At 41.1% G+C, this 121,896-nt stretch overlaps 4 protein-coding genes and 2 pseudogenes across 7 annotated transcripts; all 6 read right to left on the bottom strand.

Annotated features, from left to right (window-relative positions):
• Window positions 1-219: 219 nt before the first annotated feature.
• On the bottom strand, window positions 220-9,800 carry LOC133125947 (leukocyte elastase inhibitor-like). The gene is made up of 8 exons (XM_061237695.1): window positions 9,717-9,800; window positions 8,321-8,498; window positions 5,564-5,653; window positions 4,703-4,840; window positions 2,794-2,911; window positions 1,750-1,892; window positions 1,103-1,270; window positions 220-927 (listed from the first exon to the last, which is right to left on the bottom strand). Exons 2-8 carry the CDS (start codon window positions 8,486-8,488, stop codon window positions 520-522), a joined length of 1,233 nt encoding a protein of 410 aa, XP_061093679.1. The 5' UTR covers window positions 8,489-8,498; window positions 9,717-9,800; the 3' UTR covers window positions 220-519.
• An 880-nt stretch (window positions 9,801-10,680) lies between these two features.
• LOC133125945 (leukocyte elastase inhibitor-like) lies at window positions 10,681-79,528 on the bottom strand (annotated as a pseudogene).
• On the bottom strand, window positions 23,826-49,473 carry LOC133125944 (leukocyte elastase inhibitor-like; annotated as a pseudogene).
• On the bottom strand, window positions 55,177-66,414 carry LOC133125943 (leukocyte elastase inhibitor-like). The gene is made up of 8 exons (XM_061237692.1): window positions 66,305-66,414; window positions 65,522-65,699; window positions 64,042-64,131; window positions 62,833-62,970; window positions 61,501-61,618; window positions 56,965-57,107; window positions 56,103-56,270; window positions 55,177-55,910 (listed from the first exon to the last, which is right to left on the bottom strand). The coding sequence occupies exons 2-8, from the start codon at window positions 65,687-65,689 to the stop codon at window positions 55,503-55,505; spliced, it is 1,233 nt and encodes a 410-aa protein (XP_061093676.1). The 5' UTR covers window positions 65,690-65,699; window positions 66,305-66,414; the 3' UTR covers window positions 55,177-55,502.
• An 8,175-nt stretch (window positions 79,529-87,703) lies between the features above and the next one.
• On the bottom strand, window positions 87,704-91,350 carry LOC133126667 (zinc finger CCHC domain-containing protein 2-like). The gene is made up of 3 exons (XM_061239006.1): window positions 91,347-91,350; window positions 89,832-91,163; window positions 87,704-89,513 (listed from the first exon to the last, which is right to left on the bottom strand). Exons 1-3 carry the CDS (start codon window positions 91,348-91,350, stop codon window positions 89,452-89,454), a joined length of 1,398 nt encoding a protein of 465 aa, XP_061094990.1. The 3' UTR covers window positions 87,704-89,451.
• Window positions 91,351-94,742: 3,392 nt separating this feature from the next.
• On the bottom strand, window positions 94,743-106,045 carry LOC133126995 (leukocyte elastase inhibitor-like). Of its 4 annotated transcripts, XM_061239574.1 has the most exons (7): window positions 105,878-106,045; window positions 100,856-100,871; window positions 100,172-100,293; window positions 98,396-98,513; window positions 97,861-98,003; window positions 95,317-95,484; window positions 94,743-95,141 (listed from the first exon to the last, which is right to left on the bottom strand). In XM_061239574.1, exons 1-7 carry the CDS (start codon window positions 106,043-106,045, stop codon window positions 94,743-94,745), a joined length of 1,134 nt encoding a protein of 377 aa, XP_061095558.1. The 4 variants fall into 4 exon arrangements, with proteins under 4 accessions (XP_061095558.1, XP_061095556.1, XP_061095555.1 ...); XM_061239572.1 differs by lacking the exon at window positions 100,856-100,871 and having other exon boundaries at window positions 105,859-106,045; XM_061239571.1 differs by lacking the exon at window positions 100,856-100,871 and having other exon boundaries at window positions 100,172-100,332; window positions 105,874-106,045.
• Between the last annotated feature and the right edge of the window lie 15,851 nt (window positions 106,046-121,896).

Genomic DNA, 121,896 nt, shown 5'->3' with positions numbered 1-121,896 from the left:
AACCCTCCATTTCTGTGAATCACATGGCACATAATTACCCTCAGATTTAGCCACATACGGAGATTTTTCTCTTGGAATGATTGTCATGCTAAAGTAGGATCTCTGGTTGACTGGACACCAGCATCCTGCCTGGACCAGATGTGCAGAGTACTAGATTTGAAAAGTATTTATCCGATGCAATGACTGAGCAGCAAAGTTAATAAAGCAACTGACACAGGAAAGGTTTGCACTTCTTTATTTTTGGTTTATATTGGTTATTGCATGTTATCTTTAGTAGTTGTTATAGGTTTTAGTTTTAAGTAAGATATAATGAACTGACAGGAAGCAATCTTTCGTATGATGCCTGTATTAATTTTCAAAGAGGATACAATGGAAATGAATGGCAACAATGTACTACAGCAGACTTTAACATGATTTAATCAATTACATTCTTCAAAGGCAAAAGCATTGCAGAGCCATTTAACATGCAGACAGTCTTTAGACTCCTGCTTATAACTGGAAACTGCAGAGTATAAGACTTCAAGGGGAGCAGAAACGGCCATAGAAGAGGATGCTCTGAGTGAGGTTGTGTCTGATGAAGAACAGGAAGGGATGGTCTGCGATGAACTGATCTGGGGGTGGCATGGCACATCCAAGCATCATGATGGCAGCAGTGGCAGCAGCAGCCTCTGTGCCCTCCTCGTTCACCTCCACAAAGGCCTTGTGCACCACTTTGGAAATCACCAGGTCATTGCTGGGAGACATGCCAGAGAAATCACTTTTGGACAGATCGAAGGCATCCTTCATCTCCATATTGACCAGAATATCTTTCAGGTCATAGCTCTCTTCCATCTTGAACTTGGGCACAGCCAAAAGTAACCGAATAGATTCCATCTTCTCAGGCTGTGTCCACTCGATGAGCTTGTTGTACGTGAGCTCCCTTTCCAACTGCAGGAGAAAAGAAGTCATTGATCCAGTTGAGTGGTGGATTTCTGAAGGCTTGTTCACTTACCACATATTATCACACATTCTTATACTCTGACCAGTTTGAAACTACTGGGTATTGCCTCAATTCCCTTGTAGGCATCATTATAATTGAATTGTACACCAAAATCTGTCTTACCCTCTCAAGCCCTGTGGAGACATCCTCAATCTCTTTGGGCAGAATAATGAGCATGCTCAGCTCTTTACCAATGTAAGGCATCTCCAGAATCTGACAATTGACCTCCGGAATGAACGCCAAATCAAAGTTGCCTGTCTGTCCCATCATCTGTACTGGCTTACTTTCATTCTGAAAATTGAAGATTTTACAGATCATTCAAACATATGTTTCAATCCATGTACAATATTAAAGCAGTGATATACTCATGCTATTACAGAAATATGTTGTGCTTACTGTAAGTGGGCACCCGGCAGGGGTTTTTAAAACCTCCTTTAAATTTAGACAAATTATACAAAACATACAATTTCACCAATACCACTGCAAAAGGTAAATTTCTAAAATCGGAAAATAAAGCAGAATTTATCATTCAACTGTCATGGAGAGCACATTTCACTTCAACATAAAGTTGGATCATTGACCTAACTGCAACACTAAAGAGGAGTGAAATTATGCTCTGGAGTCCCATCTTCAGCAAACTGATGTCAAGAAATGACAAGTGTGTGACTGAACAGCACAGATGATAAAAGCCTTCCCCGCATCAGTGTAGGCCACAGTTCACAATTATTTTGCAGTCACGGAGTAATCTGGAAACTGAGTAAGCATGTTACCTTATTTAATTTGAATTGCCGTTCATGTGTGTCTCTCCCTTTGAATTTCTTGTCCCAATCAGCCTTAAAATAGATAGCATTCACCAACACCAGACTGGTCATATTGTCAACAGCCCCTTTCGACAGCAGGTTCTTGATTTTATCTACAAGAAAGCACAATAAAGCGGAAATATATAGATGGGATGGTGTCACACAAGTACATTAATCAAGATACTGCATTATATCTGTAGCTGGGTATGTCTTGAATAATGCAGATGCAATTCATCTTCAAGAGGTGTGGAACATGCAGAAACAGAACTTCAGAAATTCAACACCTACAAAATGCAGAACAAAGTTAACAAAGAAAGGCATCAGGTGCCAAATATGCTGTAAAAAATATTACTTCATGAAATATGCGTGAAGTCAATGTTTAGAGTATTACAAAACAAACTACATGTCAAGCAATTTTGAAGATACTTTAGTCTGGAACATCGTTCATACAATGATATTATGACATTGGAAGACGCTCTTATCCAGAGCGACATACAGATGATTAAACTAAGCAGGAGACAATCCTCCCTGGAACAATGTAGGGTTAAGGACCTTGCTCAAGGGCCCAATGGCTGTGTGGGGATTAGAACCACCGACCTTGCATGTCCCAGTCATTTACCTTAACCACTACACTACAGGCCGCCACAATGATTGATTATTGCCGTCAATTGATTGGTTCTTCGATGTTTTAATATCCGGACCCAAATTAAAGGTTTTGTGCCTTTCAGGGGCCCTTCCAATGTATTAGCACAGTCTAGTGGACTACAGATCCATTCCAGGACCCACTTTGCAGCCTACACTCAGGCGACCAATTTTCAGTTGCAAGTCAGTTTAAAAAGCACTGCTGTAAAGCATTCACAATTATAATCATTTATCAGATGCCAAACAGTGGAAACCGATAACAGCAAGCAGCTGTCCACTTCTTGATCATTTCAGTGGAATACGTAGGACAGAGGATCTGCAGATTTCAAATGAAAGTCTCCTGAACCTGTAGATGTCTGTAACTGCAGTTACCTTGAGTCTGCTTCTCCACCCAGCTGTTAATCTTCATCCTTTCATCCTCTGCTTTTGATTTGAAGTCAACAGTCTCCAGCTCTGCCTGATAGAACTTCTTTGTGTCCTGAATGTATTTCTACAGATTTACAAAGACAGTGAATGCTTAGCTGTGTCTGGCTTTCACCGAAAAAAGGATTATTTCCAAAGGAATATATCAAGTTCTTTTCAATGTTTGGGAGAAAATCATCCATCCATCCATTATCTTAACCTGCTTATCCTGAAAAGGGTCGCAGGTGGGCTGGAGTCTATCCTATCCAAACACGGGGAGAACTTGCAAACTGGGATTCAAACCCAGGACCTGCTTGCTGTGAGGCGGCAGTGCTACCCACTGCACAATCCGTAATCAATTAATTTTAATTTTTTATCTTTAAATTGAGGTCAACATCTCAAAATTAAAATGACAATAACATACAATACAAAATAAAATAGGGATTCAAAGCAGGAGCACACCAGTCACTGCGTCATGAATTATGTGTTCATATTCAAATTGACATGAAATCATCATGTCAAGTTTAAGGTCTTTTTGTTCATTCCTCCAACTGCCCAGTGCAGTCACTGGACTTTAAAAAGTACCAGGTCACTGCAATTAAGGTGATATCCATAGGATGTGCTGTAGACCAGAGAGCCGAGTTAGTCAGAGATAGATGGAGCAAGTCTTTGAAAACACCAGTCATTTAATTTTCCTTGCATTGAAGGCTATATGAAGTTCAAGTACAGATTACAACATACTGGGCCTATGGCAGAGTCAAAAATATGATACAAAACAACCATCTCCCTTATGTTTGCATGTTTCTGTGTGGAAAAACAGCGTACCCTTTGAATGTTACATTGCCATGTACACACATGCGTGAACATGCATTATGAGTAAGAGAAAGAACTGATCACTTTGTCCATCTGGAAACAGGGACTAAAAGCCTACATACAAGATGCAAAAATTCAATCATTGAACAAACTGATAGATGTATTTTCAATGAAAAAAGATGTTAAAGGAATACGCCAACATTTTGGGAAATATACCTTTTTTACGACTTTCTGACATTTTCATTTTTGTGCATTGTCTAATTTACACAAGGCATCATGGGTGTTTGAAATACACGTGCAGGAAGAAAATGGTGCAAAACCGCTGTAGCCATTCATTTTTGTTCCTTAAATGCATATACACTCACCAAACACTTTTAGGTATTTATTGAGCTTATTTTTTAGACTTCCACTGCTGTAGCCTATCCACTTACTTATTTGCATTACTGTCACCTTCCTGTCAGCTTTGACCAGTCAGTCAAAGTTTCACTCACATTTTTCCCCCATTCTGATGGTTGATGTGAACATTAACTGAGGCTCCTGACCCGTATCTACATGATTGTATGCATTGCACTGCTGCCACACAATTGGCTGATTAGATCATTGTAACAGGTGTAATAAAGTAAAAATGTTCCTCATAAAGTGTTCGGTGAGTGGATTTGGAGCGCTACGTGCACACTCTTTTCAGCCCTAGTGCTGCATTACAATAGTTTTTCACTAAATGCTCACCTCCTTCAACTGAGTAACATAAAATAAACTATTTTTGATACTGTGCCAGATTTGCTAATAAATAAAACCAATCTTAAAAGTATGATCCATTAGGTCAGCATAAGTGAGTACAGGCTGGAGGCTTAGAACACAGAAACTCTTACTGAGAACCTATCACAAATCACAGTGCAATTACTACCTGATTTCAACACTCATAGTGTCTCATTCTCAACTCATCTGAACCTGCAATAATCAATTTTACCCATGTCTTTTGTCCACTGTGCATACATTCCTTTCCAAGTATGTGCATGTATTGGCAAATGTATTGGCAAATCTGTGCTATTCATCAACAAAACATTACCTCCACAAACTCGTAAGATTGCTCCCCATACAGGCGATTTGCCAGGCTCAGTGCATACGGTGCACCCTCTTTGTTGAGTTCAGACATTAGTTTGTTGAATCCAGCATGAATGTCATCATCAGCTTCATGAAGGGGAGACTGAAGACAGGCACAGACAAGCACTTGGTGACACAGATTTCCTTACAGAAATGCAAGCAAGGCATATCATGCTTCAATTTCTTCTGATTAATGAATCATTTTGATGATCCCATTAGCACTTTCTATTATAACAAAACAATTTATGAAACTAAATTTTATATAAGATTTAGCACTATATAAAAGCCTGTCTTAACAATGATCTCTTAGGAGTACAATCTGAAAGAGCTTGTTTTAAACTACTTTTTCCTGACAATAAATTGTCCTATCTTTTTGTCCTATTCATCAACAAATTTAAATAAGATCTATGTAGAATACTAAAATACTTGTGAAGATTGACTTTTTTGTATAAAGGACACAAACCTGGTACCTTCAACGAACCAAAGGAAGAAAAGGAAGACGGTAAAAAAAAAAGGAAAAATACTGATTAATACATTTTGAAAAAGACAAGAATTTTGGTTTGAGATTTACATTTAAAGACCTAATGTCTTTAAATTAATATTTCTACAGAAATTTTTATGAATTTAAATGTCCAATAGAAAGTAGACAAAAGTATAAGTACTGTGAAGGGAAAAGACAAATTCTGCAAATTGGAAAAGCAAAAGACCAAGATACCTCAGTGATACTGCAGCTCACCACTCATCCACCCAAAACCCATTGTTAACACAATTTATAGACATCCCAACCTTGTGGTTAGTAAATTCAGCTGCAGTTACATGTTCTCACCTTCATCACCCCTGGCGGAAGCGGTCTTTTTACTTGTTGTTGTTGCAGTCCAGGAGCTTCAGGTTTCTTCTCTTTTCTAAAGCGAAGCACCTATAGCATCATCAACATTTTAACACTGTGATGACATGCACGTAGACATTTTTAGTAGACACTGAAAATCAAACGACAGTGTGGCTATAATCCTGTGAACATCATATCAAGCCTTGTCAACATACTCTTAAACTTTTTATTTCACTGTGGATTGGCCATAGTGGAAAGACTTGGCAATAGAGAACATTTAACATTTGGAACACTGATGTGTTCATTTCACCGCCATGTGTTATGTTCTGTCATACTGTATGTATTGCAATGCACTTGAAATTGTATATACCTACATTATTATGGATAGTACTGTATTGTACTGGTGATTGCGATTCTATAATTTTATGTTGCTATTTGACCCCGTCTTGGCTTGGTCTCATTTGTAAAAGAGGTTTTAATCTCAATATGACTTCCTAGTCAAATAAAGGTTAATATATTTGAGAAACTGTATAAATCCAGCATATTTAATAGCTCTCTTGGAGCAAGCTCAGACTGTACAGTCCAAAAGTATTGGAACAGCATGTTCAATTCCTTTGTTTTTGCTATGCACTGAAGACAATTGAGTTTGAGGTCAAAATATGTACATGATGACAGACAGAGTTTCAGCTTTTATTGACTGGTATTTTTGTAAAACAACTTAGTGCATATCACCTTTTGTATCAGACCACCCAATTCTTAGGTGAGTAAAAGTATTGGAACATGTGACTTTACATGTGAAACAGGTGTTTCTTTTTTACAAGATGTGTCCTGTTAGATTGATGGGTTAAACAATAAATAGTTCTCAATGTCTACTCTTGGTTTTTGGCTTAGGTTTTGCCTGTGAAGACTGCATTTGTGTTAGAAAAGATGAACCAACATGAAGACTAGAGAACTCTCTTTGGGAGAAAAGAGGGGAAATCATTGGGGATAGCTTGTACAACAACTTGGAATGTCCTGAAAAAGAAAGAAACCGCTGGTGTACTAAGCAACAGACATCGAACATGTTGATCAGGTGAAGGTATCTTAATCAACTGTTTGGAGAAGATCTAGAGAGCAGCAATATAAAGGCTATACCACAAGATGCAAACAATTCATCGGTAGTAAGAATCAGAAGGCGAGATTACAATAAGTACAACATCTGCCATATGACTAAAATGTAAATGTATGCAGCCATGTTGGTGTGTCCCCCTCAGCTGAGGAGATCTCAGACTGGGGATGGGGGTGGTTGATGCTGTGATTGTGGACTGCAGAGGGGAATTTGTCAGTGCATCCACTTGGATTTAAATTTTACTTTCTTCACTTTGTTTGGAGTCCCCCACAGATGGACTGCAAGACACAGCCAATGCAGCCTACACCGAGCACTGTCCCAGCTGTGTCCTGTGTAATATGTTACTCCCATTTCCCAGAGTGAACAGACACTGCACTAAACATTATTTCTGCCCTGCCTGTTTACTGACTGTGCAGCCTACACAATGGCGGCACATCCTCACAACAGAGGTCAGAAAGGTTTTTTCTTTTTTTTTTTTTTTTTCTTTCATTGATTGTAAATGAAATTATGAATCTCATTTGGCTTCATTAATAAAAGGGTTCCAAAATATTAGAAAACGGTTTTGAGTAGGCTGATCATCAGCAAATTAGCAGTACACCATAGACTGGGCTACGACTTACACATTAATCCTGGCACCAAAATGGCAATGAGCCGCTTCCACTTGACTGACACACTCCGAGCAGTGACTCTCCTCCCACTTGGGCGAGCAGTTAGTCTCAAAATTACCAGAGGTGTCGGGATCATCTGGAAAATATTAGATCGACAGCAAAACAGCTGGAAACACGCCAGATGCTGGCTGTAAAATAGAGCCCCTAGTGTTACCCTTGGCTGTACCTGTATCAGCAGGCTTGCACTGCCAGGGTAAACTGCCAGGTAGTCTGGTCTGGAAACAGCAAGAGCTGAAAGTGCTGGGCGTGTTTTTAGGTACTTTGCAAAACATGAAAATACATTAGAAAGGTGTGATTCAAAAGGCTTGTGCGAAAATGTCTAGGTGGCTTCCTTCACAGGTATCTTTTAGAGGTAGGGTGTTGATTTGAAATAACTTAATGGCATCAGCTAGTGGCACCAGTTAGCTGGGCCGACACCACCTGAAGGATTCCTCCATTCAGAGTAATCTGGCATTTTGTGTATGATATCCAGTTTTTCTGTATGATATAAATATGAACGCAATAATTTGACACATCGACTCAACCACAAGTTGGCAGAGTGGATATGATTTTTAAAAAGGTGTTTTTGCATAAGGTGTACATAAGAATGACATGTTACACCACTCCAGTCCTGGTGGGAGCACATGCTATTATGAAAGCCATTGTCTCCTTACTTTCTTACCTGTCCTTTTCCCAGGTAGCCTACTGATTAAGGTGATTGACAGCACCTGAGCGGGACATTTTTTCTCTCGTACAGAATGGCTCACTGGAACTGGCGTACTGATGCTTCTTCAATACAGTTTGTGTGTGAATCTCTTTTACCAAAAATAAATCTTAATTTCACTTTTGATCCGCCAATCTCACTTTTCTGTGTTTGGTCAGTAACAAGCCCTGGCTGTAACAACATTCAGTAAGTCTTCCATGGATGATCCCTCCGTAGCTTATTAATGCAGTTGTGTTGTGCTGGGACGTCTGAGAGTGACACTGCCTGGGTGAACTCACCTCAGCCATCTGTGTAGCTGTGTTCCCCCGGGCGCCCATGTACACCATGGCCAGAGCTGAGGAGATGCTGAGTGGAGAGTAGAAGATGTTGTCCGTTTTCTTATGTTCAGTTATGTTCTTAAACAGGTCCAGGGAGAACTTGGTATTTGCAGCACTCAGTGACTCCATTGTTGGTCTCCTGGAAGGGCAATCATTTCAGAAAGAAATGCATCATGCAATGGGAATGATATATGTTTTTGCAACAGTAGAATAATATACAATATACAGTTCTAGAAAGCTATAACTACACACACTTGGCTCACTCTTTTAAATACTCTTTACATATGTGGCCGTTAGCGACAACAACCCAGTTCCATTATACTACCATATGTTACGATTACGCCACTCCCATCTATTTAACGGGGATGGGAGAACCCACTGATACTCTACAGTAAAGATCCCTCCCCACGCTAGGGTTATTCAAATGAATGAAAGGATTGGAGGCTGATGTATCAAAAGCAACACAGTAATACTTTATTTATACCATTCGTTCAGAGTAATTCAAATATTTGTTGTGCAAAGGACCAACCTTTACTTACAGCAGTGTAGGGGTACATACATGAGTTCTCATCAAGACAAGTTTATATGCAAGATTCCAATAAATAATGTTGGGCAGCACCCCCATGCTCAATATTGTCAGGCACCCCACTTTTGATCCACAATAACTACAGGGCTTCCCAGTGACTCAACACCCCAAGCACCGCAACCAAGGCGACACCAGGTTAACCATAAAAGGCTTGGTCAATACACACCAATCGTAATCACACCACACGGGTGGTCCCCGTAACACATTGAGCTGTCCCAGCCTTGATATTGCACACTGCTCTCATATAATGGTTGATTACAATAGTACAGCCCACCCTTGGTACTGCACACTGCCCAAACACAACAAGTTGCATCAATAGTAAAACATCAATGATTAAGAGCTCATTTTCATAGACATGATATAAATAAACATATACAAACTTCACATATGGGAAAACAGTGGCTAGCTGTCCAAACCAAATGGCAAAAACGACGAGTGGCGGGGTTCATTCACAAGCCGGCTTCCAGGCCATCCGCTCCCCCGCACGCAGCAGCAATTAGGCAAACGCTCTTAACACCAGCACGATCGGTTGAAAGACATTAAATATGAATATTCTCAGCGCGCACAGCAGGGCACCGCTTCGATGCTTTGTTTATCATATATCCCTTACTGCGATTAAGAGGGAATCACTAGCGGAGATTTAAGAATCGTTCTATTTACCTACGTCCGTCGGTAATCTACAAGAACCCACATACTTATAAGCGTCGTACTCTATTATAAGGCAGCTAATGCTGGCCTAGTATAACAGCATGCCAAACAATTCCAATTTACCGCACTTTCCACTCCGCTCCCCTGGCTAAGCAGCTGACTGATGACGCAAGAATCCTGCCCCTATGCACACCTCGTCATTTAAGCCCTTACTATTCGCCCCTCGGTCCTAAAGTCCCACTTTCTGCACATACGTTTGCTTGTTGGTTAAGAAGGAAAACAGTTTTTCACTTTTCTATGGCTGCTATACCTTTACCAAAACTGGTATTTCCAGACAAGGCTGACTATAATGAGAATCCCATATATAATTTCCACTTTTTTATGAATAGCAATTGCATTCAAGCACATTGCCCTCCAAAAGTATGTTAATGGTAGAGTGATGGTACATTGGTGCTACTGGTGCCAGTCACTTTCAGAATTATAGTATTACCACACTCGATTTAAAATCTTAAAATCATCTTGGCTGTAACATACAAGCCTTCATAAATACGGCTATCATTTAATCGTATAGGCTAATTGATATTAGGATTACCATTCCAGGATTAGTGCATTGTATACTACGTGAAAGACATGCCTAAAGAATATCTCACTGAAAGTTGATACCACGCAAGCTGGTTGAGTACTCACCTAGTTTTCTTATTGTTTCTTCCTATTCCTATTTTCTTCTCCTACTGGAGTGGTGTCTCGTCAATCACAGACAATGAGTGAAGCTGCAACTTCACAAGGAGTACTTCTTAGCCAGGCACACCCACATCACAAAGTGTACAGTACGATCTGTACATGCACTAAACTTGGAAAACTGCCAGTATGGAAATCAGTCATTCGTGTTTGCCCCATTGAACTTATTTTTTGACTGCAGATGAGATGAATTGATGACCAGATATGGAGACTTTTTTCTTGGAATAATTGTCACACAAAAAAATATTTGATTGACTGGGCACCAGCATTCTGCATGTACCAGCAGTGCATGAAATGTACTTCTCTGATGCAATGACTGAGCAGCGAAGTGAAAAAAGCAACCAACAGAGTAGACTTTTGCACTTTTATTTTCACAAATAAGAAATGTGATCTTGGTTACTGCTTCTTGTTTTTTGCCATTTCAGTGTTGAGTAAAATATAATGAACAGAACAGAAACCATCTTTGGTCTTAAGCCAGTATTAATCTTCAAAGAGGATACAATGGACATGAATGAAAACAATGCACTGCAGCAGGATTGTCTAAGCTCTGAGAAGCAGATAACAATGAAATATTATTTTAAGGAAAACATCATTGCAGAGCTATTTAACACGCAGACAGTCATTCTTTAGACTCCTGCATATAACTGGAAACTGCAGTTTAAGGGGAGCAGAACTGGCCATAGAAGAGGATGCTCTGAGTGGGGTTGTGTCTGATGAAGAACAGGAAGGGATGGTTTGCGATGAAACGATTTTGGTATAGCCACAGTGAAGAATCATGGTGACAGCAGTGGCGGCAGCAGCCTCTGTGCCCTCCTCGTTCACCTCCACAAAGGCCTTGTGCACCACTTTGGAAACCACCAGGTCATTGCTGGGAGACATGTCAGAGAAGTCGCTTTTGGACACATCGAAGGCATCCTTCATGCCCATACTGACCAGAATTCCTTCCAGGTCATAGTTCTCTTCCATCTTGAACTTGGGCAGCGCCACATTTACCTCAAGACTCTTCATCATGTCAGGCTGTGTCCACTGAATTAATTTCTCGTACGTGAGCTCCCTTTCAAACTGTAGGAAAAAAGAAAAGAAAATTGCAAGTGTGGGATTCTCAAAGGTTAGGCAACTCTTTGGCATCAATCTCTCTGGGCAGAATAATGAGCATGCTCAGCTCTTTACCAATGTAAGGCATCTCCAGAATCTGACAATTGACCACCGGAATGAACGCCAAATCAAAGTTGCCTGTCTGTTCCATCATCTGTACTGGCTTACTTTCATTCTGAAAATTGAAGACGTTAAAGATCATTCAAATATATGTTTCAATCCATGTACAATATTAAAGCTGTGATATACTCACGCTATTACAGAAATATGTTGTGCTTACTGTAAGTGGGTACCCGGCAGGGGTTTTTAAAACCTCCTTTAATTTAAACAAATTATACAAAACATACAATTAGTGTGTCCAAACTTTTGCATACCACTGCAAAAGATACATTTCTAGAATTGAACACAGGAAAATAAAGCAGAATTTATCATTCAACTGTTATGGAGAAAACATTTCACTTCAACACAAAGTTGGATCATTGACCTAACTGCAACACTAAAGAGGAGAGCAATTATGCTCTGCAATCCCATCTTTAGCAAACTGATGTCAAGAAATTACAAAAGTGTGACTGAACAGCACAGAGGACAAAAACCTTTCCAGTGTCAGTGTCGGCAACAGTTCATAATTAATCTGGAAACTGAGTAAGCATGTTACCTTATTTAATTTGAATTGCCGTTCATGTGTGTCTCTCCCTTTGAATTTCTTGTCCCAATCAGCCTTAAAATAGATAGCATTCACCAACACCAGACTGGTCATACTGTTAACAGCCCCTTTCGACAGCAGGTTCTTGATTTTATCTACAAGAAAGCACAATAAAGCGAAGATATATAGATGGGATGGTGTCACACAAGTACATTAATTAAGATATCCAGCTACAGGTATAATGTCTTGAATAATGCAGATGTGATTCATCTTTAAGAGGTGTGAAACATGCACAAACAGAAAATTCAATGCAAAATGCAGAACATAAATCTTTTAACAACAAAGAAAGGCATCAGGTGCCAAATATCCTGTATCGTAAGGATGAAAGAAATATTACTTCATGAAATATGCACGATGTGATAGCATCTATCTTTTTCAATTCAAGTCAATGTTTAGAGTATTACATAAACTACATGGCACGCAAGTCTGAAGATATTTCACTCCAGTACATCGTTCGTACAATGATTGATTGTTGCTGTAAGGCTTCAATGTTTTAATATCAGGACCCAAATTAGAGGTTTTGTGCCTTTCAGGCCTTCCAATGTACTAGCACAGTCTAGTGGACTATAGACCCATTCCAGGACCCACTTTGCAGCCTGCACTCCTGCGAACAATTTTCAGTTACAAGTCACAGTTTAAAAAGCACTGCTGTAAAGCATTCACAATTATAATCATTTATCAGAGGCCAAACAATGGAAACCGGTAACAGCAAGCAGCTGTTCACTTCTTGATTATTTCAGTGGAATACGTAGGACAGAGGATCTGCAAACTTCAAATGAAAGTCTCCTGAACCTGTAGATGTGTCTGAAACTGCAGTTACCTTGAGTCTGCTTCTCCACCCAGCTGTTAATCGTCACCCTTTCATCCTCTGCTTTTGATTTGAAGTCAACAGCTCTGCCTGATAGAACTTTTTTGTGTCCTGAATGTATTCCTACAGATTTACAAAGACAGTGAATGCTTAGCTGTTTCTTGTGTCTGGCTTTCACCAAAAAATGATTAATTATTTCCAAAGGATTATATCAAGTTCATATTAATGATTGGGAGAAAATCTATTGAATTACAATAAACATACAATAGAAAATATAATGGGGATTCAAAGCAGGAGCAAACCAGTCACTGTATCATGAATTCATTCATTCATTCATTCATTATCCTAACCCACTTATCCTGAACAGGGTCGCATGGGGGCTGGAGCCTATCCCAGCATACATTGGGTGAAAGGCAGGAATACACCCTGGACAGGTCGCCATCGCAGGGCACACACACCATTCACTCACACACTCATACACTCATACCTATGGGCAATTTAGACTCTCCAATCAGCCTAACCTGCATGTCTTTGGACTGTGGGAGGAAACCGGAGTACCCGGAGGAAACCCACACAAACACGGGGAGAACATGCAAACTCTGCACAGAGAGGCCCTGGCCGACGGGGATTCGAACCCAGGACCTCCTTGCTGTGAGGCGGCAGTGCTACCCATTGCACCATCGGTGCCGCCTGTATCATGAATTATGTGCTCATATTCAATGACTGAAAATACCATGGCAAGTTTAAGGTCTTTTTGTTAATTGCTCCAACTGTTTGCATGTTTCTGTGTGGAAAAACAGCTTACCCTTTAAATGTGAGTCGCATTGCCATGTACACAAATGCGTGAACATTCATTATGAGAAAGAGAAAGAAAACGGATAATTTTGTTTGTTGATAATTCACAATGAAAATTTTTTTAAAGGAATAAACCAACATTTTGGGAAATATCCCTTTTTCCATATTTAGACGAGATTACATTTTCATTTTTGTTTATTCACTGGCTCAGTTTACATGTTAGCACAATGTTTTCGCTTAGCATAAAGACTTAAAGCCTATTGGAGTCAGTAGCCAACCTCCTTCAAAGTGAACCTTACACCTCACAGTAACTCCAATGCTGTCTTATTTACACAAGGTATCATCGGTATTTGAAATACACATGCAGGAAGAAAATAGTGCAAAACTGCTGTAGCTATTAATTTTTGTTCCTTAAATGCATATACACACACTGAGCACTTTATTAGGTATTTTAGACTGCTTTAGCCTATTCACTTAAGAGTTATGATGTGTTGTGTCCAGAGATGCTCTTCTGCATACCACTGTTGTAATGTGTGGTTATTTGCATTACTGTCACCTTCCTGTCAGCTTTGACCAGTTAAACACGCCAGATGCTGGCTGGAAAATAGAGCCCCTAGTGCATTCACTTCTGTATTATCAGTGGTTTCACAGGCAACAAAACAGATTCCATTCTCACCACTCTGCTCACAAATTCGACAATTACATTTCCATGTGTGGGATCAATAAAGTGTAATTCACCTCTGCATTAATTAACCTCTAAGTTGATTAATGACAGATCAGCAGGATTTGCATGTAATGAAAATGATTTCAGATCCATGACCAGGCCTGCTTTGCCAGGGTAAACTGCCAGGTAGTCTGGTCTGGAAGCAGGAAGAACTGAAAGTGCTGGGTGTGTTTTTTGGGTCTTTGCAAAGCATTAAATTAATTGTAAATGTGTGATTGAAAAGGCTTGTGCCAAAAAATGTCTTGGTGGCTTCCTTCACAGGTATCTTTTAGAGGTAGGGTGTTGATTTGAAATAACTTAATGGCATCAGCTAGTGGCACAAGTTGGCTGAGCTGGACTGGCACTTGTTCCTGATGGAGCTAGAGCCTACACACACAGCTGGTTTCACTCACTTTTAAGTCTCTGTGTTGTGGGCATGGATCGATACACTCTTCTTTAAGTGCAAGACCATATGGATATTGGAAGAACTGCTTTTTTAAAAATCCACTGCTGAATCTGCCTCCTGTTTTTGGCCAGTGTAGGGGGCCAGTTTGTAAGGGCTGATCTGACCAAACTGGCCCATTAAAGGAGGAACTGAAATGACTTAGCAATGCATCTATACAACGAGAAGAAATAGTTCAAGATGTCATTTGCTTCATCTGTATTGAATAATTTGCGAAACAAACTAATATTTCTCCCAAATATAATAAAAGTGAGATAATACTTTTTAATTAATTTATAAAGAAGCGTTTATTCATGCAACTACTGAATTGTATATTTGTTCTTATTTTGGAACATGATTTTTTGACGTAGAGAAACGGTATCAAAGATTGTTAGTATATGCCTCATATTGTCTGAGGCGAGGTGCGGGTTGTAAACAGTGAGTGTGTGGCAAGGGGGGTGCCAAATTTTATTGCCTTGCTTCGCAAATAAGAGGCTGATAATAATATAAACTGCTGTTCTCACAAGTGGAGAGTCTTTGAAACAATCTGACACTGTTTTGTGGTTTTATTATGTCAGTTTTTTTGTACAACATAAATGGGAACGCGACAATAATTTTACTCATTGACGACTCAACCACAAGGGGGCAGAATGGATAGGATTTTAAAAGATGTCCATAAGAATAACACATTAATTACACCCCTCCAGTACATGCCATTATGAAAGCCTTTGTCTCCTTATTCACACACAAACTCCTTCAATAGAGTTTGTGTGTGAATCTCTTTTACCAAAATAAATCTTATAAATAAATCTTAATTTCACTTTTGGTCTGCCAACCTCACTTTTCCGTGTTCGGACAGTAACAAGCCCTGTTGGTGTTTGTAGCAATCAGTGCCTCCATTGTTGATCTCCTGCTAGGGCAATAATTTCAGAGAGAAATGCATCATGCAATAGGAATTATACATAATTTTGCTACAGTAGAATAATATACAATATAGAGTTCTAGAAGGCTATAGCTACACACACTTTACTCACTCTTTTATAAAGTCTTTACAAATGTTTGCTTGTTGATTAAGAAGGAAAGCAGTTTTTCACTTTTATATGGCTGCTATAACTTTAACGAAACTGGGCTTTCCAGACAAGGTTGACTATGATGAGAACCCCTCATATAATATCCACTTTTTTTATGAATAGCAATAGCATTCAAACACATTCAAACACATGTTGATGGTAGGGTGATAGTGATCTAGACTAACTTTTTACATTGGTGGCACTAACTAAGTATTATAGTATTACCACTCTTCATTTGGTATGCCATCTTAAAATGATCTTGGCTTATTATTAATTATAATTTCCATTCTGGGATTAGTGCAGTGTCAGGTACGTCAATGACCTGCCTAAAGAATAGCTCACTGAAAGTTCATGCCACTCAAGTTGGTTGAATACTCGCTTAGTGTTCATATTTTTTCTTCCAATTTTTATTTTTTTGAAACTGCCAACATCAAAGCGTAGAATACAATTTGTCCACAACTTGGAAAACGGCCTCAATGAAAATCAGTCCTTCAAGTTTGCCCTGTTGAGCGTCTTGTTTTTTATTTCTTTGTAACGTGCCTGCAAATGACAGATGATGATAGCAAAAGGCTATGTTCTATATACGGCGTATGGTTGTGCTAGGTTACATATTTCTTCCCAATAATGCATTTTGTGATTACATGGATTTTCTTTGGGGAAAAAAAGAAAAAAGAGAGCTGGAGCCCATTGGCTTCATATTAAAAGCAGAGGACGCCTCACATGGTCACATGGCTGCAGTTAGACACATCTACAGGTTCAGGGCTCATTTGAAAAGTTCATTTTTTCAGTAATATATATTCTTGAGTGCATAAATGAACATACTTTTCAGAAGGTTGCCATTTCTGGATTATAAATCAGTTTTTTGATTGGTATTATGCAATATATTTTGAAATCCTGGAATTTCATGAGCTGTAAGCCATAATCAAGATTAAAACAAAAAAAGGTTGAAATGTTTAACTTTGTGTGTAATGAATCTAGAATATGAAAGTTTAACTTTTTGAATTAAATTACAGAAAACAATGAACTTTTCCAGGATATTCAAATTTTTTTAGATGCACCTGTATAATACAATATATACACACAATACATACAATCAGGCATTGTAGCTGTTTTGCCTCATGAACTGAAATATATTTAATGTATCCTGTATATGGATCAATGATGTGATATCTGATGTGTAACTTTGCTGGCTCATTGCAATACTTTCCAAAAGGGACACATAATATTCTATGCTATGTTAATGTACCCTTCTTTTATTAAGTGATGTGGTCTAATAAAAAGACCAATAAAGTGTTCCAGTAAAGGAAACCAATTCAGGCCAGTGACATACACCACTTTTTCTGCACTCTAAATTGTCTGAATGACAAAAGGTAAATAGACAAAAAAAAAGTTATTAGAACCACAAAACATGTACAATACAGGGCACAACAGAGCTTGGCTTCTAATCTTTATCCAATCATCACTGAAGCTGCAGAGAATCCATTGCAAGTTTAGACCCGTTGGAGTCAAGGTCTTTCCAAACCCAAGTCTGTAGGGTTGGGGACTGGCGGAGAGCCAAGAGCGACTAAGGGTAATCCATTAAAGTGATGTGGTCTAATAAAAAGACCAATAAAGTGGTCCAGTAAAGGAAACCAATTCAGATGCCCAGGAAACCAAAACTCCAGAAGGTATATGAAACAGAAAATATCTGGAGACAACTCCGACCAAAATAAAAGGAACAGGCCAAAAACCGGCTACCAGAAAATACAATACTCGCTTAGTGATTCATTACAACTATGCACACAGACTATACTGTATTCCCCGTAAATTATTTCAGATGAATTCATCCCAAAATCCCAATTGTGAATTATGCTGAGATTATCCATATTGTTTCGGAATGAGCGGCTGTTTACTTATTTTGGACAATAGTTGCTTGAAGTCTGTTCTTCAAACAGTGATTAATTACATTACATTATTGGCATTTGGCAGACGCTCTTATCCAGAGCAACGTACAGTTGATTAGACTAAGCAGAAGACAATGCAGGGGCCTTGCTCAAGGGCCCAATGGCTGTGCGGATGGTATTATGGCTACATCGGGATTAGAACCAGTCATTTACCTTAACCGCTATGCTACAGGCCATCTAGATTAATGAATTCATATTATATATCCAGTGATATGTGTGTCATGGGGATGGTGCAGGTTTTGTATATGATGACTGTTTACTAATTTCCTTCTAATGTGCCTTCCACACATAAGAGTTATTTTGCACTAAACTAGGCTATGGATACAGACAACTTGACGATAGGAAAATAGCTATGGACACTATGCTCAACTTTCAAATATGTTTCTTATTTCTTAAGTAAGGTCTCCTCTATCATTCTGTGTTAGAATTATGTTTTAGTATCTACTGATACTAAAACAATACAAGTGTACTGTGATCAGGTCAAATGGGCCACCTGTTCTGCTAAAATGGGCCAGTGATACTGGACAGCAAAAAAAATAAAATAAATAAATAAATAAAAAATAAAAAATAAAATAAACAAATAAATAAAACATTCTTTCATTTTTAGAATAAGGCATCATAACAAGAAATTGTTTTCAAAAATGCATGTGTGTGGGGAGGTGTGTGACTGCATGTGTCTACAATGTCTGATTTGTGTGAGAATGATGTGGAGGTGGATCTGTGGGTGTTTAACAATAGAAAATACTGAAATAACATTAACACAACAGCAATTACATGAAAGCACACAAATTACATAAAAAAATAGACTCCTTGTTTGAACATGTGTGTGTGGCTGTGTGTCTGAGGAGACTGAATTTGTGTGTACAGCTGTGCATGCGCGCCTGTAGCCTATTTGTGCAGGTGCGTGTTTGTGGGTGTATATGCATGCATGTGGGTGTATGCATGCGACTCTGTGTGTGTGTGTGTGTGTGTGTGTGTGTGTGTGTGTGTGTGTGTGTGTAGATTTATTTACAAAGGTGCTATGACTATACAATATGACTATGACATGTCCAGCACAATAATAATTATTTTGACTACAACAAATACTTCAGCTGGGCCCTCTTCCTCATCACTGGATTGTTCCACATCGGTTGTCTCTTGGTCTAGATCATATTCTACATTGCCGTCAACCTCTGACACTTCCTCCTCTAATGCATCTTCATTGTCAGTTTGCTGGCCTCTCTCCTCCTCACCAGCGTCTTGATCAAAGATATGATCAAGATCCACAAATACAGTATATTGTTAGGTCACTATGCTGCCACATTGTGAGCAAGGCCGCAAAAAAGCTTTATTTACCAGAGCTGCAAGAAAGGTTCTACATATTACTGAAACAATGTTGTGATTGCATGTGAGAATGCCAACAGGTGTGGTTCCTATGGGGGAAAGATTCTATTGGGGAAAGGATCCTGTGGGGGTTTCCATGGAAGCCAGGAAGGGGAGTGAGGCGTATGTGTGCATATGTTTGTGTGTGCATGTGCTAAATCACACATGCATATGGGGGTCTGCGAGAGGAAGTGTGTCCATAAACACTGAATGTAGTCTTACCCTTTAATTTCTAAAGTCCAGTCATTTTTGAACGGGAACACCACAGGTGTACAAAAGTTAAATAAAATACCCAAAATTTTATGAAAATTGTCACATTTAATTTTGTGTGTTCAGATGCCCCGTGTGGACAAAGCCATGCAATCTTAAGAAATTAACCTAATCAGATTAAATTAACGAAATTATTCAGAGAGAGAATTTCTAAATCAGTCAAATTCGACCGGAACACAACAGGAGGGTTAATAAAAACATTATCGCTATTTAGATGTTCATTCGTTGCTTATTCATATATAAACCTTATCTGGCCCATTTTAACTGGTGACCCAATTTACCTGACTTCACCCTACAGTTTTGCCACTAAATACTGTGACAATAAGAACACAAGATCACAGAAAAGCACCATGATGGATAGTGGAGAGCGGACAATTTCAAGTTTCTTGAGGGGATATCATAGCGCGGCTAATGACACTATGACATAGTGAGACTAAATGAAACTTTTCTCTTGCGTTCTTTGAGAATTATTATTTATAATTACTAACTGCGTGGGTTTCCTCCGGGTACTCTGGTTTCCTCCCACAGTCCAAAGACATGCATGTTAGGCTGATTGGAGAGTCTAAATTGCCTGTAGGTATGAGTGTGTGAGTGTGTGAGTGTGTGAGTGTATGAGTGTGTGAGTGTATGAGTGTGTGAGTGTATGAGTGTGTGAGTGTATGAGTGTGTGAGTGTATGAGTGTGTGAGTGTATGAGTGTGTGAGTGTGTGAGTGTGTGAGTGTGTGAGTGTGTGAGTGTGTGAGTGAATGGTGTGAGTGAGTGGTGTGTGTGCCCTGTGATGGACTGGTGACCTGTCCAGGGTGTATTCCTGCCTTTCGCCCAATGTATGCTGGGATAGGCTCCAGCCCCCCTGCGACCCTGTTCAGGATAAGCGGGTTCAGATAATGGATGGATGGATGGAAGATCAGAAAGAATAGCCAGCTTTTAAACGCAAGCCAAAGATCGCCTAACACAAATGATTATTAGTGATTTCAGTAACATTTCAAGTGATTTTAGGAACGTTTAATAGCACTATTAAAAATACTAAGTAAAAGTGTAGAAGTCACACCTCTCAAGAGATAATTTGAGACACATCATGAAACCTTTGCGGGTAACAGCTCGCCCTTGCCTGTCAAACCTGATTATATAGCTACGGACCAAAAGTTGACACTTGCAGAATTGGGTGGGAAGAACCCGTTTCCTTTTTTAAGCAATTCCAAGCATTTTCAGTGGAGAGCCATGCAAACATTCAACTGAATTCTTCCCACATGCACATACGTGGTCATATGCTGAAATAAAACATGTGCTTTTAAAGAATACAGTAGGTTAGCTAGCTACATTTAGTCATTGGACCATTGGTCCAGAATGCTGCAGCCCGCCTGATCACCAGTCAGCCCAGGTCGGCTCATGTCACCCCGCTTCTCATTGGCCTCCACTGGCTTCCTATTGCCACACGCATCCGTTTCAAGGCCCTAGTGTTGGCATTTCAGGCTGCTAAGGGGACTGCCCCACCTTACATACAATCCCTGATCACTCCCTACTCCCCAGCTAGACCACTCCGGTCTGCCAGCTCTGGTCGCCTTACGGTTCCCTCTCTACGTGCACCTGGCGGTCGAGCTGCACGTTCACGCCTGTTTTCCGTTCTGGTTCCTCAGTGGTGGAATGACTTGCCTACCACTGTCAGAACAGCAGAATCCCTCCCCCTATTTCGACGCAGACTCAAAACCCACCTTTTCAAACTCTACCTTAGTCCTCCCTCCTGATTTCCCCTGCCCCTCCTTTCTGATATCCCTATCCTTGTCTAACCGCCCCCCCCCCCACCAAAAAAAAAAAAAAAAAAAAAAGGCACTTCTGATGACAACTATGTTTAGAACAGCATTTCCTGTGTATTTAGCTTGTTTCTGGATGTGATGCTTTGACTTATGGTAGAACCTATGCACTTGTAAATCGCTTTGGATTAAAAGCGTCTGCCAAATGACTAAAATGTAATGTAAATGTAGTCACAGTAATGAGAATATCGAAGGTTAACCAACAGAGACATGAGAATGCATTACGAGCGATGCATTAGTTCACTGCAAACTCGTGGGTAATTAAACCCAACCCTACCTGCTGGCACAAGCAACGGATGCGAAGATTCCACTGAGGATGCTCAACACCAGTGGTAAAACTGTTTTCACATACCTTAAATTGAAAAACTGGTGCAACCGACAGGAAAACGCTCATTCTTTAAGGTGAACTATTGTATCTAGGCGAAACCCATCTAACACTTAAGGACTGAAGTAAAATAGTCAAAAGTTGTAGTCTACATGAAAGGAGAGTGAACACAACATCGCTTTCATTCGCTTTTCTCTAGCTACGTAAATTCAAGCTGCGTCATTCACAATTTTTATCAGCAAGGCTAACAACTCCGTTTACGGTATGTTTACTTCGCTTAAGCTTGATGTCGTTTAATGTTAACAACGCTGCACTAGGGTGGTCAATCGCTGTAACCAACGTTAGCTAGCTCCTATATTCTGATTAGCTAGCTACAAATAGGGGGGGACCAAGGGACCAAGCTTCCGCTACTGGTAGGAGCAGAGAAAAAAATCCCCCAGACCCGTTGTAAAACCAGTTTCCGGGATAGAGGAAAGAGGAAGGAAACCCTCAAGACTCCAATAATTATTATTTAGATTTCTAGTGCCTAAACAATTGATGCTATTTCACGATGTTGTTTTTTTATTGCTTTCTTATTCACTCGCAACCCCGCACTGTGAATCTATCGGACAACATGCCACGAAAGAAAACTTTGTAATATTGTCGGTGGTGCACAGATTACAACATTGGTGGTGTATTTTATTTATTGCAGTTAATTCCAGGAAAACAAATCAACAATTTGCATGGAGTCCAAATTCATTCTACAAATATAGTTGACCCCCTGTATATACAGTACAGTTTTTTAAACCTAAAAAGTTCAACAAATACAACTGGCAGGTTCATATAGTTTTTCATACACACCAATACGAAGACCTCTCTACTTTCTTCAATAAAAGCAGAAGGGATTCATACTACTTCAACTGCTGAAAGCTCTTCGATTAAAACCACTCTTCCAACATTTAAACTTAAAGCAACCAATAAAAAAACACTTGTGAGTGTTTAACGTGTATACATTGCATATACCCACCCATGACAGATAAATCAAAACTATTTATTCAGCAAACCTACCAACTGGTCTGAATTAAAGCAGCTCTGCAAAGAACAGTGGATGAAAATTCCTCCATGGCGATGTGACTGATATTAAAGTACAGGAAACGTTTGGTTATTTCTGCTAAAGCTGCTAGTTAAGGGGGTGGGGGTAAGAAAATAAAAGAAGAAATGTGTTGCATTTGTGTTCTCTTTTTTTTTTGACAAGAGATTTGAAACCATTCAGTGTGACCAATATGCAATAATAGAGAAAGGGGGAAATACGTTTTCATGGCACTGTATGTATGCAGCAAGAATATCACATTTCACCTGACCATGACCATGACTTTGGGGGGCACTGTACATAATAATCCTTCACCATTGCTCACATTAATCATTTTGTCAAATGAATGTTGTCTGCTTGAATTCATGTAAATGCTTAATGGTCACTCTGATGCCAAACTCTACTTCATCTCTGTTCCTGAAGAGGTGCTCTCATATAAAAAGAAGCAGCTGGCAACTGCATATTTCAGAAGAGAGCGAGTGCTAATCTATGCTCCTCCCACATTGGCTGTAGAGTTTGCAGCATGATCATCTCTGCATCATTGTCAAGTGGGAAAATCAAGCAAATGGAGATATTCAATTGTGGATTTCTGCAAATCATGTGGAACATAATTAGTCATAGATTTAGCCAGATATGGAATCATTCTTGGAATGATTGTCATCCAAAAAAATCTGATTGACTGGGCACCAGCATTCTGCATGTACCAGCAGTGCATGAAATGTACTTCTCTGATGCAATGACTGAGCAGCTAAGTGAAAAAAGCAACCAAAAAAGTAAACTTTTGTGCACTTTTATTTTCACAAATGAGAAATGTGATCTTGGTTATTGCTTCTTTATATTTCTTGTTTTTTGTCATTTTAGCATTGAGAAAAATATAATGAACAGAAAGGAAACAATGGTCTTTAGCAAATATTAATCTTCAAAGAGGATACAATGGACATGAATGAATACAATGTACTGCAGCAGGACTGTCTAAGCTCTGAGAAGCAGATAACAATGAAATATTATTTTAAGGCAAACAGCATTGCAGAGCCATTTAACATGCAGACAGTCTTTCTTTAGACTCCTGCTTATAACTGGAAACGGCAGACTATAAGACTTCAAGGGGAGCAGAAACGGCCATAGAAGAGGATGCTCTGAGTGGGGATGTCTGATGAAGAACAGGAAGGGATGGTCTGCGATGAACCGATCTGGGGGTGGCATGGCACATCCAAGCATCATGGTGACAGCAGTGGCGGCAGCAGCCTCTGTGCCCTCCTCGTTCACCTCCACAAAGGCCTTGTGCACCACTTTGGACAACACCAGGTCGTTGCTGGGAGACATGCCAGAGAAATCGCTTTTGGACACATCGAAGGCATCCTTCATCTCCATATTGATCAGAATATCTTTCAGGTCATAGCTCTCTTCCACCTTGAACTTGGGCAGAGCCAAAACTAAATGAGTATATTTCAACTTCTCAGGCTGTGTCCACTCGATGAGCTTGTCGTACGTGAGCTCCCTTTCCAACTGCAGGAGAAAAGAAGTCATTGATCCAGTTGAGAGTGATGGATGTCTGAAGGCTTGTTCACATATTATCAGAAATTCTTATACTCTGCCAAGTTTGAAACCACTGGGTATTGCCTCAATTCCCTTGGAGGCATCATTAAATAGAATTTATTGTACACCGAAATCTGTCTTACCCTCTCAAGCCCTGTGGAGTCGTCCTCAATCTCTCTGGGCAGAATAATGAGCATGCTCAGCTCTTTACCAATATAAGGCATCTCCAGAATCTGACAATTGACCTCCGGAATGAACGCCAAACCAAACTTGGCTGTCTGTTTCATCATCTGCACCGGCTTACTTTCATTCTGAAAAATTGATGTTACAGATCTTTCAAATATATGTTTCAATCCATGTACAATATTAAAGCGGTGATATACTCACGCTATTACAGAAATATGTTGTGCTTACTGTAAGTGGGTACCCGGCAGGGGTTTTTAAAACCTCCTTTAATTTAGACAAATTATACAAAACATACAATTTCACCAGGGGTGCCCAAACCTTTGCATACCACTGCAAAAAGTACATTTCTAAAATTGGAAAATAAAGCAGAAATTATCATTCAACTGTCATGGAGAGAACATTTCACTTCAAGACAAAGTTGGATCAGTGACCTAACTACAAACGAGGAGAGTAATCATGCTCTGGAGTCCCATCTTTTGCAAACTGATGTCAAGAAATGACAAAAGTGTGACTGAACAGCACAGAGGATAAAAGCCTTCCCCGCATTAGTGTAGGCAACAGTTCACAATTATTTTGCAGTCATGGAGTAATCTGGAAACTGAGTAAGCATGTTAGCTCATTTAATTTGAATAGCTGCTCATATGTGTCTCTCCCTTTGAATTTCTTGTCCCAATCAGCCTTAAAATAGATAGCATTCACCAACACCAGACTGGTCATATTGTCAACAGCCCCTTTCGACAGCAGGTTCTTGATTTTATCTACAAGAAAGTACTATAAAGCCGAAATATATATATGGGATGGTGTCACACAAGTACATTAATTAAGATACCCAGCGACAGATATAATGCAGTATGTCTTGAATAATGCAGATGCGATTCATCGTCAACACCTACAAAATGCAGAACATAAAGTTTAACAACAAAGAAAGGCATCAGGTGCCAAATATGTTGTAAAAAACATTACTTCATAAAATATGCGTGAAGTCAATGTTTAGAGTATTACAAAACATGAACTACATGTCAAGCAACTATGAAGATATTTTAGTCTGGAACATCGTTCATACAATGATTTTATGACATTATTGGAAGACGCTCTTATCCAGAGCGACAAACAGTTGATTAAACTCAGGAGACAATCCTCCCTGGAACAATGTAGGGTTAAGGGCCTTGCTCAAGGGCCCAATGGCTGTTGGGATCTTACTGTATCTACACCGGGATTAGAACCACCGACCTTGCATGTCCAAGTCATTTACCTTCACCACTACGCTACAGGCGGCCACAATGATTGATTGTTGCTGTAAGGCACTGGTTCTTCAATGTTTTAATATCAGGACCCAAATTAGAGGTTTTGTGCCTTTCAGGCCTTCCAATGTACTAGCACAGTCTAGTGGACTATAGACCCATTCCAGGACCCACTTTGCAGCCTGCACTCCTGCGACAAATTTTCAGTTTCAAGTCAGTTTAAAAAGCACTGCTGTAAAGCATTCACAATTATAATCATTTATCAGAGGCCAAACAATGGAAACCGATAACCGCAAGCAGCTGTCCACTTCTTGATCATTTCAGTGGAATACGTAGGACAGAGGATCTGCAGATTTCAAATGAAAGTCCCCTGAACCTGTAGATGTGTCTGTAACTGCAGTTATCTTGAGTCTGCTTCTCCACCAGCTGTTAATCTTCACCCTTTCATCCTCTGCTTTTGATTTGAAGTCAACAGTCTCCAGCTCTGCCTGATAGAACTTCTTTGTGTCCTGAATGTATTTCTACAGATTTACAAAGACAGTGAATGCTTAGCTGTGTCTGGCTTTCACCGAAAAATGGATTATTTCCAAAGGAATATATCAAGTTCTTATCAATGTTTGGGAGAAAATCATCCATCCATCCATCCATCCATTATCTTAACCTGCTTATCCTGAACAGGGTTGCAGGTGGGCTGGAGCCTATCCCAGCAAACATTAGGCTAAAGGCAGGAATACACCCTGGACAGGTCACCAGTCCATCACAGGACACACACCATTCACTCACACACTCATACCCACAGGCGATTTAGACTCTCCAATCAGCCTAACCTGCATATCTTTGGACTGTGGGAGGAAACCCACGCAAACACGGGGAGAACCTGCAAGCTTGCAAACTGGGATTCAGACCCAGGACCTCCTTGCTGTGAGGCGGCAGTGCTACCCACTGCACCATCCGGAATCAATTAATTTGAATTTTTTATCTTTGAATTGAGGTCAACATCTCAAAATTAAAATGACAATAAACATGGAGTATGAAATAAAATAGGGATTCAAAGCAGGAGCACACCAGTCACTGTGTCATGAATTATGTGTTCATGTGTTCTTTAACTGAAACGTGGCTCCCTTTAACTGAAACGTGGCTCTCACCAGAGAACACGGCCACCCTTTCCTCTGCCTTCTCTTTTTCCCACACATCCAGATCCTCTGGCAGAGGAGGTGGCACAGGTCTCCTAATCTCATCCTCATGGAGATCTAGTGTCTTCTCCTCATCCCTCTCCTTCTCCTCTTTTGAATTTCATGCGGTTTCTGTTACTCTGCCGTGCAAACTGTTTGTTATTGTTGTTTATCGCCCCCCGGGTCCTCTGGGAAACTTTTTGGATGAGATGGACATCCTCCTCAGCTCCTCACCTGTCAATGACACCCCCCTGATCCTCCTGGGTGACTTCAACCTCAACTCAGAGTCCACCCAGTCTACCTTTCTCTCCCTCCTCTCTTCTTTTGACCTTACCCTTACCCTCACTCTTTCCCCTCCCACCCACAAAGCAGGCAACCTTCTTGACCTCATCTTCACAAGGAGCTGCACAACAACCAACCTCTCTGTAACACCACTCCATGTATCTGACCACTCCTTCATCTCTTTCTCTCTTCCACTCTCCTCTAACACCCATCCATCTCTCCCACCATCCACTGTCACCTGTCGACGGAACCTACGCCACCTGTCTTCCTCCACCCTCTCATCTACAATCCTCTCCTCCCTACCATCTGCGGAGTCTTTCTCTCGACTGTCTCCCGATGATGCGGCTACAACTCTCATGTCCTCCCTCTCATCTTCCTTTGACTCTCTGTGTCCCCTCACCACCAAACTAGCTCGGGCCTCCCCCCCCAGTCCTTGGCTTTCTGATGCTCTACGAGCTGTCCGAACCGAACTGCGGGCGGCGGAGAGAAAATGGAAAAGGTCATGTCTCCCCAGTGATATGGCTTCCTTCCATGCCCTCTTATCATCTTTCCATTCCTCTGTCTCTCTAGCTAAATCTTCCTTCTTTCACTCGAAAATTAACGCAGCCGCCTCTAATCCCCGCAAACTGTTTTCAACCTTCTCCTCTCTTCTGGCCCCCCCTCCCCCCCCACCCCCCTCATCACTCACACCTGATGACTTTGTCTCCTTCTTTGAAAAGAAGGTCGATGCTATTCGCAATTCCTTCTCCCAACCCTCCACCCCTGCTGACCCTCCTACCCTCCCCAACTCCCTAACCTCCTTTTCTCCCCTCGCTGACGCCGACACACTGAAACTCCTTACTTCCCACCGCCCAACCACCTGTCCTCTTGACCCCATCCCCTCTCCCCTCCTACAGTCTATATCTGAGGACATTCTCCCTTTTCTCTCCTCTCTAATCAACACCTCCCTCTCTTCCGGCACCATGCCCTCTTCCCTGAAGAGGGCCAGAGTCACTCCCCTCCTCAAAAAACCTATTCTTGATCCCTCTGCCCTGAACAACTACCGGCCTGTCTCTCTTCTTCCCTTTCTCGCTAAAACCCTGGAACGGGCGGTCTGCTCCCAACTGTCCACTTATCTTCTCCACAACAATCTCCATGACCCCAACCAGTCTGGCTTCAAGAGTGGCCACTCCACTGAAACCGCCCTGCTCGCGGTCACTGAGGCACTCCACTCTGCTAAAGCAAAATCCCTCTCCTCTGTCCTCATCTTCCTTGACCTGTCAGCCGCCTTCGATACAGTCAACTATGAGATTCTGCTCTCATCGCTGTCTGGGATGGGTGTCACAGGTTCTGCACTCGCTTGGTTTTCCTCCTACCTCTCTGGTCGCTCCTACCAGGTGACTTGGAGGGGCGCAGTCTCCGACCCTCAACCCCTACGAACTGGAGTCCCGCAGGGCTCGGTTCTTGGGCCTCTCCTCTTCTCGCTATACACCATGTCTCTTGGTTCTGTTATCTCTTCCCACGGCTTCTCTTATCACTCCTACGCTGATGACACCCAACTCTTCATTTCCTTCCCCCCCGACACCCAAATCACCACACAGATCTCTGCCTGCTTGGCTGATATCTCTGCGTGGATGACTTCCCATCACCTGAAGCTCAACCTTGCCAAAACTGAGCTTCTCTACATCCCTGCCAAGTTCTCTCCGTCAACTGACCTCTCACTGACTGTGGAGGACTTTGTAGTTTCCTCCTCCCGTACGGCAAAGAATCTTGGGGTGACTCTTGATAACTGCCTCTCCCTGGCTCCACAAGTATCCTCCACTGCCAGAACCTGCAGGTTCTTTCTGTATAACATACGCCGCATCCGTCATCTCCTGACGGAGAAAGCCACCCAGCTCCTAGTCCAGGCGCTCGTCATTTCCCGCCTGGATTACTGCAACTCCCTCCTAGCCGGTCTCCCAGCGTGCGCCATCAAGCCCCTCCAGCTGGTCCAGAATGCTGCAGCCCGCTTGATCACCAGTCAGCCCAGGTCGGCTCATGTCACCCCGCTTCTCATTGGCCTCCACTGGCTTCCTATTGCCGCACGCATCCGATTCAAGGCCCTAGTGTTGGCATTTCAGGCTGCTAAGGGGACTGCCCCACATTACATACAATCCCTGATCACTCCCTACTCCCCAGCTAGACCACTCCGGTCTGCCAGCTCTGGTCGCCTTACGGTTCCCTCTCTACGGGCACCTGGCGGTCGAGCTGCACGTTCACGCCTGTTTTCCGTTCTGGTCCCTCAGTGGTGGAATGACTTGCCTACCACTGTCAGGACAGCAGAATCCCTCCCCCTATTTCGACGTAGACTCAAAACACCTCTTCAAACTCTACCTTAGTCCTCCCTCCTGACTTACCCCGCCCCCCCCTTCTGATACCCCTATCCCTGTCTAAACCCCCCCCCCCCCCCCCCCCCCAAAAAAAAAAAAAAAAAAAAAAAAAATTTTGCACTTATGATGACGACTATATGTTTAGAACAGCAGTCCAGGTGTATTTTCCTAGTTCTGGTTGTGATGCTTTGACTTGTGGTAGAACCTATGCACTTGTAAGTCGCTTTGGATTAAAAGCGTCTGCCAAATGACTAAAATGTAAATGTAAAATGTATTAAAATTGACATGAAATCATCATGTCAAGTTTAAGGTCTTTTTGTTAATTCCTGCCCAGCGCAGTCACTGGACTTTAAAAAGTACCAGGTCACTGCAATTAAGGTGATATCCATAGGATGTGCTGTAGACCAGAGAGCTGAGTTAGTCATCAGAGATAGATGGAGCAAGTCTTTGAAAACACCAGTCATTTTGTTTATATGAAGTTCAAGGAGTACAGATTACATAGTGTTAAAAGCAATCTGGAAGGCGTGGTCCAGGGTAGGGGCACAGAATAAAATTTTACAATCTGGTAAAAATGAAGAATGTATAAAAAGCATACTGGGCCTATGGCAGAGTCAAAAATATGATACAAAAAAACCATCTCCCATATGTTTGCAGTGTACCCTTTGAATGTTACATTGCCATGTACACACATGCGTGAACATGCATTATGAGAAAGAGAAAGAAAACAGATCACTTTATCTAGAAACTGAGACTAAAAGACTACATACAAGATGCAAAAATGAATTCACAGATCATTGAACAAACTGATAGATGTGTTTACAATGAAAATAAATGAGAACATTTTGGGAAATATACCTTTTTTCCAACTTTCCGACAAGATGTTCCATTACATTTTAATTTTTGTTTTCATTGTCTAATTTACACAAGGTATTATGGGTGTTTGAAATACACGTGCAGGAAGAAAATGGTGCAAAACCGCTGTAGCCATTCATTTACGTTCCTTAAATGCATATAAACTCACCAAGCACTTTATTAGGTATTTATTGAGCTTATTTTTTAGACTTCTACTGCTGTAGCCTATCCACTTAGAGTCATGATGCATTGTGTGTTCAGACATGCTCTTCTGCATACCACTGTTGTAATGTGTGGTTATTTGCATTACTGTCACCTTCCTGTCAGCTTTGACCAGTCTGGCCATTCTCCTCTGATGTCTCTCATTAATAATAAAAATGTTCCTAATACATTACATTACATTATTGGCATGTGGCAGACGCTCTTATCCAGAGCGACGTACAACAAAGTGCATACCCATAACCAGGGGTAAGTGCGCTGAAAGACCCTAGAGGGAAGTACAATTTCAATTGCTACCCGTACAACAAAGATAAGGACAAGGGCATATATATATTTTTTTATTATTATTATTTTTTTAAATCAACAAATAAACAAACAAACAACAAAGCAAAAGTGACCAAACTTAACTATCCAAATACCTTGCTTACCTAGCCAACCAAAAATACCGAAACACTACGCAAATCACAAAGACAACAATTCAGGTTCACAGGGAGGTAGGGAGGGATGGGGAGAGGTGCTGCTTGAAGAGGTGCGTCTTCAGTTTGCACTTGAAGGTGGGGAGAGATTCTACAGTTCTGACCTCAATGGGTCAGAACTGTCTGACCACAGACAGTAGTCGTGAGCGTGAGGTGGAGGTTCGGAGAGGGGGAGGTGCCAAGCGGCCTGTGGAGGCTGAACGAAGCGGTCTGGCAGGGGTGTAGGGTCTGATGATTTTTAAGCTGGGGAAGACCCCTTAACTGCTTGGAAGGCTAGCACCAATGTTTTGAATTTGATGCGAGCCATGACAGGCAGCCAGTGGAGGGAAGTAAGCATGGGGGTGACGTGTGAGTATTTGGGAAGGTTGAAGACTACTACGAGCTACTGCATTCTGAATAAGTTGGAGGGGTCTGATGGCGGATGCTGGGAGGCCAGCCAAGAGGGAATTGCAGTAGTCCAGGTGGGACAGAACCATCGCTTGGACCAGGAGCTGGGTCAGGTAGGGGGTGAGAAAGGGGCGGATTCTCCGTATGTTGTATAGGAAGAACCTGCATGGCCGGGTCACCGCTGCAATGTTCCCGGAAAGGGACAGTCTGCTGTCCATCACCACGCCGAGGTTCCTTGCACTGGGTGATGGCGTGAGTGTGGTATCCCCGAGGGAAATGGAGAGATCCAGGTGGGGAGAGGTATTAGCAGGGATACATATCATTTCAGTCTTGCCTGGGTTGAGCTTTAGATAGTGGTTGCCCATCCAGCTCTGGATGTCAGATGAAGAGTAGGGTATCATCCGCATAGCAGTGGTAGGATAGCCCATGTGCAGTGATCACAGGGCCAAGGGAACGAGTGTAAAGAGAAAAAAGAAGCGGGCCTAGGACTGAGTCCTGGGGAACTCCTGTGGCAAGGGGCCCAGGTGTCAATACTGTACCAGCCCAGGCAACCTGGAAGGAGCGACCAAAGAGGTAAGATTCAATTCAGTCCAGGGCTGTGCCACAGATGCCCGTTGCTGACAGGGCGGACAGGAGGATGGAGTGATCCACAGTGTCGAAGGCAGCAGAGAGATCTAGAAGAATGAGGACAGAGGACAGGGAGGCTGCTTGTGCGGCATGGAGCGACTCACTGACGGAGAGGAGCGCGGTCTCTGTTGAGTGGCCCGATCTGAAGCCAGACTGATGGGGGTCTAGCAGGTTGTTGTTAGAAAAGAAAGAAGAAAGTTGAGTAGAAGCAGCTCGTTCTATGGTTTTAGAAAGAAAAGGAAGAAGACATACCGGGCGGTAGTTCTGGATGATGGAGGGATCCAGGGTAGGCTTTTTTAGCAACGGAGTGATGTGGGCCCTCTTGAAGGATGCAGGAAAACAGCCGGAAGACAGGGAGGAGGTGACAAGGGAGGTGACAAATGGGAGAATGTCAAGGGCACAGGTTGTAGGGCGGTGGGAGAGCAGGAGTTGAGAAACATCAGAGTCTGTAAGGGGGGAGAAAGTGGAAAAGGAAGGGATGGGCCTAGAGGGGGGGAAGGGCACAGTGAGGGGGGCAGCGGTTGTAAAGGATCTGCGGATGACTGTGACCTTCTCATCGAAAAAGTCAGCAAAGTCATCAGCAACGAAGGAGGACTGAGGTGGAGGAGGCGGTGCGTTGAGGAGAGAGGAGAAAATGGAGAACAGTTTCCAGGGGTTAGAAGCGGAGTTGTGAATTAGTGCTCAGTGAGTGGATATGGAGCACTCTCTTTTCAGCCCTAGTGCTGCATTACAATAATTGCAATATTTTTTAACTAAATGCTCGCCTCCTTCAACTGAGGAATATAAAATAAACTATTGCTGATACTGTGCTAAAATTGCAAATAAATAAATCCAATCTTAAAAGTATGATCCATTTGCAGCATCAGTGAGTACAGGCTGGAGGCTTACAACACAGAAACTGTTACAGAGAACCTATCACAAATCACAGTGCAATTACTACCTGATTTCCACACTCAAAGTGTGTCATTCTCAACTCATCTGATCCTGCAATAATCAATTTTAACTTTGTCTTCTGTCCACTGTGCACACATTCCTTTACAAGTATGTGCATGTATTGGCAAATGTATTGGCAAATCTGTGCTATTCATCAACAAAACATTACCTCCACAAACTCGTAAGACTGCTCCCCATACAGGCGATTTGCCAGGCTCAGTGCATACGGGGCACCCTCTTTGTTGAGTTCAGACATCAGTTTGTTGAATCTAGCATGAATGTCATCATCAGCTTCATGAAGGGGAGACTGAAGACAGGCACAGACAAGCACTTTGTGACACAGATTTCCTTACAGAAATGCAAGTAAGGCATCTCATGCTTCAATTTCTTCTGATTAATTAATCTTTTTTTTTTGTGATCAACTTTTTATTGCTTTTTATAAACAAGGGGGGGCGGGTAGATGGTTACAAAGGTACAAGGTATTTGTAAAGTACATACATCCAAGGATGGGTGGAAAGAGAAAACAAAATTTAAAGGAAATTAAAATACAAGATAACACGTTATCATATTCTTGAATTTTACAGAAAAATACATTCCATTTTTGTAGAGTGGATTTCTTGGCTTTGTTTAATCTAGCAGTGTGATATTCCATGTTCACAACATCCACCAAGTAGCTCTTCCAAAATGTCCTAGGTGGTATATGAGGGTTGATCCATAGTTGTAAAATAACTTTTTTTGGAAGCTGTGAAACCTGCCATCAGCATTTTCCTTTGGGTTACAGTATGTTCTAGGTCAGAGTCATCATTTAAGAGGCAGAGGTGTGGTGTTTTTTGGATATAGACACCCAGCAGTTTTGATAGTTCATTCACTGCACACGTCCACAGACGTCCATGTGCACAAATGTGCCTGGTAGGATGTTACATATATTACATATGTAGTTAGAAGCTTGTTTCATTTGAAACCTTCTAAAAGAAATTGCATATGCTCTGTGGATAGTTTTGTAGCGGATTAGCTGGTGGGCTAAATTTTTGGAGCTTTGAGATAGGTTAAGCCAGATATTATCCCAGTCTAGATCTTGATTAAATGCGGACAGTTCCCTGTCCCATAATTTCTCTATGTATAAACATGAAGCAGATTTATGTACCAAGGCATTGTAAATGGAAGAGACTGTAAGGCTGGAAATCTGGCATTATCACTCAGGGCTGGTCAGCTTGCTGGCTTCCTCTGGTATTGTGGAATATGTGGCTGTAAAGTAATCTAAGCCAGGAGCATGCACCATTAACCCCCACTATCTCCCCACCCATACGGGCAGGAGCCTGTGGGGGAAGACTCAGGCCTCCAGCCGTAAAACTCGTTACGACGGGGCAACATCCTTTACGGCACGGGAAGGTTTCAGAGGGCACGGCCTGTTAGGCCCTGACCTTCTCCTGAACCCCCCTTCTTTGCTCTCTCCCTCTTTACTCAGTCACTAAATGATGTGTACAGCATTGGATGTTTCATGACAAAGTCAGTTTAGATAATATTCATGTTTGGTATTATTCTGATTGTTTCAGTGCGACTGGTGCAATGGTTTTATTTCTGCAACAGCAAACCCTGGACATCATAACCAACCAGGAGAAACTGTGTGGAGCTCTGCCCCAGTGAAAGCCATGTGCCGCAACCACCCTGCGTTTCCTGGGGAGGCGTGGCTCCAAATTACAGATGGGTGACCCATCTTTAGGGTTAACATCAAAGGCCAGATTTTGGATTTAAGGACAGTGAACTAAGCAATCTGGGAGAATGCAATCAGCCTCCCGTGCACTCCGTGCACGTAATTTCTACGTACAGGGTGTCTGTAGCCAGACTCCCGTATGTAGCTTTTATAACCAGGTATGACTATTAAGACTCTGTAATTTGGTTTCCATTGTAATGTTTTTTTATTTGAAACTAGTGTGTAATTACGTATGTAACCTGTCTGGTAAAATTAAATTGTTAAAACTTGGATCTGTTTGGTTTTCCTTACTGACACTAAATGTTACACAGGGAATGCGTGGTTTACCCCCTCAAACTGGTCTAGGGAGGATGATTATTTCCACTTACTGTATCACGGCGTATAGCACCCGTAGACCTATGTTGGTAAATCCCTCGCCTCCGCATGGTAGTTCATTCATGTCGAGCACAGCCGTAGCTATGTTGGTCTGCTTGGGTCCCTAGGCTGTAAACAGATATACCCGAGAGTAGCTATTCCTGCGACCTCTGTGATGACTACAGATAGCTAGTCAGTTCTTGAGACGTGCACATATCGCGCGATGTGACATGCGGTGGTACCAGCAGAGGATTGTTCAGCGAGTTCTTCTCAGTACAGGATTCCTATAGCGATCAAGTCAAAATTATAAATAAGACATCCACTAAATGTGGATAACTAATCTAAATTATTATTCTAAAATGGAGTCAGATAAACGAAGGTGAATCTATTGGCCCTATTGTGGAGATTCTGGGTCAGCCCGGACCAGTAAAGAGCGGAAGGCAGAGTGGTACTACTGCCTTTGTATCGTGGTTTGTTTATTGGCTGATCTAGACTGTCTGCATAGGGGCCACTAATTTTTAACCCTATTAGTATTCTTTCAGCAACACCAGAAGGATGAGCACGCTGATACCTTCAGCCCTCGCTAAATTCCGTCGTTGGGTTAGCGTGGGGTTTTACAGTTGGTGACCCCGACGTGATCCAATTCCATTCATGCAAGATTCGTCTGCCGACGTGATCTGCTTTCATCCGTGTAAGATTCGAGGCTTACAAGGGATGAGGTGTCTGAAGTTTGCTCCTTCTGGTGGTGTTGTGCAACCCGGCAGGATACCCGTTACCCCGGGTGTGTGGTTTTCCTTCCATCTGGTTTTGCGATCCTTGGTGTGGTGAGTAGCATGGTTACTTTCTATCAGTAATGTTAGGGAGAGTTGTGTTATTTTGCTGCATGGATACTGTTTAGGGAATCGACATATCCCGGACAGGACTGGGACCGTAGAAACCAGCCATATTTTCAGGTTACTACCCCTCAGGGTACGTAGCGCGATCATTGTAGAGGGCAGAGAGAGAGAAATGCTGGTATGCATGTTTGTGTAACTGTGCTGTGTTACTGTGACTATTAGCTTAAACAGCAAATAGGCTACAGTAGGAACGGTTTTAGAAACAAGCATGTCGCAGTTGAAAGTATAAGTAGTATTTTTGATGGCTGTCCATAGATGTGCAATATGACAACATGCACATATATATAATATTAATTGCTGAGTAAGTTTGAGCTCTGTTAAAGGTGGCAAGCTTCTTCATCTTATTTAAGTATATGATTGCGACTGACTGCTGAGTCAGGAGCATAGCCTAGGTTTTAAGTTCCAGCCCTAGAAGCAGAGTTTGGGAGGCCTGTACCAGTGGTCACTATACCTCCGTGTAATGGGCCTGATGTTACGTCACAGGGCCGCTGGGTGCCACAGCAGACACAAGTCTCCACCCCTCTGATGCGCTGCTACAAGGTTGGAGAATCAGCTGCATGTGGGGCATATGCGAGACCTTAGAGACTGGTGTCTCCTCACAGAATTTCTGTCTTTCTGAGCTGCTGAGTCCTCTGGCCTGTGCTACCTGTATCAGTAACAGTTGTATACTTATAATTAAATACATAGGCGATAGTTTGTGAAATATTTGTTATAGACATGTGTAAAATTAAATCTACCAATAATATACCCTATAATAGATGTCACATAGGCTTTGCCCTAGTGGGGATACATCTGTCGTAAAACAGGATGAAATCCCTGATTATCATTTGTCCTATTGGATAAATTTAATTATATATAGGCATAGGCCAAACGTATAGTGCATCTTGGTGCACCATATTGGTTTCCTCTGTTTCGCTTTGCATGCTCTAGCTGCACCACTGTGAATGCAGAGGATTTATATTATTATAATATGGTATACTGCATGTCTTTGCATGCCATTTAGGAAATGTTAGGAAAACTAACATACTTACTTGGGTGCCAGTTAGATTAACTGAGGCATGTGTGTACCTAAATCTAATTGTATGTTTGTGTGGTTTCTCCCACTAACATAAAGTATATATATTAGAATATTCCCTAGACCACAGATAAACCAGTCAATGACAAAAATTAACCCTTAAAGTTTACTGACCTAACAGTGGCCAGCCTCATCTGTCACTGCTGGGGGAGACGTTTACGACCTGAGAGGTATTTATAACCTAGGGGAAATAAATTGGCTTATATTTTGGAAGAAGGTGTTCCAAATGGAAAAATGCTTAAGCAAATTTAAAAATAATGATTAGAATCAATTTCTTCTCTTGTATTATATAAAACTTCATAAGGGGGGCATTTTTTGGCAAAGACTGGCTTATGGGTCATTCCCTCATAGCTTTCCACTGTTGTCTTCTTGCTTGTTGTCTTTCCTCCCCCACTTTGTCTGTCACCTGTTGTGTCTTTAGAACAGTGAACCTGCACTCCCAATGAAGTGTATAATTTGTTATGTTTTGATCTTTTTGTTTTTGATCAATTCTTGAATTGGATATCTGGATTTATGCAGATATTCACCCCGAATAAATGTATATTTTTTCAAGTAAATAACTGAATTATAAATCTTGTAATGGTGCATGTGAGCTATATAATTTCCAGTGTTCTGTTAGCATTCTGTATGCAACATACTGCAGTGTTGTACAAACGTATGCATGGTTATAGGCACGGCTCGATGATTTAGTTTCTGAGTATTTAGACTCTGCCTCTTAAATTGTCAGAAGGCTTAACCCATTGCAACATTGGATGTTCTCTTGGTGGGCTGTCCCAGATTAATGAATCATTTTGATGATCCCATTAGAACTTTCTATTATAACAAAAAATATATATAATCTGAAAGAGCTTGTTTCAAGCTAACTTTTTCCTGACAAGATAAATTGTCCTATCTTTATTGTCCTATTCATCAAAAAATAGAAATAAGATCTACATAGAATACTAAATGGTCCTTTGAATTAAGGACACTTAAACCTGGTAACTTCAACAAGCCAAAGGAAGAAAAGGAAGGCAGAATGATAAAAAAGATACTGATTAATACATTTAAAAAAAGACTTTGGGTTTTTTGTCTACAAGTAACTTGAGATTTATATTTAAAAACCTAATGTCTTTAAATTAATATTTCCAAACACATTTTCTAATGTATTTAAATGTCCAATAAAAAATATACAAAAGTATAAGTACAGTGAATGGCAAAGACAAACTCTGCAAATTAGAAAAGCAAAATTACCTCGGCGATAATGTAGCTCACCCAAAACCCATTGTTAACACAATTTACAGACATCCCTTGTGGTTAGTGAATTCAGCTGCAGTTACATGTTTTCTGACCTTCAGCACCCCTGGTGGAAGCTGTCTTTTTACTTCTTGTTGTTGCAGTCCAGGAGCTTCACGTTTCTTCTCTTTTCTAAAGTGAAGCACCTATAGCATCATCAACATTTTAACACTGTGATGACAAGCACGTAGACATCTTTAGTAGGCACTGAAAATCAAATGACAGTGTGGCTATAATCCTGTGAACATCATATCAACCCTTGCGTCAACATACTCTTAACAAACTTTTTATTTCACTCTGGATTGACCATATTCATAGGGGAAAAAACTTGGCAAAAGAGAACATGTAACATTTGGAACACGGATGTGTTCATATACCTACATTATTATGGATAGTACTGTATTGTACTGGTGATTGCGATTCTATAATTTTATGTTGCTATTTGACCCTGCCTTGGCTTGGTCTCATTTGTAAAAGAGGTTTTAATCTCAATGTGACTTCCTAGTCAAATAAAGGTTAATATATTTGAGAAACTGTATAAATCTGGCATATTTAAAAGCTCTCTTGGAGCAAGCTCCGACTGTACATGTACAGTCCCCTCCAAAAGTATTGGAACAGCATGTTCAATTCCTTTGTTTTTGCTATACACTGAAGACAATTGAGTTTGAGGTCAAAAGATGTACATGAGATGACATATCCGAGTTTCAGCTTTTAAGAGGGGAAATCATTGGGGATAGCATGTACAACTGTCCTGAAAAAGAAAAAAATCATTGGTGTATCATCAAATAGGTTGATCAAGGAAAACAGCAGCAGTTGAAAGAAACATTGTGAGAGCTGTGAAGAAAAACCCCAAAACATCAGTGAGTGACATCAAATCTCCACAGGGCAGGGGTGAAGGTATCTTAATCAACTGTTTGGAGAAGATCTAGAGAGCAGCAATATAAAGGCTATACTGCAAGATGCAAACAATTAATTGGTAGTAAGAATTGGTAGGCGACATTACAATTAGCAAAGAAGTACAGAAATGAGCCACAAAAGTTCTGGAACAAAGTTTTATGAACTGATGGGACCAAGATCTACCAAAATGATGGAAAGCCCAAAGTGTGGAGAAAGAAGGGATCTGCTCATGATCCAAAACATACAAGCCCATCTTTGAAGCATGGTGGAGAAAGTGTCATGGCTTAGGCTTACATGGCTGCTTCTGGAGTGAGCTCACTCATCTTTATAGATGATGGAACTCGTGATGGTTGCAGCAGGATGAATTCAGTAGTCTTCTTTATCATGTAGAAAGACAATGACCAAAAAGACACTGCCAACACAACATAGGCCTTCATTCATTTTATCTTCTGAAGAGGAGATTGAAGGGAAAAACCACCCGAAACAAACAACAACTGAAACAGGCTGCATTAAAAGCCTGTCAAATACTGATGGAACAGTTTGGTGAGGTCAAGGCTTGATGCAGTTATTGCAAGCAAGGGATATGCTACCAAATATTAAGTGTTATTTATTTTCATTTACTTAAATACTCCAATCCAATACTTCTGCTCACCTAAAAAATGGGCAGTCTGATACCAAAGGTGCTATGTTCTAAGTAGTTTAAGAGATCTAGGTGTAAATACCAGGAAATAAAAGCTGAAATCCTGAAATCTTGTCTTCCTGTTCATCTCAACCCCAAATGTATTCACCATATTGCACAACAAATGAATTTGCCTTGCTATTTCAATTCTTTTGGAGGGGACTGTATCTCAAATAGTACTGTGTAAAAATTATTGCACAATTATTGCACAGGACAAGAGCAGCCCAACCCTGAACACACCCATCTCATAACCAGATTTTTAGGCATGTTGGAAGACTCCCCTTATGACTGTGTTGCAACTTGCAGTCTAGCACGCAGCTGACTTTGACTTCCAGCTCAATAATATTTTAGTTCAATCTCATAGATTTAGAAGGTGTATAAAATAGCAAATAACTGGATATAAGAATTTAAACCAGTCATATCGAAGAGAAATGGAAGCAACTATCTTTACTGGCAAGTATCTTTACTGTATCGTGAACATGAGCAATATTTAAAGTTCACTATTAGTCTTGTCAATGGAGCAATTGAGCTTGTCAATGCACTACTGCCACGTTTATCTTAAAATGTATGCAACCATGTTGGTGTGTCCCTCTCAGCTGTGAAGATTGCAGACTGGGGATGGGGGTGGTTGCTGCTGTGATCGTGGGAATGCAGAAGGGAATTTGTGAGTGCATTCACTTGGATTTTTATTCTACTTTCTTTACTTTGTTTGGCGTCCCCCTGAGATGGACTGCAAGACAACCACCAATGTCGCCTACACCCAGCAATGTCCCACCCGTGTTCTGTGTAATACACTGCTCAAAAAAATTAAGTCAGTTAAACTTCATGGATGTCAATCTGGCCATTTTGGAAGTGATTGTGAATCAGTTTCACCTGCTTTGGTGCAAATGAGTGACAACAGGTGCAATGGAGATGCCAAAGCAAGACAACCCCCAAAAAGGTCATGGTTTTGCATGTGGTGGCCACAGACAATTGTGCTCACAGCCCAGCACCGTGCAGCTTGATTGGCATTCGTGAGAGACCACCAGAAATGGCAGGTCTGCCATTGGCGCCCTGTTCTCTTCACTGATGAGAGCAGGTTCACACTGAGCGTGTGAAAGAGTCTAGAGACGCCATGGTGAACGTTATGCTGCCATCATCCAACATGACCGGTTTGGCAGTGGTTCAGTGATGGTCTGGGGAGGGATATCCTTGGAGGGTCACACGGACCTCCATGTCATAGCCAACGGTACCCTGACCGCTGTGTTAGGTACAGGGATTAAAATCCTCAGACTGATTGTCAGACCTGAGGAGCATTACATTATATTACATTACATTAATGGCATTTGGCAGCCACTCTTATCGACGTACAGTTGACTAGACTAAGCAGGAGAGAATCCTTTGATTGTAAAATATTACAATTATGAATCTTATTTGGCTTCATCAATAAAAGGGTTCCAAAATATTAGAAAACGGTTTTGAGCAGGCTGATCATTAGCAAATTTGCAGTACGCCATAGACTGAGCTGCAACTTGCACCTTAACCCCTTCCCCGGCAGAGACGATTATATACAGTATGTTTTAACCGGATGTGTTTTTTTCAGTCACAGACGAGTAAACAAGTCTAAACATCTAAATAAAATTTCAACCACAAAAATGGGGAAAAAAATGAAATGCAAGTTATTTTTCATAATCAGCATAAAAAATACTATATACATTTTTTTTTTAATCGTCTGAAAATGACAGTTTTTTTCCAAAATAATTGGCGGGGAAGGGGTTAAACCTGGCACCACAATGGCAATGAGCTGCTTCCACTTGACTGACACACCCTGAGTGGTGAGTCCCAAAATTACCAGAGGCATTGGGATCATTGGAAAATATTAAATCGACAGCACACCAGCTCAAAACACGCCAGATGCTGGCTGGAAAATAGAGCCCCTAGTGCATGTACTTATATTATCTGTGGTTTCACAGGCAACAAAACAGCTTCCATTGTCATCATTCTCCTGACAAATTCGACAATTACATTTCCATGTGTGGGATCAATAAAGTGTATTTCACCTCTCCATTAATCAACCTCTAAGTTTTGGTTTTTTTAATATGAATTTATTTCAGATTTTTCCCTTTTTCTCCCAATTTGGTAGCCAATTGTTCCCCTTCTACGCCAATTAGAGTTAGTGTTAGATACACCATCCACACCCGTCCCTAGGCGGCCCGAGGGAGAACGACACGCGTTCTTCAAGCCGTCTCGTCTCACAATCGTAACCGTGATTCCGAGGCATCCGAGGTGCTTATTGTGTGGTGATCAGCGAACCCTGCCAAGTCCCTCCCTCTGGAGCAGTGAGCCAATTATGCCACTCCGCGTCAGCCGGCCAAACTTGGCTTTTGGCAGGACCGGGAATCGAACCTCGGTCCTCTGGGTTTTTTTGCACAACTTAGAGGTTGTGCAAAATCAACCTCTAAGTTGATTAATGACAGATATGCAGGATTTGCATGCTATGGAAAGATTCTGATCCATGACCAAACCAGCCTATGTAAGGAGGTACTGAAATTACTCAGCAATGCATTAACACAACCAGAAGAAGTAGTTCAAGATAGCATTTGCTTAGGTATATTCCCAGAAAAAATATAGTTCTCGAAAATGGTTGAATGGATAAAAAAATAAACTAGTCAGAAAACAGTCAAAGCTTCATAACCATATTTGGCTCCATAAATATGTCTGTATTGAATAATTTGCAAAAAACAAACTTATATTTCTACCAAACATAATGAACATGTTCTACCAAACATATTGGAACATGATTTTCTGACGTAGAGAAACGGTATCAAAGATTGTTAGTATAAGGCTTTTATTGTCTGTGGCGAGGTGTGGGTTGTAAACAGTGAGCATGGGAAGGGGGGCGCTGAATCTTTTTGCCCTGATTTGCAAATAAGAGGCTGAAAAGAATCTAAACTTCTGTTCTAGCTAGTGGACCATTTTTTTAACAATCTGGCATCGGCGTTTTGTGGTTTTATTATGTCACGGTTTTTTTTATATAAATATAAAGGCTACAACCATTTGACACGTTGACAACTCAACCACATGGGGGCAGACTGGATAGGGTTAAAAAGAAAATGTTTTATTGCATAAGATACAAGAATAATAATAATACTAATAATATAATAATACACCACTCCAGTCCTGGTAGGAGCACAAGCCTCTCCTTATTCTCCTTCAATAGTTTGTGGGTGAATCTCTTTTACCAAAAATAAATCTTAATTTCACTTTTGATCCGCCCACCTCACTTTTCTGTGTCAGTAACAAGCCCGGGCTGTAACAACATTCAGTAAGTCTTCTCAATGGATGATCCCTCCATAGCTTATTAATGCAGTTGTGTTGTGCTGGGACGTCTGAGAGTGGCACTGTGTCTGGGTGAACTCACCTCAGCCATCTGTGTAGCTGTGTTCCCCCGGGCGCCCATGTACACCATGGCCAGAGCTGAGGAGATGCTGAGTGGAGAGTAGAAGATGTTGTCCGTTTTCTTACTCTCACTTATCTTCTTAAACAGGTCCAAGGAGAACTTGGTATTTTCAGCACTCAGTGACTCCATTGTTGATCTCCTGGTAGGGCAGTCATTCCAGAAATAAATGCATCATGCAATAGGAATGATATATAATTTAGCAAAAGTTGAATAATATACATTACATTATTGGCAGACGCTCTTATCCAGAGCGACGTACAGTTGATTAGACTAAGCAGGAGACAATCCTCCCCTGGAGCAATGCAGGGTTAAGGGCCTTGCTCAAGGGCCCAACGGCTGTGCGGATCTTATCGTGGCAACATCGGGATTCGAACCACTGACCTTGTGTGTCCCAGTCATTTACCTTAACCACTACGCTACATACAATATACGTATATACAATATACAGTTCTAGAAAGCTAAAGCTACATACAGTTTACTCACTCTCTTTAAATACTTTTAATTACATACTTCTTATTAGTTTAGAAGAAAAATAAAAATAACTTTTCTATGGCTGTTATACCTTTACCAAAACTGGGCCTTCCAGACAAGTTTGACTATGATGAGAACCCCTCATATAATATCCACTTTATCCACAAATAACAGCAATTGCATTCAAACACATTGCCCTCAAAAAGCATGTTAATGGTAGAGTGACAGGGCTTTAGACTAAGTTTTTACATTGGTGGCGCTGGTGCCAGTAACTTCAAGTATTATTGTATTACCACACTTGATTTGGCATGCTATCTTAAAATGAGCTTGGCTGCGTTCACCGATAACCGTGTCTCTTAGCATTTTACGAAGACTCGAAAGGTATACCTTACTAAAGTTGTATTCTTAAAAAAATATTGAATTCATCCTGACTGGTGGGAGCTTTAATTTGTAATTTTATTATATTAAATTACAAACTAAATCATCCAACCGTGTATATAATTATTGCCAAACTATATATACGGTTTGTGACATCAGATTGTGGTATCACGCCTCGTCCCGCAACACCACCTAGCAATACACCTTCTTTGGCATGTCATGTTTTTTTAAATATTATTTTAATATATTTGTTATGGTGCCTTAAATGACTTTGCAATCAGTATTCATTTGCCAGGAGCACCATCACATTACTGTAATTCATTATTACCATTTTCTATTATTAGCTGAGGTTTTCAATAAAAGCGCACAAACAAGCGGGTTAGGATAATGAATGAATCTTAACAGATTGAGATGTAACGAATAGCAACAGCTGATTTCAGAGGCTCGCAGTCGTAAAAGTGGTGGCCACTAGCGGAGTGAGCTGACAACATCGATAAGGCATAGCTCAGAGTGATCCAGAGCAACCTTATAAAAGTATGACGTACAGAAGGTATACTTAATTAAGAACGTTTCGGGAAACACGCTGAAACGTTAAGGTAGAGCTTAAGGTACAATTTACGAATGACGTAGCGTTAAGAAGGCTTCGGGAAACGCAGCCCTTGGCTGTAACATAAAGGCATGCACTAAGGCTAATTAATAGATCATTTCCATTTTGGGATTAGTGCAGCGTCAGCTATGTCAATGACCTGCGTAAAGAATAGCTCACTGAAAGTTGATGCCACTCAAGTTGGTTGAATACTCGCTTAGTGTTCTTATGGTATCTTCCAATTCCTATTTTCTTCTCCTCCTGGAGTCAATCAGTCAATCAGAGATGTGTGTGAAGCTGCAACCATACAAAGAGTACTTCTTAGCCAGACACGCCCACATCACAAAGCATACAGTACGATCTGTCCACAGAAGTACATGCAATAAACTTGGAAATCTGCCTCGATGAAAATCAGTCCCCCTCTTTTATTAAGTGTTGTGGTCTACTAAAAAGCTGAATAAAGTGGTCCAATAAATGAGACCAATTCAAGCTAGTGACATAAACAATTTAGAGCGCAGAAAAAGTGGAGTGACTGACCAAAGGTAAATACAGACTTTTTAAAAAAGTGTTATTAAAATGTGACATATTATTTTAAGTAACTATAAAAAAATTAAATATGAATAATTACTCTGGGAGATAAAGAAAAAGAGAATGCATTCAGATGAAAATAATAATGAAATTAAACAGTTGCAAATAATTAAAACATTAAAAAACGATAGAATATGCTACAGCATCATAAAATTTATCCTCCTGTTGTCCTCAGGTTCAAAAGTCACCCTATCACTGAGTTGAGACCCCACAATTGTATTGTTGCAGAGAAACCATTGCAAGTTTAGACCCGTTGGAGTCCTTCCAAACCCAAATCATCAAATGATGCATTACAACTATGCATACAGACTATACTGTACTCCCCGTAAATTAATTCAGATGAATTTATCCCAAAAGTGAATTATGCTGTTATTATTCATATTGTTTGGGAATGTGTGGCAGCTTCAGTATTTTGGAGTATAGTTGCTAGAAGAACGTCTGTAGTGTTGTAAGTCGCTGTTCCATATTCCCCTGCAATTTTGTTATTAAATGATTACTGGGTTGAAACTGACCATCAGTCAGTGTCGGTGGTTATCAGCTGCCTTTACAGCAGCAAAATATTGGCAGTGGCCCATATGCATGGTGCCAACTCAGAAAATATCATGTTATGGTCTTCTTTGATTGATGCCATGCATCAAGATATTCTACCAGAACTCAGATAAGCTGTGGAGCCTCTCGGCCTCCACAGTGCATTCTCCATGTTCCATTTCCACTTTGACTGCCGATGTAATGGATGTGAGGCAACGGCCCTGACTGCAGGTTGAGAGATGAGTGTGATATAAATTTAGATCCTTAGGGACTGATGGTAGGCCACTAGAAAACCCAGCCAATTATTGCTTTTGAATCAGGGGCGAGTCTTTTATGAGGTGGGGTCGCATTTCTGCATATTCGCAGAACATTCAGTTTTCATATATTTGTGCTAGTTAGTGCTTGTCGTTGTTCTTGTGAGGCTCCTCCATGGTGAAACTACCGGTTCAGTCAGGGTCTCTGTACGTGATTGACCTTAAATTTTGTCCCAGTCCACTAGGTGCCGCTAATTTTGGTTAGTTCTTCAAATGCTGATTAATGTCTAGAATTCATATTATATATCCAGTGATATGTGTTGTAATTAATTATGAATAAAAGTAGGGAGTGTCATGGGGATGGTGCAGGTTTTGTATATAATGACTGTTTACTAACAGTATGTTTTTTTTCTTGATATTTACTTCTAATGTGCCTTCCACACACATAACAGTTATTTTGCACTAAACTAGGCTATGGTTTGTTCTGCAGACAACATGACGATAGGAAAATAGCTATGGACACAATGCTCAACTTTCAAATATGTTTCTTATTTATTAAGTAAGGTCTCCTCTATCATTCTGTGTTGGAATTATGTAATAAAAATCTACTGATACTAAAACTTTAAGTATCAGATGTTCCCCTCCAATACAAGTGTAGTGTAATGTGATCAGGTAAAATGGGCCACCAGTTCCACTAAAAATGGCCATTGATATTGGACAGCAAAAATAAAAAAATAAATGGTGGATCTGCGGGTGTTTAACAATAGAAAATACTGAAATAACATTAACACAACAGCAATTACATGAAAACACACAAATTTATAAAACTAGACTCCTTGTTTGAACATGTGTGTGTGGCTGTGTGTCTGAGGAGATTGAATTTGTGTGTACATCTGTGCATGCGCGCCTGTAGCCTATTTGTGCAGGTGTGTGTTTGTGTGTGTATATGCATGCATGTGGGTGTATGCATGCGACTGTGTATGTGTGTATGTGTGTATGTGTGTGTGTGTGTGACTGCATTTGTAAAGGTGATATGACTATACAATATGACTATGACATATTTTGACATCTTTTGGTGCACTTCCTTTTGTTCCAAGTTGGTCATGTTTAATACGATAGTTTTGATAGACTGTTCAAAGGAACAGTTCAAAACAGGATTTTGTCATCAACCCCGGATATGGCATATCTCATTTTCCCTGGGGTCATCCTGATAACATTTTCAGCCGACAGCCAACCTCTCCTCACAGGTGGGGATGAAGACCAGGACAAATCCCCAATCTTTGACCTGAATGTACCAACATTTACTCTATAGACTCAGCTGGGCCCCTCTTCCTCATGACTGGATTGTTCCACGTCGGTTGTCTCTTGGTCTAGATCATATTCTACATTGTCGTCAACCTCTGACACTTCCTCCTCTAATGCATCTTTATTGTCAGTTTCCTGGCCTCTCTCCTCCTCACCAGTGTCTTGATCAAAGATATGATCAAGATCCACAAATACAGTATATTGTTAGGTCACTGTGCTGCCACATTGTGAGCAAGGCCGCACAAAAGTGTGTGTGTGTGTGCATATGCGTGTGTGTGTGTGTGTGTGTGTGTGTGCTAAATCACACATGCATATGGGGGTCTGCGAGAGGAAGTGTGTCCATAAACACTAGATGTAGTCTTGCCCTTTATTAATTTCTAAAGTCCAGTCATTTTTGAACAGGAACACCATAGGTATAGAAAAGTTAAATAAAATACCTACATTTTTATGAAAATTGTCACATTTTATTTTGTGTGTTTGTGTGGACAAAGTCATGGAACCTTAAGAAATTAACCTAATCATATTAAATTAACGACATTTTTCAGAGAGAGAACTTTTAAATCGGTCAAATTCGACCGGAACACAACAGGAGGCTTAATAACATTATCTGGCCCATTTTAACTGATGACCCAATATACCTGACTTCACCCTTCAGTCGAGTGTTTTTTTTTCTTCATTATTTTCCCCAGATAGCAAGTATCTCTGGGCCAGATCTGCGCCGAATATGACCCAAAGTCAGGCGCAAATAGTGCAGATCCAGACCGGAGTCGCTTGCTATCTGCGTTGCACCTTTTCAGTGCTGTTGGAGTGGCAAATTTAGCTGCGTGTGGCAAATTTTACATTTGTCTTTATTTTCTTGTATCTGCTCAAAGTGAGAATAAATTACACATTTCTCTTGCGTTCTTTTGGGAATTATGACCTATTGTTACTTACTTTAGAAGGAACATATTTCTCATGTCCCTATCGTAAGTTCATTTAAAACCGACACAAGATCAGGACTAATAGCCGGCTTTTAAACGCAAGTTAACGTTTAGAAGTCACACCTCTCAAAAGATAATTTGAGACACATCATGCCATCTTTGCGGGTAACAGCTTGCCCTTGCCTGTCAAACCTGATTATATAGCTACGGACCAAAAGTTGACACTATTGCAGAATTGTGTGGGAAGAACCCGTTTCCTTTTTTCAGCAATTCCAAGCATTTTCAGTGCAGAGCCATGCAAACATTCTACTGAATTCTTCCCACATGCACATACGTAGTCAGATGCTAAAATAAAACATATGCTTTTAAAGAATACAGTAGGTTAGCTAGCTACATTTAGTCACAGTAATGAGAATATCGAAGGTTAACCAACACATGAGACATGCATTACGAGCGATGCATTTGTCCAATGCAAACTCGTGGGTAATCAGACCCAACCCTACCTGCTGGCACAAGCAACGGATGCGAAGATTCCACTGAGGATGCTCAACACCAGTGGTAAAACTGTTTTCACATACCTTAAATTGCAAAACTGTTGCAACCGACAGGAAAACGCTCCTTCTTTAAGGTGAATTATAGTATCTAGGCGAAACGCATCTAACACTAGTCTACATGAAAGGAGAGAGTGAACACAACATCGCTTTCATTCGCTTTTCTCTAGCTACGTCAAATTCAAGCTGCGTCATTCACAATTGTTATCAGCAAGGCTAACAACTCCGTTTACGGTATGTTTACTTCGCTAAAGCTTGATGTCGTTTAATGTTGGCCACGCTGCACTAAGGTGGTCAGTCACTGTAACCAACTTTAGCTAGCTCCTATATTCTGATTAGCTAGCTACAAGTAGACCAGAAGGTACAGTTTAACCAGAAGGTACCAAGCTTCCGCTATTGGTTGGAGCAGAGAAAAAAATCCCCCAGACCCTTTGTTCCGGGATAGAGGAAAGAGGAAGGAAACCCTCAAGACTCCAATAATTATTATTTAGATTTCTAGTGCCTAAACAATTGAGGCTATTTCACGTTTTTTTAATTTTTTTTTATTGCTTTCTTATTCACTCGCAACCCCGCACTGTGAATCTATCGAACAACATGCCACGAAAGTTGCATGTACTGCAGCAGGACTGTCTAAGCTCTGAGAAGCAGATCAAAATGAAATATTATTTTCAGGAAAACAGCATTGCAGAGCTATTTAATATGCAGACAGTCTTATAACTCCTCCTTATGACTCCTGCTAAAAACTGGCAGAGTTTAAGACTTCAAGGGGAGCAGAAACGGCCATAGAAGAGGATACTCTGAGTGGGGTTGTGTCTGATGAAGAACAGGAAGGGATGGTCTGCGATGAACCGATCTGGGGGTGGCCTGGAACATCCAACAATCATGGTGGCAGCAGTGGCGGCAGCAGCCTCTGTGCCCTCCTCGTTCACCTCCACAAAGGCCTTGTGCACCACTTTGGACAACACCAAGTCATTGCTGGGAGACATGCCAGAGAAATCGCTTTTGGACACATCGAAGGCATCCTTCATCTCCATATTGACCAGAATATCTTCCAGGTCATAGCTCTCTTCCATCTTGAACTTGAGCACAGCCAAAACTAAAGGAGTATATTTCATCTTCTCAGGCTGTGTCCACTCGATGAGCTTGTTATACGTGAGCTCCCTTTCCAACTGCAGGAGAAAAGCCATTTATCCAGTTGAGAGTGGTGGATTTCTGAAGGCTTGTTCACTCCTTACCACATATTATCACACATTCTTATACTCTAGAAAGTTTCCTTTAATTTAAACAAATCTACAAAACATACAATTTCACCAGGGGTGCCCAAACGTTTGCATACCACTGCAAAAGATACATTTCTAAAATTGAACACAGGAAAATAAAGCAGAATTTATCATTCAACTGTCATGGAGAGAACATTTCACTTCAACACAAAGTTGGATCATTGACCTAACTGCAACACTAAAGAGGAGAGCAATTATGCTCTGGAGTCCCATCTTTAGCAAACTGATGTCAAGAAATTACAAAAGTGTGACTGAACAGCACAGAGGATAAAAACCTTTCCAGCGTCAGTGTCGGCAACAGTTCATAATTATTTAGGAGTCACAGAGTAATCTGGAAACTGAGTAAGCATGTTACCTCATTCAACTGGAATAGCTGCTCATATGTGTCTCTCCCTTTGAATTTCTTGTCCCAATCAGCCTTAAAATAGATAGCATTCACCAACACCAGACTGGTCATACTGTTAACAGCCCCTTTCGACAGCAGGTTCTTGATTTTATCTACAAGAAAGCACAATAAAGCGGAGATATATAGATGGGATGGTGTCACACAAGTACATTAATTATGATATCCAGCTACAGATATAATGCAGTATGCCTTGAATAATCAAGATGCAAGATGGAACATGCACAAACAGAAAATTCAACACCTACGATGCAAAATGCAGGACATAAATCTTTAAACAACAAAGAAAGGCATCAGGTGCCAAATATCCTGTATCATAAGAATGAAAGAAATGTGATAGTATCTATCTTTTTCAATTCAATTCAATGTTTAGAGTATTACACAACATAAACTACATCACAAGCAAGTCTGAAGATATTTCACTCCGGTACATCGTTCAGACAATGATTGACTGTTGCTGTAAGGCACTGCTTCTTCAATGTTTTAATATCAGGACCCAAATTAGAGGTTTTGTGCCTTTCAGGGACCCTTCCAATGTACTAGCACAGTCTAGTGGACTATAGACCCATTCCAGGACCCACTTTGCAGCCTACACACCTGCGACCAATTTTCAGCTTCAAGTCACAGTTTAAAAAGCACTGCAGTAAAGCAATCACAATTATAATCATTTATCCGAGGCCAAACAATGCAAACCAATAACAGCAATCTGTCCACTTCTTGATCATTTCAGTGGAATACGTACGACAGAGGATCTGCAAATTTCAAATGAAAGTCTCCTGAACCTGTAGATGTGTCTGTAACTGCAGTTACCTTGAGTCTGCTTCTCCACCCAGCTTTTAATCTTCACCCTTTCATCCTCTGCTTTTGATTTGAAGTCAACAGTCTCCAGCTCTGCCTGATACATTTTATTTAAAGTGCTTTCCAAAGAGATGTAGAATTCCTGAAAGCTTGAGCTCAGGAAGAGCCATTTAAAGTTTGGCAGGTGCCACAATGAGAAATGCATCATGGCACAAAATGTGATCATAACTTTGGAAAGAAAACCCTTTCATTTGGAAATATCTGGCCCTAAAACGTCCTTTTTTTTTCCACCAGGAATCGATTTTGGGCAATCATATCCCCAAAAGTAAAGATAGTTTTAGTGTCATCTTATTTTTTTTAAAGAGTTGCCTGAGAGCACTTTCCCATAGTGTAAAGATAACCATGTTGCTGATAACATTAGCTGAGATATGACCCCTGGCATATTCAATTTGGCCATCATTGGCACATTTACACCCGCCCAGAAACCAGAATGAGAAATGTCACCTGACACTCTATGTTGAAGTTACATCCCTAATCAACTTTTCTAGAAATAATTAGCTCTGGTACTAAGTTGGTTTTATTAATGCAACACTTCCAACCATTCTAACTTTAAACATCTTTACAGACCTGTAAAACCTCTATTATCTTAAATGGAGTCTGACTATGGTTACCTGTATAGCCACTTTGGATTATTCCACTTTTTAATTGGGGTGTAATCATTTACTGCATACATTCTTGATCAACTGTCACAAAAAAAAACTGTTAACTGGCTTATTGTTTTAGTATCACCTCAAATGCTACTTCAAACATATTATACAATTATTCTATAGGTCGTGTACAACCTTCGTAAATAGTCGGAGGGTTGTCGGTTTGATCCTGCCCTGGGTTTGTCAAAGTGTCTCTGAGCAAGGCACCTAACCCCCAATTGTTCCTGATGAGCTGGATGATGCCTTGCATGGCAGCCAATCACCATTGGTGTGTGTGTGTGAGAAGCATCAATGGTGCAGTGCTTTGGATAAAGGTGCTATATAAATGCAGACCATTGACTTATTGTTGCATTTATATAGCACCTGTACTGTATTATACTTATTGTACGCATTGTGTGTTCAGAGATGCTCTTCTACATACCACTGCTGTAATGTGTGGTTATTTGCATTACTGTCGCCTTCCTGTCAGCTTTGACCATTCTCATTAACAATGAACTGTTGCGCTTAAAAATCCAAGGTCAGCACTTTCTGAAATACTCAAACCACCCTGTATGGCACCAACAATCATTCCACAGTCAAAGTCACTTAGATCACATTTCCTCCCCATTCTGACATTTGGTCTAAAAAACAGCTGAACCTCTTGACCATGTTTGCATGCTTTTATGCATTTAGTTGTTGCCACATGATTGGCAGATCAGATTTTGTGCCAATGCCCATTTTTCATTGCAACCCCCAGCAAACCTTAAATGACTCTACCGGGAAAACAAAATGGAGTTTGAAGCTCAAGTCTTCAGGAATTTTACATCTCATAATTGTCTAGCAAAACACAAGAGAAAGAGAAAGATCCAAGAGCTGGTGTGGTGCAACCTCCTGGAGTTGGCATGGAATGTCTCTGCAATGTTAATGATCATCCAAAACCCTCATGGCTGGGTTTCACATTTTCGACAGAATGGTAAAACTATTTAATGGGCTCTCCTGAAACAGATGGATGGTTTGCTATTATGTACATTTCAATTATATTACATCCCAATTTATAATAACATAAAAAACACTGTTTCCCTACCATGATTTTGGTGGGCACTGTACGTAATAATCCTTCATTATCACTCACATACATAATGCTGTGATGTGCATGTTGTATGCTTGAATTTATGTAAATGTTTATTCAAACTGTATTTCATCTCTGTGCCTCAAGAGGTGATCTGAAAGAAGCAGCAGGCAACCACACATTTCAGAGGAGAGTATGTGCTAGTCTATGCTCCTCCCACATTGGGTGTGGAGATTGCACCATGTTCGTCAATGCATCAATTTCATTACATTACATTACATTACATTATTGGCATTTGGCAGACGCTCTTATCCAGAGCGACATACAGTTGATTAGACTAAGCAGTAGATAATCCTCCCCTGGAGCAATGCAGGGTTAAGGGCCTTGCTCAAGAGCCCAATGGCTGTACGGATCTTATTGTAGCTGGACTGGGGAACGAACCACCGACCTTGCGTGTCCCAGTCATTTACCTTAACCACTACGCTACAGGCCGCCCTTCGAGTGGGAAAATTCGAGTTTTGAATTATATGGAGATATTCAGTTGTGAATTAAAGTTGAGAAATCTTGACTGCAAGATAGGCCATCCTGCTAAGCATTGGATTCTACACAATTGTGGTGAGCAGTGGTTACCATAGCCTTTCTGTCAGCTTGAACCAATCTGACCATTCTCCACTGATGTCTCTCATCAACAAGGCATTTCCATCCACAGAACTGCCACTCACTAAACTCTAGAGACTTTTGTGAGTGAAAATCCCATGAGATAAGCAGTCAGAAATACTCAAACCAGCCCATCTTGCACCAACAATAATGCCACGGTAGGAATCACAGAGGTCACATTTTTCCCCATTCTGATGATTTATGTGAACATTAACTGAAGCTCCTGACCCATATCTGCATGATTTTATGCATTGCAATGCTGCAATATGATTGACTGACTAGATAATCGCAGCTCAGGGTGAGACCCTTGGGGAATGGGCAGTGGCTTCTCTCATTGGGCCCAGATTGCTGGCCAGCCATAGAATGATGGCTTTTGACCACGGGCCTTCAATAGAATGTTCCAGTGTTTTCCAGAGTGTTCCAATAACTACAGATGCCTCCTGGGGAGGAGTTCACGTGAACCTGTTTGATTTGGAGGTGATTTTCAGGCTTTGGTGTACTACCTGCCGAGGTCCCAAGGGAAGCCATTCCTCATCCGGACAGGCAGTTCCTCACAGGAGGGCTTGCAAGCCTTTTCTCTCGGGGCTGTCATTGAGGGCTGTACATGAGTATTGATCCTCTCATTGAACAAGGGGTGCTGCTTGTGTCCCATCAGTCCAGGATGGTGGAGCTGGTAGAATGCTGCATGTTTCCAGCATGTTTGCAGTTGGGAGGTGAAGGCTAAGGCCATCGCTCCTCCATAGCCTGGCATTCCAGCCAAGGGTTCTGCCTCACTCCTTTGCGGCCTAGACTTTGGTTTTGGTCTTTTCATCATCCTCCTCACAGGTCACCAGAGGGGGCTGCCCATTATGGGCACTGAGGAGTTACACCTGCGCGATTAAACAAACAGCTTTTTGTCTGTTTCAGGGATTCAGTGCAGGGCCAGGCTGTTTCTGAGCAGCAACTGGCTCACTGGGTGATCAGTGCAATAGCAGTGCTGTGTTGCCCCCTTCGACAGGAGTGGTGGCTCATTCGACCAGAGGGGTGGCAACCTCCTGAGGAAGTTTGTGCAGAGGTGCTTCCTTGGAGGAAGTTATAGTATTTTACCCTTAATTTTGGGAGTTTTCCCTTCTGTTCAGGGTGACATTTTTATCCTGAGAAATGGTGGTCCTGGACTCCCTTGGTTACCTATCTAACCCTCCATTACTGTGAATCACATGGCACATAATTACCCTCAGATTTAGCCACATATGGAGGAGATTTTTCTCTTGGAATGATTGTCATGCTAAAGTAGCATCTCTGGTTGACTGGACACCAGCATCCTGCCTGGACCAGATGTGCAGAGTACTACATTTGAAAAGTATTTATCCGATGCAATGACTGAGCAGCAAAGTTAATAAAGCAACTGACACAGGAAAGGTTTGCACTTCTTTACTTTCACAAATGAGAAATGTGATATTGGTTATTGCATGTTATCTTTAGTAGTTGTTATAGGTTTTAGTTTTGAGTAAGATATAATGAACTGACAGGAAGCAATCTTTTGTATGATGCCTGTATTATATTTTCAAAGAGGATACAATGGAAATTAATGGCAACAATGTACTGCAGCAGAGTTTTTCAATACTTTTTTAACATGATTTAATCAATTACATTCTTCAAAGTCAAACGCATTGCAGAGCCATTTAACATGCAGACAGTCTTGAGACTCCTGCTTATAACTGGAAACTGCAGAACTTAAGACTTCAAGGGGAGCAGAAACGGCCATAGAAGAGGATGCTCTGAGTGGGGTTGTGTCTGATGAAGAACAGGAAGGGATGGTCTGCGATGAACCAAATTGGTGGTGGCCTGATGCTTGTCACCCCGATGACGACAGCAGTGGCAGCAGCAGCCTCTGTGCCCTCCTCGTTCACCTCCACAAAGGCCTTGTGCACCACTTTGGACACCACTAGGTTAGCGCTGGAAGAAATGCCAGATAAGTCGCTTTTGGACTCATTGAAGGCATCCTCCATCCCAATACTGACCAGAATATCTCTCAGGTCATAGGTCTCTTCCATCTTGAACTTTGGCAATGCCACCATTATCTCAATATGCTCCATCTTGTCAGGCTGTGTCCACTCTAAGAGCTTCTCATACGTGAGCTCCCTTTCCAACTGTAGGAGAAAAGAAGCCATTGTTCCAGTTGAGAGTGATTTGTGAAGGCTTGTTAACTCTTTACCATACATTACCACATGTTCTTATACCAAGTTTTAAACCACTGGGTATTGCCTCAAATGCCTTGTAGGCATCATTATAGTAGATGGCAAAGCCATTACGTTATTGTAAGCTAAATTCACCAGTCTTACCCTCTCAAGCCCTGTGGAGTCATCCTCAATCTCTCTGGGCAGAATAATGAGCATGCTCAGCTCTTTACCAATGTAAGGCATCTCTAGAATCCGTGAGTTGACCTCGGGAATGAACACCAAACCAAAGTTGGCCGTCTGGTGCATCATCTGCACTGGCTGACTTTCATTCTGAAAAATGTAAGATGATGCAGAGCTTTCAGAAATAAGTGATATACTGTGTATGTGATATGACATACAGAAAAATGTGTACCCTGCAGGTACACAAGGAATGAAACTTCCTTTCATTTAGATCAACAAAATATGCAATTTGACATGGGGTGCCCAAACTTTTGCATACTACTGTAAAATCTATATTTCTAAAATAAGACATGAGAAAATACAGTAGAATTTATCATTCATTCATCTTTCATGAAAAGAAACTCATGGAATTTCACTTCATGGAAAAGCTGGATCATTGGCTGATACTGCAACACTGAACACAACAGGAGAGCAATCATGCTCAAAATGGAGTCAGTTCTTCATTAACATCATGGAAATTGATGCCAAGAAATTAGAGCAGCTATTTCGAACATGTGATGGAAGGATAAAAACTGATATACCCTTTGCTGTGTTTGTGTAGGCCACAGCTTTTAATTATTCTGGAGTCACAGAGTAGTCTGGGTACTGAGTAAGCATCAGGTATTACCTTGTTCAGTCTGAACTGCTGTTCATTTGTCAGTCAGTTCTTCATTAACATTACCATAGAAAGTGATGTCAAGAAAAGACTGAACATCATGGTAGATGAAACCTTCTCTGCGTCAGTGCGGGCCACAATTCAGAATTAGCACTCTAGTCAGGAAACTGAGTAAGCATGAGCTGTTACCTTGCTCAATTTGAACGAAACTTCCTTTGTGTCTTTCCCTTTGAATTTGTTGTCCCATTCACCCTTAAAATAGATAGCATTCACCAACACCAGTCTGGTCAAGATGTTAATAACTCCCTTTGCCAGCAAGTCCTTGATTTTATCTACAAGAAAGCACATAAATTGGAATTCATTTAGAATAACATAATAACTATAACATAACATAATGACAAGCAAAAGTCATTCTGTCCCTACAACTAAAGTGTAGTGTACTAGTGCTTAGGCTTTTTTTTTTTATTTTATCTAAAGTGGCTGCCTGCCTCCACTATATGACATGGAAAGCTATTCCACATAAGTTTAAGGTCTTTTTGTTAATTGCTCCAACTGTACATTGCAGTCTCGGGACTTTTTAACCTAACATTTCTTTATTCAGGTAAATCCCAAGATGGAAACATGAATTACATAAAAATACAATTGTGAAAAAAAAATCTAAAAATGTACAGAATCATTTAAATAGAAACAACAATAAATACAATATTGTAATATAATAGAACATAAAGGACATTAAAAACGCATAAAATGCATAAACGTTTGACCAATTGAAATACAACAGAGCACACAACTTCATTGATTAAAACAATTACATTCTGTTGTGAGGTTTAAAATCTTGCATCTAAATTGCATTTATTTTGTGTCCAGACCCAACTTTGGCATTGTATATATTTTTAATAAATTATTTACATTTTGACTTCATTTTGCTTGTGTCTGTTCTTTACCAAGATATTTACTATTATTTAATGTTAGGATACCATACACCAATGGATGCTGATGCTCAAAGTATGTTTTATTGTGAATTAAGATTTTCTTTGAAATTATAAAAACATGCCAAGACATAACAGTAACAGCTCAATATCTTGTACGTGAGTAGGCCTATTATACCTTTTCAACGAATTTAATTTTGACAGGAAACGTTCCACCTCAACTACATGGTTGAATATGCAACATTATTTGGGCATTTTGTGGCCAGACCCAACCATGTCATGGTATAATATTTGAATAAATTATCTATTTTACTTGGTAGTTTGGTAGTCATAAAACAAGTGGTGCTGTTATAGTAAGCCATTAAATACTGGAAAAAATATTCAAGTGGCATAATTTAGCATTTATGAATGACCGTAAGTTTTTTTGACCATAAGTTTTTTCAGCAGTCTTATGAAAAGCTATAATCTGAAAGTAGACAGAAAATTATGTCCGACAACACATCTACACCAGAAGCAACAATGTTATCTGACCGATTGGACAAATTTCTATCAGAAAAAGTCTATCAGAGTAGATTTGGTCTGCTTCTGGCAGTAATCCACTGGGTTAATCCACTGGCCTTATGATTGCTACAGATCTCCTTGAAATAATCAGAGATTCTGTTGTACATTCACTGAGCACTTTATTAGGTAGATCTGTACATCAGCTTGTTAATGCAAATATTTAATCAGCCAATCAGGTGGCAGCAACTAAAAGTATAAATGCATGCAGACATGGTCAAGAGGTTTAGCTGCTTTTCAGATCAAATGTCAGAATGTGGAATAAATGTGATCTAAGAGACTTTGACCGTGGAATGATTGTTGGTGCCAGGCAATCCTGATCTCCTGGGATTTTCATGCACACAGTCTCTAGAGTTTGCAGAGAATTGTGCAGGAAAAAAAAGACATCCAGTGAGCAGCAGTCCTGTGGGCAAAAATGCCTTGTTAATGAGAGAGGTCAGAGGACAAGGGCCAGACTGGTTGAAGCTGACAGGAAGGTAATGCAAATAACTACACATTACAACAGTGAGCATCTCTGAACACACTATGCATCAAACCTCTTCAGTGGCTAGGCTACAGCAGAAGATCGATAAGTCTAAAATATAAGCAATAAATACCTAATAAAGTGATCAGTGAGTGTACGTAAAAATCACCCAAGATCACCAAATCAGAGTTAACATATTGAGAGAAGAACTCTGCCGTTTAGTCCATAGAGATAGTGTGAGCTGAGGGGGGCTATAAAAGGCAGAACGTACTGTAATGCTTTTAACAAGAAAGAAAGTCATCAGGTGCCAAGTATCTTGTATTTCAAGGGTGATTTATATGTCAAATATGTTAAAAATGCCAACCAAGATGCAGCACGAGCACGCAAACGCATATAACCTACATATAACCTAAGCGCACACACTTGCACACACACACAGCACCACGAGACAGATATTTTAAAGACAATACTTTGGATTGTATTTGGCTCATGAGTAACTTTGTTTATTGAGACACAGGCTACATCGTGGCTACAACGGGGATGGTCATAGAATGAAATCAACAAGTCAACAAATCAGCTAACGATAGTTGGGATGTTTACATAACTAAAGCTTAGGCCTATGCTACTGGTGTCAGTATCAGAGGAAAAGCACAACACAATAAATTCACTGAATGTATTGTTCACTGTGTTTTTAAAACTTCAATTAAAAGCCGAGTCCCATATAGACGCCTGTCCCTAATAGAAGCAGGGTATGGCGTAATGTTTTGTCAAATAAACGGCTGTCTCAATTAGAAGCGGGGTCAAACCGCAGTTGGGAGTGAGAATGTTTACCGTTATCTTTTTAAAACTTGCATTGAAACGTAACATTTGCTGATCGCCCAGAGAACGAGTTGGATCGCAATGGCGCCTGCACAGAGGAAAAATTACGACCTAAAATTCAACTGTCAATTGTCGAGTTTGCCTTGCTGTTTAAATGACACGCGCTGCGGGGCCGACTCTTGCACTTCGCGTACACATGGTGAATCGACAATCGGAATTTCAAGATACATTCATTTTTTCATACATTCGAATGACATACGATATTTATTTACCTCTCTTATCCATACGTTTGTGTAATGTAAATCAATTTGCGTAGGTTCTGTATGAAATGATACCGGGAGGCTAATACATCTAATTATTTTTGATACAGTAATGCCATAGTTTTGTGTGATTATTGCAATGATTTGCTGAAATTGAGTCTGGCTTTAGTTATTTTCTATTAGGTATGATAAATATCGATGCGTCGGGCACTGCGCTTTTTAAAAAGACGTCAGTCTTTTTCCTTTTCCCATACGGTTGCATGTAAAAAAAAGTCGCTGGTCGTTGAAAAAAATAAGTCGAGTGTGAAATAAACGCGTCTCTGAAAAATATCCTGTCTCTATTAAAGGCCGGGTGCGCATCGGTGTTCAAACAAATACAATCCCGGCCAATTATACGAAGTTTTACGGTATATCATAAGGGGTTTTAAAACAGCCCCCCGACTTAACATTGGTGGAAAGCTAAGTTTTCAGCAGAAAACCAGTCCAGCAATTGAACAAACAAATCGAATTCACGGTAACTGCTGGGAGAATTAGCAGCTTCCTCGGCTAATTTCAATGCAATGCGAGTGAAGTACATTTAAGGACTAATGCTAATTAATGATTACAAGATATGGGGTGGAAATATACGTTGAGACATTTTGACATAGACGAACTAGGTTAACCCCAATACAGCTCAGGGTTTACCTGGATATAGCATGGCTACGTTAAAGAAAACTCACTTTTCAGCCAAATGTAGCCGAATTTTCTCGTGAAAAGGTACAGCAGGCTAATGTTATAGCTTGCTATCGCCGCCGTCGGGTGCAATGTTTGCGATGGGCAACTGCTCCTGGGTACAGGGTAGCAGTTCAGCGATTATTTTTCCAAAAAGCCGTCCAGTTTCGGTAGTTTTGCTACCTTTTTCTCCTGGTCCTTTTTATCCTTTCTTTTCTGCGACCCACTTTTGTTCTTCAAGGGCATTTTCACACTAGGCAGGTAAATAGCGCTCAATATTTTACGCACAAGACTTGCTAATATCAGCGCATACTGAAGACCGTTCACATTGGAAAACAGCAAACATGTTTCCCAGCAGCACTCTTGGCATATCAGAAAATGAATTAGCCTGCCACAAGTTATTTCATTGAATAGTTTATACATATATAGCTTTCCCTGCTACGTTGTTCAGGATAAGCGGGTTAGGATAATGAATGAATGAATGAATGTATAGCTTTTTTTCTGTAGACACACGGTATAAATCTAGCATGATCACATATGGGAAATATCCACGTAATTGTAATAACCATGACCGGGATGAGTTTGCTTATTTAAGGATATATAAACACATTACTTGGATATACGCGTTTCCGATGAGATTCTTTCTTAAAATCATATAGGACACGTAGAGATATGAGCCCGCCTACACCCGGGGGACCGGTGCCCATACCCGCCCCCCCCCCCCCACCACCACTGCAATACATTACGCATAATAGCACAGCCTACTGGCCTGTACAGACCCATTACAGGACCCACTTCGTACACTGCTGCGACCCATTTAAGAAACACTGCTGTAAGTGCTAATCACATTATCACACTCCAAATATGAGATAAAACCAGCAGCCCTCCTCTTCTTAATCATTTCAGTGGAATACATAAGACAGTGACTCCACAAATTTGAAATGAAAGTCTCCTGCACCTATAGATGTGTCTGTAACAGAGTTACCTTGAGTCTGCTTCTCCACCCAGCTGTTAATGTTCACCCTTGCGCCCTCAGGATCTGATTGGAAGTCAACAGGCTCCAGCTCTGCCTGATAGAACTTCTTTGTGTCCGTAATGTATTTCTACAGACACACAAATGCAGTGAATGTTTAGCCATTTCCTGTGTTCTATAGCCTTGCTTCCACCTAAAAATAATGGACTATTTCCAAAAGATGATATAATATGTTTATGTTTGAGATAAAAATTCGTTTATTTTTAATCATTTCCATTTTATTTTTACCAGGAAAACACCATTGAGTTAAAAATCCCAGTCAGCAATACATGAAAATAAACATATAAGTATTAAACAGTGTAAGAATAATCATGTGTTATATTAAACAATATTGAATATGAAGTTTAAGGTTTTTTTGTTAATTGCTCAAACTGTACAGTGCAGAGTCATAGAACAGAAAATTCATATAAAAGTCAGTGGTGGGTTAGCAAATTAGTGCCTGTAATACACTATGTAAGGTATTTGAAGATACATGCATGTAAATTCCCTCCACAGTCAAAAACAATGGAAAACTTTCTTTGCTTCAAAACAGAAACAAACTTCATTTAAAAAACTCCAATTCTAAAAAAGAACCCTTCATATGTTTGTAAGAAGTATATTTCTATGTAAAAACCATGTTCATTTTAAAGTAATCAGAACTGGATGGAAAATTCAAGCAGTGACAGCCTTACGTTGATTTGTGACAGTCAGGAATCGGTTTAGTTAATATGAAATCAAAATGTAATGGAAAACAATGATTTCTCAACAGGCTGGATATTTTTCAACGTAGACCTATAATATTTAATTGAAAGTGAATTTGATTTAATTGAAATTGTATGCAATCATGTAGCCACCTTCAATGCGACAATTTGCACACCCTATATTTTCAAGTGAAATAGAGGCTTGATTTAGTCTGTGCTAATGCACCAGATGAAACATGTATGCTATATACAATAAGGCTCAGAGGATTTAGCTTATATCATTAAACAAAAGAGAAAAAAGTTAACGGTGCAATCTTAAGGACCATCCTCACAGCATTAACAGAATGGTAGAAAGAAACACAAAACATATTTTTACATTTTACATTTCTGGTTCTGTCAACCTCACTCAAATTATTATGCTGATAATCTAATTTGTAATGAAAAAGTTTGTATTAAATTAGAAAAGAATGCAAAAATATAAGTATTTTCACCGGTGGACTCAGACTTTTGGACCCCTGTGCATGTCTTTTGTCCATTGTGCATACATTCCTTTGCACATACTTGCATGTATTGGCAGATGTGCTATTCATCAACAAAACATTACCTCCACAAACTTTAACGATTTGTCCCCGTACAGGCGATTTGCCAGGCTCAGTGCATATGGGGCACCCTCTTTGTTGAGTTCAGACATCAGTTTGTTGAATTCAGCATGAACGTCATCATCAGCTTCATGAAAGAGAGACTGGAGACAGGCACAGATAAGCACTTTGTGACACAGATTTCCTCACAGTAATACAAGCAAGGCATAAAACTGCTTCTATTTATTCTTCTGAATCACTTTGATATGTAGCCATTTCTATTTTAACCAAAATATATATAAAAACCTTTTTAAATTTTAGCTTTAGAACTGTATAAAAGCCGGTCTTAACAAGCATTTCTAAGAATGATAATCTTGTCCTATTTTTATTGTCCAATTCATCAAAAAATAGAAATAAGATCTATATAGAATAATCAAATACTTGTGAAGATTGACTTTTTTGCATGAAGGATACTTAAACATGGTTCCTTATTCAACAAGCCAAAGGACAAAAAGGAAGACAGAATGATAAAAAAGGTGCTGATTATCTCTACCATCCATTATCTTATCCGACCCGCTTATCCTGAACAGGGTCGCAGGGGGGCTGGAGCCTATCCCAGCATACATTGGGCGAAAGGCAGAAATACACCCTGGACAGGTCGCCAGTCCATCGCAGGGCACACACACCATTCACTCGCACACTCATACCCACGGGCAATTTAGACTCTCCAATCAGCCTGCATGTCTTTGGACTGTGGGAGGAAACCAGAATACCCGGAGGAAACCCATGTGAACACGGGGAGAACATGCAAACTCCACCCAGAGAGGCCCCGGCCAACCAGGATTCAAACCCAGGACCTCCTTGCTGTTCAGCAGCAGTGCTACCCACTGCACCATCCGTGTCGCCCAAGATGCTGATTAATACATTTTTTAAAAGACAAGAAAAATCTGAGTTGGGGTTTCTGTCTACCAGAAACTTGAGATTTACATTTAAAGATCTTTTTTTCTAATGTCTTTAAATCAATATTTCTAAACATTTTCTAATGTATTTAAATGTCAAAAATATAAGTACTGTAAAGGGAAAATACAAACTCTGCAAATTGGTAAAGCAAAAGACCAAGATACTTCAGCGATAATGTAGCTCACCACTCACCCACCCAAAACCCATTGTTAACACAACTTACAGACATCCCATCCTTGTGGCTAGTAAATGCAGCTGTAGTTACGTTTTCTCACCTTTAGCACCTCTGGTGGAAGCTGTCTTTTTACTTGTTGTTGTTGCAGGCCAGGAGCTTCAGGTTTCTTCTCTTTTCTAAAGCGAAGCACCTATGGCATCATCAACATTTTAACACTGTGATGACATGCAAGTAGATATCTTTAGTAGAAACTGAAAATCAAACGACAGTGTAGCAATAATCCTGTGAACATCAAATCAAGCCTTGCGTCAACATACTCTTGTGGATTGATCATATACTTGGGGGGAAAAAACTTGGCAATAGAGAACATTTGAGAAAATGTATAAATCCAGGATATTTAATAGCTCTCTTGCAGCAGCCCCCACTATAGGGGCCAACTATACATGTACAGTCCCTTCAAAAAGTATTGGAACAGCAAGTTCAATTCCTTTGTTTTTGCTATACAAAGAAGAAGTACAGAGATGAGCCACAAAAGTTCTGGAGCAAAGCTTCATGGACTGATGAGACCAAGACCTACCAAAATGATGGAAAGCCCAAAGTGTGGACATAGAGGGGATCTGGCTGCTTCTGGAGTGAGCTCACTAATCTTTATTGATGTTGTAACTCATGATGGTGGCAGCAGGATGAATTCAGTAGTCTTCTTTATCATGCAGAAAGACAATGATCCAAAACACACAGCCAACACAACATAAGACTTCAATCAGAAGAAAAAGTGGAAGGTTTTAGACTAGTCAAGTCAATCACACGGCTTTTTTTTTTTTTTGGAAGCATGCGTATTTCCTTCTGAAGCTGTGATTGAAAAAAAACCACCCGAAACAACAACTGAAACAGGCTGCAGTAAAAGCCTGGAAAAGCATCACAAAAGAATAATGCAAGCAAGGGATATGCTACCAAATATTAAGTGTTATTTATTTTCATTTATTTAAATACTCTCTGTTCCAATACTTTTCCTCACCTAAAAAATAGTGTGTTACCAAAGGTGCTATGTTCTAAGTAGTTTAATGCATCTAAGTGTGAATGCCAGGAAATAAAAGCTGAAGTTCTGAACTCTTGTCTCGTGTTCATCTTTTTATCTCAACCTCAAATGTATTCAGTGTATTGCAAAAACAAATGAATCGGCCTTGCTGTTCCAATACTTTTTGAAGGGACTGTATCTCAAATAGTACTGTGTAAAAATTATTGCACAATTATTGCACAGGACAAGAGCAGCCCAACCCTGAACACACGCATTTCATAACCTGATTTTCTGCATGTTGGAAGACTCCCCTTATGTTGCAACATGCAGTGTATCAGCCAGTTGACTTTCAGCCAAATAATATTCTAGTTCAACCTCATAGATTTACAAAGGAAATATCTTTACTGGCAAGTATCTTTACTGTATCATGAACACGAACAATATTTAAAGTTTACTGTCAGTCTTGACAATGGAGCAAATGAGCTTGTCAGTGCACTATTGCCACACGTTTATCTTAAAAGTGTATGCAGCCATGTTGAGTGGCACTGTGCCTGGGTGAACTCACCTCAGCTATCTGTGTAGCTGTGTTCCCCCGGGCGCCCATGTACACCATGGCCAGAGCTGAGGAGATGCTGAGTGGAGAGTAGAAGATGTTGTCCGTTTTCTTATCTTCAGTTATGTTCTTAAACAGGTCCAGGGAGAACTTGGTATTTGCAGCAATCAGTGACTCCATTGTTGGTCTCCTGGTTGCGCAATCATTTCAGAAGGAAATGCATCATGTAATAGGAATGATATATAATTTTGCTGCAGTAGAATAATATACAATATACAGTTCTGGAAAGGTATAGCTATACCCACACAGATGCACTTTACATACTGTTTTAAATTCTTTCTTACAAACAAAAACAATTCTTTAGTTTTTTATGGCAGATATTCCTTTACCAAAGCTGGGCTTTCTTGACAAAGTTCAGAGGTTGCCTATGATGAGAAGATTATATGACCCCTCATATAATCTCTACTTTCTTATGAACAGCAATTGCGTTCAAACACACTGCCCTCCAAAAATATGTTAATGGTAGAGTGATAGGGCTCCAGACTAAGTTTTTACATTGGTGCTACTGGTGCCAGTCACTTTTAGTATTATAGTATTACCACACTCGATTCAGTAGGACTAAAATCTTAAAATGATCTTGCCTGTAACATACAAGCCTGCATCAGTGAGGCTATAATTTAAATAATTGTATAGGCTAATTGATATCATGATTACCATTCCGGGATTAGTGCAGTGTCTGCTATGTCTAAGACATCTCATTGAAAGTTGATGCGACGCAACTGGTTGAATACTCACCTAGTTTTCTTATTGTTTCTTCCAATTCCTATTTTCTTCTCCTGGAGTGGTGTCTAGTCAATCACAGACAATGAAGCTGCAACTTCACAAGAAGTACTTCTTAGCCAGGCACGCCCACATCGTATAGTACGATCTGTCCACAGAAGTACATGCACTAAACTTGGAAAACTGCCTGTATGGAAATCAGTCATTCGAGTTTGCCCTGTTAAGCTTCTTCTTTTTTGTTTCTTTGTAACATGACTGCAGATGAAATGAATTGAAGATATGATGGAAAAAACCATGTTTGCTGTCCTAATGTGTTATCTATAGGGTACAGAGTATGGTTATGTTATGTTACATTTTTCTTCCCAATTATGCATTATGTGATTACATTGGAAATCTCTTTTAAAAAACCTGTCAGACAGAGCTGGAGCCCATTGGTTTAATATTAAAAGCTGAGGATGCCAAGGTAAACATTAACAGCTGGGTGGAGAAACAAACTTAAAAAGTTTAAGATGCAGACACATCTACAGGTTCAGGACTCCTTTCAAATGTACAGATACGCTTCCTCTCTTATTCATACTCCACAATTAAAATACTGATTATTTACATTTATATATCACTTTTTTTACAGTGATTAAGGGGAAACTCACCTCAACCACCACCAAAGTGTAGCACCCAACAGGGTGATGCACAGCAGCCATTTAGTGCCAGAATGCTCACCACACATCAGATAAGGTGGAGAGGGAGAATTTTTATGGCCATTAAACTGGGGGCTCATGAGGTGGCAGTTTGTGAAAACCAGGTTGGGAATTCGGCCAGGACACCAGGGAACCCCAACTCTTTGTGATAAGTGTCATGAGATGTATAATTACCGTCGTGAGTCAGGCCCTCGGTTTAACATCTCATCCAAAAGACACATCTCAGACAGCACAGTGTCCCCATTGCCGCACTGGGGGTTATTTGACCAGAAGGAAGTTTGCAGTGCATAAAAGGCTATTGTTTTCGACTGCACAGCAAAAATGCGAATCTGATACACCTGAAGATTCCTACACAGTCAAGCATGTTTCGTGGCATTTTTTCTTTCTTTTGTAATCATCCAGTTCTTTATATCCAGATAGAAAATGTGTTGCATCATTAAAGGTTTATATTGCTATGTTTCTCCACCTTGCATATGACATGAAAGAGGTGTTGATGAAAGCCACAGAAATAGAAAGGTAAAATAATGTTAACTTACACAAGGAAGTTACACCTGGTAAAAGCACTGATGATTTTTAATGGCAATCTTGTGCCTAATTAAAATGTCTACAGCAAAGGAATGCGAGCAATCAAAATTGAAGATTGAGCTGGTCAAGCTAGACATAAGCAGGTCTAGTAGACTATGAGCTGGTCAACCAGCATGGCCAAATAGCTGTCTAGCTGGGTATGAGCTGGTCAACCAGCTAGGGCTAGCAGCCTGACTAGCTACCAGCTAATTTAAAGATAACTATACAAAATTATCCAGAGCAAAGTACAGTTGATTAGACTAAGCAGGAGACAATCCTCCCCTGGAGCAATGCAGGGTTAAGGGCCTTGCTCAAGGGCCCAACGGCTGTGCGGATCTTATTGTAGCTACACCGGGATTAGAACCACCGACCTTGTGTGTCCCAGTCATTTACCTTAACCACTACGCTACAGGCCGCCCCAACACTACAGACAGCAGGACTGTCTAAGCTCTGAGAAGCAGATAACAATGAAATATTATTTTAAGGCAAACAGCATTGCAGAGCCATTTAACATGCAGACAGTCTTTCTTTAGACTCCTGCTTATAAATGGAAACTGCAGTGTTCAAGGGGAGCAGAACCGGCCATAGAAGAGAATGCTCTGAGTGGGGTTGTGTCTGATGAAGAACAGGAAGGGATGGTCTGCGATGAACTGATTTGGGGGTGGCCTGGCAGCTCCAAGCATCATGATGGCAGCTGAGGCGGCAGCAGCCTCTGTGCCCTCCTCATTCACCTCCACAAAGGCCTTGTGCCCCACTTTGGACAACACCAGGTCATCGCTGGGAGACATGCCAGAGAAGTCGCTTTTGGACACATCGAAGGCATCCTTTATGCCCATACTGACCAGAACTTCTTCCAGGTCATAGCTCTCCTCTATCTTGAACTTGGGCACAGCCAAATGTAACCGAATAGATTCCATCTTCTCAGGCTGTGTCCACTCGATGAGCTTGTTGTACGCGAGCTCCCTTTCCAACTGCAGGAGAAAAGAAGCCATTGATCCAGTTGAGTGTGGTGGATTTCTGAGGGCTTGTTAACTCCTTACCAGTATATCACACATTCTTATACTCTGCCAAGTTTGAAACCACTGGGTATTGCCTCAATTCTCTTGTAGGCATCATTCAATTGAATTTATTGTACCCCAAATTCTGTCTTACCCTCTCAAGCCCTGTGGAGTCATCCTCAATCTCTCTGGGCAGAATAATGAGCATGCTCAGCTCTTTACCAATGTAAGGCATCTCCAGAATCTGACAATCGACCTCCGGAATAAACGCCAAACCAAAGTTGCCTGTCTGTTCCATCATCTGTACTCGCTTAATTTCATTCTGAAAATTGAAGATGTTACAGATCATTCAAATATATGTTTCAATCCATGTACAATATTAAAGCAGTGATATACTCATGCTATTGCAGAAATATGTTGTGCTTACTGTAAGTAAATGGTAAATGGCAGGAATTTATATGGCGCCTTTATCCAAAGCGCTGTACAATTGATGCTTCTCCATTCAGCCATTCATACAAACACGCACACACCGACAGCGATTGGCTGCCATGCAAAGCCCCGACCAGCTCGTCAGGAGCATTTAGGGGTTAGGTGTCAGGGACACTTCGACACCGCTCGGGCGGGGGATCGAACCTGCAACCCTCCGACTGCCAGACGACTGCTCTTACTGCCTGAGCCATGTCGCCCCCCAGTGGGTTGAATAGGTGCTCATATGTGTCTCTCCCTTTGAATTTCTTGTCCCAATCAGCCTTAAAATAGATAGCATTCACCAACACCAGACGGGTCATACTGTTAACAGCCCCTTTCGACAGCAGGTTCTTGATTTTATCTACAAGAAAGCACAATAAAGCGGAGATATATAGATGGGATGGTGTCACACAAGTACATTAATTAAGATATCCAGCTACAGATATAATGCAGTATGCCTTGAATAATCAAGATGCAATTCATCTTTAAGAGGTGTGGAACATGCACAAACAGAGAATTGAACACCTACAATGCAAAATGCAGAACATAAATCTTTAAACAACAAAGAAAGGCATCAGGTGCCAAATATCCTGCATCGTAAGGATGAAAGAAATGTTACTTCATGAAATATGCACGATGTGATAGTATCTATCTTCTTCAATTCAAGTCAATGTTTAGAGTATTACTGGTTGGGCGGGTCAGTCAGACCAGTCAGTCAAAGTCACTTAATTCACATTTTTTCCCCATTCTGATGGTTGATGTGAACATTAACTGAGGCTCCTGACCCGTATCTACATGATTGTATGCATTGCACTGCTGCCACACAATTGGCTGATTAGATCATTGTAACAGGTGTAATAAAGTAAAAATGTTCCAAATAAAGTGTTCGGTGAGTAAGGGCTTTTGTCCACTGTGCATACATTCCTTTTCAAGTATTTGTATGTATTGGCAAATTTATTGGCAAATCTGTGCTATTCATCAACAAAACATTACCTCCACAAACTCGTAAGACTGCTCCCCATACAGGCGATTTGCCAGGCTCAGTGCATACGGGGCACCCTCTTTGTTGAGTTCAGACATCAATTTGCTGAATCCAGCATGAATGTCATCATCAGCTTCATGAAGGGGAGACTGAAGACAGGCACAGACAAGCACTTTGTGACACAGATTTCCTTACAGAAATGCAAGCAAGGCATAAAACTGCTTTGATTTCTTCTGATTAATGAATCATTTTGATGATCCCATTAGCACTTTCTATTACAACAATACAAAAACTAAATTTTATATTAGATTTAGCACAGTATAAAAGCCTGTCTTAACAATTATGTCTTATAAATACAATCTGAAAGAGCTTGATTTAAACTACTTTTTCCTGACAAGATGAACTGTCCTATCTTTTTTGTCCTATTCATCAAAAATAGAAATAAGATCAATGTAGAATACTAAAATACTTGTGAAGATTGAATTTTTTGTATAAAGGACACTTAAACCTGGTACCTTCAACAAGCCAAAGGAAGAAAAGGAAGACGGTGATAAAAAAGGAAAGATACTGATTAATACATTTCGAAAAAGACAAGAATTTTGGGATTGAGATTTACATTTAAAGACCTAATTACTTTAAATTAATATTTCTAAAGATATTTTCTAATGTATTTAATGTCCAATACAAAGTATACAAAAGTATAAGTACTGTGAAGGGAAAAGACAAACTTGGAGAAGCAAAAGACCAAGATACCTCAGCGATAATGTAGCTCACCACTCACCCACCCAAAACCCATTGTTAACACAATATACAGACATCCCATCCTTGTGGTTAGTAAATTCAGCTGCAGTTACATGTTTTCTCACCTTCAGCACCCCAGGTGGAAGCTGTCTTTTTACTTCTTGTTGTTGCAGTCCAAGAGCTTCAGGTTTCTTCTCTTTTCTAAAGCGAAGCACCTATAGCATCATCAACATTTTAACACTGTGATGACATGCACGTAGACATCTTTAGTAGACACTGAAAATCAAACGACAGTGTGGCTATAATCCTGTGAACATCATATCAACCCTTGCGTCAACATACTCTTAACAAACCTTTTATTTCACTCTGGATTGACCAAAAAGTAATTAGGTCTTTAAATGTAAATCTCAATCCCAAAATTCTTGTCTTTTTCGAAATGTATTAATCAGTATCTTTCCTTTTTTATCACCGTCTTCCTTTTCTTCCTTTGGCTTGTTGAAGGTACCAGGTTTAAGTGTCCTTTATACAAAAAATTCAATCTTCACAAGTATTTTAGTATTCTACATTGATCTTATTTCTATTTTTGATGAATAGGACAAAAAAGATAGGACAGTTCATCTTGTCAGGAAAAAGTAGTTTAAATCAAGCTCTTTCAGATTGTATTTATAAGTGCATCATTCTGACCAGGTGTTTAGTATCGCTGCGGGTTTCCTCTACACGCGGTAACGTTGATTTTTTTTAAATTGCTCATTTGAACAGCAAGGGTTAGGGCTTGAGCCACGTTGTTTGACTATTACCTGTTAATCACTTCTACTGGTTGCATACCTGTAGAGTGATTGAACATTCGTCTTAAGTAACTTAAATAGCTGTGGAATTTATCAGTAGATTAGCTTTGATTTGGTATTGCTTGTGAGCAATTGTAGGCCATTTAAATAGGCGTGTCAGAGCGACGCTAGCGTATATTAGACTGGCGAAAGTTGTCCTTAGTCAGTAAGTGCATCATTCTGACCAGGTGTTTAGTATCGCTGCGGGTTTCCTCTACACGCGGGAACGCTCCGTCCCCGTTTGTGATGTTATGTTTCACCCCATCCCAGTCTGCTCTCTCCCTCGAAGACCCCCCCTGCGACGTGGGCCTCCACGGCGTCGGAACCCCTCAAACCTCAGCTATCCCCCGCTGACCCCCTGTGAGGACTTTGCTGTCACAGGGGGACTGTGGAACTGCCAGTCTGCCACTCGGAAGGCTGACTTCATCCCTGCGTATGCCTCCCTCCAGTCCCTACAATTCCTTGCCCTAACTGAGACCTGGATCACACCTGACAACACCGCCACTCCCGCTGCCCTCTCATCCTCCTTCTCCTTCTCGCACACTCCCCGGCCTTCCGGCCGTGGCGGTGGTACTGGTCTTTTAATTTCCCCCTCGTGGAAATTCTCTGTTCTCCCCCTCTCTGACCTGTCCATATCCACTTTTGAATTCCATTCTGTTGCAGTATCCTACCCTACTAACCTTTTCATTGCAGTTATCTACCGTCCTCCAGGGCCCCTGGGAAACTTCCTTGATGAGCTAGACACCCTTCTCAGCTCCTTCCCTGAGGATGGCACCCCACTGATTCTCCTTGGAGACTTCAACATCCACCTAGAAGCCTCCCAGTCTGCCGCCTTCCTACCGCTAATCCACTCCTTCGGCCTCTCCCTGCAACACTCTCCTCCGACCCACAAGGCGGGCAATGTCCTAGACCTTGTCTTTGTAAGGAACTGCTCATGCTCCGATTTCACGGTTACCCCTCTGCATACATCTGATCACCACTTCATCTCATTCTCCCTCCCTCTTCCTCCCCATCCTCCTCCCCCTCCTCCCACCCACACTTCCTCAGCCCGCCGTAACCTCCGCTCCCTCTCACCCTCTTCCTTTGCCAGCACCGTCACCGCCTCACTCCCCCCTCTCGAATCCTTCTCCAAACTCCCCGCTGACTCTGCATCTGCCACCCTCCTTTCATCTCTCTCCTCCGCCTTTGACTCTCTCTGTCCCCCTGTCTCAAAACCACCTCGCACATCCCCTCCCAGTCCTTGGATATCTGACACCCTCCGTACCTCCAGGGCCAGCCTCCGCGCAGCGGAGAGGAAGTGGGGGAAATCCAGAGACGCTTCCGACCTCATGACTTACCAGTCTCTCCTGGCGGCATTCTCTTCCGATGTCACTGCCGCCAAAGCAAAATACTATCAAACGCAAATTCAGAACTCTGCTTCTAACCCCCAGAAACTTTTCTCCATTTTCTCCTCTCTCCTCAACGCACCGCCTCCTCCTCCTCAGTCCTCCTTCGCTGCTGATGACTTTGCTGATTTCTTTGATGAGAAGGTCACAGTCATCCGCAGATCCTTTACAACCACCGCCCCCCTCACTGTGCCCTTCCCCCCCTCTAGGCCCATCCCTTCCTTTTCCACTTTCTCCCCCCTTACGGACTCTGATGTTTCTCAACTCCTGCTCTGCCACCGCCCTACAACCTGTGCCCTTGACCCTATCCCCTCTTCTCTTCTCCAAACTATCACACCCGACATTCTCCCATTTGTCACCTCCCTTGTCAACTCCTCCCTGTCTTCCGGCTGTTTTCCGGCATCCTCCAAGAGGGCCCACATCACTCCGCTGCTAAAAAAGCCTACCCTGGATCCCTCCATCATCCAGAACTACCGCCCGGTATCTCTTCTTCCTTTCCTTTCTAAAACTATAGAACGAGCCGCTTCTACTCAACTTTCTTCCTTCTTTTCTAACAACAACCTGCTAGACCCCCATCAGTCTGGCTTCAGATCGGGCCACTCGACAGAGACTGCGCTCCTCTCCGTCAGTGAGTCACTTCATGCCGCACGAGCAGCCTCCCTCTCCTCTATCCTCATTCTTCTAGATCTCTCTGCTGCCTTCGACACTGTGGATCACTCCATCCTCCTGTCTGCCCTGTCAGCAACGGGCATCTGTGGCACAGCCCTGGACTGGATTGAGTCCTACCTCTCTGGTCGCTCCTTCCAGGTTGCCTGGGCTGGTTCGGTATCGACACCTCGGCCCCTCGCCACAGGAGTTCCCCAGGGCTCAGTCCTTGGCCCGCTTCTTTTTTCTCTCTACACTCGCTCCCTTGGCCCTGTGATCACTGCACATGGGCTATCCTACCACTGCTATGCGGACGATACCCAACTCTTCGTCTCGTTCCCGTCGTCTGATACGCAGGTTTCAGCCCGTATCTCTGCTTGCCTGAGGGACATCCAGAGCTGGATGGACAACCACCATCTAAAGCTCAACCCAGGTAAAACTGAAATGATATTCATCCCTGCTAATACCTCTCCCCATCTGGATCTCTCCATTTCTCTCGGGGATACCACACTCACGCCGTCACCCAGTGCAAGGAACCTCGGCGTGGTGATGGACAGCAGACTGTCCCTTTCCGAGAACATTGCGGCGGTGACCCGGTCTTGCAGGTTCTTCCTCTACAACATACGGAGAATCCGCCCCTTTCTCACCCCCTACTCGACCCAGCTCCTGGTCCAAGCGATGGTTCTGTCCCGCCTGGACTACTGCAATTCCCTCTTGGCTGGCCTCCCAGCGTCCGCCATCAGACCCCTCCAACTCATCCAGAATGCAGCAGCTCGTCTGGTCTTCAACCTTCCCAAATACTCACACGTCACCCCCCTGCTTACTTCCCTCCACTGGCTGCCTGTCATGGCTCGCATCAAATTCAAAACATTGGTGCTAGCCTTCCAAGCAGTTAAAGGGTCTTCCCCAGCTTATCTGCAAAAAATCATCAGACCCTACACCCCTGCCAGACCTCTTCGTTCAGCCTCCACAGGCCGCTTGGCACCTCCCCCTCTCAGAACCTCCACCTCACGCTCACGACTACTGTCTGTTCTGGCTCCACGGTGGTGGAACGAACTCCCCGTTGAGGTCAGAACTATAGAATCTCTCCCCACCTTCAAGCGCAAGCTGAAGACGCACCTCTTCAAGCAGCACCTCTCCCCATCCCTCCCTACCTCCCTGTGACCTTAATTGTCGTCTCTGTGACTTGCTTTGTGTATCGGTATTTTTAGTTGGCTAGGTAAGCAGTGTTTGGATAGTTAACTTTGGTGACTTTTGCTCTGTTTGTTTTTTTGTTTGTTTGTTCAAAAAAAAAAAAAAAAAAAAAAAAAAATGGCCCTTGTCCTTACCTTTGTTGTACAGGTAGCAGTTGAAATTGTACTTACCTCTAGGGTCTTTCAGCGAACTTATCCCTGGTTATGGGTATGCACTTTGTTGTACGTCGCTCTGGATAAGAGCGTCTGCCAAATGCCAATAATGTAATGTAATGTAATATTCATAGGGGAAAAAACTTGGCAAAAGAGAACATTTAACATTTGGAACACTGATGTGTTCATATACCTACATTATTATGGATAGTACTGTATTGTACTGGTGATTGCGATTCTATAATTTTATGTTGCTATTTGACCCTGCCTTGGCTTGGTCTCATTTGTAAAAGAGGTTTTAATCTCAATGTGACTTCCGAGTCAAATAAAGGTTAATATATTTGAGAAACTGTATAAATCTGGCATATTTAATAGCTCTCTTGGAGCAAGCTCCGACTGTACATGTACAGTCCCCTCCAAAAGTATTGGAACAGCATGTTCAATTCCTTTGTTTTTGCTATACACTGAAGACAATTGAGTTTGAGGTCAAAAGATGTACATGAGATGACAGATCCAAGTTTCAGCTTTTATTGACTGGTATTTTTATAAAGATGAAAAAAAAAAAACTTAGGACATATGACCTTTTGTATCAGACCACCCAATTCTTAGGTGAGTAAAAGTATTGGAACATGTGACTTTACATGTGAAACAGGCGTTTCTTTTTTCCAAGATGTGTCCTGTTAGGTTGATGGGTTAAACAATAAATAGTTCTGAATGTCTACTCTTGGTTTTAGGCTAAGGTTTGGCCTGTGAAGACTGCATTTGCATTAGAAAAGTTGAACCAACATGAAGACCAGAGAACTGTCTTTGGGAGAAAAATAAACCATTTTGAAGCTTAGACAAGAGGGGAAATCATTGGGGATAGCTTGTACAACAACTTGTCAGACCCTACACCCCTGCCAGACCTCTTCGTTCAGCCTCCACAGGCCGCTTGGCACCTCCCCCTCTCAGAACCTCCACCTCACGCTCACGACTACTGTCTGTTCTGGCTCCACGGTGGTGGAACGAACTCCCCGTTGAGGTCAGAACTATAGAATCTCTCCCCACCTTCAAGCGCAAGCTGAAGACGCACCTCTTCAAGCAGCACCTCTCCCCATCCCTCCCTACCTCCCTGTGAACCTTAATTGTTGTCTCTGTGACTTGCTTTGTGTATCGGTATTTTTAGTTGGCTAGGTAAGCAGTGTTTGGATAGTTAACTTTGGTGACTTTTGCTCTGTTTGTTTGTTTGTAAAAAAAAAAAAAAAAAAAAAAAAAAGCCCCTTGTCCTTATCTTTGTTGTACAGGTAGCAGTTGAAATTGTACTTACCTCTAGGGTCTTTCAGCGAACTTATCCCTGGTTATGGGTATGCACTTTGTTGTACGTCGCTCTGGATAAGAGCGTCTGCCAAATGCCAATAATGTAATGTAATGTAACTTGGAATGTCCTGAAAAAGAAAGAAACCGCTGGCGTACAAAGCAACAGACATCGTACATGTTGATCAAGGAAAACAACAGCAGTTGATGACAGAAACATTGTGAGACCTGTGAATTTGAAATAACTTAATGGCATCAGCTAATGGCACAAGTGGGCTGGGCCGACACCACCTGAAGGATTCCTCCATTCAGAGTAATGGTTCATTTCTTCTGGTGAGGGCAGCACTGGCTCAGGGCAGTGGTGCTGTATCTGCCCCTGCAGGAGGGAGTACAGGGGCTCATGGGCCTAGAGAGTCATGGCTTTCTGGTTACAGGAGGCTCCTGTATGAAATTGACGTGAGTTGGAAATAGTCTAGGTCTAGAGCTGGAATGTTCCTGATGGAGCTAGAGCATACAAACAGCTGGTTTCACTCACTATTAAGTCTCTGTGTTGTGGGCATGGATCGATGCACTCTGTGCGAGACCATATGGACAATGGAAGAACTGCGTTCAAAAAATCCGCCTCCTCTAATTTTGGCCAGTGTAGGGGCCCAGTTCGTAAGGGCTGGTCTGATGAAACTGGCCCATTTAAGGAGGCACTGAAATGACTTAGCAATGCATTTACACAAAAAGAATAAGTAGTTCAAGCTGGCATTTGCTTAGGTATAGTCGCAGCAAAAATATAGCTAGTTCTCGACAAAAGCAGATTACAAAATAAACTTCAGTAAACGTCAACTGTCATATTGGAACATGATTTTTTTGATGTAAAGAAATGGTATCAAAGATTGTTAGTATATGGCTGATGAGAATCTAAACTGCTGTTTTCACAACTGAAGTCTTTTTAACAATCTGGCATTTTATGTATGATATACTGTTTTTCTGTATGATATAAATATGAACGCAACAATAATTTGACACATCGACTCAACCACAAGTTGGCAGAGTGGATAGGATTTTTAAAAAGGTGTTTTTGCATAAGGTGTACATAAAAATGATACATGCTACACCCCTCCAGTCCTGGTGGGAGCACATGCCATTATGAAAGCTATTGTCTCCTTACTTTCTTACCTGTCCTTTTCCCAGGTAGCCTACTGATTTAGGTGATTGACAGCACCTGAGTGAGACATTTTAATGGAGGCTGATTCCAGTCATGCTCTCTCTCACAGAATGGCTCACTGGAACTAGCGTGCTGATGCTTCTTCAATAGAGTTTGTTTGTGAATCTCTTTTACCAAAAATAAATCTTAATTTCACTTTTGATCCGCCAACCTCACTTTTCTGTGTTCGTTCAGTAACAAGCCAGGCACACCCACATCACAAAGTGTACAGTACGATCTGTACATGCACTAAACTTGGAAAACTGCCAGTATGGAAATCAGTCATTCGTGTTTGCCCCGTTTAACTTATTTTTTGACTGTAGATGAGATGAATTGATGACCAGATATGGAGACTTTTTTCTTGGAATAATTGTCACACAAAAAAATATTTGATTTGACTTGGCACCAGCATTCTGCATGTACCGGCAGTGCATGAAATGTACTTCTCTGATGCAATGACTGAGCAGCGAAGTGAAAAAAGCAACCAACAGAGTACTTTTTTGCACTTTTATTTTCACAAATGAGTAATGTGATCTTGGTTACTGCTTCTTGTTTTTTGACATTTCAGTGTTGAGTAAAATATAATGAACTAAGCTCTGTCTCTAATTGTCTAAGCTCTGAGAAGCAGATAACAATGAAATATTATTTTAAGGCAAACAGCATTGCAGAGCCATTTAACATGCAGACAGTCATTCTTTAGACTCCTGCTTATAACCGGAAACTGCAGAGTTTAAGACTTCAAGGGGAGCAGAACCGGCCATAGAAGAGGATGCTCTGACTGGGGTTGTGTCTGATGAAGAACAGGAAGGGATGGTCTGCGATGAACTGATCTGGGGGTGGCATGGCACATCCAGACATTATGATGGCAGCAGTGGCAGCAGCAGCCTCTGTGCCCTCCTCGTTCACCCCCACAAAGGCCTTGTGCACCACTTTGGAAACCACCAGGTCATCGCTGGGAGACATGCCAGAGAAGTCGCTTTTGGACACATCGAAGGCATCCTTCATGCCCATACTGACCAGAATTCCTTCCAGGTCATAGGTCTCTTCCATCTTAAACCTGGGCAGAGCCACAGTTGCCACAACACTCTTCATCATGTCAGGCTGTGTCCACGGAATTAATTTCTCGTATGTGAGCTCCCTTTCCAACTGTAGGAAAAAATAAAATTGCAAGTGTGGGATTCTCAAAGGTTAGGCAACTCTTTCACATATACTATACTCTGCCAAGTTTGAACCCAGTAGGTGTTGTCTTGATTGCCTTGGAGGCAGTATTATAGTTGACAAAGCCATTAAATTATTGTACCCCAAATTCTGTCTTACCCTCTCAAGCCCTGTGGAGTCATCCTCAATCTCACTGGGCAGAATAATGAGCATGCTCAGCTCTTTACCAATGTAAGGCATCTCCAGAATCTGACAATCGACCTCCGGAATGAACACCAAACCAAAGTTGCCTATCTGTTCCATCATCTGTACTGGCTTACTTTCATTCTGAAAATTGAAGATGTGACAGATCATTCAAATATATGTTTCAATCCATGTACAATATTAAAGCGGTGATATACTCACGCTATTGCAGAAATATGTTGTGCTTACTGTAAGTGGGTACCCGGCAGGGGTTTTTAAAACCTCCTTTAATTTAGACAAATTATACCAAACATACAATTTCACCAGGGGTGCCCAAACGTTTGCATACCACTGCAAATAATACATTTCTAAAATTGAACACAGGAAAATGAAGCAGAATTTATCATTCAACTGTCATGGAGAGGACATTTCACATCAACACAAAGTTGGATCATTGACCTAACTGCAACACTAAAGAGGTGAGCAATTATGCCCTGGAGTCCCATCTTTAGCAAACAAAAGTGTGACTGAACAGCACAGAAGAGAAAAACCTTTCCAGCGTCAGTGTTGGCAACAGTTCATAATTATTTAGGAGTCACAGAGTAATCTGGAAACTGAGTAAGCATGTTACCTTGTTCAATTTGAATTGCCATCCAAGTGTGTCTCTCCCTTTGAATTTATTGCCCCAATCAGCCTTAAAATAGATAGCATTCACCAACACCAGACTGGTCATACTGTTAACAATCCCTTTCGACAGCAGGTTCTTGATTTTATCTACAAGAAAGCACAATAAAGCGAAGATATATAGAAGGGATGGTGTCACACAAGTACATTAATTAAGATATCCAGCTACAGAAATAATGCTGTATGTCTTGAATAATGCAGATGCGATTCATCTTTAAGAGGTGTGAAACATGCACAAACAGAAAATTCAACATCTACAATGCAAAATGCAGAACATAAATCTTTTAACAACAAAGAAAGGCATCAGGTGCCAAATATCCTGTATCGTAAGAATTAAAGAAATATTACTTCATGAAATATGCACGATGTGATAGTGTCTATCTTTTTCAATTCAAGTCAATGTTTAGAGTATTACACAACATAAACTACATGGCAAGCAAGTCTGAAGATATTTCACTCCAGTACATCGTTCATACAATGATTGATTGTTGCTGTAAGGCACTGCTTCTTCAATGTTTTAATATCAGGACCCAATTTAGAGGTTTTGTGCCTTTCAGGGACCCTTCCAATGTACTAGCACAGTCTAGTGGACTATAGACCCATTCCAGGACCCACTTTGCAGCCAATTTTCAGTTTCAAGTCACAGTTTAAAAAGCACTGCTGTAAAGCATTCACAATTATAATCATTTATCAGATGCTAAACAATGCAAACCAATAACAGCATGCTGTCCACTTCTTGATCATTTTAGTGGAATATGTACGACAGAGGATCTGCAAATTTCAAATGAGTCTCCTGAACCTGTAGATGTGTCTGTAACTGCAGTTACCTTGAGTCTGCTTCTCCACCCAGCTGTTAATCTTCACCCTTTCAACCTCTGCTTTTGATTTGAAGTCAACAGTCTCCAGCTCTGCCTGATAGAACTTCTTTGTGTCCTGAATGTATGTCTACAGATTTACAAAGACAGTGAATGCTAAGCTGTTTCTTGTGTCTGGCTTTCACTAAAAAATTATTGATTGTTTCCAATGGATTATACGAAGTTTCTATCCATGTTTGGGAGAAAATAAGTTATTTCTTATTTTTTAAGTAAAATGCTGCATGCTACAGTACAAAATTAAATGGGGATTCAAAGCAAGAACACACCAGTTATTGTGTCATGAATTATGTGTTCATTTTCAATGACTGAAATCATCATGTCAAGTTTAAGGTCTTTTTTTTAATTCCTTCAACTGCACAGTGGAGTCACTGAAGGCTATATGAAGTTCAAGGAGTACAGATTACATTGTGTTAAAAGCAATCTGGAAGGTGTGGTCCAGGGTAGGGGCACATAATTAAATTACAATCTGGTACAAATTAAGAATGTTTAAAAAAGCATACTGGGCCTATGGCACAGTCAAAAATATGATACATAACAACCCACCCTTATGTTTGCATGTTTCTGTGTGGACAAACAGCGTACCCTTTGAATGTTATATTGCCATATACACACATGCGGAAAACATGCATTATAAGAAAGAGAAAGAAAAGTGATCACTTTGTCCATCTGGAAAAAGGGACTACAACAGATTACATATAAGATGCAAAAATGAGTTCACAGATCATTGAAAAAAACCGATAGATGTATTTACAATGAAAAAAAAATGTTACAGGAATACACCATTTTGTAAATGGTTGGCATTTATATAGCACCTTTATCCAAAGCGCTGTACAATTGATGCTTCTCATTCACCCATTCACACACCGATGGCGATTGGCTGCCATGCAAGGCACCAACCAGGTCGTCAGGGGCATTTGGGGGTTAGGTGTCTTGCTCAGGGACACTTCGACACAGCCCGGGCGGGGGATCGAACCGGCAACCCTCCGACTGCCAGACGACTGCTCTAATTGCCTGAGCCATGTCACCCACTTTTTGGGAAATATACCTTTTTTCCGACTTACCCAGACTTAGGCGAGATGTTCAATTAGATTTTCATTTTTGTTCATTCACTGGCTCAGTTTCCATGTTAGCATAGTGTTTTAGCTCATCATAAAGACTTGAAACCTATTGCAGTCAGAAGCCTACCTCCTTCAAAGTGAAGAAATACACCTCACTCCAAAGCTTTCTAATTTACACAAGGTATCATGGGTGTTTGAAATACATGTGCAAGAAGTAAATGGGGCAAAACTGCTGTAGCCATTCATTTTTGTTCCTTAAATGCATATACACTCACCAAGCACTTTATTAGACTCATTTTTTAGACTTCTACTGCTATAGCCTATCCAGTAAGAGTCCTGATGCGTTGTGTGTTCAGACATGCTCTTCTGCATACCACTGTTGTAATGTGTGGGTATTTGCATTACTGTCACCTTCCTTTCAGCTTTGACCAGTCTGGTCATTCTCCTCTGACGTCTCTCATTAACAAGGTGTTTCTGTCTGCAGAACTGCTACTCATTGGATTCTTTTTCGTTTTTTGCAGCATTGCACTGCTGCCACACAATTTTCTTATGTATTTAAATGTCCAATACAAAGTATACAAAAGTATAAGTACAGTGAAGGGCAAAGACAAACTCTGGAATTGCACAATTGGAAAAGCAAAAGACCAAGATACCTCAGTGATAATATAGCTCACCACTCACCCACCCAAAACCCATTGTTAACACAATTTACAGACATCCCATCCTTGTGGTTAGTAAATTCAGCTGCAGTTACATGTTTTCTCACCTTCAGCACCCCTGGTGGAAGCTGTCTTTTTACTTCTTGTTGTTGCAGTCCAGGAGCTTCATGTTTCTTCTCTTTTCTAAAGCTTCTCTTTTCTTTCGACAAGGCTCCTTCCTGCGCTAGCAGGCAACCGGTCTCTCTTACGACATCTCATATGCTGCGATTTAAAGCCTGCGAGCATTATATGGCTACACTCTTCCCTGCAGTAACCTATTACTTAATTACTGAAAGTATGCATAAAATGGCCGATCCTATTTAAAGGAAATATGGAGGAGAAAGAACAAGCACCATTCCACCAGCCAAATGTCTATGTAACTGTTCAATGCTTTTTCAACTACATTGTTTTAGTTTCCCTTTTTTAAATATAAAAGAGGTGAATTAAATTATTTATATTCATGACTTCTGGCATTGCATTTCTGGAGACATCCTGGAGGTGAAAATGCTTCTTGTACAGAGCAGTGGCTTTGCTTGTACATTGTACTTTTGCTTGTACTGTTGAGTGATGACACCTGATGACAATCTCGTGTTTTTGTAGTCCCTCTTCTGCCAGAGGCCACTGGGAAAAAAAACATGAAAAAATTTTCGGAAAAGTAAATCTTCAAAGCTACTTAGCCTGCTGCGATGACTGAAGAACAAGGGTGAAGAAAATGTGGCACCTTCTTCTTCGGCTTGTTTCTTCCCTTTTTCACCTGACCAGGCCCATTTCATACAAGCACTAGTAAATATAGAAAGGTCGACAGCTGTTGGGCCCTTTAGTATGGCCTTTAACCTTGCATTGCTCCAGGGGAGGATTGTCTCCTGCTCAGTCTAATCAACTGTACGTCGCTCTGGATAAGAGCGTCTGCCAAATGCCATTAATGTAATGTAATGTAATAGCATCATCAACATTTTAACACTGTGATGACATGCACGTAGACATCTTTAGTAGACACTGAAAATCAAACGACAGTGTGGCTATAATGCTGTGAACATCATATCAACCCTTGCTTCAACATACTCTTAAACTTTTAATTTCAGTGTGGATTGACCATCGTGGAAAGACTTGGCAATGGAGAACATTTAACATTTGCACTTAGAATTGTACATACCTACATTATTAAGGATTGTACTGGTGATTGCGGTTCTATAATTTTATGTTGCTATTTGACCCTGTCTTGGCTTGGTCTCATTTGTAAAAGAGGTTTTAATCTCAATGTGACTTCCTAGTCAAATAAAGGTTAATATATTTGAGAAAGTGTGTAAGCACGGCATATTTAACAACTGAGGCGGCAAGGATAGTGCAGTGGGTAGCACTGCCACCTCACAGCAAGGAGGTCCTGGGTTCGAATCCCTGTGGGCCGGGGCCTCTCTGTGTGGAGTTTGGATGTTCTCCTTGTGTCTGCGTGGGTTTCCTCTGGGTACTCCAGTTTCCTCCCACAGTCCAAAGACATGCAGGTTAGGCTGACTGGAGAGACTAAATTCCCCGTAGGTGTGAGTGAATGATGTGAGCCGATTTCAGCTTTTATTAACTGGTATTTTTATAAAGATTTGTAAAACAACTTGGGACATATCACCTTTTGTATCAGACCACCCAATTCTTAAGTGAGTAAAAGTATTGGAACATGTGACTTTACATGTGAAACAGGTGTTTCTTGTTGCCCAGATGTGTCCTGTTAGATTGATGGGTTAGACAATATATAAGAATATAAACCAGTCATATCGGAGAAATGGAATCAACTATCTTTACTGGCAAGTATTTTTACTGTATCGTGAACATGAACAACATTTAAAATTCACTGTCAGTCTTGTCAATGGAGCAAATGAGCTTGTCAATGCACTACTGCCACATTTATCTTAAAATGTATGCAGCCATGTTGGTGTGTCCCTCTCAGCTGTGAAGATTGCAGACTGGGGATGGCGGTGGTTGCTGCTGTGGTCGTGGGAATGCAGAATGGAATTTGTGAGTGCATCCACTTGGATTTTTATTTAACTTTCTTTACTTTGTTTGGCGTCCCCCTGAGATGGACTGCAAGACAACCGCCAATGCAGCCTACACCCAGCAATGGCCCAGCCGTGTCCTGTGTCATACTCTGCCCAAAAAAAACTTAATCATCACAGTGTAACACCAAGTCAGTTAAACTTGGTCAATCAAAATCAATATCAATCTGTTCATTTAGGAAGCACAAGTGATTGTGAATCAGTTTCACCTGCTTTGGTGAAAATGAAAGTGACAACAGGTGCAATGGAGATGCCAAAGCAAGACAACCCCCAAAAAGGTCATGGTTTTGCATGTGGTGGCCACAGACAATTGTGCTCACAGCCCAGCACCGTGCAGCTCGATTGGCATTCGTGAGAGACCACCAGAAATGGCAGGTCTGCCATTGGCGCCCTGTTCTCTTCACAGATGAGAGCAGGTTCACGCTGAGCGCATGAAAGAGTCTGGAGACGCCATGGTGAACGTTATGCTGCCCGTAACATCATCCAGCATGACCGGTTTGGCAGTGATTCAGTGATGGTCTGGGGAGGCATATCCTTGGAGGGTCACACAGACCTCCATGTCATAGCCAACGGTACCCTGAACGCTGTGTTAGGTACAGGGATTAAAATCTTCAGACTGATTGTGAGACCTGAGGAGCATTACATTACATTACATTACATTACATTAATGGCATTTGGCAGCCACTCTTATCGACATACAGTTGATTAGACGAAGCAGGACAGAATCCTTTGATTGTAAAAGAAATTATGAATCTCATTTGGCTTCATCAATAAAAGGGTTCCAAAATATTAGAAAACGATTTTGAGTAGGGTGATGAGCTGCTTCCACTTGACTGACACACCTTGAGCAGTGACTCTCCTCCCACTTTGGCGAGCAGTTAGTCTCAAAATTACCAGAGGCATCGGGATCACCTGGAAAATATTAAATCAATTGCAAACCAGCTCGAAACACGCCACATACTGGCAGGAAAATATAGCCCCTAGTGCATTCACTTATGTATTATCAGTGGTTTCACAGGCAACAAAACAGCTTCCATTGTCATCTTTCTCCTGACAAATTCGACAATTACATTTCCATGTGTGGGATCAATAAATTGTATTTCACCTCTCCATTAATCAACCTCTACATTTTTTTTTTATATATATAAATTTATTTCTGATTTTTCACTTTTTCTCCCAAGTTCGTAGCCAACTGTACCCCTTCTACTCCAATTAGAGTTAGTGTTAGATACACCATCCACATCCGGCTCGAGGGAGAACCGTCAAGCTGTCTCGTCTCACAATCACGACCGTGATTCCGAGGCATCCAAGGTGCTTATTGTGCGACAATCAGCGAACCCTGCCAAGTCCCTCCCTCTGGAGCAGCGAGCCAATTATGCCACCCCACGTGAGCCGGCCAAACTTTTGGCAGGACCGGGAATCGAACCTTGGTCCTCTAACAACTTAGAGGTTGTGCAAAATCAACCTCTAAGTTGATTAATGACAGATATGCAGGATTTGAATGCTATGGAAGGATTCTGATCCATGAGCAGGCCTGCTATGCCAGGGTAAACTGCCAGGTAGTCTGGTCTGGAAGCAGCAAGAGCTGAAAGTGCTGGGCGTGTTTTTAGGTACTTGAAAATAAACATGAAAATAAATTGGAAAGGTGTGAGTGAAAAGCTTGTGCGGAAATGTCTAGGTGGCTTCCTTCACAAGTATCTTTTAGAGGTAGGGTGTTGATTTGAAATAACTTAATGGCATCAGGTAGTGGCACAAGTTGGCTCTGCAGACACCACCTGAAGGATTCCTCCATTCAGAGTAATGGTTCATTTATATGCGAAAAGAGACAGGATAAGGATTTGATGGGGGAGTTGCTAAGCTAACAAAGACGGCATTTAGTTAATGTGTTTTTAGCAAACACGACATTAGTCATTTTAAGATTTAAGCTAGCAATAAAGAATAGCTAGGCTATTTGAAATGCATCAGGCCTTCAATGTGTGGCTCCAAGGTGTTTCATTACTGTTGAATCGAGATGTTAATGAGTCTTATTTTCACTTGCATAATGCCTATTTCTGTTATTTAATCCAATCAAAATGGCAAATATAAATGTGTAAAACCGGCCCCCGATGGCAAGATATAGCCACAGGTGGCGATATAGGGTAGTCACCACTTGTATCCAAGATAGATAGGCTATAGTCCAGTGTAGCCTAAACATTTAAGGTACAATAGGTAAGATTTTTGTGTTAAGACATTGTTACAAGACCATTGTAAATCCCTTCCTATCATTGAAAAGGCTCACTGACATGTTGATTCTGGCTGTGTTTATAGTAAATTCTGGTTTCAAAGTGTACATTTGTCGGGCAGTTCTAGAGAAACTGTGCCAAAGCCAATAACCAACAGATTTTTGAGTGCGCAGCAAAAATATGCAAAAGAAAGATTGCCACAGCAATGTTTACTTGATGTTTACTTACTTTCCAGGTGTAATTTCCTGTATCTAAGTACTGATGATTTATCTAAATATCTAGGCCTACACCAGAGCCATGCAAATATTCTACTGAATTCTTCCCACATGCAGTAGTCATATATACTTAAATAAAACATGTGCTTTTAAACAATCCAGTAAGCTAGCCAACTACATTTAGTCACAGTAATGAGAATATCGAAGGTTAAGCAACAGAGACATGAGATTACATTACGAGCGATGCATTAGTTCAATGCAAACGTGTGGGTAATCAAACCCAACCCTACCTGCTGGCACAAGCAACGGATGGGAAGGTTCCAGTGAGAATGCTCAACACCAATGGTAAAACAGTTTACACTTCAATGTTTTCACGTACCTTAAATTGAAAAACTGGTGCAACCGACAGGAAAACACTCCTTCTTTAAGGTGAATTATGTTATAACACTTTAGGACTGAAGTAAAATAGTCAAAAGTTGTAGTCTACGTAAAAGGAGAGTGAACAAAACATCCCTTTCATTCGCTTTCCTCTAGCTACGTTAATGCATTCAAGCTGCGTCATTCACAATTTGTATCAGCAAGGCTAACAACTCCGTTTCTGCTTACAACTTCGCTTAAGCTTGATGTCGTTTAATGTTAGTAACGGTAGACTAAGGTGGTCAATCTTTGTAACTAACGTCAGCTATAGCTCCTATACTCTAATTAACTAACTACAAGCAGACCAACAGGGACCAAACTTCCGACATTGGTTGGAGCTGAGAAAAAAAAAAAAATCCCTCAGATCAGTAAAATCAGTTTCCGGGGTTAGAGGAAAGAGGAAGGAAACCCTCAAGGAGACTCCAAGGACAATTATTTAGATTTCTAGTGCCTAAACTGGGTCTTTTCTTGTCTGACAATTAAAAACAATTGAGGTCATTTCATGTTGGTTTTTTGACTGCTTTCTTATTCAATCACAACCCCGCACTGTGAATCTATCGGACAACATGCCACTAAAGAAAACTTTGGTGTAATATTGTAGGTGGTGCACAGATTACAACATTGGTGGTGTATTTTATTTATTGCTGTTAATTCCAGGAAAACAAATCAACAATTTGCATAAAATCCAAATTCTTTCTAGAAATATATTTTACCTTTCCAGTAACATTTAGATATCAAAGAATACAGTAAACATACAATGGAAGGTAAAAATATACCCCCTGTATATACAGTACAGTTTTTTCAACCTTAAAAACAAATACAACTGGCAGGTTCATATATACAACAGGCATAAAGGATCACATTGTTCTCCACCAACTTTTTTTTTTCCAATCTTGTTTTCCGATTTACCTAAATTAATTCTGCTGCTCTAGTTTTTCATATACACCAATACAAAGACCTCTCTACTTTCTTCAATACAAGCAGAAAGGATTCATACTACTTCAGCAGTTGAAAGCGCTTAGATTAAAACCACTCTTCAACATTTAAACTTAAAGCAACCAATAAAAAAAAAATACATTTTTATATCCGTGTACACTCATGAGTGTTTAACATGTATGTGTTTACATTGCACATACCCACCCATGACATATGAATCAAAACCATTTATTCCGAAAGGACTTGGCAGAAAAAAGGGCTTGCAAACCCCATCATCTTCAACTGAACAATAGAAAACCCAAGGTTCAATGTTATTATCTCATTCATGTTTCGATTTTGTTTCAAATTTGGTTGAATATCATGCATTGGCTGAGAGTTTCCACCATTTGTGCATGTACATATGTACACAAACACGCATAATGAAGTCAAATATCAATGCTGCATAAACCAAAGAAAAATTCTCCATGAAAGTTTCTTCCATCATGGCTAGTACAGGCAGGTCAAAATGCTTATAGACAGAGATCTACCTCAAGGAGCTACTGAATGCCTTCTGCTAATCCCTTGGCATCTCCACTGGCTGCGAGCTAAGCAGCGGCTCAAATTGGCACCACCTGGTGGCCAAAACCTGCAGTGCATCATTTCCAAAATACTGATTAGACCGCAACAGAATGTCAATGTGTCTCCCGCTCTGTCCATTCTGCCTCAGTGCACTTAGGGACTTCAGAACTCCTGGTTGCTATAGTGCATGTTGCCAAATAAAAATAAAATACAGCAGCGTTTAACTTAATGACATGACAGACATGATGATTAATAGTGTCTTAGCACGCATTTCTCATTGTATCAAGTGGCAAATGCTTCTGGATTAACCTTTTTCAAAATAGAAAGATACTGCCGAATTCCATAAGTTTATGAAATCAAAATAATACATTGTACATTCAAAACACTGTGCCAGAAAAAAAAAAAAAAAAAATCTCAGCATTACATTTTTAATGTTTTTGTTTGCATTTATTTTCCTTGCTGTACGACAAAAAATGAAACCAAAATAAGAAGGAAGCATAAATATTCTTTAGTGTAAAAAAGGCATTGGAGAGTCTATAATAAATCCCATTTAAACCCCCCTTATATCCAAGATAAAATAATTACCTAGCTTCCATACTCTATACTCCATACTCATACTGGTGTTTTATTATTTGTTTATTTCTATCTATCTTCTTTTTTTTTTTTTTTTTTTACATTTTAAGAAATAAGTTAGTAAACATGAGGCGGTGTCTCTCGCCAGTGTTCAGTGCAAAAAATACCAGAGGCCACAGCAAAACACCTCAGTGGAGACGAGAGATTCTCCCTCAACTACGACTGGGGAAGTATCAGGCACAATTATTCAGGTTCGCCAGACCCTCAAGCACATTTTAAAATGTAAAACAAACAACAAAATAGTGAAAAAGGACACGGGGGAAAAAAAGCCCTCTGAAAATACAAAGGTCTCTGGAAATGTAATTGTTTTGCAGAACAAGAGAACGCTGCAGTGGTCTTCTGTCCCTTCAGTCAGCATTGTCAAGCGCTTCAGAAGAGTGAGGGGTAACATACTTCAGCCGAAAGCCACCTGAAAGACACACAGAGGAGGGCATCACTGCACGTGTTACAGGAGGAGACAAGGAAAAGAAAGGAAATAAAACAACACTACAATTCCCAGCCTGCCCCTACTGAGAGACCTTTACCATTTCAACTTGACTGTGAGACATTGTTTTTTTTTTTTGTTTTTTTTTTTTAAACAAAATACTGCAAGTAGAAAAAGTGTCTGGTTGCTTCCCCAGCCGATGGTCTTTCTCTAAGTGACTGATGGTCAGATTTCACTTTAGGGGTGGCTGCTGGGGCAGTGGGGGTCCTCTCCACCCTCGCCCCCTGGCTGCGGCAATATTACCTTTCTGTGCTGCGTCAATGGAAGGCTGTTTGCAGTCCTGGGCGAAGTGCCCACTGACCCCACAGTTGTAGCAGGATATGTTGCCGTTCTTCTTCATGCCCACGGCCATGCCGCCGCCTCCGGGCATTATGCTGACCGAGGGGTACACAGGCGGGAAGAAGCGGTTGAAGGCTGCCATCTGCTGCAGTCCGTATCCCGCCTGGCTGCCCAGCACGTGGTCCGAGTGCGAGTGCAGCAGGGGCGGCGGGGCGCTGGCGTAGGCCGAGGGGCCGTGGGGGAAGAAGGGCAGCTGCCCCGCCCCGTTGCTCTGGTGCGCCTGGCTGAGGTAGCTGCTGCTGCACAGCGACGTCAGGTGGAAGATGGGCGGGACGCTGAATACTTGGCGGGGCAGCTGGGGCGGGAAGTAGTAGTTGGGGGCGTGGCCGCTCCCGCAGCTGCCGCGGCAACCGCAGGTTCCGCAGCCCGGCTGCTGCGACGGGGTTGGCTGCTGCTGCTGCTGCTGCTGCTGCTGCTGCTGCGAGTTGCCACAGCTGGTGCTGTTGATGTAGGAGGTGCTGTCACTCTGCGCGGTGCTGTGGGTGAGGGCGGGGCTTGGACTTGGGGCAGGGCCCGGCGTGTGTGTGGGCACCACCGGTGGTACCATGGCCTGTACTTGACTGGCAACTGGGCCGCCCAGTGCCCCCACAGAGGGGATGGCGGTGGAGGGGGCAGGCAGGCTGTATGAGGGGGGCAGGCCGGAGGGCAGGGGCAGCCCCGGGGCCTTGGGGTGGGTTTCAGGGAGGGGCAGGGAGGGGGGCAGGGCGGAGCTCATGACAGGCTCGATGGGCGGGTAGGCGGGCTGCAGTGGCGACACGTAGGCGGGGCCGGGCGGGAGCACGCTGATGGCCCCCACGGGGGGCTGGTGGGTGGGGGGGACGCAGCCCTCTGAGCTGACGGCTGGGGTGGCGGTCTTGAAGCGCTGGACGAGGGGCTGCTGCAGGGCCAGGGTCTGGGGGCCGAATGCAGGGAGCAGCGGGCTGGGGTCCGGGGCCTGCTTCTCGGCCTCTCCACCGGCTGCGGGGACAGTCACCATCAGACTTCCCGTCGCCTTGCTGTCTGCTGCCCCCTCAGGCCCCACCGCCCCCTTCTGGACCAGGTACGGCATGGGGCGCATGAAGGACAGCTGGGGGAATCTGGGAGCACCCAGGGAGCTCTCCAGGCTGGAGCGCACCTCCTTCAGCGGGACGGGCACCAGGGGGAGCACCGTGGAAAAGGCAGCCCCACCCATGCCTTTGCAGGGGAGGAGGTGCTCCGTTTTCCCCCTGCTAGAGTCATCAGAATGACTGTTTGTGTCTGTGGGGAGAGGGCAGAGACACAGGGTCAGTATGGCAGAATGGCACCACTACCTCACACTGCGCAAGAATTCTCTCTTAACAAGTCCTGTCACTTAAAATCTTATCTTTCGGCCTCTCAAGCAGAAAATATTTACACATACAGTTTTAAGTCACTATTTTAAGTCATGCAAGAAATTCTTACCCATTTTCCGAAATTCTTAGAAAAGTTTCAAATTTTCATCCCATTGGCAATGTTTTTCTAAACATGAGACTTAAAGGGACAATAGGTAAGATTTTTGTGTTAACACATTTTTACAAGACCAATGCAAATCCCTTCCTATCATTAAAAAAGGCTCACTGTCACATGTTGACTCACCCTCTGCCTGTGTTTATAGTCCTTAAAATTCTGGTTTCAAAATATACAGTTGATGGGCCATCACTCTGTACCAAAACATTGCACAGCTGTACAATAATTCGAGCTCATTGGTTGAAAAATGGTTCTAATTGCCACAGCCAATGGCGTGGGGGCTTATTCAGATTGTTCAAGTGTAGCTGCCTAAATTGAGACAATACAACATAGTAGCCAGCGTTGGAGCATTGTTGCTCACGCGTTGTGTCTCAGGTGGACATTTGTCAATTCGGCAAACTAACTAATAGCTAATTTGCTTGTTGCCACCGATAACAAACTGGTATCGTTTTATATCTAGATATGTATTCTCTTTAAGCAATATACAGTTTCAGTGATCGCTTGTCTGGAGTGCAATTTGGGCAGCTACACGTTGCTTTTATCTCTTTACATGTTGAATTATGCTTGTTTAGCTAAACCTTTATTTGTCTCAAACCGTAAGTTGCAGTTGCATCGTTTGTGGTACACCATCAGATCTTAGTTATATAGCCAGCTAGTTTCATAGCCAAATAAGTTGCTTGCTCATAATATAGTTGGTTAGCTAAAGTGAAAACTTCAAAAAGACAAAATGTATAAATAGTGTTGTGCAGCATACTAAAGTCAACAGTTCATAAAGTCACCTGTTCAGCGAAAATGCTCTTACTAGAACACTATGAAAAGACTGTCGCGTTTGTCACGGTCAACTTTCCAAAAGAGTGCATGTTGTGGTTTGAGGGTGTTTGTTGCTCCAATTCCTCTCTTGACCGTTAGGAGTCTGAAATTACCTATTGTACCTTTAAATACTTGTTGAGACGGACTTATTTTTGGGGGTTTTGAAGTGCAACTGTTTTTCACAGCCACTTCCGCACACATTAAAACACCACAAACAAAATCATAATAATCATAAACTATTTTCAGAGAACAAACAATAAAAACATAAAGCAACAGCAAACAGTCCTCCTGTAGCTGAAATAGCTAGGCAGATAGCAAAAGGATGATCACTGGCATAAAACTTTAAATAGCTACAACACAGCCAGCTAATTCTCCAACCAAAAAACACAGAAATATAGTTAGCCAACTGAATGCTAACAATAATAGAGAACCCAGCTGAAAATTCCAGCTCAGGCCAGCTGAGATTCTAAGATGGTTTTTGACACTTCTAGCTGGTCATTTCTGGCCCATGGCATATAAAAGCTGGCCTCTAGCTGTAATTTGGTGGACTAGCTGTCTATGTAGGCGGGTCAGCAAGTGAAAAGCGTCTCCGATCGCCTTGGATTTACTGTCTGGGGCTAGAGATGACACTGCCTGAAGAAGCAGTCGGAATTGATAATAAACAGGGTACAATTGGCCACCAAATTGGGAGAAAAATGGGGAGAAAATGGCATTATGCAGCAAATAAACATACTCGCAGAGCACTTTATTAGGTATTTATTATTTTTTTATTAGGTTTTCTGCTGTTGTGGCCTATCCACTTAGAGGTTTGATGCGTAGTGTGTTCAGAGATGCTTTTCTGCATACCACTGTTGTAATGTGTGGTTATTTGCATTACAGTCACCTTCCTGTCAGCTTTGACCAGTCTGGCCTTTCTTCCCTGACCTCTCTCATTAACAAGGTGGGGTCATCCCTATGTTCCCACAGCCCTATGTTCCCACATTTCTAAGATTAAATTTTTTTTCAAAATTAAATGTTTATTATTGATCGTGTAAACTGAACTTTATATATTTAGATGTCAAAATAGTCCTCAAAGGACAGCACTTGCAGATGCCTGTTCCTGGCACATAAAAGGTTGAAAAGTACTGATGTAGAGCCCTTTCCAGTTTTAAGTGAACTGCATAGACACGCTCCCAACAAGGTGTTTCTGTCTGCAGAACTGCGGCTGACTCTATGTTTTTTTTTTTTATTCTCTGCAAACTCGTGGAAATCCCAGGAGATCAGCCGTTTCTGAGATACTCAAACTGGCAGCAACAATAATTCCACGATCAAAGTCACTTAGATCATATTTCTTCCCCATTCTGACAATTCTGTAGTCTGAAAAACAGATTGACACCTGCATTCTTTTATGTATTTAGTTGCTGCCACATGTTTGAGTGATTAAATATTTGCATTAACAAGCTGGTGTACAGGTCTTCCTAATAAAGTGATCACTGAGTGTACACTAAGTAATAACTACTTTGGGCTCTCAGTAGCCTACCAGTGACATGTTGGATGCAAGGAAATTTCTTATGTTTATTTCAATAGCGAACGTCATGCAACAGATGAAGGAGAGGAGCATTGCTGCCAGTGCAGGCGTTTCCTATTAGGGGTAGACATTTTAATTATGTTTTGTAATATAAAACTAGTTTTTTTTGTTTTATATTTAGTTTTTTGTAACTCCATCAGGGATTTCTGTTGAACAAACGTATTCCCCATGACGTAAGCAAAAAAGCAGTAGTTGTGCTCTGATAATAGTTTTGTGCATACCTCCAGATTATGTGCGTGCTCAAAGCATGGCAAAGTAACTTTGATCATATTTCTTCCCCATTTGGTCTGAAAAACAGCTGAACCTCTTGATCACATCTGCATGCTTTTAAGCATTTAGTTGCTGCCACATGATTGGCTGATTAAATATTGCATTAATAAGCTGGTGTACAGGTCTACCTAATAAAGTGGTCACTGAGTGTGAGTTAATATGGAATACATTTGATTCCTCTAATTTTGCTGATGCTTAATCCATACCATAGTAAGACCATTCAGTCAAGTTTGCAGCCATTCAGATTTATCTTTACAGTAACTTTAAATGGTCTTCATGAACTGGACTTAAAGTCCTGTGAAATGAAACAGGAGAGTGTGGGCTTTGTGCAGAGTGTGCATAGATTTCAGAGGAGAGTGTTGCTAATCTACAAGTGCCACCACATATGTCTCGAATATGGAGAAATCACGAATATAGAGTTTCATGAATATCGTGAAAACACGATGTGGCTGCATCCTGCTAAAACACTGGTTTTTCATGGAACATATTTGCCACCGTTTTAGCCAGTTATAGAGATTTTGGTTGGCAAGACTGTCCCAAGTAACACCTCTGGTTGATTGGGCACCAGTAGTCCAGCTGTACATGGAAAGTTCTCCTCTGATGTAATTCAGAAAATATTATTCAAATATTATTCAAATATTGAATGTCTCGACATTATTGCTTTAGACTCCAGTTTATTAGTAGAAACAGCAGAGTTTAAGACTTCAAGGGGAGCAGAAACGGCCATAGAAGAGGATGCTCTGAGTGGGGTTGTGTCTGATGAAGAACAGGAAGGGATGGTCTGCGGTGAACCTAATTGGGCCACATCGAAACTTAGACTTGACAGCAGTGGCAGCAGCAGCCTCTGTGCCCTCCTCGTTCACCTCCACAAAGGCCTTGTGCACCACTTTGGACACCACCAGGTCATCGCTGGGAGACATGCCAGAGAAATCACTTTTGGACACAAGGAAGGCATCCTTCATGCCCATACTGACCAGAATATCTTCTAGGTCATAGCTCTCTTCCATCTTGAACTTGGGCAGAGCTACATTTACCTCAGGAGTACCCATATTTTCAGGCTGTGTCCACTGAATGAGCTTTTCGTATGTAAGCTCCCTTTCCAACTGTCGGAAAAAAGAAAAGAAAATTGCAAGTGTGGGATTCTCAAAGTTTAGAAACTCTTTATCATATACCATACTCTGCCAAGTTTGAACCCAGTAGGTATCGTCTTGATTGCCTTGGAGCCACGATTATAGTTGACAAAGCCATTCAATTATTGTACCACAAATTCAGTCTTACCCTCTCAAGCCCTGTGGAGTCATCCTCAATCTCTCTGGGCAGAATAATGAGCATGCTCAGCTCTTTACCAATGTAAGGCATCTCCAGAATATGACAACTGACCTCCGGAATGAACCCCAAACCAAATTTGGCCTTCTGGTGCATCATCTGTACTGGCTTACTTTCATTCTGAAAAATTCAAGATGGTGGAAGTCTTTCACATACAGTTGTAAGCAAACATCTGGGCACCCCTGGTAAAAAAAATAATTTATAATTAATATCTTGGTGAACAGAAGCAAACCTGAACTGTAAATGTTAGTTAAACATGAGACCTTTCTGCAAATTATAACTGTTTATAAATGATTTTAAAAAAGGAAAAGGGCCCAGTGCAAATGTTTGGGAACCCTTTTGGATTATTCTTTGTTACTCTTTTCAATGAGTCAGGCGAATATAATTTCAGGACTGAACTTTTTATTCTTTTAACTCCATGACTAAAGTATCAAACTGCAGTGGCTGTTCTGTCTGGCGTGAACAACCATGGCTTCCTCTAAACAGTTGTCCAAGGATGTCAGAATGAAGATGGTTCATCTGCACCAAGAAGGGGAAGGCTACAAAAACTCTCAACATTTCAAACTGCCTATTTCCACTGTGAGAAACATTATTAGAAATGGGAAGATAAATAGAATAGTTGAAGTCAAGGCAATTTTCAGACAGAATGGCCAGAGGAACCCACACATCACTACAAAAGAGCTGCAAAAAAGAGGACAACAGGACACAGGACAACAATACAATATACTTTAAATAACAAAGACATTGGTAAAGACATGGCAGAGTTGCCAGAAAGAAGCATTTCCTACGATTTCAACACAAAATTATAAAAAAGAAAACATTGAGAAGCCTGAAGCCTTTTGGAACAATGTGCTTTGGACTGACAAATCCAAAATTGAACTTTTTGGCCACCACCAAAGAAGGTATTGTTAGGGGAAAATGCCCTTTTTAACATTTCACAGGTGAGCATCGTCTGATGAAACGGATCCAGTGAAAACACAACAATAGCTATTCTTCTCTTTAACTTTCGTATTTATTTGCAAAGAAATGACAGAAAGTGAGAAAGCTTACTGGCTTTCTGATTTGAATCAGACACAGTAAGACTCTTATACACACTTTTCCTGAAGGGGGGGCTTTACCAAAACAAAAAGACATGAAGCTGGCCATGAACATTTATCAGTATTTTGTCTTCTGAATACCCCTTGTTGACCTTGCTGTAAGACCAGAATGTGCTAGCTGAGAAGGCGAGACATTAAGGTCAAAGGCTGTCTGCCTGCTGGAGAGAGACAGAGAAAGACTCATAGTAAGCACTTAATTCAGAAAGTGGTCTCATAGTAATAAGGATTATCACTAAAAGGTTATTTGTAATCATGTGATTGTCTTTATGTTAACACACATTGTCAAATCAATTAAGAAAATTACCCTTACAGTATCTTTTTGAGAAAAAGTGTGAAGCCTTTGTAAAGAAGAACACCTTGCCAACTGTTGTGTGGCAGCTGGGGGCACAGAAAATATTGTGTGAGTGGAAGGAAGAATAGATTCCACCACATATTAAGACATTCTAGAGGCTAATGTTCGAAGGTGAGTCTAGACATTGAAGTTGAAGATTGGGTATTCCATCAAGATAATGATCCCAAGCATACCTCAAAATCAACCATGAAGTACCTCTAGGAAAGAGAGATGAAGGTTTTGGAATGGCCACCACAGTCCCCAGACTTGAATATTATTGAAAATCAGTGAAGAGATTTCAAACATGCCATACATGTTAGAGGTATTCTGCCAGAAAGAATAGGGAACATTCCAAAAGTGAGAATTGAAAGACTCTTAGCTGGCCACAGGAAGGCTTTGCAAGCTGTTATAGTTGCCTGCGGAGGAGTTACAAAGTACTAAATGACAGGGTTCCCAAACTTTTGCACAGGGCTTTTTCTTTTTTCTTTTAAATCTGTAAAAGATTAATGTTAAATAAATTAATAACTGTAAAATAAAAAGTAATCTTGCTTTAAAATGTGTCATGTTTAAATTTGTACCATTTTGAGGTCAGGTTCCCTTCTGTTCACCAAGATATTCATTGTGAAAGCTTTTTCACCATGGGTGCCACAAAGATTTCTTACGACAGTATAAGTAGTGCAAAAGGTTGTTTTTTTCACTTGCACTTCTTTTCAAAATCAACAAAACATGCAATTTGACCAGGGGTGCCCAACCTTTTGCATAACATTGTAAAATGTAAAGATATAAAATAGAACACAAGAAAATAAAGCAGAATTGATCATTCGTCTCTCATGAAAGGAAACATTTCACTTCAAAATAAGGCTGGATTATTGGCTAACACTACAACACTCAGATATAATAAGAGAAAACATGCTCAATCTGCAGTCAGTTCTTCATTAACATTATCATAGAAAGTGATGTCAAGAAGAGACTGAACATCATGGTGGATGAAACCTTCTCTGCATCAGTGCAGGCCACAATTCTGAATGAGAACTCTAGTCAGGAAACTGAGTAAGCATGAGCTGTTACCTTGCTCAATTCGAACGGAACTTCCTTTGTGTTGGCCTCTTTGAATTTATTGTCCCAGTTACCCTTAAAATAGATGGCATTCACCAACACCAGTCTGGTCATATTGTGAACAATCCCTGCTGCCAACAAGTTCTTGATTTTCTCTATAAAAAAATGACAGGAAGTGGAGTTGTACAGATGTGACTGTCATAGTACTGTATAGTAAGATATACTGTGAAGCTACTGAAAAACTGCATTGTTTTGGATATTGCAGATGTGGATCATGCAGAAGTTCATATTCGTTTCCACACCAAACACGTGGCAAGATATTTGAACTGATAAAACCCAGTAGTCTTTGTCTCCTTGATTTCAGTGGAATACATAGGCACTGATGTAAAGCATTCACATTTGTTATCATTTATTAGATGCCAAACAATGGAAACTGACAACAGCAAGCAGCTGTCCACTTCTTGATCATTTCAGTGGAAGATAGAGGATCTGCAAATTTCAAATGAAAGTCTCCTGAACCTATAGATGTGTCTGTAACTGCAGTTACCTTGAGTCTGCTTCTCCACCCAGCTGTTAATCTTCACCCTTTCATCCTCTGCTTTTTTTTTGAAGTCAACAGTCTCCAGCTCTGCCTGATAGAACTTCTTTGTGTCCTGAATGTATTTCTACAGATTTAGAAAGATAGTGAATGCTTAGCTGTGTCTGGCTTTCACCGAAAAATTGATTATTTCCAAAGGATTATATCAAGTTCTGATCAATGTTTGGGAGAGAATCATCCATCCATCCATTATCTTAACCTGCTTATCCTGAACAAGGTCACAGGGGGGCTGGAGCCTATCCCAGCATACATTGGGTGAAAGGCAGGAATACAACATGGACAGGTCGCCAGTCCATCACAGGGCACACACCCCATTCACTCGCACACTCATACCCATGGGCAATTTAGACTCTCCAATCAGCCTGACCTGCATGTCTTTGGACTGTGGGAGGAAACCAGAGAACACGGAGGAAACTCACGAAAACACGGGTAGAACTTGCAAACGCCACACAGAGAGGCCCCGACCGACCGGGATTCGAACCAGACCTCCTTGCTGTGAGGTGCTACCCACTGCACCATCCATGCCAACCATCCGTAATCAATTAATTTTAATTTTTTATCTTTTAATTGAGGTCAGCATCTCAAAATTAAAATGACAATAAACATGCAGTACGAAATAAAATAGGGATTCAAAGCAGGAGCACACCAGTCACTGTGTCATGAATTATGTGTTCATATTCAATGACTGAAATCATCATGTCAAGTTTAAGGTCTTTTTGTTAATTCCTCCAACTGCACAGTGCAGTCACTGGACTTTAAAAAGTACCAGGTCACTGCAATTTAGGTGATATCCATAGCATGTGCTGTAGACCAGAGAGCTGAGTTAGTCATCAGAGATAGATGGAGCAAGTCTTTGAAAACAACAGTTATTTAGTTTTCCTTGCATTGAAGGCTATATGAGGTTCAAGGAGTACAGATTACATACTGTTAAAAGCAATCTGGAAGGCGTGGTCCAGGCTAGGGGAATTCATTTTTGTTCCTTAAATGCATATACACTCACCAAGCACTTTATTAGGAATTTATTGAGCTTATTTTTTAGACTTCTACTGCTGTAGCAAATCCACTTAGAGTCATGATGCATTGTGTGTTCAGACATGCTGTTCTGCATACCACTGTTGTAATGTGTGGGTATTTGCATTACTGTCACCTTCCTTTCAGCTTTGACCAGTCAGTCAAAGTTTGACACATTTTTTCCACATTCTGATGGTTGATGTGAACATTAACTGAGGCTCCTGACCCGTATCTACATGATTGTATGCATTGCACTGCTGCCACACAATTGGCTGATTAGATCATTGTAACAGGTAATAAAGTAAAAATGTTCCTAATAAAGTGCTCAGTGAGTGGATATGGAGCTCTACCTGCACACTCTTTTCAGCCCTAGTGCTGCATTACAATAGTTTTTCAATAAATGCTCACCTCTTTCAACTGAGTAACATAAAATAAACTATTTTTGATACTGTGCCAGATTTGCTAATAAATAAAATCTTAAAAGTATGATCCATTTGGTCAACATAAGTGAATACAGGCTGGAGGCTAACAACACAGAAACTCTGACTGAAAACAAATCACAGTGCAATTACTACCTGATTTCAACACTCATAATGTCTCATTCTCAACTCATCTGATCCTACAATAATCAATTTTACACACATTCCTTTCCAAGTACGTGCATGAATTGGCAAATGTATTGGAAATCTGTGCTGTTCATCAACAAAACATTACCTCCACAAACTCGTAGGATTGCTCCCCATACAGGCGATTTGCCAGGCTCAGAGCATACGGGGCACCCTCTTTGTTGAGCTCAGACATCAGTTTGTTGAATCCAGCATGAATGTCATCATCAGCTTCATGAAGGGGAGACTGAAGACAGGCACAGGCAAGCACTGTGTGACACAGATTTCCTTACAGAAATGCAAGCTAGGCATATCATATTTCAATTTCTTCTGATGAATGAATCATTTTGATGATTCCATTAGCACTTTCTATTATAGCAAAACAATATATGAAACTAAATTCTATATAAGATGTAGCACTGTATCAAAGCCTGTCTTAACAATTATGTCTTATAAATACAATCTGAAAGAGCTTGCTTAAAAACTTTTTCCTGACAAGATAAATTGTCCTATCTTTTTTGTCCTATTCATCAAAAATAGAAATAAGATCAATGTAGAATACTAAAATACTTAAGACACTTAAACCCGGTACCTTCAACAAGCCAAAGGAAAAGGAAGACAGTGATAAAAAAGGAAAGATATTGATTAACACATTTCAAAAAAGACAAGAATTTTGGGATTGAGATTTACATTTAAAGACCAAGGGCCTCATTTATAAACGTTGCGTATGCACAAAAGAATGCGTACGCCACTTTCTAAGCAAACTTTGGCATTTATAAAAAACGAACTTGACGGGAAAATGTGCGGTCCTCCACGGAAACTCTGACCCATGCGTACGCACATTAACTGGAGAAATTAGAAACTGTGCCTTTAATGCTCGTGACGTAAGACCAGGAAAACGGGAAGTGAAACAGGATGTAAAAAGGTATAAAGATTTGCCGGGAGTTGTGGCTGGGTATGGCTGCTGTAAGGACGTGCTTCGTCCCTGTTATACTTATTAAAGTGTTGTTGAATCTCGCTATACGGGTTCTCTCCCTTCCTAAGTGCAACACAACATTTGTCGACGAGAGAAGTCGAAAATGATATACAACAGATGCCACTGTGTAAAATAAATCGAAATTCATTGTTGTTGATTGTACTCTTAAAGGGTTCTGATTTTCTGCATGTTTACACTAGGACTCGGAACTATACTGTACTCTCAGGTCCTCTTTGCACTTGTTCTTGTGTTTAATTTGCACTTTGTTGTACGTCGCTCTGGATAAGAGCGTCTGCTAAATGCCATGCAATGTAATGTAATGTAATGAAATATTACCTCTCACGTATCATATACGAAGAGTTAATTTGCAAAAACGGATAAAAGCCTCTCTTACAACGAATAAACAAACAGCGGTTTGATTGATGCTCCCTGGAGTGCCCAAAAAATATGATTTAGGATGATAAATATGAACGGAGTTGTTGTAAAATCCCTCAAATATGTAGACGAATTGTTAAACAATACTTCATGTTATTAAATGTATTCTCATAAATAATATGGTGAACAGTCGGACAAATTGCGCTGCACTGATGCCGTTTACAATGCGTCAGTCGGGCAGATACGAGCATAGTTTCATATATTGTTATCATATTCATATATTATGTTTTATAATGTGTTTATTGTGATACATTTTTGTTCGTTTTATCTCTTAATTTTGTAACTGTGTTTTCAATGGTGCTAGACAAATAACGTGTATTATTATTTTTTATTATCATCGTCATCATCACATTCGTTGTGCAGAAATGTTCGTCATTTACAATCAATCAGGATAATTCCCACACCTGTAGCTTTTCAGAGGCAATCAAATGGCTGAAATCCCTTTTCTTGGCCTTCTTTTCAGCGTTTGCCATTGTCGTCTTCGTGAAATGCATATTCATTAGGGGTGTTTCACTGCCTATTTATAGGCAACTGTGGGCGGGACATGAAGCTGGCAAAGTTGCGCCACATTTAGAGTTGATTGTGATTTATAAAGGAAAACTGGCGTGGGACGTGCGTATGCACTGTTTTATAAATCAGAATATTTTTTTGCGTACGCACGTCCTAGGTTTCATGCTTACGCAAACTTTTGACGTGAATCCTAAGCACAGTTTTATAAATGAGGCCCCAAATGTCTTTAAATTAATATTTCGAAAGACATTTTCTAATGTATTTAAATGTCCAATACAAAGTATACAAAAGTATAAGTACAGGGAAGGGCAAAGACAAACTCTGCAAATTGGAAAAGCAAAATTACCTCAACGATAATGTAGCTCACCACTCACCCACCCAAAACCCATTGTTAACACAACTTACAGACATCCCTTGTGGTTAGTAAATTCAGCTGCAGTTACATGTTTTCTCACCTTCAACACCCCTGATGGAAGCTGACTTTTTACTTCTTGTTGTTGCAGTCCAGGAGCTTCAGGTTTCTTCTCTTCTCTAAAGCGAAGCACCTATAGCATTATCAACATTTTAACACCGTGATGACATGCACGTAGACATCTTTAGTAGACACTGAAAATCAAACGACAGTGTGGCTATAATCCTGTGAACATCATATCAAGCCTTGCGTCAACATACTCTTAACAAACTTTTTATTTCACTCTGGATTGACCATATTCATAGGGGGAAAAACTTGGCAAAAGAGAACATTTAACATTTGTAACACTGATGTGTTCATTTCACCGCCATGTGTTATGTTCTGTCATACTGTATGTATTGCAATGCACTTGAAATTGTATATACCTACATTATTATGGATAGTACTGTATTGTACTGGTGATTGCGATTCTATAATTTTATGTTGCTATTTGACCCTGCCTTGGCTTGGAGGTTTTAATCTCAATGTGAATTCCCAGTCAAATAAAGGTTAATATATTTGAGAAACTGTATAAATCCGGCATATTTAATAGCTCTCTTGGAGCAAGCTCCGACTGTACATGTACAGTCCCCTCCAAAAGTATTGGAACAATGCTCAATTCCTTTGTTTTTGCTATACACTGAAGACAATTGAGTTTGAGGTCAAAAGATGTACATGAGATGACAGATCCGCAGAGTTTCAGCTTTTATTGACTGGTATTTTTGTAAAACAACTTAGTACATATCACCTTTTGTATCAGACCACCCAATTCTTAGGTGAGTAAAAGTATTGGAATGTGACTTTACATGTGAAACAGGTGTTTCTTTTTTCCAAGATGTGTCCTGTTAGATTGATAGGTTAAACAATAAATAGTTCTGAATGTCTACTCTTGGTTTTAGCCTTAGGTTTTGCCTGTGAAGACTGCATTTGTGTTGGAAAAGATGAACCAACATGAGAACTGTCTTTGGGAGAAAAATAAAACATTTTGAAGCTTAGACAAAGGGGAAATCATTGGGGATAGCTTGTACAACAACTTGGAATGTCCTGAAAAAGAAAGAAACCGCTGGCGTATTAAGCAACAGACATCGAACATGTTGATCAAGGAAAACAACAGCAGTTGATGACAGAAACATTGTGAGAGCTGTGAAGAAAAACCCCAAAACATCAGTCAGTGACATCACAATCTCCACAGGGCAGGGGTGAAGGTATCGTAATCACCTGTTTGGAGAAGATCTAGAGAGCAGCAATATAAAGGCTATACAACAAGACGCAAACAATTTATTGGTAGTAAGAATCAGAAGGCGAGATTACAATTAGTACAGCGTCTGCCAAATGACTAAAATGTAAATGTATGCAGCCTTGTTGGTGTGTCCCCCTCAGCTGAGGAGATCTCAGATGGGGATGGGGGTGGTTGATGCTGTGATTGTGGACTGCAGAGGGGAATTTGTCAGTGCATCCCCTTGGATTTTAATTTTACTTTCTTCACTTTGTTTGGAGTCCCCCACAGATGGACTGCAAGACAACCGCCAATGCAGCCTACATCCAGCACTGTCCCAGCCGTGTCCTGTGTAATATGTTACTCCCATTTCTCAGAGTGAACAGACACTGCACTAAACATTATTAGCCCTGCCTCTGTTTACTGACCGTGCTGCCTACACAATGGCGGTACATCCTCACAACAGTGGTCAGAATGGTTTTATCTTTTCTTCTTTTAAAAATTTTTTTTTTTCCTCCAAAATATTAGAAAACGGTTTTCAGTAGGCTGATCATCAGGCTGTGACTTGCACCTTAAACCTAAAAGAGCTGCTTCCACTTGACTGACACACCCTGAGCAGTGACTCTCCTCCCACTTGGGCGAGCAGTTAGTCTCAAAATGACCAGAGGCATCGGGATCATCTGGAAAATATTAAATCGACAGAAAACCAGCTCGAAACACGCCAGATGCTGGCTGTAAAATAGAGCCCCTAGTGTTACCCTTGGCTGTACCTGTATCAGCAGGCTTGCACTGCCAGGGTAAACTGCCAGGTAGTCTGGTCTGGAAGCAGCAAGAGCTGAAAGTGCTGGGCGTGTTTTTAGGTACTTTGCAAAACATGAAAATAAATTGGAAAGATGTGATTGAAAAGGCTTGTGCGAAAATGTCTAGGTGGCTTCTTCACAGGTATCTTTTAGAGGTAGGGGGTTGATTTGAAATAACATAATGGCATCAGCTAGTGGCACAAGTTGGCTGTGCCGACACCAACTGAAGGATTCCTCCAGTCAGATCACTGGTTCATTTATTCTCATCAGGGCAGCCCTGGCTTAGGGCAGTGGTGCTGTATCTGCCCCTGCAGGAGGGAGTACAGGGGGCTCATGGCTTTCCGGTTACAGGAGGTTCCTGTTTAAAATTGATGTGAGTTGGAAAGAGACTAGGTCTAGAGCTGGAACGGCACTTGTTCCTGATGGAGCTAGAGCCTACACACAGCTGATTTCACTCACTTTTAAGTCTCTGTGTTGTGGGCATGGATCGATGCACTCTGTGCGAGACCATATGGACAATGGAAGAACTGCGTTCAAAAAATCTGCCTCCTCTGATTTTGGCCAGTGTAGGGGCCCAGTTCGTAAGGGCTGGTCTGATGAAACTGGCCCATTTAAGGAGGTACTGAAATGACTTAGCAATGCATTTACGCAAAAAGAATAAGTAGTTCAAACTGGCATTTGCTTCGGTATAGTCGCAGCAAAAATATAGTTCTCGACAAAAGCAGATTACAAAATGAACTTCAACTTCAGTAAACTTCAACTGTCATATTGAAACATGATTTTTTTTGATGTAGAGAAATGGTATCAAAGATTGTTAGTATATGGCTGATGAGAATCTAAACTGCTGTTTTTGCAACTTTAGTCTTTTTAACAATCTGGCATTTTGGGTATGATATACAGTTTTTCTGTGTGATATAAATATGAACGCAACAATAATTTGACACGTCAACTCAACCACAAGTGGGCAGAGTGGATAGGATTTTTTAAAAGGTGTTTTTGCATAAGGTGTACATAAGAATGACACCCCTCCAGTCCTGGTGGGAGCACATGCCATTATGAAAGCCATTGTCTCCTTACTTTCTTACCTGTCCTTTTCCCAGGTAGCCTACTGATTAAGGTGATTGCCAGCACCTGAGTGGGACATTTTAATGGAGGCTGATTCCAGTCATGCTCTCTCTCACAGAATGGCTCACTGGAACTGGTGTGCTGATGCTTCTTCAATAGTTTGTTTGCGAATCTCTTTTACCAAAAATAAATCTTAATTTCACTTTTGATCCGTCCACCTCACTTTGTGTTTGGTCAGTAACAAGCCCTGGCTGTAACAACATTCAGTAAGTCTTCTCAATGGATGATCCCTCTGTAGCTTATTAATGCAGTTGTGTTGTGCTGGGACGTCTGAGAGTGGCACTGTGCCTGGGTGAACTCACCTCAGCTATCTGTGTAGCTGTGTTCCCCCGGGCGCCCATGTACACCATGGCCAGAGCTGAGGAGATGCTGAGTGGAGAGTAGAAGATGTTGTCCGTTTTCTTACTCTCACTTATCTTCTTAAACAGGTCCAAGGAGAACTTGGTATTTGCAGCACCCAGTGACTCCATTGTTGGTCTCCTGGAAGGGCAATCATTTCAGAAAGAAATGCATCATGCAATAGGAATGAAATATCTTTTTGCAACAGTAGAATAATATAGAATATACAGTTCTGGAAAGCTATAGCTACATACACTTGACTCACTCTTTTAAATACTCTTTACATACGTTTGCTTGTTGGTTAAGAAGGAAAACAGTTTTTCACTTTTCTATGGCTGCTATACCTTTACCAAAACTGGTATTTCCAGACACGGCTGACTATGATGAGAATCCCACATATAATATCCACTTTTTTATGAATAGCAATTGCATTCAAGCACATTGCCCTCCACAAGTATGTTAATGGTAGTGTAGGAACTACAACTCCCACAAGACAATTCCGCGACGTCCAACCCGCATGACGTGTAGCTTGCTTCAGTCAATCCCGTAATGGCGGGAGCAATAAACTTTCCCGTATAAGAGCAAGACATGTTCTCGGTTTCCCTCTCTTCTTCCTTCTCTTGTTCATTCCCTTCTTCGACGCACCCTTTTTGGCCATTCGCTTCAGCTCATCTGCTCCGAGACTCGAACAGAGGCTGAATGCTGCACAGCGCACTACCAGGCCTACGGACACACCTAGTTACCTCGCGGTAACTTGGTAGCCTATATAGCGAGTGGAAACTGGTGTACGCGGAACGCTACATCAGTTTACCTCTGCAAAGCTCACCAAGGAACAACATCAACGAACCTTTCCACCCGGAAAACATCCACCAGCTAACATCCTTCCAGCAACCGAGCGGCTAAGATGGGAACGCCCCAGCTTTGCGCACCTCTCCAGGACACGCATTCACAGCACCATCGCGGCTCCTATAAGGACAGCGCGTCTTTTGGATCCAATGCGTATGGACTCCGTAAGAGAACAAACATTCAGGCATAGCCAGTGTTTAATTTAGTCTTGACTGATATTGTGAATCTGTGTTCTATATGTGTCGTCTTGTCATTGGAATGTATTTTGTTAGCCATATATATACATGAATTGATTCGCCGTCTTTCGCGTAGGTAATTAGAGTAAAACTACGCAAGTAGTCTCTTCTCACAGCTAACTCTATCACTGACACGCCCAATTTACCTTTCCTTTGTCCAAGGGACATACACACACACACCCTAATAACTTCCCGTTAGTTTATCTGTTCTGTGTTTGTACGTTTGTTTAATAAATATATTTTATTAAACCCGGTGTCTGTTTTGGCGTCACATAGACATGAGAGCCGAGTTAAAGCAGTCTTTCGAAGAACTTTCAACCTTCAGGTTATCGGTATGTTTAATCATTAATATTAGTTGTTTTAATGATTAATTAAAATACTAAATTTGTGGTGAGATATTTCTGATAACTAATTTTATGAGACTGATTACTTTTTGCAGTTCTACTGCTACATAACATTAACTGCCGCCCCGGTTTCGTTGAGTAAAATCCCTACATTTATTTGGCGGCCCGTGCGAGGACCCTACAGTAGAGTGATAGGTTTTACGTTGGTGCTACTGGTGCCAGTCACTTTTAGTATTATAGTATTACCACACTCGATTTAAAATCTTAAAATCATCTTGGCTGTAACATACAAGCCTGCATAAGTAAGGCATTTAATCGTTAATCGTTTAATCATTTAATCGTATAGGCTAATTGATATTATGATTACCATTCCAGGATTAGTGCAGTGTCTACTACGTTAAAGACATGTCTAAAGAATATCTCACTGAAAGTTGATGCCACGCAAGCTGGTTGAATACTCACCTAGTTCTCTTATTGTTTCTTCCAATTCCTATTTTCTTCCAATTTCTTTCCAATTTTCTATTTCTAGTGGTGTCTAGTCAATCACAGACAATGAGTGAAGCTGAAACTTCACAAGGAGTACTTCTTAGCCAGGCACGCCCACATCGTACAGTACGATCTGTCCACAGAAGTACACACACTAAACTTGGAAAACCGCCTGTATGGAAATCGGTCATTCGTGTTTGCCCTGTTAAACTTTTATTTTTGTTTCTTTGTAATGTGACTGCAGATGAGATTATGGAGATATAATCTCCAGATATGGAGACTTTTTTCTTGGAATAATTGTCACACAAAAAAAAATCTTTGAATGATTGGGCACCAGCATTCTGCATGTACCAGCAGTGCATAAAATGTTCTCCTCTGATGCAATGACTGAGCAGCTAAGTGAAAAAAGCAACCAACACAGTAGGCTTTTGTGCACTTTTATTTTCACAAGGTTACTGCTTCTTGTTTTTATTACTTGCTTTTTGTCATTTTACTGTTGAGTAAAATATAATGAACAGAAAGGAAACAATCTTTGGTCTTAAGCCAGTATTAATCTTCAAAGAGGATACAATGGACATGAAAGAAAACAATGCACTGCAGCAGGATTGTCTAAGCTCTGAGAAGCAGATAACAATGAAATATTATTTTAAAGCAAACATCATTGCAGAGCTATTTAACATGCAGACAGTCATTCTTTAGACTCCTGCTTATAACTGGAAACTGCAGAGTTTAAGACTTCAAGGGGAGCAGAAACAGCCATAGAAGAGGATGCTCTGAGTGGGGTTGTGTCTGATGAAGAACAGGAAGGGATGGTTTGCGATGAAATGATTTGGGTACAGCATGTCACATTCAACAGTAATGATGACAGCAGTGGCAGCAGCAGCCTCTGTGACCTCTTTGTTCACCCCCACAAAGGCCTTGTGCACCACTTTGGACACCACCAGGTCATCGCAGGGAGACATGTCAGTGAAGTCGCTTTTAGCCACATCGAAGGCATACTTCATGCCCATACTGACCAGAATATCTTCCTGGTCATAGCACTCTTCCATCTTGAACTTGGGCAGAGCCACATTTACCTCAGGAGTATCCATATTTTCAGGCTGTGTCCACTGAATGAGCTTTTTGTATGTAAGCTCCCTTTCCAACTGTAGGAAAAAAAGAAAATTGCAAGTGTGGGATTCTCAAAGTTTAGGAAACTCTATCATATACCATACTCTGCCAAGTTTGAACCCAGTAGGTATTGTCTTGATTGCCTTGGAGGCAGTATTATAGCTGATAAAGCCATTCAATTATTGTAACCCAAATTCAGTCTTAACCTCTCAAGCCCTGTGGAATCATCCTCAATCTCTCTGGGCAGAATAATGAGCATGCTCAGCTCTTTACCAGTGTAAGGCATCTCCAGAATCTGACAATTGACCTCCCAAATGAACGCCAAACCAAAGTTGCCTGTCTGTTCCATCATCTGTACTGGCTTACTTTCATTCTGAAAATTGAAGATGTTACAGATCATTCAAATATATGTTTCAATCCATGTACAATATTAAAGCGGTGATATACTCACGCTATTGCAGAAGTATGTTGTGCTTACTGTAAGTGGGTACCCGGCAGGGGTTTTTAAAACCTCCTTTAATTTAGAGAAATTATACAAAACATACATTTTCACCAGGGGTGCTCAAACGTTTGCATACCACTGCAAAAGATACATTTCTAAAATTGAACACAGGAAAATAAAGCAGAATTTATCATTCAACTGTCATGGAGAGAACATTTCACTTCAACACAAAGTTGGATCATTGACCTAACTGCAACACTAAAGAGGAGAGCAATTATGCTCTGGAGTCCCGTCTTTAGCAAACTGATGTCAAGAAATTACAAAAGTGTGACAACAGCACAGAGGATAAAAACCTTTCCAGCGTCAGTGTCGGCAACAGTTCATAATTATTTAGGAGTCACAGAGTAATCTGGAAACTGAGTAAGCATGTTACCTGATTCAATTTGAATAGCTGCTCATGTGTCTCTCCCTTTGAATTTCTTGTCCCAATCAGCCTTAAAACAGATAGCATTCACCAACACCAGACAGGTCATACTGTTAACAGTCCCTTTCGACAGCAGGTTCTTGATTTTATCTACAAGAAAGCACAATATAATGCAGTATGTCTTGAATAATGCGATTACTCTTTAAGAGGTGTGGAACATGCACAAACAGAAAATTCAACACCTACAATGCAAAATGCAGAACATAAATCTTTTAACAACAAAGAAAGTGCTCAGTGAATGGATATGGAGCACTACCTGCACATTCTAGTGCTGCATTACAATAGTTGCAATATTTTTTTACTAAATGCTCGCCTCCTTCAACTAAGGAATAGAAAATAAACTATTGTTAATGCAAATAAATAAATCCAATCTTAAAAGTATGATCCATTTGGTCAGCATCAGTGAGTACAGGCTGGAGGCTTATGACACAGAAACTGTTACAGAGAACCTATCACAAATCACAGTGCAATTACTACCTGATTTCAACACTCATTCTCAACTCATCTTATCCTGCAATAATCCATTTTAATTTGTCTTTTGTCCACTGTGCATACATTCCTTTACAAGTATGTGCATGTATTGGCAAATCTGTGCTATTCATCAACAAAACATTACCTCCACAAACTCGTAAGATTGCTCCCCATACAGGCGATTTGCCAGGCTCAGAGCATACGGGGCACCCTCTTTGTTGAGCTCAGACATCAGTTTGTTGAATCCAGCATGAATGTCATCATCAGCTTCATGAAGGGGAGACGGAAGACAGGCACAGACAAGCACTTTGTGACACAGCTTTCCTTACAGAAATGCAAGCAAGGCATATCATGCTTCAATTTCTTCTGATTAATGAATCATTTTGATGATCCCATTAGCACTTTCTATTGTAACAAAAAATATTTATAATCTGAAAGAGCTTGTTTCAAGCTAACTTTTTCCTGACAAGATAAATTGTCCTATCTTTTTTGTCCTATTCATCAAAAAATTGAAATAAGATCTACATAGAATACTAAAGGGTCCTTTGTATTAAGGACACTTAAACCTGGTAACTTCAACAAGTCAAAAGGAAGAAAAGGAAGGCAGAATGATAAAAAGGAAAGATACTGATTAATACATTTTTAAAAAGACTTTGGGGTTTTTGTCTACAAGTAACTTGAGATTTACATTTAAAAACCAAATGTCTTTAAATTAATATTTCTAAACACATTTTCTAATGAAAGCAGGTTAGGTTAGGATAGCAGGTTAGGATAGCAGTGTGGCTATAATCCTGTGAACATATCAAGCCATGCGTCAACATACTCTTAAACCTTTAATTTCACTGTGGATTGACCATAGTAGTATATACCTACATTATTATGGATAGTACTGTATTGTACGGGTAATTGTGATTCTATAATTTAATGTTGCTATTTGACCCTGTCTTGGCTTGGTCTCATTTGTAAAAGAGGTTTTAATTTCAATGTGACTTCCTAGTCAAATAACGATTAATATATTTGAGAAACTGTGTAAGTACGGCATATTTAACAGCTGAGGCGGCACGGATGGTGCAGTGGGTAGCACTGCCGCCTCACAGCAAGGAGATCCTGGGTTCGAATCCCCGTCAGCCAGGGGAGTTCTCTGTGTGGAGTTTGCATGTTCTCCCCGTGTCTGCGTGGATTTCCTCCGGGTACTCCGGTTTCCTCCCACAGTCCAAAGACATGCAGGTTAGGCTGACTGGAGAGTCTAAATTGCCCGTAAGTATGAGTGTGTGAGTGAATGGTGTGTGTGCCCTGCGATGGACTGGTGACCTGTCCAGGGTGTATTCCTGCCTTTCGCCCAATGTATGCTGGGATAGGCTCCAGCCCCCCTGCGACCCTGTTCAGGATAAGCTGGTTAGGATAATGAATGAATGAATATTTAATAGCTCTCTTGGAGCAAGCTCTGACTGTACATGTACAGTCTCCTCCAAAAGTATTGAAACCGCATGTTCAATACCTGTGTTTTTGCTATACACTGAAGACAATTGAGTTTGAGGTCAAAAGATGTACATGAGATGACAGATCGGATTTCAGCTTTTATTAACTGGTATTTTTATAAATATCTGTAAAACAACTTTGGACATATCACCTTTTGTATCAGACCAACCAATTATTAGGTGAGTAAAAGTATCGGAACATGTGACTTTATATGTGAAACAGGTGTTTCTTGTTGCCCAGATGTGTCCTGTTAGATTGATGGGTTAAACAATAAATAGTTCTGAATGTCTACTCTTGGTTTTAGCCTTGGGTTTTGCCTGTGAAGACTGCATTTGTGTTTGAAAAGATAAACCAACATGAATACCAGAGAGCTGTCTTTGGGAGAAAAGCCATTTTGGAGCTTAAGAGGGGGGGACAAGAGGGGAAATCATTGGGGATAGCTTGTACAACAACTTGGAAAGTCCTGAAAAAGAAATAAACTGCTGGCGTATTGAGCAACAGACATGGAATAGGTTGATCAAGGAAAACAACAGCAGTTGATGACAGAAACATTGTGAGAACTCTGAAGAAAACCCCCAAAACATCAGCCAGTGACATCACAATCTCCACAGGGCAGGGGTGAAGGTATCTTAATCAACTGTTTGGAGAAGATCTAGAGAGCAGCAATATAAAGGCTATACCACAAGATGCAAACAATTAATCGGTAGTAAGAATCGGAAGGCGAGATTACAATAAGCAAAGAAGTACAGAAATGAGCCACAAAAGTTCTATGGACTGATGAGACCAAGATCTACCAAAATGATGGAGAGCCCAAAGTGTGGAGAAAGAAGGGATATGCTATGATCCAAAACATACAAGCCCATCTTTGAAGCACGGTGGAGAAAGTGTCATGGCTTAGTCTTGTACGACTGCTTCTGCTCATGATGGTCGCAGCAAGATGAATTCAGTAGTCTTCTTTATCATGTAGAAAGACAATGACCCAAAACACACTGCCAACACAACATAGGCCTTCATTCATTTTATCTTCTGAAGAGGAGATTGAAGGGAAAAACCACCCGAAACAAACAACAACTGAAACAGGCTGCAGTAAAAACCTGGAAAAGCATCACAAAAGAATGATGCAAAAGTTTGGTGATGTCAATGGGTCGCAGGCTTGATGCAGTTATTGTAAGCAAGGGATATGCTACCAAATATTAAGTGTTATTTATTTTCATTTACTTAAATACTCCAATACTTTTGCTCACCTAAAAAATGGGTAGTCTGATACCAAAGGCGCTATGTTCTCAGTAGTTTAACACATCTAGGTGTAAATACCTGGAAATAAAAGCTGAAATCCTGAAATCTTGTCTTCCTGTTCATCTCAACCCCAAATGTATTCAGAGTATTGCAAAAACAAATGAATTGGCCTTGCTATTTCAATTCTTTTGGAGGGGACTGTATCTCAAATAGTAGTGTAAAAATGATTTCACAATTATTGCACACGGCCCAACCCTGAACACACCCATTTCATAACCTGATTTTTTGCATGTTGGAAGACTCCCCTTATGACTGTGTTGCAACATGCAGTCTAGCAGCTGACTTTGACTTCCAGCTCAATAATATTTTAGTTCAATCTCATAGATTTACAAAGGTGTATAAAATAGCAAATAACTAATTTAAACCAGTCATATCGAAGAGAAATGGAAGCAACTATCTTTACTGGCAAGTATCTTTACTGTATCGTGAACATGAACAATATTTAAAGTTCACTGTTAGTCTTGTCAATGGAGCAAATGAGCTTGTCAATATACTACTGCCACGTTAATCTTTAAAGTGCATGCAGCCATGTTGGTGTGTCCCTCTCAGCTGAGAAGATTGCAGACTGGGGATGGGGGTGGATGCTGTGATCGCGGGAATGCAGAATTGTTTGGCAATGTCATCGCCAATGTTGCCTACACCCAGCAATGTCCCAGCCGTGTCCTGTGTAATACACTGCTCAAAAAAATTAAGGGAACACTTAATCATCACAGTGTAACACCAAGTCAGTTAAACTTCAGGGATATCAATCTGTCCATTTAGGAAGCACAAGTGATTGTGAATCAGTTTCACCTGCTTTGGTGCAAATGAAAGTGACAACAGTGCAATGGAGATGCCAAAGCAAGACAACCCCCAAAACGGTCATGGTTTGCATGTGGTGGCCACAGACAATTGTGCTCACAGCCCAGCACCGTGCAGCTCGATTGGCATTCGTGAGAGACCACCAGAAATGGCAGGTCTGCCATTGGTGCCCTGTTCTCTTCACAGATGAGAGCAGATTCACACTGAGTGCATGAAAGAGTCTGGAGACGCCATGGTGAACGTCATGCTGCCTGTAACATCATCCAGCATGACCGGTTTGGCAGTGGTTCAGTGATGGTCTGGGGAGGCATATCCTTGGAGGGTCGCACAGACCATAGCCATATGTCATAGCCAACGGTACCCTGACTGCTGTGTTAGGTACAGGGATTAAATCCTCAGACTGATTGTCAGACCTGAGGTGCATTACATTACATCACATTACACTAATGGCATTTGGCAGCCACTCTTATCGACGTACAGTTGATTAGACTAAGCAGGAGAGAATCCTTTGATTGTAAAAGAAATTATGAATCTCATTTGGCTTCAATAAAAGGGTTCCAAAATATTAGAAAACGGTTTTGAGTAGGGTGATCATCAGCAAATTAGCAGTACGCCATAGACTAACCTGCGACTTGCACCTTAAACCTGGCACCAAAATGGCAATGAGCTGCTTCCACTTGACTGACACACCCTGAGCAGTGACTCTCCTCCCACTTGGGCGAGCAGTTAGTCTCAAAATTACCAGAGGCATCGGGATCATCTGGAAAATATTAAATAAATTGCAAACCAGCTCGAAACACACCACATACTGGCAGGAAAATAGAGCCCCTAGTGCATTCACTTATGTATTATCAGTGGTTTCACAGGCAACAAAACAGCTTCCATTGTCATCATTCTCCTGACAAATTTGACAATTACATTTCCATGTGTGGGATCAATAAAGTGTATTTCACCTCTCCATTAATCGACCTCTAAATTTTTTTAAAATATAAAAATGTATTTCTGATTTTTCCCTTTTTCTCCCAATTTGGTAGCCAACTGTACCCCCTTCTACTCCAATTAGAGTTAGTGTTAATATACGGGTGCGGGTTGTAAACAGTGAGCTTGGGAAGGGGGGCGCTGAATTTTTTTTAACAATCTGGCATCGCAATTTTGTGGTTTTATTATGTCACAGTTTTTTTAATATAAATATAATTACCAAAAATAAATCTTGATTTCACTTTTGATCCACCAACCTCACTTTTCTGTAAGGTCAGTAAGAAGCCCTGTGAGACGGGTGCGTGGGGGTTGGACCCAAAATGCACGACTCAGAAACAATAGTAATATAAAGACCCCTCAGGGCTTTATTCGGGACGAATCCCAGGGGAGTAGTCAACACAAGCAAAGTCCATACACGTAGATCCAGCCAAACAAAAAGTAAACAAACAAAAAGCACGGTGCCGAGGGAAGAGGCAAATTCGTAGTCGGTAAACGTGCAGGGAGGTCCGGTAGCAGGAGAGCTGTCAGCGGGGCTGAAGTACAGGCGGACGGCAGGCAGAGTCGTAGTCGAGGGCGATGCGGAAGTCGAAACCATAAAACAATCAGCGAGGCAAAAGTACAAAGACGGTAGGCGAGGACGTGGTCAAAAACAAGCGGTGGTCAACAAAACAGAAATCAATAAACTATGGTCGGTAAACAGGCTTGGATCGTAACGTGTAATCAATAATAGAAATGCTCAAGAGTTGCTTTGGAGTACAAGAGGCAGACAATTTCGCGAAGAACAGTTGCGCGACTGGGCTATAAATGCGGGTGTAGACAAGTGTAGACAATTAGTTAGAGCGTAGCAAGGAAATGGAAAACAGGTGCGATGGATGACAAGTTTAACAAGGAGATTAGTAATCGTTAGTAATAAACCTATCCTGCCCTAGCATTAGTAAATTAGTAAATGACATGCACGAGAAACGTAAGGTAACATGAACACATGATTAGTCTTGTTAGTTTCTACCCAATCCTGATCTAGCGTTAGTCGTTTTAGTAAATAGACAAATGGAAATAATTAGGGAGTGAATGACAGAACGAGAGAGAGAGAGAGAGAGAAAAGGCGGAACGCAAGGTTTGCGGAAAAACATGTAAAAGTGTATGCATAACAACGACCAGTTAACGTAACAATAAACATGCATCGAAACATAACACAAAGCGAAACTAAGACGATAATCACTCAACATAACCAGGTAATATAATCGTAACGAAACATAACTAGACATGACGAGAAAATAAATCGTAACAAGAAATAAACTAAACAACATGACGAACCTAGACTAACATAATACATGATAAGACACTACGTGACTAAGACAACATGAATAAACATAAAACATGGCGAGACAGACCTGAAACGTGACACCCTGGCTGTAACAACATTCAGTAAGTCTTACAACTATGCACACACTATACTGTACTCCCCGTAAATTATTTCAGATGAATTTATCCCAAAAGTGAATTATGCTGCTATTATTCATATTGTTTGGGAATGTGTGGCAGCTTCATTATTTTGGAGTATAGTTGCTAGAAGAATGTCTGTAGTGTTGGCGGCCGCTGTTCCATATTCCCCTGTAATTTTGTTATTAAATGATTACTGGGTTGAAACTGACCATCAGGCAGTGTCAGTGGTTATCGGCTGCGGAAGTGTGTCCATAAACACTAGATGTAGTCTTACCCTTTAATTTCTAAAGTCCAGTCATTTTTGACCAGGAACACCACAGGTATAGAAAAGTTAAATAAAATACCTACATTTTTATGAAAATTGTCACATTTTATTTTGTGTGTTGTCCTGTGTGGACAAAGTCATGGAGCCTTAAGAAATTACCCTAATCATATTAAATTAACGACATTTTTCAGAGAGAGAACTTTTAAATCGGTCAAATTCGACCGGAACACAACAGGAGGGTTAATAAAATTATTATCGCTATTTTTCTGAAAGAAGCAATCAAGACACGGATCATAAAATGTTATTTCTAGATGTTCATCCGTTGCTTATTCTTATATCAACATTATCTGGCCCATTTTAACTGATGACCTAATTTACCTGACTTCACCCTTCAGTTTTGCCACTAAATACTGTGACACAAGATCACAGAAAAGCACCATATGATGGGTAGTGGAGAGCGGACAATTTCAAGTTTCTTGAGGGGATATCATAGCGCAGCTGCGACACATCAGTAGGTCACTGTCGAGTGTTTATATTTTTTCATTATTTTCCCCAGATAGCAAGATAGCAAGTATCTCTGGGCCAGATATGCGCCGAATATGACCCAAAGTCAGGCGGAACTGGTGCAGATCCAGATCGGAGTCGCTTGCTATCTGGGTTGCACCCTTTCAGTGCTGTTGGAGTGGCAAATTTAGCTGCGTGTGGCAAATTTTACATTTGGTTTTATTTTCTTGTATCTGATTTTAGTAACGTTTTAGTAGCAATATTAAAAATGCAAAGTTAACGTTTAGAAGTCACACCTCTCAAGAGATAATTTGAGACACACCATGCCATCTTTGCGGGGAACAGCTTGCCCTTGCCTGTCAAACCTGATAATATAGCTACGGACCAAAAGTTGACACTGTTGCAGAATTGGGTGGGAAGAACCCGTTTCCTTTTTTCAACAATTCCAAGCATTTTCAGTGCAGAGCCATGCAAACATTCTACTGCATTCTTCCCACATGCACATACGTAGTCATATGCTAAAATAAAACATGTGCTTTTAAAGAATACAGTCGGCTAGCTCACTACATTTAGTCGCAGTAATGAGGATATCGAAGGTTAACCAACAGAGACATGAGATTGCATTACGAGCGATGCATTAGTTCAATGCAAACTCGTGGGTAATCAAACCCAACCCTACCTGCTGGCACAAGCAACGGATGCGAGGATTCCACTGAGGATGCTCAACACCAGTGGTAAAACTGTTTTCACATACCTTAAATGGCAAAACTGGTGCAACCGACAGGAAAACGCTCCTTCTTTAAGGTGAATTATGTTATCTAGGTGAAACCCATCTAACACTTAAGGACTGAAGTAAAATAGTCAAAAGTTGTAGTCTACATGAAAGGAGAGAGTGAACACAACATCGCTTTCATTCGCTTTTCTCTAGATACGTGAATTCAAGCTGCGTCATTTACAACTCCGTTTATATTTACAACTTCGCTTAAGCTTGATGTCGTTTAATGTTAGCAACGTTGCAGTAAGGCGCTCAGTCACTGTAACCAACGGTTGCTAGCTCCTATATTCTGATCAGCTAGCTACAAGTAGACCAGAAGGGATAGTTTAACCAGAAAGGACCAAATCAGGCAGACCCGTTGTAAAATCAGTTTCCGGGGATAGAGGAAAGAGGAAGGAAACCCTCAAGACTCCAATAATAATTATTTAGATTTCTAGTGCCTAAACAATTGAGGCTATTTCATGTTGTTGCTTTTTTCTTGCTTTCTTATTCAATCGCTACCCCACTGTGAATCTATCGGACAACATGCCACTAAAGAAAAATTTGGTGTAATATTTTAGGTGGTGCACAGATTACAACATTGGTGGTGTATTTCATTTATTGCTGTTAATTCCAGGAAAACAAATCAACAATTTGCATGGAGTCCAAATTCATTCTACAAATGTAGTTGACCAGTAGACAACATTTAGATATCAAAGAATACAGTAAACATACAATGGAAGGTGAAAATATAACCCCTGTATATACAGTACAGTTTTTAAACCTAAAAAGTTCAACAAATACAACTGGCAGGTTCATATAGTTTTTCATACACACCAATACAAAGATCTCTCTACTTTCTTCAATACAAGCAGAAATTATTCATACTACTTCAGCAGTTGAAAGCTCTCAGATTAAAACTACTCTTCAACATTTCAACTTAAAGCAACCAATAATAATAAATAAATAAATAAGTTGTATTATTATAAAAATCTGTGCACACTCATGAGTGTTTAACATGTATGTGTATACATTGCACATACCCACCCATGACAGATAAATCAAAACCATTTATTCCGCAAGGACTTGGCAGAAAAAATGGCTTGCAAACCCCATCATCTTCAGTTGAACGATAGACAACCCAAGATTCAATGTTATTATCTCATTCATGTTTTGATTTTGTTTCAAATTTGGTTGTATATCATTTGGAGTGTTTCCACCAATTTTTGCATGTACATATGTACACAAACACACATAATGCAGTCAAATATCAATGCAATGAAGTTCTCCATGAAAGTTTCTTCCATCATGGCTAGTACAGGCAGGTCAAAATGCTTATAGACAGAGATCTACCTCAAGGAGCTACTGAATGCCTTCTGCGAATCCCTTGGCATCTCCACTGGCTGCGAGCTAGGTGGTGGCTGAAATTGGCACCACCTGGTGGCCAAAACCTGCAGTGCATCATTTCCAAAATACTGATTAGACCGCAACAGAATGTCAATGTGTCTCCCGCTCTGTCCATTCTGCGTCAGTGCACTTAGGGACTTCAGAACTCCTGGTTGCTATAGTGCATGTTGCCAAATAAAAGCAGCGTTTAACTTAATGAAATGACAGACCTGATGATTAATAGTGTCTTAGCACGCATTTCACATTGTATCAAGTGGCAAATGCTTCTGAATTACCCTTTTTCAAAATAGAAAGATACTGCCGAATTCCATAAGTTTATTAAATCAAAATAATACATTGTACATTCAAAACACTGTGCCAGGAAGAAAAAAAACAATGTCAGCATTACATACATGTTTCTGTTTGCATTTATTTTCCTTGCTGTACAACAAAAAATGAAACCAAAATAAGAAGGAAGCATACATATTCTTTAGTGTAAAAAAGGCTGTAATGATACGTCTGCACACCATGTAACTCATTCAAGGAAAATAATGGTTTAATGTTAGATGGTCCACCTTGTACAAGGTGTACAAGGCACCTTGAATGCCTTGCTGTTCAATGTAAACCACCTTTCCATATGACAATAGTACTTATCTACCGGCCACCCAAACTTAAACCAAATTCTGTCTTCATCTCCGAAATCCACGACCTTCTCACAACACTCTGCACCTCATCCTCAAACATAATAATCCTCGGAGACGCCAACATCCATGTTGACAACCCCTCCTGCCCCTTTGCATCTGAATTCCTGCAACTCATCGACTCCCTCAACCTCTCACAACAGGTCCATGTCTCCACACACAGGTAGGGCCACACACTGGATTTGGTCATCACTGACACCGCCCCGGTCAGCAATCTGGTCGCCTATGAAATGGGCGTGTCCGACCACAAGGTAATTTCCTTCATCCTGCCATTTCCCCCCTCCCACACTAAACCCAAACGTCAAATTCATTTTAGAAGCCTAAAAAACATTAACCCCTCAACCTTCTCTCCTCTGCCACCCATTCATCAGCCACTGAATCAGTGGCATTCTACAACTCATCCCTGAGCAGTCTCCTGGACACCCATGCCCCACTACAAACTCGATCCGTTACCTTCTCTCGTTCAGCTCCATGGTTCACCAGCGAGCTACGAAAAATGAAGACGGCTGGGCGTGTCCTTGAGCGGCGTCATATTGCCTCTGGACTAACGGTCCACAAACTGGCCTACAGGGACCATCAAAAGGCCTATTCAAAGGCACTCAGTGAGACACGGGCTAACTTCTTCTCTAACATCATTAACAACACCCCTGGCAACTCAAAACAGCTCTTCTCAACCATAGACCACTTCTTAAAACCACAAACCCCCACAAACAGAGCAGCCACAATAGAACAGTGTAACAAATTCCTTGCGTTCTTCAGAACAAAAGTTGAAAACATTCGTTCCTCCCTCTCCGCCCCCCCTTCTTCTTCATCCGGGCCGACTGTTAGCCCACAGCCTGGGCCTTCCCAGCCTCTCTGCTGTTTTTCTCCCACCACGCAGCAAGAGGTTGAGGACACCATCGGCCGAATGAAGCCTTCCACCTGCTTCTTGGACCCCCTTCCCACAGCCCTGGTCAAACTGCACATCAAAGCCATAAGCCCCTTGATCACAGAAGCCATTAACCACTCCCTACAGTCCGGCCACGTCCCACCAGCTCTGAAAATGGCCATTATCACTCCCCTTCTCAAAAAACCCACCCTAGACCCGGAACTTCATGCAAACTACAGACCCATCTCCAACCTCCCGTTCCTCTCCAAGGTCCTGGAGAAAATAGTCGCCACCCAGCTACAACATCACCTGAACAGCAATAACCTTGCCGAAAAATTTCAGTCCGGTTTCCGCTCCGCCCACAGCACTGAAACAGCACTGGTCAGGGTCACCAACGACCTTCTCATGGCAGCTGATGCTGGCTCTCCTTCCCTCCTCATCCTCCTGGATCTCACAGCCGCTTTTGATACCGTCGATCACACCATCCTCCTACACCGCCTTCACTCCACCATTGGACTCCGCAATACCATTGGACTGGTTCAAATCATACCTCTCCGAAAGAACCGAGTGCATCTCCTTGGGAGGTGCTAAATCCCAGACCCAGCCTGTCACCTGTGGTGTCCCCCAAGGATCTGTACTCGGCCCCACCCTATTCACACTGTACATGCTTCCCCTCGGCCGTGTCATCAGCAGGCATGGATTGGCTTTCCATTGCTATGCTGATGACACACAGCTCTACATTAAACTGGACCCATCATCAGCACAGTCACCCTCATCCACACTCACCATCTGCCTGGAGGAGATCAAGGCGTGGATGAAACAACACTTCCTGCAGTTGAACAGTGGCAAAACAGAAGCCATCCTCATCGGCACCCCACACCAGGTCAACTCATCCCCCATTACATGCATCACCTTTTCTGGCCAGGCTATCCCACTGTCATCGGTCATCACCAACCTGGGTGTCAGAATGGACCCCCACCTCAACTACGAGGCCCACATCAAACACCTCTGTAAAACATCCTTCTTCCACCTCAAAAACATAGCCAAACTCCGCCCCACCCTGTCTCTGCAGGATGCTGAAAAATTAG

Source organism: Conger conger, chromosome 4, assembly GCF_963514075.1.
Source record: "Conger conger chromosome 4, fConCon1.1, whole genome shotgun sequence".
NCBI lineage: Eukaryota > Metazoa > Chordata > Actinopteri > Anguilliformes > Congridae > Conger > Conger conger.
This window is presented reverse-complemented; position numbering and strand designations above follow the sequence as displayed.

Excerpts from the sequence above, each read along its gene's own strand:
- LOC133125947 (XM_061237695.1), bottom strand. The coding sequence starts at position 8,488 with ATGGAGTCACTGAGTGCTGCAAATACCAAGTTCTCCCTGGACCTGTTT. Across the intron at positions 2,912-4,702 it reads AATCTTACGAGTTTGTGGAG|AAATACATTCAGGACACAAA; the intron begins GTAATGTTTTGT and ends GTAAATCTGTAG. Across the intron at positions 928-1,102 it reads TCTCCACAGGGCTTGAGAGG|TTGGAAAGGGAGCTCACGTA; the intron begins GTAAGACAGATT and ends TTTCTCCTGCAG.
- LOC133125943 (XM_061237692.1), bottom strand. The coding sequence starts at position 65,689 with ATGGAGTCACTGATTGCTGCAAATACCAAGTTCTCCCTGGACCTGTTT. Across the intron at positions 64,132-65,521 it reads CAGCTACACAGATAGCTGAG|GTGCTTCGCTTTAGAAAAGA; the intron begins GTGAGTTCACCC and ends ATGATGCCATAG. Across the intron at positions 62,971-64,041 it reads TTCCACCAGAGGTGCTAAAG|TCTCTCTTTCATGAAGCTGA; the intron begins GTGAGAAAACGT and ends GCCTGTCTCCAG.
- LOC133126667 (XM_061239006.1), bottom strand. Across the intron at positions 89,514-89,831 it reads CATTGACGCAGCACAGAAAG|GTGGCTTTCGGCTGAAGTAT; the intron begins GTAATATTGCCG and ends TGTGTCTTTCAG.
- LOC133126995 (XM_061239571.1), bottom strand. The coding sequence starts at position 106,045 with ATGGAGTCACTGGGTGCTGCAAATACCAAGTTCTCCTTGGACCTGTTT. Across the intron at positions 100,333-105,873 it reads TACACAGATAGCTGAGGTGA|TGCTTGCCTGTGCCTGTCTT; the intron begins GTTCACCCAGGC and ends TGTGTCACACAG. Across the intron at positions 95,485-97,860 it reads TTCCGTTCGAATTGAGCAAG|AATGAAAGTAAGCCAGTACA; the intron begins GTAACAGCTCAT and ends TGAATTTTTCAG.